Source organism: Sarcophilus harrisii, chromosome 5 (assembly GCF_902635505.1).
Source record: "Sarcophilus harrisii chromosome 5, mSarHar1.11, whole genome shotgun sequence".
Classification (NCBI taxonomy): Eukaryota; Metazoa; Chordata; class Mammalia; order Dasyuromorphia; family Dasyuridae; genus Sarcophilus; species Sarcophilus harrisii.
In genome coordinates, this window is record NC_045430.1 from 266,589,028 (window position 1) to 266,710,923 (window position 121,896).

The window sequence follows — 121,896 nt, forward strand, 5'->3', positions numbered from 1 at the left end:
ATTAACGGCCTCTTTTTTATATTTGTTCTAGGTCAAATATAATTTTCTCTTTTTTTTGTAAGTAGCACTTTATTTTTTTCAATTATATGTAAAGATAGTTTTTAACATTTATTTTTATTAGATTTTGAGTTCTAAATTTTTTCTCGTCACTTAGATGGCAAGCAATCTGATATACTTATACATGTGCAATCTCATAAACATAATTCTACAATAGTTATATAGTGAAAGAAGAGACAGAACAAAAGAGAAAAGCCACACACACACACACACACACACACACACAAATAAATAAATAAATGAAGCTACTATGCTTTAATCTGTATTCTTTCAGAATCTTCCAGATTCTTTCTCTGGATGTGGGAAGCATTTTCTCTCATGAGTCCTTTGAAAATGTCTTAAATCATTGTATTGCTGAGAAGAGCTAAGTCTGTCAGCTGATCATTGCACAATGTTGTTGTTACTGTGTACACTGGTTCTGTTTATTTCACTCAGTATCAGTTCATGTAAATATTTCCAGGTTTTTTTTCTGAAATCCACCTGTTCATTATTTCTTATAGCACAATAGTGTTCAATTATATTCATATACCACAATTTATATTCATAGACACTCAATTCCAACTGTTGCCACCACAAAAGAGCTGCTATAAATATTTTTGTCCAACTATGTCCTTTTCCCTTTTTTATAATCTCTTTAAGATACACAACCAGTATTGCTACTGCTGGATCAAAGGGTAGCTCATTCTCCTTGTAAAAGAAAATAGATTTTAAATAAAGGGTGGGGTTCTATCTTCCATCCATCAACTATTGTCATTATGTCACCTGTCATGGTTCCATCCTTTCTTCTCTCATCTTCCCTTCTCTAATTTAACAAAAAAAAAAAAAAAAAAAACCCACTCCCCCACAAAGCCTCCAGCCCTTTGTGTTGATTCTTTAATAAGAGTCAAATTCAATGAAAAGTAAAGTCAAGGATCTGCACTAAATGTGTGATCCTGAGCAAAGCAACTCAGCCCCTTAATGACCCAGGCAGACTGTAAGATACAGGGGTAGCTAGATTGGTGCAATGAATAGAGTCCCTGGAATTGGGAAGACCTGAATTCAAACTTGGTCTCAGACTCTTAATTCTTCCTAGCTGTGTGACCCTGAGCAAGTCACTTAACCTGAATTGTCTCAAAAAAAAAAAAAAAAAAAAAAAAAAAAAAAAGAGTGTACAGAGAAGGTAACAAGCTTCACTAAGAGGAGTTTCTCCATCTGGGAATTCCCTAACCCAGGAAATCACAGATCCAGTCCTTTTTCCTCTCTTTTTTTGTATATGCATTTAAAAACAGTATGTCCAATACTTCTGAATTCAGTGTAAGTGAAAAGGGATGATGTCATATAGTTCTGATGGGTTTAGCACAGCTCCAGAAACGAAATCCAAAATCATATGGAAAAATAAGAATGAGAATAACAATTACTACCACATCTAGCATTTATTTAGCACTTTGAGGTTTGCAAAGCTTTTTTCCATATGTTATTTTGTTTGATGCCCGCAATGACCCTGGGAGGTAAATACTATCATCATCTCCATTTTACAGTTAAGGAAACTGAGGCATATAGAGATTCAGTGACTAATTACTTAGTGGAGGAAGCACTCAAATCCACATCCCCAGACTGCAAATCCAGTGACCTTTCTCTTTTCCAAGGGTCAAGAGAAAAAACATTTGCAAAGCCCTTAAAGTGCCTAACACATGGTGGTGATTCAATAAATCCTTGTTCCCTCACAGTGCCCTCCCTCCAGCTCAACTTATTGGAGACTCATCATCTCTGAAGTTTAAGACTTTGGAGGGAATTTATTGCACAATTAAATGGATAAACCCACTTCAATAAAATATGCTCATTACACTGAATAGGCCTCATTTTCAGTAAGTGATACCCTGTTAGCAGACCAAGTGGCCGGTACTGTGTTCTTAAATAAAATGAGATAATACTTCTAACGTGCTTACCACAGTGTCTAAATAAATGCCCTTTCTCTTCTCTCCCTTCCTTTCACTCCCCTTCCCTACTCTTTATTTTCCCTTCCTTCTTTCCCATACCCTCTCCTTCTTTTCCCTTCCCTTTTTCTTTCCTTTCCTTATCCATCTAGCATCTATATTGTGTACCAGACAAAGTGCTAGGAAGTGAAGAAACAACAACAAAAAATACTGCCTTCCTTGAGCTTACATTCTACTGGGGTGAGGGAAGAGACAGACAGACAGACACACACACACAGAGACAGAGACAGAGAGAGAGAGAGAGAAAGAGAGAGAAAAAGAGAGAGAGAGAGAGAGAGACAGAGACAGAGACAGAGACACAGAGAGAGAGAGAGAGAGCAAAGAATACAAAATAATTTCGAGAGAGAGAGAGAGAGAGAGAGAGAGAGAGAGAGAGAGAGAGAGAGAGAGAGAGCGCAAAGAATACAAAATAATTTCAAGGGGAATAAAGAGGAAAATTACCCAAGTAGGCCCACCCACATGCACATGCTCAAAGACCTCAAACATTTTCTCATTTGTAACTGACATGGCTGATTCAGCCTGTTCTTCCAACTCCAGGAAGAACTCAGATACAGGCACTGAGTCATAGCTGGAACATCGCCTCCGGCCTCCCTTATAAATTCATTTCCCTGTTATGGTACTAACTTGTTGAATAAAGTGAACCATCAAAAGATATGAGTGTGGTTTATGAAGCTAAATATTTATCCAATAAAATCTTATTTTCAAATGTGTAAATTTTCAAGAAGAGTCTCAAAAGTCCAAGTCTAGACTGCCTAAAGCAATGTCTTTCAGAGGTGACTTTGTAAAGTTTCCTCATTTCCAAAGTCTATCGGAGGTGACTTTATAAGACTTTCTCATTGCTCAGCTTAGAGTTGGAAGTGACATAAAAAGTCATCTCAGCCTCTCTGCACCCAAATGATGATTATATTAACAATATTCTCAACAAATGATAATCCAATCTGTGCTCAGATACCTCCAGGGAAGAGAAATCTACAACTTTCCCAAAATAGTCAATCCCATTTTTAGAAAGCTCTCCTTCTTTAAAACTAAATCTGCCTCACTGCAACTCTACTCCTTGTTCCTGATTCTTGGAGCTAAATAGAAAAAAAAATACTATCTCTTCTATGTGCAAAGCCTTCCAAATGTTGAACTCACATATAACATTGCCCCCTTTCCAAATCTTCTCTTTGGCAGTATAGTCTCATGCTCCCTTTTCATCAGCCCCTTACAGCATCCGTCATAAGTCTTTCATCGTCTGTCTGTTGTCTTCTAGAAACTCTTCAAAGTGGCAATATTCTTCATCAATAGCTTTCCTATTTTAAGAAGGTTGGGGACCATTTCAGCACAAAGTAGCCTGATCCATCCCCACCCCAACCCGGCTCTACTCAGTGTTACTCGGCACCTTCTTGAGATTTATTAGTTTCAAGGCAATTTTCAAGGCTTGTGTGCTAAGCTGCCAGGAACAGGACAAGAGCTGAAAGTTAGTCACTTACCTTACCTATGGAAAAAGTGAGGACTGGGGCTTAACATGATGATGCAAGTCTGTAATCTCTGCTACTAGGAGTGTCTGAAGCTAGGGCATTGTTTAGGTCCAGGAGTTCTGAGCTGCCATAGGGCTAAAATCAGAGGGTCTGTATTAAATCTGGCACCAATGAAGTAAGCGCTAGAAGCAGGGAACCACCGGGCTGTCTATAGAGGGGTCAACTGACCCAGGCCAGACATGGAGATCAAAACTTCTGAGATGATCAGCAATAGGGTGGATTAGTGAATGGTCACTGAACTTCCAGTTGGGATGAAATTGAAAGATTTGGCCTAAATAAACAAACAGATGAATGAAAGAATGGAGGGAGGGAGGAAAGAAGGAAGGAAAGAAGGGAGGAAAGAAGGAAGGAAAGAAGGGAGGAAGGGAGGAAGGGAGGGAGGAAGGAAGGAAGGAAGGAAGGAAGGAAGGAAGGAAGGAAGGAAGGAAGGAAGGAAGGAAGGAAACAAAAAAACAAAGATAAAAAGGAAGGAAAGAGAAAGAAGGAAGGAAGGAAAGCTTGGCAACTACCTGAGGGACTGTTCCATTAAAATAAAACCTTAATAAGGGGGACTATTTCTTGGCTGTCTTTGTTTCTCCAACACTTACACAATGCCTGGCACATAGTAAGTGATTAATAAAGCCTTGTTGATGGATTGACTGACTTTTGAATTTCAGCCAGGTGGTGGTGAGATCTGATTCATAAGAGAGCTCAAAATGTGCTGATTAAACACTGAGGAATGTTGACCCAGGGCAGGTTGACAAAGCTGTAGCAACACGTTACCCTCCAAAGAAAAGCCCTAAGAACAGATGACAGAGCAAGGAGATGAGAATCACCAGTTTTGGTGGAGAAGAACCCCATGAGTGGATGAGGTCTGTGTGGTTAGAGGGAAGCACATCCAGAGCCGAAGGGGTCCCTGTGACTGTGTCAAGGAACTCCAATAAGGGGGAGCCAAGAAAGAGAAAAGCATAGTCAGGGGCCAGGACAAAGAGCTGGGAATGGTTTTCTCATCATGACACTTACCTTCTTCCCCTTGAAATGGGAGTAAGGATTGTTCCCTTTTGTTTCCCTTTCCCAGTGGCATGGGAGTATACTTTCTTCCATGTATTTAGGGGTAGAAGTAGGAACAGAATATGGAAAAAATAGCAAGAAAATTCAAGTAATAGATTGTTTCAGTTCCATGATGGACAGAATCACCTACACCCAGAGAAGGAACACTGGGAAATGAATATGGACTATTTGCATTTTTGTTTTTCTTCCCGGGTTATTTTTACCTTCTGAATCCAATTCTTCTTGTGCAACAAGAGAACTGTTTGGTTCTGCACACATATATTGTATATGGGATATACTATAACATATTTAACATGTATCAGACTGCTTGCCATCTGGGGGAGGGGGTGAAGGAAGGGAAAGGAAAAGTCGGAACAGAAGTGAGTGCAAGGGATAATGTTGTAAAAAATTACCCATATATTTGCTCTGTCAATAAAGAGTTATAATTAAAAAAATAAAAAATAGTAATAGATTATTTCTACTTTTATCTAAATTTTTATTTTTATTTAATTTTATTTCCTTATTTACATTAACTTTATTTACTTTTATTTAATCCCAATTAAATGCTTTGCTATTTGATTTGTGAAACCAAACTAGCAACCTCCTTGATTTATTAGTAAAGGATGCATTGGATTGAATTGTATTTTCATAATTAAGATGGCCCATCCATTCCTTACATAAACACTGAACTGTGGATGAGAGAGTCCTAAAAGAAGGCAGGATCATTATTATACACTTTCAGACTCTTTGTGATCCTATTTGTGATTTTCTTAGTGAAAACACTGGAGTGGTTTGCCATTTTCTTCTCCAGCTCATTGTACAAATAAGGAAACTGAGGTAAACAAGATAAGGTGACTTGTTTAGGGCCACAAATCTAGTAAGTGTCTAAAGTTGGATAAGTCTTCAGAATTTATGAGGAAGATAAGTCTCCCTGACTCCAGGCCTAGATCTCTGACACCCAGAGCTGCCTATAATACTCTCTATATTGTATAACCAAGGACAGGATCACCTCCTGAATATTTACATTTCTCAAGCCACTCTAGGAAAGTTTTCATTTTTTGATCATCACATCATTTTCAGGATCTAGTATAATTTCAAGAATGGTTGAAATACATGTGATGAATTTCAAGAAAAGAACTTATCAGCTTGAGTTCACACTGAGAACCCCAGGCTCTCTATATGCATAAAGTGCTTTGTGTTCTTCACAAGTCCTTTGTTTACAAATGCAAGTATTTGTGCTATGGGGACCTACTGTTGTAACTCAAAAAAGCTTCACTGAAGAGTTGATACAGTCAGTGACGAAATACATAAGCTATTGTATTTGGGAAGGAGGCTTAATAGGACACAAGAATGCTCAGAAGTGGTAGAGAGGATAGGAAAAAGGTTGTAGGCAATAGCCATCCCTTCCACCATTTGCAAAGCAGTTGATACCTCCCAAATTTGGGTCTTTTGACCCGTGTTGGCGGAGATCAAAACCTCCATAGGTGGATGGAGAAAGGCAAGTAAGGAGTATAATCAGTGATGTTGCCAGAGAGCTTAAGGTATGATTCAAGTTCTAGAACTAAGAGGGAGTTCACAATAGTCTTTCAAGAGATTCTCCCAGGATTTGGTGCATCATCATATCAGGTTTTCCCTAGTTTAATAAGTGGGATTCCGGAATACACACCATGCATCTGAAAAAGTCAGAGAATTTCCCACTTACGATGTCCTATGCAAGAAGACACCAGTTAGGTAGGAATCTGTAAGTATCTAGCTTAGAAAGAAATTCCAGGCAAGGAAAATTCTAAATGTGAGGAAAGAGAGAATTTATGGAAAAGAAACAAGTGATTGTTGATGATGATGATGATGGGGTGGTGGTGGTGGTGGTGGTGGTGGTGGTGGTGGTCGTCGTAAGCTACCAGGAGGAGCAAGGAAGTATAAATAAGAGAAAGATAACCTATCAAACAAAGAAAGAAGAACCCAAAGGAAAAGGTTTATCAATAAATTAAAGAATCCGAATGAAAGTCATCTCCTGCCCCAACTCTGCCCTCTCGCATTACACCAGGATATTGTTTGTCGCCTTTTGGGCACCTACTACAACATCAGCTTGGAATGATCTCCAAGAAGCCCTGACTACTGAACACTGAACCCTGAAACAAGGCCTTTGTGAAACAATCAACCTCATTTTTCTGACTCTTGTATCTTTGTAAAGCACCAGGAACTTAAGACTTGCTGTATTGGAAGAGAACAATGGGCCCTTTAGTTCCACATCCTGTCTCTGACAGTGACCAATGGGGAAGGGTTAAACAGCACATAAGCCAGTCATTGTGGAACACTCCATCAAACTTGGAGTGGGGGAGTCAGGATGAGTGGGGGGAGAGCCCTTTTCTCTTCCTGAAGTTCACTGGGAGCATGAACAATAATCACTCATTAGAGCCTTTGAACGTGGCCTTCCGCACTAGTTTAGATCTCGGGGGCTCTTTGCAAAAAAAGACTTTTAAAATGTAGGAAACGTGCCGGGAATGGTGAAGGCAGAATCACAGGATGTTGGGGGGAAGGGTGGAGGGTGGGAAGGGACCCCAGTGGCCATCTAGACAACCTGTGCCCAAATTTCCTGAACATGATTTCCATGGCTTTTGTTTACTGTCTAGCACGGCCTTCCAAAGGGTAAGGATTTGATGAATTATTCGACTTTTCTTTGACAGTTGAATGTAAGCTCCTTGAAGTCAGGTGTTATTTCCATTTTCTGCTGGTATCCCTAGTCCTTGCATATTTATTATCATCTAGTAGGCTCTTAATAAAGGCTTATCAATTGACTGAGTAAATGCTTATTGAATTGAATTGAGTTTTTACACTGTGTGATCTATCAGAATAAAATTAGGTTGTGGGAGAGCAGTTGACAGGGACTATCCCCTTCATGGGACAGTCACTATCCTATGCCTGTAACTGACTGAACTATCTTTTGAAACTACTATAGGATCCTAGACTGGAGAATGCATGAATAAGCTTTTTTTTGCATCAAAAATTGTCATTTTAATTGTTTAATATAAAGGTTTTTTTTAAGCATATGCATAGACAGTTTTCAACATTCACCCTTGCAAAATCTTGTGTTCCAAATTTTTTTCTCACTCACTTCTTCCACCCCCTCTCCTGGACAGCACGTAATCCAATATATGTTAAACATTCAATTCTTCTATATATTTCCACAATTTATCATGTTGCACATGAAAAATCAGATCAAAAAGGAAAAAAAAAATGAGAAAGAAAACAAAAGTAAAAATACTATGTTGTAATCCACACTCAGTCCCCACAGTACTTTCTCTGGGTGCAGATGGCTCTCTTCATCACAAGACCATTGGAACTGGCCTGAATCATCTCACTGTTGAAAAGAGCCATATCCATCAGAATTATCATATAACCTTACTGTTGTTGTGTACAATGTTCTCTTGATTCTACTCACTTCACTTAGCATCAATTCATGTAACTTTCTCCAGGCCTTTCTGAAATCATCCTACTGATTGTTTCTTATAGAACAATAATATTCCATAATATTCATATGCCATAATTTATCCAGCCATTCTCCAACTGAATCCATTCAGTTTTCAGTTTCTTGCCACTACAAAAAGGGCCGCTACAAATATTTTTACACATGTAAGTCCTTTTCCCTTTTTTAAGTGATATCTTTGGGATATAATGTAGCTGGATCAAAGGATATTCAGTTTGATAGTCCTTTGTCCATACTTCCATATTGCTCTCCAGGATGGTTGGATCTGTTCACAGTTCCACCAACAATGTATTAGTGCATGAATAAGCATTGATTAGGCACTTATTATGTGCTAAGAATTGGGTTTATTCATTAACCTTGTTAAATTAAAGAGAATCCCCTCTACAGCATATTCAACATAGAGTCAAAGGGGAAAGAAGAGGGAGCATTTATAGTGAAAAGAACCAATTAGAAGTACTAAAATCGGTATCTGAGTTTGCAACAGCTCTGCCAATTATTATCTATGTGAGATGAGCACAGGCAAATCAGTTAACTTCTTTGAATCTGAGTTTCCTCATCTGTAAAAGAAGAGAGCTGGTCTAGATTAGCTCAAAGGTCTCTTCTGACTCTAATTCTAGGATCCTGTGGCCTCTGGTAAGAGGGAGCTCCTTGCCCTTAATTCAGTCTATTGCACTTTGAGTTAGCTCGGTTGGTGGGAATTGACTCCTATCAAGCTGGAAATCGCTTCTCTGTTTCTTCCACCCACTGCCTCTAGTGCTGCTCACTAGGGACAAGAACGTCTTAGCCCAGTCCTTGACCCTGACTTTTGCTCTCCTCTTCAGTTCCTCCCTCCTCTTTTATGAGCTCTTGTGAGTTACTTTCCCTCTCCTTTTCATCATAAGAAAATCCTAGAGTGTTCGTGATGCTGCTGATAACTATAGGAAACATGGCTCTTCATCACAAGGGTATCAGAGGAAACATGTGGCAAGTTCTTGGCTATGTCTGGGAAAGCAGGGCTTATGGCCCAGGTTCTGTGTTTTAATGAGCTGCTCCATCGACCACCCAGGTGACTACCTCCTGGCTTTTTGATATTGCTCCCAGCATCATTAAGTCCCCACTAAAATCCCACCTCTTACAAAAATAACTTCCCCAATCCCTCTTGATTCCCCCTGCTAATTACTTCCTTTTTATCCTGTATCTAGTTTGTTTAAATATATTTGCTTTCATGTAATTCCTTTTGATAGATTGCAAACTCTTTGAAGGCAAAGACTACATCTTTTAAAAATCCTCAGCATTTAGCACACTGCCTGGCACATGATAGATACTTAATAAATGTTTGTTAATTAATTGATTGTTCACCTCTTTTGAACAAGCCTTCTGAATGGTTTCGTGCATCCTAAATGTTGGAAAAAACAAGGGCTACTCTACCTTGCAAAGGGTTTTCCAAAAAAATAGGCCTATAAACCATTCCACAGAAAAGGTAAAATGCTTTTGCCAAATACACATTTAGGATTATCACTCTCCACATTATTTCCCAAGTGATCAAGTTTAGAAAGCGTCAAATGATCTTAGAGGTTTTGGAGTACAAAAATCAAGGTAATTCAGATGTGTGAATAGTGAGGGATCTGGAAATAGAGCACTCAGAGGCTGCCTAGTCCAACCCTTCCCAACTCCACCTATGTTTTTATAGATTCTGAAACAGGTCCCAAACAAACAAATGACTTGACTCAGTTGACAGTGAGGGAGGAAGTTGAGATTTGAACCCAGGATCTCTTGACCCTAAATTGAATGTTCTTTCCACCATGCCAGGAAAGCACTGGCAAATCCCACTTTCACATGAAATCAAAGTATGTGAACATGGGAACTCATAAGATTATAGATCTAGAGCTGTAAAGACCATAGTCCAATTGATTCATGGAGAAAAATGACATGCCCGAAGTCATCCAGACAGCAAGAAGCAGAGCCCGGTCCTTTGCTGCAGCAGATTGTGCTACCTCAGAATTGTGGTCCAATATTCCTTAGGCCCACTCTCCGGTTCCCTTTAGTCTCTTAGGCCAGTGCTGAATCAATGATCATTTTCATTACCAAAGTAATTTTCTTTATAATTGAAATGGCATGGCATTCTGGGTAGAGCACTGGGCTTGCAGACAATAAGACCTGGATTTGGATCCTACTTCTGACACTGTGTTAATCTTACCTCTCTTTGCCTCAGTTTCCTTATTTGCAAAATTGGTATAATTGCATCTCTAGAACCTGCCTTTCCCAGGGTTGTAATAAGAAATAAACAAGATTTTATGTGTGTGCCAAATGCTTTGAAATTTTTTTTTTCACCAAAAACCATTTATTAAGAACACACAGGGTTCATAATATTGAATTAGGTACAATTAATCTGAAAAATTCTGATAGAAGAATTATAACAGAGTTTTTTTTTTTTTTTTTTTTTTTTTTTTTATTTAATAGCCTTTAATTTACAGGATATATACATGGGTAACTTTACAGCATTAACAATTGCCAAACCTCTTGTTCCAATTTTTCACCTCTTACCCCCCCCACCCCCTCCCCTAAATGGCAGGATGACCAGTAGATGTTAAATATATTAAAATATAACTTAGATACACAATAAGTATACATGACCAAAACATTATTTTGCTGTACAAAAAGAATCAGACTCTGAATTATTGTACAATTAGCTTGTGAAGGAAATCAAAAATGCAGGTGTGCATAAATATAGGGATTGGGAATTCAATGTAATGGTTTTTAGTCATCTCCCAGAGTTCTTTTTCTGGGCATAGCTAGTTCAGTTCATTACTGCTCCATTAGAAATGATTTGGTTGATCTCGTTGCTGAGGATGGCCTGGTCCATCAGAACTGGTCATCATATAGTATTGTTGTTGAAGTATATAATGATCTCCTGGTCCTGCTCATTTCACTCAGCATCAGTTCGTGTAAGTCTCTCCAGGCCTTTCTGAAATCATCCTGTTGGTCATTTCTTACAGAACAGTAATATTCCATAATATTCATATACCACAATTTATTCAGCCATTCTCCAACTGATGGACATCCATTCAGTTTCCAGTTTCTAGCCACTACAAAAAGGGCTGCCACAAACATTCGTGCACATACAGGTCCCTTTCCCTTCTTTATAATCTCTTTGGGATATAATCCCAGTAGTAACACTGCTGGATCAAAGGGTATGCACAGTTTGATAACTTTTTGAGCATAGTTCCAAACTACTCTCCAAAATGGTTGGATTCGTTCACAACTCCACCAACAATGAATCAATGTCCCAGTTTTCCCACATCCCCTCCAACAATCATCATTATTTTTTCCTGTCATCTTAGCCAATCTGACAGGTGTGTAGTGGTATCTTAGAGTTGTCTTAATTTGCATTTCTCTGATTAATAATGACTTGGAGCATCTTTTCATATGACTAGAAATAGTTTCAATTTCTTCATCTGAGAATTGTCTGTTCATATCCTTTGACCATTTTTCAATTGGAGAATGGCTTGATTTTTTATAAATTAGAGTTAATTCTCTATATATTTTGGAAATGAGGCCTTTATCAGAACCTTTGACTGTAAAAATATTTTCCCAGTTTATTGCTTCCCTTCTAATCTTGTCTGCATTAGTTTTGTTTGTACAAAAACTTTTCAGTTTGGTATAATCGAAATTTTCTATTTTGTGATCAGTAATGATCTCTAGTTCTGCTTTGGTCATAAAGACCTTCCCCTTCCACAGGTCTGAGAGGTAAACTATCCTATGTTCCTCTAATTTATTAATAATTTCATTCTTTATGCCTAGGTCATGAACCCATTTTGACCTTATCTTGGTGTACGGCGTTAAGTATGGATCAATGCCTAGTTTCTGCCATATTAGTTTCCAATTTTCCCAGCAATTTTTATCAAACAGTAAGTTCTTATCCCAAAAGCTGGGATCTTTGGGTTTGTCAAAGACTAGGTTGCTATATTTGTTGACTGTTTTATCCCTTGAACCTAATCTATTCCACTGATCAACTAATCTATTCCTTAGCCAATACCAAATAGTTTTGGTAACTGCTGCTCTATAATATAATTTTAGATCTGGTACAGCTAAGCCACCATCATTTGATTTTTTTTTCATTAATTCCCTTGAAATTCTTGACCTTTTGTTTTTCCATATGAACTTTGTTGTTATTTTTTCTAGGTCATTAAAATAGTTTTTTGGGAGTCTGATTGGTATAGCGCTAAATAAATAGATTAGTTTAGGTAATATTGTCATCTTTATTATATTTGCTCGCCCTATCCAAGAGCATTTAATATTTTTCCAATTGGTTAGATCAGACTTAATTTGTGTGAAAAGTGGTCTGTAATTTTGCTCATAAAGTTTCTGATTTTCCCTTGGCAGATAGATTCCTAAATATTTTATATTATCAGTAGTTACTTTAAATGGAATTTCTCTTTGTAACTCTGACTGTTGGATTTTGTTAGTGATATATAAGAATGCTGATGACTTATGTGGGTTTATTTTATAACCAGCAACTTTGCTAAAGTTGTGGATTATTTCTAATAACTTTTTAGCAGAATCTCTGGGGTTCTCTAAGTATACCATCATGTCATCGGCAAAGAGTGATAATTTGGCTTCCTCATTGCCTATTCTTATTCCTTTAATCTCTTTCTCAGCTCTTATTGCTATAGCTAGCGTTTCTAATACAATATTAAATAGTAACGGTGATAGTGGGCAACCTTGTTTCACTCCAGATCTTATTGGGAATGGTTGCAGTTTGTCTCCATTACATATGATGCTTACTGATGGTTTTAAATAGATGCTGCTGATTATTTTAAGGAAAAGTCCATTTATTCCTATACTCTCAAGTGTTTTTAATAGGAATGGATGTTGGATTTTATCAAATGCTTTTTCTGCATCTATTGAGATGATCATATGGTTTTTGTTAATTTGGTTATTAACATGGCCAATTATATTGATAGTTTTCCTAATATTGAACCAGCCCTGCATTCCTGGTATAAATCCTACTTGATCATAGTGTATTATCTTGGAGATGATTTTCTGTAGTCTTTTTGCTAATATCTTATTTAAGATTTTAGCATCAATATTCATTAGGGAGATTGGTCTATAATTTTCTTTCTCTGTTTTCAGCCTACCTGGTTTAGGTATCAGTACCATGTCTGTGTCATAGAAGGAATTTGGTAGGACTCCTTCATTCCCTATTTTATCAAATAATTTATATAGCATTGGGGCCAATTGTTCTTTAAATGTTTGGTAAAATTCACATGTAAATCCATCTGGTCCTGGGGATTTTTTCTTAGGGAGTTGTTTAATTGCCTGTTCTATTTCTTTTTCTGAAATGGGACTATTCAAGCAATTTACTTCCTCCTCTGTTAGTCTGGGAAGTCTATATTTTTGGAGGTAGTCATCCATTTCACTTAGGTTATCAAATTTATTGGCATAAAGTTGAGCAAAATAACTCCTTATTATTTCTCTAATTTCCTCTTCATTGGTGGAAAGTTCTCCCTTTTCATTTTTAAGACTACTAATTTCATTTTCCTCCCTCCTTTTTCTAATCAGATTTACTAAAGGCTTATCTATTTTATTGGCTTTTTCATAGAACCAACTCTTAGTTTTATTAATTAGTTCAATAGTTTTTTTACTTTCAATATTTTTAATTTCTCCTTTTAATTTTAGAATTTCCAATTTAGTATTTGATTGGGGGTTTTTAATTTGGTCTTTTTTTAGTTTTTTTAGTTGCAAGCCCAATTCATTAATCTTTTCTTTCTCTGTTTTATTCAAGTAAACACACTAGCTAAATATACATACATACACATCAATGGTCACTATTATTTTCCAACCTGCTCATTTTGTAAGTGCTGGGCCTGGGATGGTTAAATAGCTTGCAGAAGATCAAACTGCTCATCAGTGACAGGGCTATACCTAAAACTGAGTTTAGCTAACTGCCAGGCCAGTGTTCTTTCTTTGACATCACCATACTTGGGAATAAGGAGTATTGTTCAGTGTTCACCCTTCCCAATATATATTGATACCCTTGGTTTTGTCCAGCTCATATTTAAATCCCTCAGATTTGGAAGGCAAAAAAATCATCCTAATGATTAATTAGTTTATGAATTACCATTTTTGAAATGATAACATGATTATTACTAATAACTACCCTTTGAAGCAAGTCTGCAAAGCACTCTTTAGGTAGGCTTACAATTATTCTCTGTCACTAGAAAGACTGGACAAAAGATGCATTCAGCTGGGACCTGATAAAGGTCCCATAAATAAGACATATTGAGGGGAAAAAAGCAGTTTCAAGGAAATTGGCAGGATACTAACTAGCTGTGTGACCATGGGCAAGTCATTTTATTCTGATTGTACACTAGAAGGTATAAAGGCAATTCCCATAGGGAACTCATTCACTACCTCAACCCCTTTCAGTTCCTATTGACTAAATTCAAAGGCCAAGACTACCCATTCTAGGAAAGTTCTCAAGGAACTTCTTAAAGAGTCAGTAACCAAAAGAAATTCAATTAAAATAGTCACGAAATTAAAGAGTGAGGTGGAAAGCATTCCATTTTTGGAGAGGAACAGGTGAGAAAGCAGGGCAGCTTCCCCACCTCAGAAATGGACCTCCCTTTTCTGACAAGTCCAGTGTAGGAGTTTGCTTGATGTGATTATGTGCATTTGTGACAAGGAAGGGTTTTTATTTTAGCATAGAGGAGACTGGGGAGGAGTAGGGGGATTGATAAGAAGCGTGTCTCACAGCTCTTGGAAGCCAATTAATGAGATGCTCTAATCCCCAACACCTCTATCAGATAGTTGAGTTACAGAATAAATCAAATATGTAAACTGGTATTCACAGACACCTCTCCTCTATCCCACAAGGAAGCAAACATGTAAAATAGTAGAGAGGACAGAAATTATCCCAGCTGTTTAATTTAAGCAAATAAAGAAATGGACTACTGTATGATCACAGTAAGTACCTTTTGCTAAATGCTAGTTGGTTCTGACTGATTAAGTAACAGAAGAAATGGGAGCTTATAAGCAAAAATACAAGAGAAATCTCCAACCCTTCTAAAATTATATATCATCTAGCTTCCAATGTTTTTTTAACATCTTGTTTTTACATCATTCTAATTTATGACTCTAGACCTTTTCCCTCCCCCTCCAATGAACCATCTTTTGGAAAATAAAGCAGAGGGGGAAAAAAACAGCTCAGCAAACCAAGTAACACAAGAACTGAATCTGATGGCAAATCTGAGGGTCCACACTCAGTTGCCTGACTTTGCAATATAGAGATGAAGGAGAATTTTCTCCTTCCTTCTCCACACCTAAATTTGATATTTCTTCATGTGCACCATTCAATTTGGTTTTTATTTATTCTTTTCAGGTACATCATGGAGTTCATTGTGTATATCTCAAAACTGGTTCACTTATTTCACTTTGTATCAATTCACAATGTCTTCCCAGGCTTCTCTGAACTCTTCTTGTTTCCTTTGGTGAAGGCATATGCCCATCACACATCGGGTACCACTTTAGCCATTTTCTAATCAATGAGCAACTACTAAATCTCTAGTTCTTGCTGATCCAAAAGGGGCTGTAATGACTATTTTGTTCTATTCAGGAAGCTGTTTTCGGACTCCTGGGGCATATGTCCTAGCCGTGGGATCCCTGGGTCAAAGTGTGTGGATACACTCTAGTCACGTTTTTAGCAAAATTCCAAATTGCATTCCAGAGTAATTGGACCAGCTCCACCAGTAGTCTATTAGTATAACTGGATCTCTGACCCCTTTTTCCATCTATTGTCATTTTTGCCAATTTTACTGGGTGTGAGGTAAAATCTCATAGTTGTTTTGATTAGCATTTTTCTCATCATTAGTTATTTGAAACAATTTGTCCTTCTAAGACCTATTTTTTTCCATACCAGCTGATAACTTATCCATAGGAAAATGACTTTTGAGCGTGAACTTTAGTTTATTAGTATTTCATTCCCATGGTGCTTTGGTATGACCTGGTATGTACTCCCACCTGCTTTGTATATATTGCTTTATAGCAGGGAGAACTAAAATAGCTTTTTAATGAGGGTCTCTAAGAACTCTGGGATAAAGCCCCTTTGGATAAGGTCTGGATGAACTCATGCTGAATCCTATCTCATGGAACTTAGTGCTTATACTGGAGTCTCAGGATACCTAGTCTGCATTTTCCTATCTCATGGTGGAAAATGGATGGGAGTGGCCCTATAGCCTCCCACCCCCAACAGCATGCAAGTCATCTGCCCCGGAGACAGTCATGGTTCCCAAAGTTAATCACGTCTGTTTCCATCCCATGAATGATGAATGGTACTTGATTTTCCCTTGGTTTATAGTATTCAATCAGGGAATACTCTCCATCTTTCTGTTAACACCCTAGATTTTGCCAGAAGCTAGGTACCAAGAGCATTATGGGTTCCCCCAGCACTTTCTTTCCACCTTTATTCTCTAACTTCTTGATTTAAAATTTGGAAGCATTCTAAAATGTCATTTTGGGGGCTGTATCTCCTAAGTTCCAAGTGAAATGAGAAATTAAGGCAGTCAAACGGGTGATTTAACTCAGAACAAGACTTGTGACTCAATTACATGAAGACTGTCAGTGAATGTTTTAAACAAAAAGGATCTGGATGCTTGCAGCATATTTTTCTCTGTTCTTATTTTTTTTAACTTTTCATATATAAGCCACAGTTTTGAAGTTGTTTCCCCCAGTAGACATCCCTTCTTTTTATTGCATCTTCAATCTCCTTGCATCTACCTACAGGCTTCCCCAAATTATTAAAAGGGGAAGGTTTTACTTTGTCTTCTCACCATTTCAAAATTATCATTTCATCTCTTTCCTCCCCTTCTTCTGTTGTGATTCCTGCATCAATTAACAAGCATTTGTTAAAATTTCAATATAATCTGGCCACAGTGCTAGGTGTTGGATATTCAAAGGCAAAAGCAGTCACCGTCCTCAGTAAACTTATATTCTAATGATGTTTCCCATTCACTCTTTCAACCTGGCTCTGTTTGGTGAAATTTTACCTTACCATCAGTTCTGGACATGGGTAGGCTACCATACAGGAACTTTCTAATCCCTATTTCAACTCTTTCCTTGCCTCTGTTGTCTTTCCCTGTTAGAATACAAGGTACTTGAAGGCAAGGACTATCTTATTTGACTTTGTTCGTAGCCCCTAGTGCTCAAGACAGTGCCTGGAATGATTTTTCATTAATTCATTCTAACCCACTTACTACACTGAAACTAATGGTAAATGTTGGGTCTTAATCACCATTGATTTTTTTTTCAGTGATTCTCTTTATTCTTATAAATGGTCTCATTTTGACATATTTTAGCTTTAATGACTGCTTCAAAAACAACATTTTTCAGCTTCTCTTAATTATCTCTTTGTTCAGTCTTTGATTGTTTCTCTTCTGCTTTTCTCCCTTTTGGGATATTTCCCTATGACAGGGGTTCTAAATCTAGAGAATGTGAACTAGTTGTGCTTTTCTTTAATTTTTTGATAACTATTTCAATATAATTGATTTCCTTTGTAATCTTATCTATTATTTTTAAGAGGCAATGCTGGGTAAGTAATCTTTTTCCCCTCAAACCTCCCAGACTATTTTGTTTGTCCCCTGTGGCAGTAGATACTTCTCATGTATTCTTAGATATATTTAAACTTTGCAAGTGTCCATTTTGTGATATTATATTGAATGCTCTAGATTTGTTTGAAAGGATGCTTCAAACCAATAATTGTATTCCACGCACATATACACAAATGTATGAGTATCTCTTTGTACATATGTAATATATTATACACACAAGAATACTCTTTTTCCTTTTAAATGTACTACAACACTTTATCATGATTGTTTTAGAAATCATATGCTATTCTCTTTCAGGGCTGATAAACACCGAGGGGCAGGGAGATCATCAGAACATTATAGCCAAGATGTCCTTTATCTGATCACAGAAAGTAATATTCCAGGAATGAAAACTTAATCATTTCTCCACTTACAGAGCCAACTAAGATTCTTTTGCACTGATAAATGCCTTTTTGCTTAATGGTGTACACGGTTCTTGGAAATTTAACAGAAAAACTCCAAGAAAACAGGATTTCTTAATTTTTATCTTAATGACTCTAATTCCAAGCAAGAAATTGATGATTCATCAAGTCCTCACCCTTCAGGGCTGATTATATGATTTAGGAGACAAAGGTATGACTGCCCCCTCACACAAATAATGTTTGCTCAAAAGAATTACTTTTTTTTTTTATTTGGAACACAAAGTTTTACAAAAATGAGTACTGAATTTGGAAAAACAAAATGCTACTGAAAAAATTTTTAAAGAATATTTTTTCCTTATTCTCCATTTGAAAATTTTCAATTAAAGAGTTTATTTTTTTTTTCCTTTTTGGATCACTGGCATTAGAAGATGAGAATAAAAATCTCCGTATCATGGAACTATATCATGCTTGAGAAGAATGTGTTTAGGGTCATAGGAAATTGAGAGGAAAGGGGAAAAATTCTCAAACTTACGCTGGTTGTTATAATTAATGCTAGTAATGTACAATAATGGACAAATAATGTACAGAAGGCATTAGAACAGAGGTTATTCGTGTTTTTGTGTCCTTGTGGGAATCTGATGAAGTTGCTAGGACTCTTCCTGGAGTGATCCTTCTAAATGCATAGGAAAAAATGCACAGAATTACAAAGGAAATTAAATATATTGAAACAGAGTTATTAAAATATTTTTTTAAAGCTAGTCCATGGACCTTAGAATTAGAATCCTGGTAAGAGGCAAATTCAGACTCTCAACAATTTTAACTGAGAACAACGGAAGGAGATGGAAGGTTTCAATGGCAGGGACCACTGGGAATGGACAGGATGGTGACAAACAATGGCTGTGATTAATGAGATCAATGAAGAATTGGGTTTTGCCTCTCTTGGGCCTCTTCCCTTCCTTTGCTACCCTTCCCTACTCCCATTTCCCACCCCTCAACAGCTGGTGTTTTTCTTCACTCATTCATCTATTTCCTCCTTGGTATACTTCCCCTTGAAGGGGATTTTGTCTCTTGGAAAAACCCAAAGATCATAGAATTTAGAAGTGGAAGGGGTTTGGAGAGGGTTTAGTCCAAGTCCCTCATTTTACAGATTAGGAGACTGAGGCCTAGAGACAAAAGGTTATTTATGTAGATTATATCAAGAGGAGCTACAAAATGGTATTGTGGATAAAAAGGTATCATCACTACTAGAAAAACCTGTGTTCAGTCCTGGTTCTCAAACGGAATGGCCGTGTTATTACTCTAGGTAACTCTCTAAGATAGTGGTTCTTAATTTGAGGATTCATAAATGTAATTCAGGGAATCTGTGAACTAGGATGAGAAAAACTACAACTTTATTTTGATATAACTGGTTTCCTCTGTAATCTAATATCTTTTATTTATTTCAAAATATTATTTTTAGGAAGGGTCCATTGGTTTTACCACACCACTCAAGGATTCCCTTATACCCACACCCAAATGATTAGTCCTCTTAGACTAAATTGCAAGATGATGATGACCTGCATTGGCAGAAAAAGCTCCCTATAATAGTCTGTCATTTGGCATTTAATAAGGCCTCTCTATGTGCTAGGACTGTAGTAAGCTCTAGAATTACAAAGAAAGACATCCCTGTTATCAGTGAGCTCAAGAATCATCAATCTGCTTGCTTCCTAGCCTTATAACCCATCCTGAGTAAATAGCAGTGCTAAAATTCAAATCCAATTCATCAGAATTAAAGTCCATTCCCACTATTTACACCATATTTTCTAGATAAAAGAGGGGAGTTCTATATAGAAAGCAAAGTATCTTCCTTCACAAGTTGTTGCTAAAAGCAATTAAGTTAATAACTATCTCATAGGGAAAAAAATAAAGCATCTTCATAAGACTAGACTTAATATCAACTGAAAAAGAGGAAAATTTTTAAACTCTAAACACAAAACTAAGATATTACTTTTCAATATTCAAAGATCATAGACTCGCATCTTAGCTGTTCCCTCTCTTCCCCTTCCTTGAGACCTTCCCTCAGAACCTCCATAATTCAATTACAAAATGTCTCACCCAAACTCATAGGCCCCATTGATGGGTGTTGTTTTCCTTCAAGGCAATGGTTAAGGATATCTAGATGACTAAAATTGGCCTGGATCTAACTAATCAGTGTCCCTACCCCCAATTGAGCAAAAGATTGTACTTATAAAGTTATAATATATCCTTGGGAAGTAACAAAAAGAAAATTCTCATATTACCAAAATATTTGTGGTAGCACTTTTTGTGTTATCCAGGATAAAAAAAAGAAAGCTTTAGATAACAGTGGATAGGGCACTGATCCTGGAGTCAGGAGGATCTGAGTTCAAAACCGGCCTCAAACATATAACACTAAACTAGCTGTGTGATCCTGAGGAAATCACTTAACCCCAATTACCTCACAAAAAAAGAAAAGAGAAAAAATGGAAATTTTTAGTAGATACCCCTCAATTGTATAATAGATGAACAAATTGGATTGCAGATTGTAGCTCTGTGACATTGAAACAGTCATTTAATTTCTGAGCCTTAATTTCCTCAGCTGTAAAATGAGAAATTTAAACTAGATAGCCAAGGTTTCTGTTAGGATTAAATGAGAAAATATTTGTAAGGAGCTCAGTACAGTACCTAGTACATAGTAGGTGATGCATAAAACATTCTCCCTTCCCCCTTCCTCCTCTAAGGAACCCTATCCCACCCACCCAATTTACCACACCCCAAAACACATTCTTCTCCAGCAATACATCATATTTTTTTTATCTTCTAATAGGAACAATCAAAGCTAAAAAGGAAAAAAATTAAAAATTTTTCACATGAAAATTCAGTAAAAAAATCCATACTTTTTTTGAAGGAGCACATAAGAAGAATATGTATATATATAAAATCAACAGCCATTACTTCACATTGCCTACTCTGAATCTTGCCTCTTTCCTAGAGGCAAGCTTTCAATTCTTTCCTAGAATTAAGAACATTTAGATAAAAAAGGAAAAACTTATTTCCTTCTAGTTTTTATTCCAGATTCCAAGAACACTCACCATTAAGTAAGAAGTCAGCTACCGATACAAAGACTATCTTATTTGGCTTTGTAATCAAAGTGAGTCTCAAAGAGACTCTAGTTAAAATAAAACTACCCATTTTATAGGTTAGGAAACTGAGACTTGGATTTTTCCCTATCACCTCTAGGATCAAATATAATATTCTCTGATTTGTAAGGCCCTTCACAGTCTGGCCCCCTCCTACTTTCCAATCTTCTTATGAGTTCCTCCATTTCAAGGACTCTATGACCAGCCCAACCATACTTGTCTTCTTTCTGTTCCTATCCCAACCGTCTCCCTAGCCTGACTCCATATCCTTTCCCCAGTTAGAATGCCTTCCTTCAATCATATCTGCCTCTTGATCCTCTCTAAGTCTTTTTCAAATCACATTTCCTGTAAGATGTATTTCTTTAACCCTCTTAAGGTCTGCACCTTCCTCTGAGATCATCTCCAAGCCCTCCTGTATATATCTTCAATGTACATAGTTGCTTGCACATTACATCCTTGAAATAGACTGTATTTTGCTTTTGTTTCCCCAGCATTTAGCACAGTACTCAGAAAATGCTTAATAAATGCTTGTTCACTCTAGTCTGTAAAGACACATTTAATAACTATCAGAATGACAATTGAAATTGGATTCCAGGTTCTCAAGTCCAGTGTTCTTTCCATGAACTCATGTTACCTTTAGAAATAAGATAATACATCTGGCTATTTCTAGGCCTGTCCACAGATATCTATTTAACTCGTAATAAACACTGCATAATATATATTATTATATATCATATATATTGCACATTCTATAACTCATAACACTGCAATAATAATTCTATGAAAATAAATTATCAAGTTTTTTTTCTATTTTTATATTAAAAATGTCAATATTTTATTTTCTTCATTTCTTCCTTGGCTTTAGTCACTGAATGGGTGTTATTTTAATCAAATTGAGACCAGTTGAAGACCTTAACTTAAAAAGGCCAAAGTTTCCGACTGTATCCAGGACCATCTCCGGTAATCCTGATCTATATCTGGCCACTGGATCCAGATGGTTCTAGAGGAGAAAATGAGTCAAATAACTTTGCACAGCCCTCTCTCATTTAAATCCATTTCACTTGCAAGTCACAGCATCACCTCCATGACATCATGATCTTCTTTGAGGACAAAGGACAAACAATAACAGCAATAGCAACATTGCTTATAAACAAATTCTTAGTTAAGAATTTCGGTGCTTTTCAATCTGTTGCCGAACCATCTTACAAATTCTACATCGTTCCATCATTCCTTGCTACATCCATTCCAACTAGTCTGTTGGCTATTCTCCATACAGGACACAGGATGGTTCATTTCTCACCTTTCTGCCTTTGCACAGACTATCCACGATGACTGGAGGGCTCTTCTTCCATCGGTCTATTGATATGCCTCAATTTCTTCAAGACTTTCAGCCTATTTAAAAGACCTTTTTTTTATTCCTCTAGTTATTATTCCTCCTCTTTCTCCCCAAGTCCTTTAGCATTTGTTATATTTCTCTGTGCGCATGCACAGAGTTCCACTTCAGAACACATTTTTCTTTTTTTGTCTTTGTATTCCTGGCACCATACACAGTTTGGCACATGATTGGAACTTAATAGATGCTTACTAAATTGAATTGTTGAAAGTAGGCAGTGAGATGGAAGATTACCACAAATATTCAGCAAGGTGGCCCATTGAGTGAGAGGAGGAGCCCCAGAGCCTTCCACTCTCCAGGTGAAGACCTTGCATCAGTAGATTTCACTAATGAGTTTTCAATTGCTTCCAATTTTGAATGGGTTTCACCTGAATTTAATTTTAAATTTATAGAAGAAACAGAGGATAATAACCTTAACAAGTCCCATTATTATTTATCTGCTCTAGAGAGCTTCTGAATGATGAAAAAAATGGTGCCATCAGCTCCAAATCATACTTAGTGACTTAGTGTGGCTATCAGCCTAGGAAGTGATGCATCTAATGAGACTGAACCCTAGAATGATTGATCAGGGTTTGGAATTGGTATTTTCTTTGCAGATTATGTCAGAGTAACTATTTCGAATGGAATTCTCAAGTCCAACTTTTCTTGGTTCCATTTGTTCCCTTTCTTACCTTCCCCAAATCTTGTTGGAACTATACACCACCAAAATTGAAAGTCAATTTTGTGCAAAAAATTAATAATCATCATAGTAGGGAAGGGAAAGTCATGGAATTCAGTGATGGAGAAGCAGAAGAAATGAGTTTGAGACATAGATTGAGACTTGAAAGAGCTATACAGTAAACTGTGTGACATTGTATGAACCTCAGTTTCTCTATCTGAAAAATAAGTATAATTATACTTCTTATCCCATTTTTGTTGTTCAGTTTTTTCAGTTGTGAATGCATTTGGGGTTTTCTCGACAACAAGGTCGAAATGTTTGCCAGTTCCTTCTCTAGTTCATTTTACTTCCAAGAAAATTGAGGAAAACAGAGTGAAGAGATTTCCCCACAGCTGCATACCTAGTAAGTGCCTGATTGGAACTCAAGAACCCCTGATTTATGCCCAACATTCTACCCACTGTGACACTTAACTGCCTATGCCTATCCTATAAGGTTTTTAATAATGGCAGCTGATAAAAGTATTGTGTTTAATGGTTTTCAAAGCACTTAGCAAGCACCATATCTTTGGAGTCCCCTGGACATCCCAGGGAAGTAGGTATCATAGATAGTATTGTCTCCATTTTACAGATGAGAACACTGTGCCTGAGCAGTGTTAAATGTTTATTTAACTACCTGAGCAGTTAAAATGATATACCCAGAGTAAAACAGGAGCAAGTATCCAAGAGAGGGAGGACTAAATTGTTTATGACTTCAGATTATGTTACATTCATTGCATGGTGTTGTTATTGTTTCTACTAACAATCATAGCTACTATTTATATAATGTTTCCCCTATTTTGAAAGTGTGTAACTTTCCTTTTTAAATGTTATTTTTATTGATACCTTTATTGTTAAATTGCATTCATTTCTGAATAGATCTCCCTCTTTTTCATTACCTGTCAAACACTCCTTTGCAAGGAAGATATAAAAAAGGAGTGGGGGGAGGGGAGGGGAAGCAATTCAAGAAAATCAACCAAAACACCAGCCATATGTGATTAAATGCCACAGCAATAGTCCCTTGCATCTGTAATAAAGGAAAGGTGACCCTTTTTCTTCAAATCCTTTGTGCACTAAAGCAGGAAGCTTTACAAGCTCTGGATGTCAAAGACTGGTTATCCTAATTACACAGTATCCAGTTTTGGTTTATCATTCAACTCATTTATACGGTTGTCGTCATTGTGCATATCGTTCTCCTGGTTCTGCTTACTTCATTCCGTATCAGTTCATGCAAATCTGATGTTTCTCTGAAATTCACCGCTTGATTCACATTTCATTACATTCTTGTGCCACAATCTGTTTGGCCTTTCCCCAGACAATGGGCACCTATTTTGCTTTCAATTCTTTGCTATAAAAAGTGTCACCATGACGTATAAGGGATCTTTGTGTATTTGCCAAAGAATTAGATCTCTGGGTCAAACTTCTGTGCTTGCTGCTAACCTGCTAACTGTATGACGAAAAGGGACTTTTTGAAGCTGATGGGTTCTTTGGAATGCTCCCTAAGCCAATGGAACACTTCTCTTTCCCTTTGACACTCTTTGGGCAGTTTGATGACTCTTTTGCTCAGGGGAACTGGTGTAAAGTTTAAAAAGTATGAAAGGTACCTCAGCATCTGGTATTCCATAATTCAGATTTGCAACCAAGGGAGTGCCGATATCTCCAGGAGCAAGGAGTGACCTTTGGTATTACAACACACTGGGAGCCAGGTAACGATTTATTAGATAGCAATAATATATTTAAATATAAACTCTGTGGGACTGATGCTAAGTAGGAACTGAGTCTATTGGATGGAGGATTGAGTTAATGTAGAGAAAAGTATGACTCCAAGGAATTGTGGGAAATGTTTATATTTTATTCCTTCTCTATCTTCAGTATAAAAATACCTTTGCAAAATCTACCTGATATTAAATGACTCAATGAAAATGGTGGCCAGTCACTAACCCCTAAGAATGAGAAGAACACAGATGGTAAGATCTTGAATTGATGGCAGGCGAGAAGAGATACTCCCGAAACCTTCAGGGTACTTTAGAGCCCTCAGTGTGAATAAGTCAGAACATTTTAACTGGAGATATACACTGTGATAGCTGGCTTCATGATTTCTAGTCATCCCCTTACCTTTAATATACATTATATTTGCGTATAAATATGTATATGTTTTTGGTATATATTCATGTATACATGAATTTTTAACTATATTATATATTATGCATATTTCTATCTGTATTATATATGCATAATAGATGTATACATACATATACATATATGAAAAGGATCCCAAAGAATGTCACTAGCACAAGGCCACACTTCCAAATAGTAGTCAAACTAAAACGAATCCAATTGTCCTGACTACCAGTCCAGTCTTTGCCACCATATCACCAGTGTTCTCTCTGATAAGATCAAGTTATTTTTTTTCCTCATGGATTTCTTTTCTGTTGCTCAGGGGAATTCCTGATTTTCAGGCACATCAGAGTTAAGGGATCTCCCAGGCTAACTTATGTAGCCTGTACCTTGCCATGAGTTCCTGCTCTGAGTCCCAATAAGTGGCTTTTGATTTTCTCTAGGCTGGGAGAGGTGGGGAGGGAGAACCCACTAATCCTAGAATCATTCCCCTATTTTTTACAAGGACATTTGTTCTCACATCCAGCCTACATCTTTTAGGGTAGTTACTACTATGAAAACAAACAAACAAAAAAGATGGAGAATCTCATTTCCAGTGAGGTTAGAGCACTTGCTCCCAACCTTTGGATTGTTCTTTTAATTCAAATATTGACTTGTGTAGGACTGGTACAGCACCAACTTCAAGCCATCTAAAGATTTTTCCAAAAAGCTCTTCCAAAGTGGAATGGGCTGCCTCAGGAGGCAGTAACTTCCCCCTAACTAGAGGTCTCAGAGCAGAGGCTGAATGATCACTTCTCTGGGAAGGGTAAGATTGTAGAAGGCATTTTTTAATCAGAACCATGGGTAGGTGCCTCTGAGGGGCAAGAGGATAGCAAGGTGGAGAGAGAGAGAGAGAGAGAGAGAGAGAGAGAGAGAGAGAGAGAGAGAGAGAGAGAGAGAGAGAGAGAGAGTGATAGAGAGAGAGAGTGTTAGAGAGAGGAGCAGTGTTAGAGAGAGGTGTGTGTGTGTGTGAGAGAGAGAGAGAGAGAGAGAGAGAGAGAGCTGGAGTGTGTTTGTTAGAGAGAGAAGGAGAAGGAAGAGAAAGTGGGTGAGAAATGAGAGGTATCTATAAAGCAAATGGCAAATAGTAGAAAGGAAATCATTAATTTTAAGAATAATATCTGTAGGGGTCAGAGACATGGCTTTGGACTCAGGAAAGTCAATGTTCAAGGCTAACCTTTAACACATTTTTGGTGTGACCCACACTTAATTTCTCAATGTTTTGAAACTAAGAATTACGATTAAAAGTTGCAGAAAAGGGGCCAACCTCCATCGGTATAGGCAATTTCCTCATCCAGTCATTCCTTGTATCAATGAAAACATAGATTCTGTCGTTATTCCTGTCCACCCAATCCCTGGGTAAGAGAATTGCCAGGCTGCAGAAGATCAATTTTCCAAGTGAACCTTGGCCCCTGGCCCTTCCTGCCCTGAAAGCCAGTGAAGAATGACTACAAAGAGCAATAATTCTCTCTTTTTATTATTATTATTTCAGGTAGATAAGAGTAGCTTAAGTCAATTTTAAACAGAGCTAATGAGGCTATTGTCAACTTTGCCAACTCAAGGATAGAGGTAGATCCTTTGAAATGCCTCTGATCCAATGCCTTCTTGACAATTTAGCCTATCAATCATTAATAACCTTTGGAAATTTCCCCCAATAGCAGCAGACTTCTTTCTCAAACTCATTGAGAAGAAAACTTGGGAAATAGTCTGTATATAAAAGGTGTGACTGAAGTAAGCCAGAATTTCCTAGGAGTTTGGCAATGAACTTGTCTAAATAAAGACTCAACACCGAGTTCTGCCTTTTTCTTTTCTTTCCCCTCTATTTCTCTTCCTTTGTAGTAGTAGAACAATCACTGAGGAATAATTTGACCTGTGACCTGGAGCGCCCCTCCCCAGGTTCTGGATTTATAGAGGCAGTGGTCCAATCCTAGGAACTGACCCCTGGAGGGGGTCACTTTGTCTAGTCCATATCTGGAGTTATTCTAGGAAAATTGTCCAAAGTAATTGTGTTTCTATCTTTCTTCGAATGTAACTTTCTCTATTTTTACTGGCTGCTTTCCTAGTATACAAATGAAGGCAAAAGGGAGTCCTCAGCTCCTAGACAAGTACTCAAGGTAGCACCTTATTTTGGCCCATAGAATATGAAAAAGATGAAAAGGACTCCATGGGTCCAATCAATAGCTAGATGCAAGAAAAACTCAAATAGCCCATCAGCTCCCCCTCTCACCAGGAGGAACTGATTTTGAAATGCTTATCAGAGTTACCTTGGACATTCTGGTGAATTCCTTTCACTAGACCTCTACGTGGTTCTCCTCCCCCATTTTGTGGTGATTCTGGAAGGCCAATGATATCACAAAGATCTTTGCAAGTGGATTGGATTTAAGTAATCTTAGAGTAGTTTGCTGTGTTTCTGACTTGCCCCATAAAGGTACTTTGAGAGATGCGCAACAAGTTCAATTATTCCTTCCACATCATGACTTTCCCCATGTGAATAATGAATGTGACTTCGTTCTATTGCAAGCTAGAATAAGAAATTAAGTGGAAATTTGAGGGGAGTTTTACAGAAGTCACAGACAGACACATGAAGGCCAGAAGATGCCAGAGAAGTTTAGAAATTCAGAAATACATAAAATACATGCAAAATATTATAGAAAATCAATATATTTTATCTTTTAATACCATAATAATTCAGACTTTTCTGGTACAACGAGGGGAAAGTTTTCCCCTAACCCCCGTGATCTGGAAGGGACAACTCTATCCCCTTCTCTTAAGAATCCCTGTTGGGCAGGTAACTCATGGTAGGAGTGAAAATGGCAAGGTCCAAACCTTCCACTTCTCTGCCCCGAGATGGCCCTCGAGTCCTCATACTTCAGGAAACCCATTGGTAGTTTTTCCTTCTCCAAGAACTACCCTAGAGGGAAATTCCTCTCCCTTTACAACATGGAGACCCAAACTCTCAACTTGAGGACTCTTGAACTTTGCTTTTGTGATAGCTCCCGAAGCTGGCACCAGTCTGAGAATCTAGTGAGAAGTCCGGCTTCAGATAGCACACTACTTGGGAATTCCAAATGAGCTCTCCTCTATCCAGGAGCTGGGATGCACACAGATGGTCCATGAACTACCTGGGGTCAATGGGCAAGCCCAGGTCTGGCCTTTGTTCTGCAAGAGCAATCCAAGCTTCTTGGGCTGTGGAAGTCTATTGTAGGGCATGTCCTTTGCTTTCTAATACCACATCAACTAGCAGGGAACCAGATGGGAGTCCATTAGTCAAAGATCAACTATCACACACATACACACACACAAGCCTATGACCTCCAAACAACATCAACATTATTAATAATAATATCATAAAGGATAACATTTATGTAGCTCTTTAAAGATTTTATATTTAAGTCATCTTATATTATCTTATCCCTGGGGATATTATATTCCCCATTTCACAGGTCAGAAAACTGAGGCAGATAGAGATTAAGTGGGTAATACAAATAGTAAACAGTGGAGATTACATTTGAACACAAGTTTTTCCATTTCCGAGTTCAATTTACTACTGGCTAGGCTACATAATTACATACTTTAATACTTTGAAGATCCAGGATTTCATGCAAATGAGTATTTCCTCCACCAAAATAGATTCCAGCCCTTCTATGGATTGATTGATAGCTTTCATGAACTGCTGTCTTGTCCCTGAACTATCCAATTTTTCCTCACCCAGAATTCAGCCTCTTTTAACTTAGCTGGACAATTACCTGAATGTGCCCAATTGGAAACTTGTCCACCATAGCCTGATCTCCCAGAGTCTTTGTTACCCTGGTATGCCCTTTAAGAACCTAGGACTTCCTTTATGTCTATGAAAGGAAGAAAAAAGAGGAAGTTTTATTAAAAATACACAACAGGTAGCCAAGAATAAAATCATGATGAAATCTCTGCCAAGTAAATAGTAAATTAAAGTCAATCCTCCTACCTTGTATTTCTTTTTGGTTCCCACCTATCTTTCTAATTTTTCAAACAATTCACTTTTTATATGCTCTACATTTCAGCTAAAATGACCCCAGATTTGACAGGCCATTTCCAGTTTCCATGCATTTGAAAAGACTATGTCTATATCAAAATTATACCTTAGTAAGTCTTATGTCCCTTAAAGTACTAGTCCGCTTCTGTTTCTCCTAGGATGTTCCCAAACCTGTTGCCTTCAACTGACAGGCATCTTTCCCCAAATTTTCCTAAAGTATTCTGTCTTTTGTTCTTACCATTCCTTTCTTTGAATTATACTTTTATGCATATGTCATAGTCCCATGAGTAGAATATATACTCATTGGGCATAGGGGCTCCGCTATTTTTATGAGTAATGAGTAAAGGCTATTTAAGAAGTCCTAAGTGCTCTATGTAAATAAATTAAATTTTTTCATTGCCCCATGGGTCATCCACGAACTTTGTTTCCTTGAAAATTATGGCTATTACAAAATTTTCGAGCAAACAGCATGGGTAAGAGAACATTTGTGTTCAAGAAATGAGTCATGGTACTGAGGAACAGCTGGGGATCATTAAAAATCCTGCACAACTTCCGATATGTAATTTATCCTGCTTTCTTTTTCCTATTTATTCCTATCCCGAGCCCAAGTAATTCAACTGTAATTTTCCAAATACATATTCTAGTTTGTCTTAATAGACTGTGTAATCAACTATAGCTAGGTGATGCAATGCATGGAGCACCAAGCTTGGAGTCAGGAAGATCTGACTTCAGATATGGCATCAGCTACATAAGAACTGTGGACAAGTCAGTTAACCCCTCTTTGCCTCAGTTTCTCATCCATAAAATGGAGACATTGGAGTAGGAAACGACAAACCATTTTTGTCAAGAAAATGCCATGGATCAACAATGATACTGTATGAGGAGGTATTCTGATGGAAGTGGATTTCTTTGACAAAGAGAAGCTCTAACTCAATTTCAATTGAGCAATGATGGACAGAAGCAACTACACCCAAAGAAAGAACACTGGGAAATGAGTGTAAACTGTTTGCATTTTTGTTTTTCTTCCCGGGTTATTTTTACCTTCTGAATCCAATTCTTCCTGTGCAACAAGAGGACTGTTCGGTTCTGCACACATACATTGTATCTAGGATATACTGCACCATATTTAACATGTATAGGACTGCTTGCCATCTGGGGGAGGGGGTGGAAGGAGGGAGGGGAAAAATTGGAACAGAAGTGAGTGCAAAGGATAATGTTGTAAAAAATTACCCTGGCATGGGTTCTGGCAATAAAAAGTTATAATTATTAAAAAAAAATACTTAAAAAAAGAAAATGCCATGGACTTTGGGGTCACATAGAGTTGGACACAACTGAATAACCAAACAACGATGAAATATATACCACAAATGTAAACTTTTTCATTCATTTAACTTTGCTTGTGCAGCTCTGAAGCATTTTCCTTCTCTCTCTCCCTCTCTATCTCTATCTCCCCCATCCAGAGGCTTATAACACCCTTAGATTTCCTCATTCAAATGCAGCCAGGCTGGAAAGAGAAGAAGACTGACTTGTCTTTATTAATCAGTACCTTTAGAACTCATTCTCAGGTTTGTCTTGATAGCCAAAGTCTTAAGTCCCCAGGCCTTTCTATTTGTCTTGAACCTTTCCATTTGTTGTATTCCCCTTGTAGATTGCCAGTTTCTCGAACACTGGGACTATCTTGTTTTTCCATTTGTATCATTGGTGCTTACTTAGCCCAGTGCTTTACACACAGTAAATATTTAATAATTACAATAACTAACACTGACATATAAGCTTTGGCATATATAATTTCCTTTAATCCTCAATAATCCTGTAAGGGCTCTGCAAATTGAGATCTGGGAAAGACCTTAGTTTAGAAAGGTCAAGGTCACACACTACATCCTGGATCTGCCCCAGTCATCTTGACCACTGTCTTGCCACTTGACTTGGATGACTCTGTAGCTTGGCCATGACATCCAGACTCATGATGTCATTAATCCTTTTACAAGGATGGACAACAACAACTCTTCAAGACAGGTGCTGTGATTATGGTCATTTCTCAAAGGAGTAAATTGATGAGAACAGTTAATTGACTAATCACACAATTAATTAGTGTCTAAGGCAGAATTCAAACTCCCCCCTTCCTGACTCAAGTACAACATTCTATCTATCCCATTCATCTTTAGGGAATACTTCTTCCATTTAGATTTGAGATTAAACATCTTCGGTGACAATAGTGAATATCTTAAGTTTTTGTCGATTTTCTTATTTCATGCTTTCCTTGATATTATTAAACAATGTTAGTTAATGCAGTTCCTGTCACATAGTAGATCCTTAATTGGTGCTTATTGAACCTTTGTGATCTCATTTGTCCAGGAAGAGCATAAAGGATATGTAGAAGTCATAGCATTGACTACGATCAAGATAGAGTACAAAAAGTATTACTGAAGAAGTATTTTTTTGGGGGGGCGGGGGAAGAGGGGCTTGACCATAGAGTGAGGAAATAATGTTCTTAGAAGCATAGAAGGATTTAAGAAATAGCCTACTCTCATCCACTCCCTTTATTCTGGAGAAAACTGAGAATGACCCAAGGTCACACACATATGCAAGAGGAGTACAAAGTTACTCAGAAAAATGGAAAAATCCATTTTTGTTCAAGGTTTTCATTAGAGAACAATACTAGAATAAGGTAGTAAAAAATGCTAAAATTTAAAAATTTTTTAAAAGACTTGGGGTTATTTAAGTGGTGTTATAGAAGATCTGAGTTTAAACCTAGCCTCAAACACTAGCTGTGTGACACTGTGTCTGTCTGCCTCAGTTTCCATCATTTGTAAAACAGAGATAATAATATCACTTACCACTCTGGACTGTTGTGGAATCAATGAGATGATGTATGTAAAGTGAATCTCACCTTTAAATGGTTTAGAGTTATTATCATCATCATTGTCTGTTGGGAACACAAGATGTAACTTTGCTTTACCTCTGGTAGACCTTCTCTTCTTGTGAGAGGATGATGGCGATTCAAGGAAACTGAGAGGCAGTTGCTGTTCTCTGACCTCCCCACTGAGAGGCCACTGCGTTGTCTGACCTCTTTCCTTTTCCCTCTGCCTCCAATTTATTTTCCCAGTCCACAAGCAACACCTATGTCAGTAAAGGCTGCTCCAAAATGCCTTCAGAATTTCACAACTGTGGAGGCTCTCGGAGAATTGACCTGCCCCTTACAGTGCACTTAGGCCTGGTCCTTAACAATTGTCATCTCCATGTATGGTTCTGGGCAAGTAGTTTACATTTTGGGGTTCTAACTTCTTCATCTGTCAAATAAAGGAAGAAAAGCTCTAAAGTTTCTTCCAGCGCTTCAGACATTATCCTAGGAAATAAGATAGATGTTGAATCTGAGAATCTGAAATTAACCACAACCACAACCACCACCATAACAACAACCTCAACAATAACATTGATAGTAAGCAGTGGCTAAAAGTTGAGTAGAGAGGGGAAAAGATTTCAAATGATCTACCCCAAAGATTGCATAAACTCCTGTCTCTGCAACAAGTCTACATAGGCAAACCAGGTAGATCCATGATTCAGTTTGATAGGTTTCCTGAAAGATCAAAGGATCAGAAATTTACAATCACAAGGGACATGACAACCTATCTGGAGCAGCCTCAACCTATTGTGATTCAGCTGTTTTCAGTTGGGTCCTACTCTTTGTGTCCTGTTTTGTTTGGAGAGTCGCTTTATATATTTATAATTTTTTTTGCAAAGATATTGGAATAATTTTCAATTTCCTTCTCCAGTTTATTTAATAGATAAGGAAACTGAGGCAACCAGGGTGAAGTGACTTGCCCAGAGTTATACATTTAGGAAGTGTCTGAGACCAGATCTGAAATCACTTAGTTTTGTCTTCCTGCCTTCAGGTCTGGCACTCTATTCCAACTGATAGTATAAAAAAGAACATAGTACACAAAAGTTGTCTGACTGACACAAGGTCACATAGATAGCACATATTAAATGGGGGGATTTTAATCTATATCCTCTGCCTTCAAATCCTGATCTCTTCACTTTACCAGGACTGGAAACCTTGGGAATGCCTATGTTCCCTCCCATATGGGCCCTCCCACAGATCTATGGGAAGGAGAGAGATTATAGCTATTTCCTACAGAAACTAGGGTGAGATTTTAAACTCTTTTTTGTCCTAGAAAAAAAAAAAAGGAAGTTGTGGTGACATTCTCTTGCTAGAGAAATTAGAGTTAGTATCTCAAAGCATTATGGTAGATGGTCTCATAAAATTTAGATGGGGAGGGATTTTGAAGATAATTTAATGTAATCCACTGTCCTCATTTAATGGCTGAGAACATCAGGGTCCAGAGTGATGGAAACCAAATGACTGATGGGATTCCAAATTTAGGATCCTTTCCCCTCACCATGTTTGTTCTCACTATGAAATAATCAAGAAATCTATATTCTGCATATTTCACTTTCAGATCACCTTCTCTCAGCAGAAGAATGAGAATAGTAGTTGTAATCCATTCCTGGGGATAAGTTTGCAAGAGAGACCTAAGGATACAAGTTCTTAGGGTTCTTGCTGAAAATTAAGATGAAAACATATAAATCCCCTATTACATGAGTGACGATTTGTAATGAAGAGGATCTCTGGCCCAAGATATGGCCAAGAAACTCGGTCAGGATCAGATCAATGTTTAAGAATGAAGTGGATGAAATTATAAAATTAGAGAGGAGATTTGTCCTCCACACATATCACACTTTGTACCTTCACAGAGGTTGACCCCCCAAGCCTGCAAGGTTATTTTCTCTTAATTCATCACCAACCACTACAACTCATTTCATACTGAACAAATAAAGGATCTTCCAAGAGTGTTTTAAAGTCTACAAAGTGCTCTCCATACTAATTTGAGTCCTACAATGACTGTTAAGTACATGCTCCAACTGTTATTGATCCCATTTCTCAGAAGTGGAAAAGAAGGCAAAGAATTAAGTAACACAGTTAATAAATGCCAGAAGATAGATTTGAACCCAGGTTTTCTTGACCTCAATCGAACAACATCAGAGATGATGTGGATCTTTCTCAAAGATAATAGGGTCCCTTAAGAAGCATACGGTAAAGTATCAATCAATTTCTTGACAAGCAATTGCTAAACATTTATCACGTCCTAGGCAATGGATATGCAAAGACAAAAAATGAAAGCATCTCTGTGTGTGTATAATTTAATATATTATATATACCCTATACATGTAGATAAAGTGTCTTGTGTATAATATATAGCATATATTATTGATATAGATATGTATATATTTATACTATGTATATTATATAGCATCTTGTATATGGCACATGTAATATATATGCATGTATTATGCATGTGTGTATACATATATATAATGTATGGTATTGTTTATAGCATCTTATGTATAATAGATATACTATATATTCTATAAATGTAGTAAATGTCACATGCATATCTCTGTGTGAAAGTAGTTATATATGTTTATATATGCATATAGTATATATATGTATACCCATGCATATTCATAAACATATACATGCATATACAATAATGGAAAGCTACTAAAAGTACCACTTACAGCTTGGGAGATCAGGAAAAGCTTGCTTAGAAGGTAACATGGGAGATAAATGTTGATGGAAATCAGGTACTCTAAGAGGCACAGTCCAGGAGAAAGGGCCTCCAGGCTTGAGGGACAATCTGCACAAAAAGCACAAAGATGGGAGAAGAAAAATAGTAAGCCATCATTAAGCTGAAAAGACGGTTTGAACCTTTGTGGGGAAAGGCTTTCAATGCCAAGTTGAAGAGTTAATATTTGACTCTAAAGGTAAAAGGAAGCCCATGAAACTCATTGAACAAGGCAGTGACACTGCCAGAAAGGTGCTTTAGGAAACCCACGGTTGGCCCAGTGGAGAAGGGGAGAAACCAGAGGCAGGGAGGTCAGCTTGAAGTCTAGCGGGTTGCTGCCCCCTTCGCCATTAAAACTTTAGCTTCAAATTGCAGGAAGATCTTTGGGACACCTGGATGATCTGAAATTGTCCAGAAAAGGTTCGGGACTGTTGAACTCAGCCTTTGTATCCCTGCCATCCAGCACACGACTAGGCTCTTAATAACTGTTAGTGGGTTGAGCAGGGGAAGGCGTCAGTCAAGGCAGCCCTGCAGTTGTCAAAGACACTTTAGGAAGTCGCTGATTTTTAGGGAAGGGTTGGTTGGATGAGAAAGAAGCTGAGAGTGGAGGCAGAGCTTTGACTTCCCATCGAATGTCTGGGGGGCTTGGCCACCTCAGTTCTTCTGGAGCCTCAGTATTCTTACTTGCAAAATGAAGGGACTTGGGGTGTCGGGGCCAGCTCCGGGGTGTTTTTTGGAACCCTTCTCCGGATCATAAAATACTTCGGATTATAAAGGAAAGCAATTTTACCGAATTAAGCAAAATACTCTGAATCAGAATGTACTAAAGAGAAAACACCCCCCCAAAAAACAAAACAAAAAAAAAAAAAAAAAAAAAAACTTAAGTTCTCTGAGCCCACGCTAAGAAGCCCGGGCCTAGGAGCTCCACACTCCCTCCCTCCCCTCCCCTCCCCCCAGCCCTAAAGCCCCTCGGAGCCTAGACTCCCAGTGGAGCTGCAGCCAGAGCCCGGCTAAAGCTCCGTACTCGGAGTTCAGTCCCTTCCCAAGGTCACCCCGTTTTGCTAAAACTGTCCCGGGCCTGAAGGTTCGGGAGCCTGCGGGCTGCAGAGCGGAGTGGGTGTGGTGGGTGGGGAGGAGGGGGTGAGGGCTGCCTACGAGGGGGTGGGGAAGCTGAAGGGCCGGCCCGGGGAGTGATTGACGCCCAGGCAAGTGGGGAGCCCGGAGGAAGGGCTCGGAGCGCGGCGGGCTGTGCCTCGGAGAGAGGTCCAGCCCAGCTGTTTGCGAAGATTTCCTGTTTCTCCTCCAGCCCGGGCTCGAGAAGTTAGTGAGTCACACGCACGCATACCCCCACACACGGCTCCTCACACACTCACACACACACACACACACACACATACTTAGGCGCCGGGCGAGCCGAGCCCCAGCGGAACAGCCGAGCCCCCGGGCCAGCCTCCGGGGCCCCCAGCCCGGCCCGTGGCCCGGACGTCACATCTGGCCTGCACATCTGCCCGGGGGAAGGAGAGCCGGAGCCAGGGCGCGCCGGGGGCCGAGCGGGGAGAGCTGCGCAGCGGCGGCCGGGCCAGTCCGGTGGGCTCCCCCTCCTCCACCCCTTCCTCCTTCTCCTCTTCCTCGTCGCCCGCCCCGGCTGCTGCCCGGCTCCCGCTCTATGCGGAGGCGGAGCGGGCTCGGCCATGAGTCGGGCTCTCCCGCGGAGCCCGGGGCTGCTGCTCCTCTTCCTGTGGACGCGCATCGCCAGCACCATCCCTCCCCACGTCCAGAAGATGGGTGAGTGCGGCCGGGGGCCCGGGCCCGTGCCCGACGAGGCGGGGGGAAGTGCTTGACACTCCGAGCCGCGGCGGAGCGGACGTTGGGGAAGTCCGTCCCGGGGCCGGGTGGGGCGGGCGGGCCGGCGAGACGAGCCGCCGGGGCTGCGCCGAAGCCAGCCGGGCCGAGGGAAGTTTGCGAGGAACTTTGGAGAGTGGCTGCCGCGGGGCCCGAGCGCAGCGGCCCCTGCTCGGCTCCCGTGCCCGGGCCGCGCGGGACACCTGGCCGTGTCACCCTGGCTTCCACGCGCTCCGGGGTCTGGGACCCCGGTCGTGACTCCCGAACGTGCAAAGTCCCGGGATCCGACGCTCCCCGCCCCCTCCTGCTTTCAATCACCTCCTCAGAATTTACTAACTCTAACGGTGGCACTCAAGTCAACAGTTTTTAAGCACCTACTACGTGCCAGGCGCCGAACTACACGCTGAACACGGTCCCTGCCCTCGAGGAGCTCCCCAACTCCTGAGGGAGACGATTTGTAAAATAGTGAACGCTCCGGGCTTAGACGTCAGAGATGGATTGAGCCCCTGCACCCAGCGCCCACTGGTTCTGTTTCTGTTCCCCCGCTTAAATGTAGTGTTTACAGTTTTCGTTGTCTTTCCTCTCCCCACCCAGGCTCGCATTAGATTGTGAACTTCTGCCGGCTGAAGCTGTGTTCCGTGCTGGTTTGTGCCAGCCGAGTTTAGCCTCTGCCTCTGCCGCCCGGATCTTACTTTCTAATGGGGGACATTTCACTTGGGCCTAGTTGGGGAAAGCCCTGGAGACAACTGGGGGAGGGGGAAGAACGGGACCGGGTTAGGATCTTTCAGATTTTCTCATCCCCAGGCATTTCTGAAATTTCATTTCTGCAAATATGCTAAGCCTCACTTGGCTGGCATATTGTGGGCCCCCAGGGGCTCCAAACTCGGGAGGAAAGAATGATTTCCAGGCTCCACCCTAAAATGGGTGGATGTCTATGGCTTAGGTAGTACCCCCTCCCTTCCTTGCACATTATTTTTCGGTGGGGAGTCCAACTCTTATAGGACTCATCTGGGATTTTCTTAGCGGAAAACATTGAAGTGGTTTGCCATTTTCTTCTCCAGTTCATTTTTACAGATGAAGAAACTGAGGCAAGCAAGGTGAAGTGACTTGCTCAGGTTCACACAACTAGTAACTGTGGCCAGATTCTGAACCCAGGCTTTTTAAGCCTCCAGGCAGGACCCTGTGTCCACTCGCTGCACCCCCTAGCTGCTCCAGGAATAATGAAGCCTGAGTTCAAATCCTTCATCAACTTGTTATGATTTTCAACAAGTTACTGTTCCTTTCTAGATCTTGTTTTCCCAGTGAAACACAGAAGAGATTGGACTAGATGGACTCTAAGGGCTCTTTCTTGTTCAAACTGTGATTCTTTGATCCCCAAGTTTCCAGATTTGTCTGAATCTAATGAATGTTCCTTTACTAAACATAACCTTTGTGCAAAGCACTTTGCTAAGGTACAAAATGTGAGGGACTTTGTACTGCACCTCGCCTTTGCTACCCACTCTGTTAGAGGATCTAAATTCTGCAGACTCGGCCTATGGGACACAAGTACAGACAAAAGGACTGGAGAATCGGACCCAACTACGGACAGTTACTAAAGAGAATATCTGAGATGGGGTTATTACCTATGGTTGAAGGTGTTGTTTCAAGGAAATTTTTTTATTTAAAGAAATACAAGCACATCATCAATTAAATTCCTAGGACCTATCATTGATCTGAAGTTTGGGGGTTAATAAATGCCAATATTCCTCTTGGAATTTTGTTGGTTTGTTAAAATTTGTCCATTTCCTCCCTCTCAGCTGCACTTGACTTATTGCTGTTTAGTCATTTTTCAGTTGTGTCCAACTTTTCTAGGTAGCGTCCTGTCCTTCCTTGCTATATGCATTATTGTTCAGCTAGTGTCTAACTCTTTGTGACTCCATTTAGAGTTTTCTTAGCAAAGATACTGGAGTGGTTTCCCATTTCCTTGTCTAGCTCATTTTTTACAGATGAGGAAATTGAGGCAAAACAACTTGACAGGTACCCATAACTATAAATATTTGAAGCCAGGTTTTCCTGACTCCAGGCCTTAGCCCTATTCCACTTAGCTGATTTAGGTGATAAAAGTGATAAAAGAATTACTTCGTTCATTTCATAGTTTTATTCTGCAAGTGAAGAAAGTTAAAGTCAGTCTGAATTACTGAACTATTTGAGATTTATTTTGTTTACAAGATTAAAATGTAGCACAAGCCTATTGTAGACTCAAATAGCTTATTGCTGCATCCATTTTGACCCTACACAATATATATATATTTACACGTATATGTGTGTGTGTGTGTGTGTGTGTGTGTGAATTTAAAAACTTGGCCTTCAGCATCTCATCTTAAGAAATCTTAGCCACATTTTATTTGTTTTTCCCTTAATCAGTTTTCAGAAAGCTACAGTTTTAATAACTGAGAGGGATTAAGAAACCCAGCTGGTTGGATTGCTGAGGACAGGAGGAGGGAGATATGTTTGTGATCTTTATCTTTTTATCTCAAACTGATTTTTAAAAGAAAGGATTGAGAAACAAAGCAATAGGTTTGTGAACTTAATTTGTTTAATCGCATGTGGTTTGCAACAGGAACACTTAGGCTTGGAACAGTGAATTTTAAAACAACAACCACCAGCCAGCTAACCCTAAAAAAAACTTTTATTCTTAGTGGGGTGACTTAAAACAACAACAACCAGCCAGCTAATCCTAAAAAAAAAAAAAAAAACCTTTTCCCACTGATTGGGAATCAGTTGTCCCCAGTGGGAAAAGTAACGTAACTGATTTTAGGGCCTCTCAAGTTGATTCCTTGCTTTTATCCTCTACAAAGATTGTTTGTACATAATTGTTGGTATGTGGTCTCCTTCATCAGATTGAGGGTCCTGTGAAGGCAGGGATCCTTCCTCGCTTTCCTTTATATCCTCAAGGCTTAGCACAGTGTGAGACGCTCACCATAGGAACTTCTTAAATGTTTATAAGCATATTGAAAAGTTAGAGGTACTCTTACTGCTAAATTTAGGGGGATCTAGCTAAGGATTGTGGGATTGTGTTTCATACAGGTAACTGCATAAGGCAACTTGTTTAGTCATTTCATTCTACTCTTCATGACTCCATTTGAGGTTTTCTTGGCAAAGATAGTAGAGTGGTGGGCCATTTCCTTCTCCAGTTCATTGAACAGATGAGGAAACTGAGGCAAATGAGGTTAAGTGACTTGCTCACTGTAAGTGTCTGAGGCTTGATTTGAACTCAGGTACATAAAGTCTTGGCCTGGCACTTTATTCTAGAATCACTTAGATGCCCAGGACAGAGGAAACAGTATACTGACACTGTGGGATTAGGAGATCTGGAAATTGATAGTGGAATTTAGGTATTAAGAACAAGTTTCTTAAAGAGATACATTTTGAGTTCTCTTTCTTTAGTAAAATCCTTTCCTGAACAGTTAACCACACAACTTTATAACATGACTTGTAGATTTGGAGACTCTCTGAGAAAATGCTTCCCCCACTTTGTTCCTCGTTTTTGGTAAAGAAATGTTGAGTGTTTAGCTCTGTCCAGATGGGGAGAACTTTTGAGATATTTTTTTCCTGTGATTTGCTAATTATTCATTTAAAAGAGGAAGAAAAGTAAAACTCAGAGCAGAGTCACCAGTGTTCCCTGTGGGGACACCATTCTTGACCACCATTCATGCAGTGTTATGTACTGAGAACTTGTCATGGCCTATGAACCTAACATCAGCAAGACAAGTTCAAATCCATCCTCAGGCACTTAGGGCTATGTGATTTTGGGCAAGTCACTTAACTCCTCTATGTCTCATTTTCTTACCTTCCTGGATTGTTGTGAGAATCAAATAAGACAATATTTGTAAAACACTTGGCCCGGTATAGAGCCAAGTATTAAATTTTATTTTTCATACCTATGGGGTATGTCTTTTCTGTCTAACCCTACCCTTGCAAGAGTATAAACAATACCCACTGTGCCACCTAACTGCCTCGGAGGAACAAAAAATAAGAAAATTCAGAGGAGAGGAGGGTTGGAGGCGTGGGAAGAGAGTCATGGGAGTTTCTTTGGTCTTGTGGCAAGAAGCTGTGGATGGAGAAAGGAAAATCTGGTTTCAAGCCCTTCCAAGTATTTAGTAGCTATGTGTCCTCTGCAAGTCATTTAAAAAGGGGAGTATAGAGAGAGCCTTGCCTTCCCCATCTTGCTCATTTCCACTTTCTCTTGTTTGCAGCTTGTTGGTATTTAGTTGTTATATTGCTATACCTTCTACAGATGTTATAACTGAAGCTCCTTGAGAGGAAGAACTGGCTTTTGCCTTTCTTTGTGTTCTCTGAGCTAGCCAGGTGCCTCCTACATGGTAATCACTGTTTGTTGACTGACTAAAGAGATGTCAGGGACACACACACACACACACACACACACACACACGAAATCCAGATAAGAAAACTGAGCAGTTAAATTGAGAATCTGAAGGGATGGGGGATAGTGAGGGGGAAAATAAGAATGGAAGAAGGGTAAGAGATGAGAGAAACAGAGAGACAGAGAGAGAGAGACACACACAGAGACACACAGAAAGAGACTCAGAGAGAGAGAAACAGAGAGACAGAAAGGTGAAGAGATGAGGGGTACTGGGTCTTTCAGCCTTCCTGATCCTGTTAGGAATTACATTTGCCCAGTTTTCTTTAGAGACATGGTTAGGAGCCAGAATGTTGCATAAATTAAGAAGTCAGTAGGAGGGGAAAAGTAGATGACAGAATTACAGGTGGCTTTTGAGCGAGAAAGCAGGTTCTGTAAATGCTGAGGATCCCTTGTAAACACTGCTTCTCCATTGGGAGCTGTTTGGCAATAAAGCTAGGCAGCAGACTCAGGGCCTAGGGAAGAGCACACCTTTCTATCCCCCTTCCACAGCCATAGATCCTTTGCAGGAAGTTGCCCAAATGTCACCAATGCTGATGAAACTCAGAGGCTTCTTGAAACCCCTGGGCGCTGAAGAACCCAGATATGGCTTTTGAACCTAATGGTCGCTCACCCCCTCTGGGTCAGAACACTTACAGAGTGGAAGGCACTGGGGAGAGCCATGTGGCCTGAGCATCTCAGGGCCCTGAGGTGCAGGCTGTGTGATTTGGGGCACTTTACCATTCTGAGGTTCAGTTTCCCAACCTTCCACATTTGGAGATTTATGTTGTTGTTTCAGGCCTGACTCTCCCCTTTTGGGGTTCTCTTGGCAAAGGTCCTGGGCTGCTTTACCATGTTCTTCTTCAGCTCCAAAACCGAGGCAAATGGGACTAAGAGTCTTGTCCAGGGTCACACAGCTAGTGTGGGGCCGATTTGAATTCAGCTCCTCCTAAATCTTCAGCACCCAAGCTGCCCCCTCAGCTGACTGGACCTGATAGGGGATTTGGACTCTATTGAAGTAATACCTCCTAAAGTAAAACCCCAAATCCATTAGCTTTAAATCTGAAAAAGAAGTGTAGGAATTATTGTTGTTCTCTTTAAGATTTAAAATTTTTCTGGTCCCTAACCTGATTCACCAGTATCTCTCTGCCCACCCTCCCCCCCCCCATCTTTTGTGGGTGCTCAATTAACTTTTTGTCCAAGTGAATTGACTGAGATTTCCAACCTGACTCTGGACTCCTGACTCTAGGCAAGGGTCTTAATCTCTTTTAAGTTTCCTTATCTGTAAACTGGGGAAGATAATAAGCTCTGATCTCACCTCGACTTCCAGCAGAGTCTGATGTCCTTTTCCAGCCTTCAAGGGCATTATCAATGCCGGCATTGTCAGCAGTGCAAGGGAGCTGCCGACATTATGCCATGTACCGGGCTAATAAGTACTTTACAAACATCTCATTTGATTACCAGGTGTTCTTGAGAACTAGCAGCTAAATCCACTTCTCCGAACACTGAGTTTCTTGCCATGGGCACGGCAGGGCAGAGCCCCAATCATCCGGGCCTAGTTACATTTCTGCAGTGTTAGATTTTGAGCTGGAATACGTGCCTGGATTTGAATCCTGGCTCTTGCCTCTGCTATTTAGTGCCTGAGTGACCTTGAGATAGACAGCCTCGGTTTCTTGAACTAGATCCATAGATTCTGAAGTTGCTTCCAGCTCCAGTTGGGATCCGACATCATCAACGTTTAATCTACTCAGATTGAATATTCTCTGTCAGAATTCTCTCATCTGGAAGGTGAAGGAGAGGGGTGCACCAAGTGATCTCAGATCCTTCCAACTGAACATTGTATGGTTCTTTTAAAAAGTTTCAAGAACGTGTTCGAGGAATTATCTCATAGATGTCACAGCCCATCAATCCTCCCAGGTGAATTTCATCCATAATACCTTTTTCAAAATAAGAGCCGAAGGCTAAATCACATGAGGTAGCTTCCTAGGAAGTTATAGGTCTGGGTCTACAGGCAGGCAAGCAAGTTAAAATGATTTAAGTCCTACCTATCCCCATAGCAGCCACTTCTTGGAACTGAGGAAACTGCAAGTATATTATTTAGCCCTGACCAAAACCATGTGTAAGTGCCCAAATGGGATAAAACTATGCAGGGCAAGGAGACTGGGAGTTTCTGTCCATGAATCCTGGAGTTCACTTTTCTTATTCTAAGGGAACTTAGAGAACTTGTCCTATCCCCTTTACTTTACAGAGAAGGAAACTGAGGCTTGCAGTAGGACTGCTGAGGTCCCATAAGTAATTTAGACTCAGAAGGGGCCAGCCTTTCAGTTTACAGATGTGAAGACTGAGTTTTAAGGGACTTGCCCATGGGAACCTAGGAAGCATCATAGGAACATAGATTAGAGATGGGAGGAAGGCACCATAGAAGCCATCAGTTTATGGAGGAGGAAGTAAGGTAACTTGGACAAAGTTGTACAAGCAGATTTCTTATGTATGGAGAGGCAGAAGAAGGAATTGGGCCCAAAGCTAGCGAGCCTGTAAATGGGAGAGAAAGGGGGTATGGATGACTGCTAGGGTTCCTGCAGATGTGTACCCACTGCTCCAGGCTGGTAACTCAATACCTGTGCTTTAAGAGCCTTCAGATAAGTACCCTCTCTCCCTAGCTCTAATCCCATGCTGCTCTGGCTGGGCATAAGTGAGTTGGAGGCAGCAGTTAGGTGTTTACTGGTGTTCAGTGCACCTTCTCTAGCACATTTTACAGATGAGAAAACTGAGGCAAACAGGATGAAGTGGTTTGTCCAGGGTGACACAGCTAGGAGGCATCTAAGGCCGTAAGTTTTCTTGATTCCAGGCCCAATGTTCTCTCTATTGTGCTATCTGGAAAACATGAATTCAAATCCTACCATAGACACTTAAAATATGTGATCTTGGACAAGTCACTTAAACTCTTTATGCCTCAATTTACTCATCTGTAAAATGAGATTGGCTCCTAAGGCTCCAAATCTGGGATCCTTTGTGGAGTGTGGGGAGACTGTATCTGTACCTCACTCCCCCCACAAGAATTCATCTCTTCTTTTTCCTTATCAGTAGAGTGAGGGGCTAGAGCGTTTGTTAAAGGCCCTTCCAGTGATCCTATGATTCCAGTGCCCAGCACATGAGGACCGAGTCTCTAATCTGCTAGAACCCTTCTGGACAAATTCTGTATACAAATATTGCTATGAGTAATGCTTAGAAACTGTTCTGTTTACTCAGCAGGAAATAGTGATGCTCAGGGTGGGTGTGTTGGAAGGCAGGCAAGTTGGCATTTGCTGGTGAACAGCAGTGGCCATGGCTTTCTGCAGCTCCTGGACTTGAGAAGTCTGACTTTTTGAGAAGACTCTTCTTCCTGCCTTATTCAACTCCTTTTTTTAAAAAAAGATCTTTTGCTCTTGTGGGCTTTGTCACCCATGCGCTCTCTACAAAGGTCTGAGATAGAAAGGGATTTGGACTCGTACCTTAACGGATGTAAGGCAACTCCAGAGTTAAATGGGAGCTACAGTGTTTCCTTTGTGAACTGAAAAAGCTTTTTGTCCTGTAAGTCATCAGATCATTTTTGTGACTTCATATATACCTCTGCCATGCTTTCTCAAAGTGGTGGTAACCACTTAAAGTTACCCAGTTGTTTTAGTTTAACTCAGCTCAACAGATATTTATTGTTCAGTCTTTCAATTGTATCTAACTCTGCGATCCTGTAGATGCCGGTACTGTCTGTGGGTCTTCATGGCAAAGATACAGGAATGATTTGCTATTTCCTTTTCCTGTTCATTTTACAGAAGAGCAAATCGAGGCAAACAGGGTTAAGTGACTTGTCCAGAGTCACATAGTCAGTCTGAGGCCGCCTTTAAAGCCTGTGCTCTCCAGTGCTTTATCCACTGCACCAGTCAAAATACCAAATGAATGAATGAAAAAACATTTAGAAAGGTCTTACTATGTGCAAAGCACCATGCTAAGAGCTAGGAAAAAAACCAGTATATGTATTTGCATGCAATGAACATAAGATAGTATTTGACATAGTGGATAGACAATTAGTCTTGGAGTAGAGTCTTAAAAGATGTGAGTTCCATTCTTATCTTTAATACTTTTTATCTGTGTGACTCTTGCAAGTCACTTAAACTTCAATAGTAGTCAGTCAGTAGTAGTAGTAGTAGTAATAGTAGTAGTAGTAGTAGTAGTAGTAGTAAGAGGAGGAAGAGGAGGAGTGATGGTGGTAGTAAGTAGTAGTAATAGAAGTAGTGGTGGTGGTAGTAAGTAGTAGTAATAGAAGTAGTGGTGGTGGTAGTAAGTAAAAGTAGTGATAGTAGTAATAGAAGTAGTGATAGTAGTAGTAGAAGTAGTAGATGTAGTGGTAGGAGGAGGAGGTAGAGCAGTACAAGTAGTAGTAGTAAAAATAGAGGTAGTAGTAGAAGTAGTGGTAGCTGTAGAAATCAAAGTAGTAGTGGTGGTAGTGGTAGTAATAATAAGTAGAAGGAATGCTAGTAGCACTAGTAATAGTAGTAGTAGTAGTAATAGTAGAGGTAGTAGTAGTAGAAGTGGAAGTAATACTAGGAGTAGGAGTATTAGAAGAAGCAGTAATAGTAATAATATCTAGCACCAAGCACTTTACAAATATTTTTTGATTTTGATCCTCATCACAACATTGGAAGCTGGATGCTGTTATTATCTTTATTTTATTGTTGAGGACATTGAAACAGAGTAAGTTTTCCAAGATCACACAGGCAACATCTGGGGCAGGATGGGAATGTAGGCTTTCCTTACTCTGGATTCAGGGCTCTGGGCAGTGCTCCACTTAGTCCCATGTTCCTTGGAACCTCTCTAGTAGTATCTAAGCTGTGAGATGCACAGATCTGATCTGCTGTATGGCTCCCTATGGATTCAGCGCTAGATCCTTTGGAAGGAGGAGCTCCTCTCCCTGCCCGAGGTCATGTTTTTGGTTCATCTGGGAGTCCTAGCCGGAGAGCCAGAAGGAAGCCTAGGTCACTCAGCTGGAGATCCTCTGCCCCCGTTTTGTGGTTGACGCCAGAGTCAGGTTTAGTAAATGATTACAAGATCCCATCAGGATGGGGGCCTCAGAGAGGAGGATCTCAGCAGGGGACACGGTACTGGCCGAGCTGTGCATTAACCTAGGAAAGAGTGGGGGAAGGCCAAAGGGCAGACGACTGAAGACCAATTGATGGAGGCCATTTCTCAGTGAAAATCCAGAAGCATCTGGAGAGACCAACTCTCAGACCCAGCCATGATTGTTATTTCAACTCCCCGGGCTCTCCATAAAGCCTTTCTTGATCCCAGCTGCTGCTGCCTCCCCCTCATTCAGTTTCCTTGAGCCATTTTGCACATATCTGTATATTCAGTGGATAGTGGAAGGTCTGGATATGGAGTCAGGAAGGCTTGAGTTCAAAATTCATCTCAGACACTTATAGCTATATCACTGTGGGCAAGTCGATTAAATTCGGTTTGCCTCAGTTTCCTCATCTGAAAAGTAGGGTTAAGAATAGCACCTACCTGTACAGGTCAAATGAGATAATAGTTGTAAAAGTGTTCGGTACAGTGGCTGGCACACAGTAGGTGTTATATAAATGTATAATCTCTTTGATTTTGGCTCTTGAGCCAGATGACTTTGCCCAGCCCTTCCTCGCTTAAATCCAATTCACTTGCCTGCCATGATATCACCTCTTTGACATCAAAGTCCTCTTCAAGAGTGAAGGACAGACAGTAACAACTTTTCCTCACCTCAGTTTCTTCACCCATAAAATGGGGATAATATTAACCTAGTAGTAGTAGTGATAATAATAAGTAGTCGTCAAAGTCCCTGCATTGTTCTGAAGATCAAATGAGTCACTGTAAGTAAACAAAGCACCATGTAAATACCAACTGACTCTCACCAGCAGCAGTAGTGGTAGTACCTGCGGTCACCTCAACTAAATTGTGAACTCCTGAATCTGAATAAATTTTTAAAGTCTTCTACCTGAAAGTAAGTTCTTTTCGAGGGCGGTGAGCTTCCCTCTTGACTTTGTGTCCTTAGCTAAGACTTCCTGGATACTTGTTGGCTCATTTGCATGAGTTACAAACGAAGTCATATGATGTCTCTGGGTCTCAGTTTGCCCATCTATTAAATGGGAATAATTTTATAGCTGTAAGTCCAATGAGGATCAAGTGGGAAAATGTAAGTCAAGCATTTCAGAACCATTAAAGCACTATAGGAGTGTCAGCTGCTATTATCAGACTTTAAGAAATGGAGGTGAGAAGGAAAATATTCCAGACATGGGGACGGCCTGAGTAAAGGCACAGAGCTAAGAGATGGGAGGATGGAATTCAAGGAATAGGAAGCTTGCTCTGTGTGGCTGGATTGTGTTATGTCTGTGTAGGACAAGTGAGATCACACATCAGGCTCGAGCTGTGATAGCACTGGAAAGGTGAAATCTATCTTGCTTATTTTCTATAACTTGGTTTTTAGTGGCTGCTGTGTAGTTTCCTAGCTCCCTTAGTTCAGTGAGACGGAGGTCCCGGGGAAGCCTTGCCCATGAGTCACAAATGGTGGAGCTGTTATTTCCTCTGCCAGCATCCTTCTCTAATGTCTCCTCCTGTTGGGGAAGGGATTTGGGGTTGATTGAGGTTACGCCAATCAGTCAGTAAACAAGTCTTTATTTAGCACCAACTGTTTGCCAAGCACCATATTAGGTGCTAAGAGTCCAAGGACTAGTGAAGAGCAGCCCCTAACCACTAGGAGCATCCATTAGGAGCACAAATTCCTGTGGAGATTGAAGACCGTTGTGTGTGGGTCCAGTGATCTGTTTGTTCTCCAAGGATCTGCCTAGTTAACGAACAGATGAACCCCAGAGATCCGTCCAATACCAGGTTATCCAGCTAGAGTTGAACTTTTGGATTGTAGCAGCTCTATAGTCACTCAAAACCAGATATAGTAGGGAGGAGGAGGGAGCTCCATGGAACATCCCTTCACACTGAATCCTATATCCTTGAAGCATCAACAAATTTATGGCTATGTTTGCATTTATTATACCCAGGGGAAAGGAAGGAATGTGGCTCTGTCCTTCAGAGCTTTCTTGGAATTTCCAAAAGCATCTTAAAGGAAAACAGGAAGTCGCCCCCTTAGAATACCTTGGTAGAGACAAAGAGAGAAACCCACATGGTCATAACTAGTGTTTATTCCCTTTCAGGGATTTCTTAACCAGCCTTCTTAAAATACTCAACCAAAAAAACAAGCTACTGTCTCAAAGAAGAAAGGTGGAACTATACCCTACCGCCCTCATTGTTCCGTCTCCCACACCGATGCTGGTTGGCATAAATGCCCACTGGAGAGCATGTCCCAAACCGGATGGCTGGCAATCGTTGTGGTGGAATTTGTAGGGATTTTTATATTTCCAAAGCAAATTTTGGAGCTTTTATTTTTACACCCCTCTCCCCAATTTCATGTAACTTACAGACTTCTCTCTCTCCCCTTTCATGGGGTATTCCATAACCCTTGTTCTCCACTTCTACAAAGAAGAGGTGTGACATCTTGGCTTAGAGAGTCTCACTTCTGAACATTCATTATCAGTGAGGTGGCTGATCCTGCCCTTAATGTTGTGGATGGTTTTGTTTTCTACTTGTTTCCTCGATTCTCTGTAGGCATCAATGTTCATCCCTTCCCAAAGTATAGTGACATTCTTTTACATCATGGAATACAGCATGTTTTGCCATTCCCCAGTCAATGGCCATCTTTTCTTTTTCTTTATTGCCCTTAAAAGTTCTTTGGTCAAGATTTTTTGCTAAATATCAGACTTTTCCTTTTCATTTCAGATTATTTTTAATGACCTTGTATTGTGTACCTAATGGTGGTATTACTACCACTACTAAACTACTACTGCTGCTCTATTACTTTTGTTCCTATTACTTTTGTTTCTATTACTGCTATTAACTACTATTGCTGTGGCTACTAGTACTACTACTGCTGGCAGTACTACTACTGCTACTATTGTTGTTACAACTGCTACCACACCACCACCACCACCATTACTATTACTATTATTACCCACACTACACCACCTTTACCATTACTATTACTATTACTACTCATCACTATCACCACCACCACTACTACTACCACCACTATCATTATTACTACACTATTACCACCCAACACCATCCCCTGATAACCATATTTTTTCCTCATTTAATTTCCTGACACTTCTTTAAGCTATCAAAGTTCTCCTACGGCTTAAATAGAAATTTCTCCCTCAGTATAAATTCAGAATGATTCACATGGATCGGTGAAGAGGTTTGTTTCTGTAAATGGAATGCAGGGATTTTTACTCACAGATTTATTTATACAAGTTCTTCCAGATTCCTTACGAGTTGTGAATCAACAGCTTTGTTGAGTCTCAGCTGTGCAAAGCTGCCATAAGGTCATTGGGAGAAAGATGCTGCATGAAGCAAGTAGGTGGCTTCCACACTCCCATATGTGAGTCCATTTTATAAGTTAATTCTTTGTTCTAAATAGTCCCCAGTTCTTTAGATTCAGATCAGGTCTCATTATTGCTACACATGAATTATCTTGGATAGAAGTAAGACTTATATTTCAGTTTTGACCTCCCCCATGCATCATTTTGGGCTTTTATAACCTGAAGCAAGAAGTCCCTTTACTTTGGGATACCAGGTTACCTCTAAAAACTGAGGTTAGCTGCAAATCTTGATCAGTGGAAAGAATTTTTACATTGGAAAATCATCACTCTGAGTTCATGGGCCTGGATATTCCCCCTTTCACGTGTTTTTATATCTCCCCAGGCCATCAGCCACAGGGATATGTATATGTGTAGACATATGTGCCACGTGTGCAAATATATCTATATTATATATAATGTTGTCTATATTATACATTTTATTATATATAACATATTTATTATATATAATGTATATATCTGTATATACCTATAGATGTATTATGGAATCAAACAAAAAACATTTATTAATAATAAAAACCAGCAATTATATAGCACTTTACTTTTTAAAATTTATTTTTAATTTATTGCATTAAATATTTCCCAATTAAAATTAAATCAATTTTTAACATCCACTTTTTTAAAATTTTCAGTTCCAATTTCTCCTCCTGATCCTACCCCACCTCTTAAGCAGGCAAGATATATAATATTTATTATACATATGATGTCATATAAAACACTCCATGATATAGCATTTTAAAGATAGTAAAGCATTTACTTCATTTGGTCTTAGAACCAGTCCTGGGAAGTGGGTGCTATTATTATTTCACTTTTCCAAGTGAGAAAATCTTTTTATTTATTTATTTATTTTTTGCTGGGGTAATTGGGGTTAAGTGACTTGCCTAGTAGGGTCATATAGCTAGGAAGTATTAAGTGTCTGAAGTTAGACTTGAACTCAGGTCCTCTTGACTTCAAGCTGGCCCTCAGGTGAGAAAATCAAGATAGATTATGTGACTTTCCCAGGATCACACATTTAATTAATGCCTGGGGCTGGATGAGATTAGAACTGAATGATATTTGTTGAGCGAATCAGTTCAATGACTACATTCTGAGCCCCTTTTGTGGATGGCAATTTTTAACCCTCTATCCCCCCATTTCTTTTGTCACTCAGATCTTATTCGATTATCTTTTAATAAGAATTTGTTTACACTATTCAATATTTATTAATTATTATTATTATTTTCCATTCCACAGATATATATTAGGGTATTATTATTTTTTCATTCTATATCTCACCTTGCCAGTTTTGATTGTCAGCCTGTGGCGATGCCATTTTTGGACTGACATAATCCTTGCTTGTACCCTACTCCTCATCCATGGGTGATGATAGTAGCAACTTGCCTGTCCAGAATGATTTGGGATTATAAAACACTGTCACATTCACTCTCTTATTTTGATTCTTACAATAGTCCTGAGACGTAGCAATAAGAAAGAAGAAGCCACAAAATGCCACTTAGTATGTTACTTTTTGATGCTGATACTTGTAATTATCCCCATTTTGCAGATATAAAAATTAGGCATTAGAGAGTTTAAGTATCGAGGCAAGATTTGAATCCTGACCATTTCTTTTTCTGGCCCCAATCTCAGACTTTCTCCTTCTTCCGCTTTCAGAGCTTTCTGTCCTTTGTAGTTCATCCATGAAAAGTGGGTTTTGCCACTTTTCATTATTTGCCTCCTGTCTGCTCTGAAATAAATTTTTTTCTGAAATGTTTTCCTCCAAGTCCCACTGCCCTAAGTATGTTTGTAAAAGGAACTTAATCACCGGGAATGGAAAGGAGCACAAAGAGATGATTTCAGCTTTTCAAATATGCTGCTTCCAGCACTGCCCAGTCACGCCTTTATTATCTCATACCTAAGTTATGGCAGTATGGCAGAACCCCCCTCACTGGTTCTTTGCAACAACCCTGGCTAGGGAGATATTATTATTATTATTTTATTATCTCCATTTGACAGATGAAAAGACTGAGGCAAAAGTGTCCTGTCAAGAGTCTCTAAGGAGACTTGCAAGTGCTCAGTGAAAGGCTAGTTTACTTCCGGTTCTGCTCTCCCCACTCTCCCCCCAAAGTATTACATGATCAAACCTTGGGGGTGTTTTGCCTTTGCATGAACCTATAGGGGTAGGGCAACTTGTGGTCTTTGTGGGATATCTGTGAAAATTAAATGTACAGGTGCTCTTCCGGCTTGTCACACTTCCCTCCCCCCTCCCCACCTCCCAATTTGTTTTTTTTTTATCTTGAGCCACATTGACCCACACTCTTGTTTTGTGTTGTTTTTAACACCTCTCCTTGGAAACTTTTCCTGTTTTCCTTCCTTCCTTCTTTCCTTTCTTTTTTCCTTCCTTTTTTCTTTCTTTCTTTGTTGCTTTCTTTATTTTCCTCTTTCTTTGTTCCTCTTTCCGTCCTTTCTTTTTTCCTTCCCTCCCTCCCTCCCTTCCTTCATTCCTTCTTTTCCTCCCTTCCTCCCTCCCTCTCTCCCTCTTGACTTTTGTACTCTTGTTCCAAAGGTGCCGCTGAGATAGCAGATGTCCTATAAAGAGAAATAAGGACTGGCTCAAAACAATTTTTGTCACTATTTTTCAGGTTTTGTCATTCACAGGTTTTCTTTAGGTACTAGGTTTTTTGATGGTGCCGAGTTTGGAGAAATCTAGAGGAGAAACTGAAGTCACACCTCTTAGGAAAGACCACACCCTAGGTGGCCATACCCCTTCCGAGTCACTCAAACACATTTTCCAATCTGCAAGGCTCAGGGCATGACTTCTCTGTTGTACTTGGAAGAAGTGCAGTTTCCTCATCCCTTTTTCCCCCAGAGTTCCACTTAAATGGCCAACATGGCCTTAGAGCCAAGTAGCTCTGGCCTTGAATTCCACTTCACTTGAATGAACTGTGTATTCTGAGGCAAGAAGCACTCCACCTTGCTGGGCCAGGTTCCTTCTCTGTACTAACAACAGTAGCAGTTAGCACCTACCTCTTCGATGTTTGTGAGACTCAAGTGCGATAATGTTTGTCTAGTGCTTTTTGAAAATACTTTATGTGTCAACGCCCTGCCCCCCCAAGTCAGTTATTATTTTTTAATAACTTTTTTTTAAAAAAAGATTTTTGGTAAATGGTCACATTTACCAAGATTTTGAATCTTGATATTGTGCTTTTGCTGATTTTTTTTTTTTTTTTTTTTTTTGCTGGACGGTGCTATGGAAGAGATGATTATTGGGAAATGATGATCTATTCAGGACAAAAATATATTAATTTAGCCTCCCACCCCCAGCATTTCTCTTTTTCCAAGCAGATTTCAGGATGCAAAGAACAACAATAAAGAGAAGACTGTATGTGAAATTGACTTTTGATGTGCAGTTAAAAAGAAATGTATATTAAATTTAACATGACAGTAGCAATATAGGCCTGAGAAATATTTTTCTAAAAAAATCTCATTTGACCCCTAAGTGTGAAACTAGAGCCCATCATGCTCCAAACTTTTGTGCTGTTAACACCGGACATAGTAGTTAGAATTAGGAAGACCAGGATTCAAATCCTGCTTGTGATAATTTTACAATCTGTGACCACTTAGCCTCATTCATTCTTAGTTTTCTCAAAGGCAGAAATGGGAGGATTTGATGAGGAATTAATAAGAGCACATCTTAAAATTTTTATAAATGGAAGCTCTTTTTAGCTTTAATAGTTCCTTGATTTTATGGTTAGCCTTCTTATTCTATAACTATTCCACTGAAGATCTTCATCAATACCTCATCATGATATAGACATGGTCCTGACTCCTTGGGTTGTGTTGGCAGCTGCTCGGACTTCAAGTACCATCAGAGAAATGGCCTGGCTAAAACTGAAGATCATCAACAGAAAGATGGCCAGATAGTGAATGAGTGCTTTGGGCCCCAGCAACTCATGAAACATTTTTACTAAAGAAAGAAGGGCCTGTGATTAGCATAGTAGAAATACTCACGTTGATGAAATAAAAATCTTTTGAAATAATATGGGCAGCTAGATAGTATAATGAGTCAGAAAGGAGTCAGAAAGACTCATCTTTCCGAGTTCAGATCTGCCCCCCCAAACATTAGGTATGTGACCCTGGACATGCCCCTTAAATCTGTTTGCCTCAATTTCCTCATCTTTAAATGAGTTAGGGAAGGAAATGGCAAACTACTCCAGTATCTTTGCCAAGAAAACCCTAAATAGGGTCACAAAGAGTCAGACATGACTGAACAACAGGATTATATAACATCTATCTATTGAAGGAAAAGAATATGGAAATACAAGGATGTATCTCATTTTTTCCTGATCATTTTTTCAGCATAATTGGTTTGCTTTTTAGTCCTTTCTATGCATTTAAAAACAAGAGTAACAGATCTGGGGTTCACAGGCTTCCCCTTTGGGAATCATTAGAGTGCCTCAAGGGCTCCATGTCATAGCTTTGTTCTGGTCTAATCCTTGTATGAATGAAGAGACAGACCATGAATAATTTCAGAGCAGGCTTCTGACACCTGATCATTTGCACTCTGCTTGCTCATTTTTATCATTTCTTCCCACTTAATTTTGATTGACATTTCCTATAACCCTTCTGGAATCTGAGACAGCTGACTCTGAAATGCCTGCTGCCATTTGTTGTCCCTTATGACAGTCGGTTTCATTTTCTATTATGCTGCATTAGAAGCTCTGATGAGCATCCCATTTTCATGAAGAAGACTTTCTTCGTGGGCAATTAAGAGACTACTTCTTCTCACCTTTTCAATGATGTTGTGCTGAATTCTACAAATGTCAGTTTAGAACATAAGACGAGTGTAATCCAATCCCCTCACTTTATAAAAGAGTAGAGAATCCCTTTCCCCTGGAGGTGAAATCATTTGCTTAAGTAAATAGCAGGGCCAAGATTCAAATCTCAAACTACACATCCAGGATGTAGCTCTGATCACAATCACTCTCTTGCTTAAAACTTGAATCCAAAGACTAAGAAGGTTCCAGGTGAATAAATTTGAAAAAGTAATTCTACCATGAACAAAAATATAGCAAGTCAAAAAAGGAAAGGAAATGATGAAGAGTCCTATTCTCAATGGAATATTCAGGTGGAGATGAGGATACCTGGATCTGAGTCTTAACTGCTGTCAGTTACTAGCAGTAAACACTTTATCTCCATTCCTTTTAGGGACTATTTCAGATTTTTTTTCACCATGTAACCTTCTCACCCTAGAAGTTCATTTAGCTCCTGTGGCCTTCTGGTTTTAGAAATTCCTCCTTCACACCACTCCCACCAGGGACTTCTCACTCTGAAATAACACTCAGGATTTTTGGTCCCTTTCTCCTAGAACCACCATTTTGGGGGGTTTGTTTGAATTGTATTTATTTTATTTTGGATAGCATTTTATTTTTTTCAAATACATACAAAGATAGTTTTCAACATTCACCTTTACAAAACCTTGTGTTCCAAATTTTTGTCCCTCCTATCCCTCTCTCCTCCCTCTCCAAGACAGCAAGCAATTCAATCAGATTTTGTCCACCATACCCCCAAGCAAGGACCTTCTTTCCTCTCTCACCCCCATTTTAGTTTCATTTTAAGCTTTCTGAGGTTAGGGATTAACTTTCAGTTTATATTTGTATTCCTAACTCTTAGCATAGTACAGTGACACTTAATAAACTTTACTATGCCAGAGACACCTAAGATTTAATTTACAGAAGAATTGTGAGTATACATTGATGGAAGCTCTCCTTCATGGATTAAATTACAGTTTAATTACTGCCTCCTCTTCTCCCAAAAAAATCCAGTTGGAGATTTTCTGGGGTTGTTGTCTTCATGGTGTCCCAGACTTGTGATTTTTACCAAGGTAGAGAACTTCCAGTATGGAGAGTTCCTTCTCCATCCCCTTCCCTTGAAGATCATTGATTCGTTTATTACTTATATTCTTAAAGAGTTTTCTGGAGCCCCAAAAAGTGACCTGCTCGTGTTAATATGCCAGAACAACACTTGAACCTATGTCTTCTGACTGCCTTTATTCACTAATGCCTCTGTTAGAGATATCTAAAAAAGCAGATCTTAACTAAAGATGGGCATCCCAGAGTCCTTTGTGGCATTGATAGTTTAAGGTGCGTAAGATTCCCTAGGAAGAGAGGAACATGATCATCCTAGTATAAGGTCTTCATACAGACATCAGGAGAAGGAAGAGGTATTGTTAAGGAGAACAGCCAGTGCTTCAGAAATTGGGAAGTTAGTGGCTGGTCCCGAAAAGCTTCCCTTGCTGAATGTTACTGGTTTCATTAAAAGAAATCTTACCTTCTGGTGAATGGAAAAATGACATCGGAATTCTTGACACAGCTTTTGGGGAGTATGCCCTTCCTATATCCTTTCCTCCTTCAAGCTTTTGTCAAACCTGTTGTCTTCTTCTCTCGATTATAATTTGGAAGGAAACATGCAATTAAGCAACTAAAAAAAATTCCCAATTGAAATAATACTTTCCCACTATCATTATTTAGAACCTTAAAAATAATAACAATAACAGTAAATTCAAAAAACTAGAGCCAAAGGCAGATTCAGGGATAAGATCTATTATTTTTTTGATTAGAATCAGGGCAGTAATTAATTTCAGGTTCAGTAGCTTCTGGAGCCAATGGCTTTCTTTGTTTGGCTTTTTGGAATGAGATTCCACAGAGTTCCCGGAAGATTGAGGAATCTGACATTCCTTCTCTTAGGAAAGTTGGTGTCATATTTCATTACTCTTTTCTATGAACTCTAAGGTTCAGGCAAATTCGCTTTCTTGGATTCATACAAAGGGCTGGCTCTGGCAGCTCAGCAAAACTGCGTTCAAATACCATCTGCGCCACATATTACCTGGACGTGTAGGTTGCTCGGTAGGCAAAGTACTGGACTTAGAACTCGAGAAGATCTAAAGCATTTTGGAAGTGTCAGCTATTATCATAATTTTTCCATTCTTAAGTGGGTTACAAAAAAGGGTGTGCTGGGAAATATTTACTTAAAAACTACAGAGCACTCACTCATGTTTAATTTGCATCATTAACATTTTCCCCATCATATTCTTAAGTCTCAACAATCAACAGAACACAAATCAAGTTCTTTTTTGGAGCAATATCCACAGAAGCTGGCTCCAGTATACTCTGAGGACCTATAATCTTTTCTGCTCGACAGTACACCCGGTAAAAAATGGCAGCAATCATTTTCATTGTCCAAAAGAAAACTGATAGTGAGGGTGGGGGAGAGGGGAGAAAAGCCCCTAGCCTGATCCCAACCTGTCAATATTGATGGCTCACCACTAGTAGACCAAGGTATTATTTATGTAGGAAATGACATAAGGATCTCATGTCCGGATGTGGAATGGCCCCAGCATGGTATATAAAAGGAATTCCTGTTATATTGCTCCATCCCCAACCAGGAGTCATCAAGCCTGCTTGAAGACTCCAGTGAGGAGGTCTTTGGAACCTCCTAATCCAGTTTGGTATCATTCAGATAATTGTGCTATTGACCCATTTCCCCTGGAAAGGTAAAACTGAGGATCAAGCTATAGACCTCAGGGATGGAATTGAGCTGGGTGACCTGGATCTCAGTGCCTATCCAGTCTAACACATATATAGTATCTCTGCTATAATCTCTCAGGCACAGTAGACAGAGAATGCTAGAGGATCTGAGTTCAAATCCAGCCTCAGACACTTACCGTGTGATACTGAATAAGTCATTTAACCATCTGCCTCAGTTTCCTCACTTGTAAATAAAAGCATCTACCCTGCAAGGTTGTTGTGAAAATCAAATGTGATAATAATTGTAAAGCACTCAGCACAGTGCCTGTATACAGTAGGCACTACATAAATGTTATTCTTATCATATGGTTGGACAAGTCCAAGGAAAGGACATCTACCGGCCAAGTTTTGGGAGGAGAAAAACCTTCCCACTCCCCCTCTTTCCCTCCTCCCTACCCCCACTCCCCACCAGAGACCGGCCTGACCTGATTTGGCTTTTGCTTCAATACCAGAAGCTCAGCAGGAGTTTCTACCTGAGGATTTTCCCTTCTTGCGTCTGGCCTGTCCCATGGTTACGCTGTCTAAGAAATAGCACCCTTTCTTTGTTGTGGCTAGATGGTGTCTGCTCACTTTCCCACTGATCAAACTGGGACTCCACCTGTGCCCTGTGATTTCCTTGATATGGGGAGCTTTCTCCACCCACAGAGATCAGCCCTTTCTCACCTGAGAGCTGTAAGAGGCAATGACTTGCCCAGGCTTCCCTCACTGGCCAGCGCAGGTCAGAGGTGGGTCTTGAACGTTGGTCTCACTATCTCTGAAGTCAGCTCTCTGTCCACTAACCACACTTCTGCCAGGACAGTTCTGACCTTTTCTGTGTGAAAAGTTGGGACCGCCGATACTCCGAATTCTCAAAGGGGGACCATATGGGTGTTAAATCCTGGATTTTCCTCTCTTGTAGCTAAGGAAACAAAGGGCTCTGTGATTTCTCCATCCCTTCTCTTTACTTTAGGCCACACTCTAGGCAGGACCCTTCCCCAACTTATAAGTGCTTTTGATTTTTTTCTGCTTTGCCTTTTGATTTTTCATTGTCCGAACTGACTTCCTATTATACTTGGCCTTTATTAACTTAAACACTTAACATCCTAGGACAGTGTGACATTCATATTATGGACTTGATGGCAAGTGACTTAATAATATTTTATAATAATATTAGTTTACAAGACATTTTTCCTATATTTTCTGAAACTAAATACCCATTTTAAAGTTGACAGAACTGAGACTGAGTGGACCTCAGCCCAAGTCTTTCTGAATCCAGATCTAGTACTAAACTGCCTCACACCAAGGGCAGTATATAATCGAGCTGGATTGCAAACTTAAGGCTTTTTTTTTTAATTTTAAGCCTTTTGTTCTTTTTAGTTTGTTTGTAGACATCACTGTAAATGCCAGGTTAACAGACAGCTCTTTCAGCATTCTAGAATGATTGGTGGGCGCCATTTTAAAAATATTTGACTATGGATAGAAACCATTGTTTGTCTTTTTGATGCAAATATATGTTTCCAAATCTGACTGTAATCCAGTCTACAGAGTATCGGTAAGCCAGCCATTTCACTCTGAAATCCAGAAGGAATAGTAGGAGGATTCTGACCAACCTTAAGAGGAGGCAATGTTGAGGTAGACAGTCTTAGTGCAGGTAGAATAGAGATTATTCTGCCGTTTTCTTTAAATTTTTGGTCCAAAAATTCTTTGACAGAGAGAATTCATATCAGTACCAGAGGGCAGCAACAGTCTAAAAGGACTGTCTCCCTGTAGTGAAATGACTTGGTTACTGGGGGTTTACTTGGAGGGAAATGACCAATACTTGTCCAAATCAGGACCTGACCCCAAATCTTGCTGAACTTGCCCTTTTATTCTTATATAGTAAAAAATAAAAATGTTTTCAACTCATCCTTAGAATTTTTCACTCAGGTTTGCATTTTTTCTGATCAGAAAAAATTGGGGGTATGTTATGTTTGCCACCATTGTCCCTTGAAATTCATAGTTCTGTATTATTTCTGTAACTAAATGTGATGCTTTTCAGGAAGTAGCACTCTTTTCAAGGAGGAAGGGATAGAGACAGAGAAAGGAAGAGAGAAGAGAAGGGAAATAAACTGGGAGAAAGAGAGAGAGGGAGAGGGAGGGCAGGAAGGAGGGAAAAGGAGGGAAGGAGACAAAGAAAAGAAAGAGGGGAAGAAGAGAGAAAAAGAAGGGAAGGAGACAGAAGAAAGAGGGGAAGAAGAGAGAAGAGAAGGAGACAGAGAGAAGAAAGAGGGGAAGGAGAGTGAAGAAAGAGGGGAAGGAGAGAAAAGAAAGAAGGGAAGAAGACAGAAGAAAAAGGGGAAGGAGACAGAAGAAAAGGAAGAGAGAGAGGGAGAGGGAGAGGGAGAGGGAGGGAGGGAGGGAGGGAGGTGGAGGAAGAGGAAGAAAGGGAAAGGAGGAAGAGAAAAGAGAGAGATTGTGTGTGTGTGTAATTTTTATATGACTGAGTCTCCTGCATTATAACATATCTCCAGATCGGGAATGGCAGGAAAAATACCCCTTCTTGCAGGTACTCCTGGGAGTAGCCGGAGAGAAGAGGGGGTTGTAATCTGCTCATAGAGCATCAAGTCCCTAATGCCTCACCTCGAGTTTACCACAGACTGACTTACCTTTCGATCACCCAGATGCCAGAAAGGTGAGCTCAGGGCTCTGCTTTCTCGTTCACTCACTGGGTTGTGAGAATGAGCAGAATTGCCACGCTGAGGGCAGATTCTCAGATTTAGTTTCAAATTTCCTGTCCTTTGTTATACTTTCTAGAAGCCTTAACAATGAGTGAAACTTGTTACTTTGAGATTTGACTTCCTCTGTTTGAAAAACACGGCCAGAGGCTGTCAGAGTATACATGTCCTTGGATTTTCTTTGAAAATCTGAAAATCCAAAGTAAATGGAGAGTCTTCATCTCTTCCCCAAACAGGGAGGGACGTTCTACAGCTGGGGAAGGCAGTGAAGAACAAGGAAAAAAGATTGGGAGTCATAGGATCTGGGTTCAAATCCTAAGCTATCTGTCTGATCATGGTCAAGTCATAGTTTGTGGATTTTGTTTTACTCATTTGTAAAATATGAGACTTCTGTGGGTTGAGGGTCAGGTTTGGAACCCCCAAGACAAATTCAAATTGTCAGACATTTCCGAGCTGTGTGACTCTGGGCAAGTCACTTAATCTTACCTCAGTTTCTTCATCTGTAGTATGAGCCGGAGAAGAAAATGACTAACCGCTCCAATATTTCTTTCAAGAAATCCCCAAATGGGGGCACAACTAAACAAAAGCCCCCAAATGGTGTGTTCTAGGTCTTTAAGTTATGGTTCTGTGATTAGCAGTTAAATTTCTCCAGGATCTGTGTAAGTTCCTTGAGGAGGAGATTTCAAGGTGTTTGTGTTTATTTTTGTTATTTTGTTATCCCCAATCCCAGTGCCTTTTAAATTGGATTTGGCTTAACACTAAACTTTGCTACTTGTTTTCTTAAAGTGTAACAAACACTTCCTTTTCTTTATTTACAGCAGAAATTAAAAAAGCTTTGGGTTGATTGGCCCTTCCCATTTCACCTAGAGCTCAGAGATCATGTGACCAGCCAAAACAGAAGTGTGTGTGTGTGTGTGTGTGTGTGTGTGTGTGTTTAGGTCAGGATGGGGGAGGGGGGATGAGTTATTATTTCCAACAATTACAGTAAATGGGGCTTGAGAACAGAATTTGTCATTTTCAGTTCAGTTTAGAGGAAATGCTTACAAAAGGTTGTGTGGAAAGTGGTTCTTTTCTCACCCACCATCATTTCCCTTCCCTTTGACCTTGGGATCTAACAATATTCAACGAGTATTTATTAAACACCTCCATGTGCCAAGTGCTGGATGAGGCACTGGGAACCCAGGACAGGACCCTCCCTTTGGAAATTTACCAGGGAAGGAGGAAGGAGATCCAACAAAATGTACCTGCTAAGTGGAGGTGGTCATTTCAGGTCAGGGTTAAGGGTGAGTGGATGGCTTTCTCTGAGACAGTGCATTGAGCCAACAACAGGAGGAATGGGCAGTGCTGAGTTTCTATTACCCACTGGAAATTCATTTATTGAGTGATTGCTGTGTGCCACGATGCTGATGATATGAAGATAAAAGTGATTCAACTCCTCAGGAAGAGCTTATTAGAGAAAATTTCTAATCAATATAAGGCAGTGGGAGGAGAGGGAGCTGCTGAATGTCTGGGAGCTTTGTGTAGGCCTGAGGCTCTTAATCTTTTGTGTAATGGACTCTGTTAGTGTTCCAGCAGAACTTATGGAATCCCTCTCAGAATAATGTCCTTAGAGATATATTTCAAGGGAAACCAATCATATTAAAAATAAAAACTTCTAAAAAAATTCTCAGTGATATTTTATTTTTCCAAATACATGTAAAATACTTTTCAACATTCATTTCTATAAGATTTTGAGTTCCAATTTTTTTCTTCCTCTCTCTTACCTCCTCCCTTCCCAAGACAGCTAGCAATCTGATATAAATTATCCGTGGTACAATCATTTTAAGCATAGTTTCATATTTGTCATTTTGTGAAAGAAGAATCTGAACAAAAGAGAAAAACCACGAGAAAGAAAAAGCAAGCAAACAAACAAAAAATGACAAAAATACTATGCTTCAATCTGCATTCAACCTCTAAAATTCTTTTTTTGGATTTGGATAATTTTCTATCCCAAGATCATTTTATTGCAGAGAAGAGCCAAGTCCATCACAACTGATCATCACATAATCTTGTTGTCACAGTGTACAATGTTCTCTGAGGTCTTGCTTACTTCACTCAACATCAGTTCATGTAAGTCTTTCCCGGGGAAAGACTTTTTTCTCATTCAGATTCATAGACCCTCTGCAATTTATCCACGTGTTTCTTGAAGGTCTCTGGGCCTGAGGTTAAAAACCTATACTGTAGTAGAAAGTTTCATTTCTTTCTGGGCTGCCCCAACTTGCTTCACTCATTATTTCCAAGCCATGTGGGTGTATGTATGTAATCTTGGAACTTTTTCAGGCGAGAGAACATGACATTTAGGAGGGACACTGATTCCATCCCTCAGAGGCAAACCATTTGGTTTCCAAGATTCTACCCCCCACAGAGCTCCAGATCAAAAAACAAAACAAAATGAAAAACAAAAACCCTGATCTCATTGCTAACTTTTTAATGAATAGGGAAAAAAACAAAAGAAAATATGTGTAAGGATTCATCTGTACCCTTGTTCTATCTGGGATCCAGCTGGGATCTCTTTGAACTCTCTAGAACCTTAATTGTTTCAGACCTCAGATGAGCGTTTAGTGCCATGATCCATTTTATAGATGAGAAAACTCAAGCTGGGGGAGAGGGAAACAGCATGGTGGAACCTAGACTTTTCCTTATTGCAGGATATTCAAACTTGCCTCCTTTTCTTTTTGGGGAGACTTGCTCAGGGTCTCTATTCACCGGCCACCTGACTTTCCCAAGTTTAAGTTTTTGAGGGATGTGTGATAATTGGTATAATTCTAAATTACTTTACCAAATGGTTGTACACCATTTCACAGCTGCCCCAACAATGTATTAGTGTACCTATCTCTGGGTTACCTTTGTGATCTTTGCCAATTTGCAGGATATATGATAAAAACTCAGGATTGTTTGGATTTGCATTTCAAATCTAATCACATTGACTAATGTTTTGGAGTATATTTTCATGTTGTTATAAAACCATTGTATTTCTTTTGAGAATAATTTGTTCACAACCTTTCCTTCTTATCCTAGATGCTTTAACACTGTCTGTATAGAGTTTTAAGTACTCAAAGTTATCTTTTTATTTTTTAGAATTGCTGCTATCTTGTCTCATTAAGAATATATCTCTTAAAAATAAAAAGAATATATCTTTTACCTATAGCTACTATCTATTTGTCTTTTAACTTTTTAATAGCTATGACCTTTCATATTAAATTCATGTAGTCACAAAGAATATATTGTGAAATATGGCAAGGTATTGTCCTGTGCCTGATTTCTGTCCAATCGTTTTCCAGCCCTCAATCAAAATTTGTTCCACTTTATCAAAAACGTTATTAATGAGTTTTATGGTTTTTGAATCTCCCATATCTAGTCCATGCCATTCATCTATCTTTATTCTTTAACCCAAAGTGGATGGTTTTGCTGACTGCTGCTTTATAATTTTATTTGAAGTCTCTAAAGTGCTCTCTTCCTTCTCTACTTCATTTCCTCATTTTCTTTGATATTTTAAACTTTTTGTTTACCCAGATTAAGTTTGTCATTTTGTCAGTACTATAAAGTATCTCCTTGGTAATTTGATTGGTAAAGCATTAAAAGCATGAATTAACTTTGCTAGCTTATAACTATTTAAGTGGTTTGGTTTTGTTTGTCTTTAAGAAATACTTTGTAACTGAATATGGTCTTCTGTGTGCTTTGGTAGGTTGATTCCCCAGATATTTTATACTATAGTTCTTTGGTGGTTGTTGTTCTTTGTTCTTAATTCTTGAACAGGACCATGTCATCAGGAACATGCAAGTGAATTGGATTTAAGTGAGGGAGAATTGTACAAGGTCACCTGCCTCTCTTTCTCCTCCAGAACCATCTGGATCTAGTGACCAGGTATAGATCAGGATGATTGGAGACGGCCCTGGATAAAGTTCTTGGAAATGGGGGGTCAGACTTGAAGCAGTATTTATGTTCTGTATGCTCGCATAGTTCTGGGCTATCAGAATTGTGCCCCATTCCCTTTTTTCTTTTCAAATATCATCCATGGTCCACAGTTGAAGGCAATGTTAAGCATAAGAGTCTCATGTTTGAACAACACATCTGTATCTTGTTAAAGTCCAGCAGAAGACTTGGTCTACCATTTCTCTCTCATACCAGGATCCCTGAGGCAATTTCCTGCTTGACTCGAGTGCCAGTAAAAAATTGGTTTCTTCAGAAAAAAATTATGTGCTTTTTTTGGTCAGAATACGAAGTCTCTGTAGCCCATTTCCCTTTCTTCCTTCAGCTGCCAAGAAATTTGAGGGCTAGAGTCCATGGTCAAGGGTAGAAGCAGTTTATCTCTAGATACATGCTGATATCTCTCTGAACATCTGGTTGTTTGATGCTCCCCTGTTTTTGTGGGGCGGGGTGTTGTACTATGACTAATTTATAAGTAAATGCTTTTGGCAGAAGGCCAAGCATAGACCCCCCTTAAAAAGTTGAAAAGAGGAAGACAGCATATTGCAATAGAAAATTCTCAATTTGCATTCGGATGATGTGGAGTTGAATCCCATCTCTTCCACTTCCCACCTGTGTTACCTTAGGACTCACTTCTTATGTTTGTAAAGTGAAGAATCTGGAGGAGCTCTCAGATCTACCCAGCTCTAACTAGTATCTGGTTCATCTTTTGATCTCCCAAAGCCTCAGTTTCCTCATCTGGGAAATGAAGAGGACTAGAGGAGATGACCTTCATGAATTGTTCTAATTCAGAACCTGTGTCCCCAACGTTGCCATGAAATTGGATTAGAATAGATTCCTTCCCAACGCAAAATCTATGATTCACCAGTGTCATCGTTGAATTTGACATTGTTCTCACAGCATACGGTGTTGCTCATTTCAGCTAATTTCTCTAATCGAGAATCAAGTGGGATTATGAAGACGCTTTCAAGCTTCCATCCATTTCTTGCTCGCATCATGCAATGCAAACCAAATTTGGTTCGTTAGTGAAGGAAAGGGCTTAGTTAATCATCTTTCATTTCCAATCATCTCTGTGTTATTTTCTTTGTTGCTACAACAAGGACCATCCCAGCAACATTCACGGAGAGAGGGTTGTTTTCTTGGTTGACTGCTCTTAACAGAAAAAGGGGGAGTATTTTTTTTTGAGTAGCTACAAGTTATTACTATATGTTAATAAGCAGTTAATGGGCACAAATCTGCATTTCTACCTCTTTTCTTTGTTGGCCATATTTTTTTCCCCCAGCTCTCTCTCCCAGCCCTGTTAGTTTCACCCCATGCTTGCTTTGCTTCTTGGCACTTCTTGAAATCCCTAGACTAAAATCCTGCCAGACCGATAAGCTGCCGAAGCCCAGAATTCTCCTCTCTGGCAACGAATTCCGCCTCTGAGAGCACCAAGCGTTGACAGCTGTGTTTTCGGCAAACTGCCTCCCTACCCCAACTTTGTAAAGAGGTGGATTCTATCCACATGGTCCTCATTAAAGGCAAATGAGAGTTGCAGAACTCTAAACGTCACATCGCTTTTTAAAAAAATATACATCTATCAGGGGAACTAATGCAGCCCTTGGCAGAAATAAAAATAAATTGCCATCTGCAAGATTAATTTAAAAATATTTCATAGGATCACAGACTTAGTACTGGCAGGGACCTTAGAGGTCATCCATAATCTGATCCATTTATTTTACAGATGAGAAAACAGAAGCATTAAGTGGTAGTGATTGTGTCATAGATAGAAACTGAGGCAGGATTTGGACCTGTGTTCATCAGATAATTCAAGAAGTAAATAGGGGGAAGGAGATGGAAAGCACAGTGGAGAGGAATAGGAAGTGAGCAAACCCATACAAGGTAACAACAATCCCTTGCCTTTGTATAGATATGCACTTTGTCTTTTTGTTTTTTCCAAAAAAAAAATGTGTTCTTCACAAGAGCTGTGTGATTTAGACTCACAGAGAAGAGATTTCACAGAACAGTCAGTCCTACTCTCTTGTTTCTTACAGGTGAGGAAACTGAGACCTAGAAGACTGAATTGATTTGCTCAGAGATTCACAGGCAGAGAGCTGGTGTTTGAATTGATGAGTCACTGAGGTTAAATTGTAGAAACCAGAGACACTTTAATCTGTGACCAAGATCCAAAATTCCCCAGCACTGGCCTGCCCATGTCACTCCCACTCAAGCATCTATAGTGTCTCCTTTTGGGATCAAAACACAAAAGTTCCTCTTTGGTGTTTTACAAGCAGCTTCCAGACCATTATCCCAGGATGCCCCCATGGCACTCCACATTGGCCATTATGGGAATCTTTGAACCTTTGTTCTGCCTGGCTAGGTCTCATGTCTGCAAAGTTCTTCCACTTGCTTTCTAGCTCCCAAGTGGAGGGACCACCTTCTAGCCAGAGAGGGTATTTCCTAATCCTACCACGTATTAGCACTACCTCTTCTACCTCTCCCTTCAAACTACTTTTCAAATTGTATAAACAGAATATTGTTGCAGTCATTTTGGTTGTGAATGACCCTTTACATCCTCATTTTTGGAGTTTTCTTGGCAAAAAATGCTGAAGGGATTTGCCATTTTCTTCTTCATCATCTCATTATACAGATGAGGAAACTGAGGCAAGCCAGTGTCTAGGAAGTATCTAAAGTCACATTTAAACTCAGAACCTCTTGACATCATGTCCAGCACTCTATCCACTGTACCTCTTAGCTGCCATATGTAAGCAAATACTTTTATAATGAGAAACATACGATCTGCTATAAAGATGTAATATATAACTTTTTAAAGATTATAAACAAAAATGCCTTGTATCTATTTGTGTACTTACCACTCTTTGATTCATTACATTTACTATTATGAGTCAGACACTTTTTAAATAAGTGATTTATAAAAACTCTTCTCTTGGGAAATAGGTTTTTTACTATTGGGGAAATTAAGATAGGAAAGTCACATAGCTAAAAAAAAGTCAGCATTTGAACTCACTTGTTCCTGACTCTAGGCCCAGGGCTCTACCCACTGTACCACCAGCTGCCTCTGCCATTGGAAATGTAAACTCCTTGAAAGCATAGACTGTTGGCTTTGTGTCCTTGGGACCTAACACATGCTTTGCACATAGTAAGCACTCAATAGTTGGTGAATGAACCTTCACTTGGCCCTAATTCCTTGCATAATTGGGGTGAAAGAGGGAGTTTGACTAGCAGAATTTCGCCGTGCTGTCTATACTGCTCTAATCCACTGGCTAATTGCCCACCCTTCACTTTTAATGGTGAAGGCCTGGCACTGAGATTATTTTTATTTCTTTCTGAGAAGCCTATCATAGGACTTCGGTGCCTCTACTTATAGATTAGGTTCTGGGCTGTTCGCTTTCATCTGGGAGTTTAGCCAAACTTTCACACTTTCCCTCTGTCCATGTTGTAAAACCGGGTCCTTCCAAGTCAGCCTCATTAACAACAGTCATTTCAAAGCAATGGCATCTCGGAGGCTTAACCTTCTCTTCTGCAAAAGAGAGCGAATCAGACTTGGACATTCGTCCATTGCTTTCTTGCCTTCCGGAGACTGACCGGTTATGGATGGACCATGTTTGCTCCTCTGCTCCCCGGGCTCTCTTCAGCCTCTTCCCTCAGCTGGACTGTTTGCTCTCCTCCCTCTTCTCTGTCTATTTAAATCTTCTCCATCCTTCTAGGAAAACACACATCCTAAACTCTTCATTAAGTCTTTTCTGCCTACACAAATTTTTCTATTTTCTCCTCTGCTCTCCGGTGCCCCGAGGGCAAGTATAACAGCTTACATAGACATGGCCTATTTTTTTTCATGTTTTCTTCTCAATTCAGCCGGAAGCATCTTGATGAAAGGAAATTGTGGGTCAATCTCACCCGCCTCAGAAAAGGGGAATAGGCTTTTCAGCAGCTCAGTTAACCTGTAATCTTAGCAAGATATCCAGAGCTGTTAGCTTTTGTTGTTTTGGCAGGGGGTGGGGAAGCATCCCTTGGGGTTAAGTGACTTGCCAAAGCTCACATAGCTAGTAAGTGTCTGACACTGGATTTGAACTCAGATCTTCCTGACTCCAGCACTGGTGCCCTGTTCACTGTACTACCTCGCACCTTTGACCAAGACCTCCCAAATCAGCTGTGTCAAGAGTCACAAGTTGAACACAGGTCTTCCTGCCTCTATCCAGTATGCCATACTATCTAGAACCTTATAAGACAATGCCTCAGTCACCGTTTGTTATACCAGTCTGTGGTTCCTAATAATTGTTCATAAGAGGGAATTGAGTATCATGGACCAGAAGGATGTAGTTTTGAATCTGAGTTAGCCATTTGCTGGTTGTGGGGAAGTGATTTAACCTCTCCACTCCATTGTTCATCTGCAAAATGGGTATCTATTTTATAGACTTGTTCGTGACGATCCACTGTAATCTGTGTAGCATCCTGTGCAAATCTACAAAGGGTTCTCTAAATGGTGCATGTGGTTGAAGTCATTTCATTTTTTCCAGCAATGTACTGAGCACTCGTTTTGTTCAGGATGTGGTCCTAGGCACGGTGGGAGATGTGTAGATAAATCTGATATGGCCTCTGGTTTTTAGGAGCCCAGGGCCCAACAGAGGAGCAAAGTTACTTGGATCCAAGCTCAAGTGTCAGGAGGGCCACAGGAGAGAAGCCAGCAAAATGCTCTGTGTTTTCAAAAGTGGAAGGCAATATTTTCAGCTAGAGAGATCTGGAAAGCTTCTAGGAGGAGGCGCCATTTGAAAATGCATGGGTAAAATGGCCTATAATCTCAGAGCAGGAAGGATAAGATGAAAGGGATAAGGAGAGGGAGGAGGGCATTTGTTAAGTGTCTGCTATATGCCAGACATGGTGCCAAATGTCATCTTTATTGTCCTGATTTCATCTTGCCACTGGATCCAGATGGCTCTGGAGGGGAAAATGAGGCTGGTGACTTTGGACCCCAAAGTTATGATTTTTATTTTCCAATTGAAAAAATAAGAGGTACACAATTAGTAAATGTCTTGAGCAGGGTCATACCACTAGTATCGGAGGCTGGATTTGACCTCAGGTTTTTCTGACCACAGGCTTGGAGTTCTATCTTCACACCATGGAACTGCCGTTAATTGTCAGGGACTTCAGGGATCAGTCCAACCAATATCTTCAGAAGGTCCCCCTCCACAACACATCTGTCCATGGCCATTCTATTTTCCCTTGAAGACCTCATGAGGGGGCTGGAGTCCGCTACCCCCTTTTATGGCAGTTTGTGACTCCATCTTCTTGATAACTTTGATTGCTCAGAAGTTCTTGCTGATAGTTTGACTATCTGGCTTCTTTGTACCTGGCATTGCCCCCCACCACCAGGAGCTGGGAACAAGTCACTTCCTCTTCCACACAACCACTCCTTGAATACCTGATGCCAACCCCCAGTCAGACATCTGCAGTGACTTTGGCCCACCCTCAAATGGCACGACCCCAAGAGCCATCCCTTTTCCATCAGTCCCACGGTGATTCTTAGGTGGAACAAGATAGGTTTTCTCTTCTCAGGTTTCTGTCAGAAATGATTGCCCTGCCCTTTGAAGAGAGTCACCAGGATGACTTTTTCCTTCTTTGTTTTGTTTTCATCACAAAAACTGTCTGCATGGAAATGAAAATTTAATACTTTGGGATCACTTTATGGCTCTGCCTCAGATCTTTCCTTTTCTGTGGCACCTCCTTGCACTCGCTGGTGGGAGCTGAAGTACTTTGGCACCAAGTGCCAGTCACCATAGACATCTTGGAAAGTGGGCATTTTAAGGAGAAACAGCTAATTACTGAGGCCTCGTGTGGACAGGAGTCTCAGCTTTGGTGACAGTTTCTTCAAGAAGGAGAAAATGGAGTCAGTCCTGTATTTAAGTCCTTGGGTTATAGACTGGGTGCAGGAAGGAGCATTGAGACCATTGTCTGGTCCAACTCTTTCATTAGACAGATGAAGAAACTGAGACTCAGAGAAGTGCCCAAGTGCCTTGCTTTAGCTGCCTCCCCTGCTTGGAAGGCTTTCCCTTACCACCTCTGCTCTTAGACTGGATAGCCTGCTGCAGGGAGAGGGAGAGAGAGAGGGGAAAGGGGAAGGAGAGGGGGAGGGGAAGGAGAGGGGAAGGGGAGGAGAAGGGGAGGGGGAGGAGAAAAGGAAGGAGAGGAGAAAGGGGAGGGGGAGGAGAAAGGGGGAGGAGGAGGGAGAGGGAGAACACATACACATTATAACCATTTACCTCTGTATTTCCTCTCCAAAGTTACTTCATAGATATATTATAACTATTATCTGTGTATCTTTTTTTTTTTCTTTGTCCAATAGAATGAGAACTCCTTGAGGGCAGGGTCATTTAATTGTTTTTGAGTCTCTATGCTCAGCACATTGTAGGCCCTCTATAAATGTGTGTTGAACTGTTCAGTGGTGTTGACTTGTCCAAGTTCACAGAGTTAGCAAGTGACAAAGTAAGTCAGCACCTCTTACTCTAAATCTTGAGTTATTTCCACTCTGTCCCCTTCCTCCAAACTGCCTACACAAGGGCAAGAGAATCAGATGAGATGTAAAACTGAATAATACCATCAACCAGGAGAAGCCCAGTGACTGCAGGCAACTCCTTTGTTCTCTATGCCTCGGTTTCTTCATCTGGTAATTGGATATAATTGAAGGAACATCTACCTCAGAGGTTTTGTTGTGAGAATCCCATAAGATAAGAAAATGTAAAGGGCTTTGTTAATGCTTAAATGTTAGCTGTTTTTATAACATCTAGTTGGGAAGATGTGATGTTCACATGAAAAGATAACAGTGTATTTACTAGCCAGAGGAAGAGAGGTGACAGAAAGTGATAAAAGAGTTCATGAAATATTAGACTATTCCTAAAATAGCAAACTGTTTTGTGGTTACCACATGTGATGAGAGGCAGTCTGCTGAATGGAAAGACCCTGAGTCTTGAGTCAGAAAACCTTTAGGTTCCTTTTCTGTTGTTCAAACAATAAGCATTTAATAAAGTTAGTGTGTAGTCAGTACTATATGCTAAGGGCTAATTCATTGTTCTTTAGTCTTTTTTACATTCTAGTCTGACTTTTCATAGAGTTTTCTTGGTGGACACACTAGCAAAGTTTGGTATTTCCTTCTCCAGTTCATTTTATAGATGAATCAACTGAGGCAAACAGTTAAGTGACTTGCCTAGAGTCACACGACTAGTAAGGCTCTGAGGCCAGATTTGAATTCAGAAATATGAATCTTTCTGATTTCAGACCCAGTCCTCTGTCCACTGTGCCATCAATGTGGCTTCATATCACCTCATCTTATCTTTAAAATTTAGGATTGGGACCGGATAACCAATTGCTTAGCTCCCTGTCAAGCTTAGATCTATGATTACGGATAGAATCACAGAATTTTGGAAGCAGGGTCAGAATTAAAGCTCTGATCTCTGAAAGCAGATACCTTTAGAGTGGAGAAATATAAATGACTGGCCCAACATCATGCAGTTAGCTAGTTTCTGCAATGGGATTGAATCCATGTCTTTCAACTCCCAGCCTAGCGTCATTATTCACTATTCTGTGCCAACACTCAGATCTCAAAGAGACCTTGCCCACATTCTTACTTGATGATCACTGAGCCACCTGGATGACAAAATTAGGGAAGAGCCCAGAACCTCTCTATTCCATTGTGGGACAGCTCTGGTTTTTAAGAAGTTTTTCCTGACTCCAAGCCAGTGATTCCCACTCATGGTTCTTTTGGGGGGCCAAATAGAACATCTTAATCCTCGTCTCCTATGATAGCCTTTCACGTGCTTGGCGAAGACAGCTACAATCTATTTGCCCAGAGTCTTCTCTTTCCTAGTCTAAACATTCCCAGATTATTTTCAGTCTTTTGAGAGTAGTTGGCTAAGACTTAAAAAAGCACACTTAAAAAAAACTTATTTCTACTAGGGATTTATAAAGTCCTTGTGAAAAATCTGTTTTACTCTTTGAATCACTGCTTGAGTTCATTTAAAATACCATTTTGGTGTCTCTTAGTAAACTCTACTCCTAGCATCCTCCCCACCCCACCCCCATAATTTCCAAGATTTCCACTTGGGGCCTTTCTCAGCATACATATCACTTTTTCATCTCCCTTGGACATGCTATGGTGTCGGGAACCCCTTTCCTATGAATTATGGGCTGGTGGCTAGCTTTTTATGAAGTTCTGGGATGTATAAAGTCAGTATTGTTTCTCATTGGATTTCTTGACCATTATTTGGTCTGATGCAAACTTCAGCTTTGCTGGAATGAGCACAATGACCTGTTTTCCATTCAGCCAGTCATCCTAGTAGGAAGTTCAATTCATGGATAAACTGGGATCTTCTTGGATATCCTTCTCTTCTACTGAAGAAAAACAAAATACAACGAAACATCCTGGTATCTATCCACTGTATATCACTCTAAGGAGGCCCTTCTCCTACTCTGGGGAGGAGATTCGGGCATTCCAGATACACTTAGTGCCCTTCCCCCAGTTGGCTTGACTTCTTTCTTTGCCAGCATTGAGAACCCCATTGTCTTGGAGTCATGTGGCTGCTTCCAGTATCTTGCTCTGAAGTGCCAATTCCAATTAAAAACCTACTTAGAGAAACTTGTGGATCCAGATGGTGACCAGTGCTTTTGGGCCCGTGGGCCTCTCAAAGCCTGGGCTCAGCAAAGGAGCTCCAGGAAACAGCAGTCAGGGTTGGAAAGCCTGGCAAGGCAAGAAATCTGTTTTTCTGTAATAGCTTGAGACAGAAGGAATGTCAGAAAGAAGGACTGTGTCAGGTCGGAGATGGCGCTCTCAAAGGAACCATTGGGTGTTTCACGTTAGCTCTCTTACCTGGAAGAGATTTCTTTCCGTTCTAACAATTTGAACTTTATTGGGCTTGAGAATCCCTGAGTGTGTGACTCAGTCAGTGATCAGCTAAAGATCCAGACGTCCTTGCAGAAGTCAAGTGTTTTCCATGCACTCTGGATAACATTGTTATATCTTACAAAGCAAAACAAGGGAAAGTCCACTGTCTTTATTATCTATAGACCTGGATAGATGCAAGAGTCTCAGTCTAAGAACTCAAATATTATTAAATCTGCTCTGCAAATGACCATAAATCAAGGAAAACAATTCATACAGAGAGCACAACCAAACTCTTTCCATTGGACAATGCCTCTTAAGTTGATACTCGATATTTGTCTGAAAATTTGGAGTATTAGAGAGGGTCTCTTGACTATTCACTGAAGATGCACATCACAATTTTTTTTGAAAGTATCAATACTCAGAATTTCTAGGTTTGATTGATTTTTTTAATTTTTGCTTTAGCTATATAAAGTTAAAATTGCATGTGAACAAAACATATTTGACTCCTAGCATAGTAGAAAAATGCATTGTTGTACTGATCCCAAATTTAACATGAGATCCAGAAACATGGCTGCTAGTATTTATAGTTAAGCTATTTTTGAAATGCTCAGTGTCTCCCAGACCAACATCCCTGTGCTTGTTACCTAAAAATATACTTCCTGAAATATACTTGAAGCCCAAGAGGAATGAATGGATCTTTTGAAAAAAAATCTTTCTATATTTATTGCCACCACAAAAAAGCCAAGCTAAAGTTATATATATATATATTTTGTGGTGACCCAGGAAACAGGTGAAATGCTCATGGGACAGTGGAGTTGGTGGTGGGGAATGGAGAGAAAGATGGAAAGGGACATTCGGAGGCCAGCTTAGCCATCCCCCGGCCTTCAGGAGAATATTCTTGGAAAGTCAGAATTGGGTTTTTTTTTTACAATTTGCTCCTTATGCCATATTGTCATTCAGTGCCTACTGCAGAACTCTGGATGTTCACACACTAGGCAATTTAGTAAATGCTTGTTTATTCCCATGATAGGAGCTTTCACTTAAATCAGGATGTACTTGGAAAGAGCCTTGACTGTAAACTGAGCACCCAGGTCCAAATTTTGGCCTGACACTTCCCGATTAACAACATCCATGTCATTTCACCTCTTCATGTCCCAGTTTCTTCTGTAAAATGTGGAATGAGAAGAGAGATGGCTTTGAGGTTCCATCCAACATTAGATCCTTTAGGGATCTGTAGAGTAGTTGGATTGGACAAGGTGGTTTCTGGGGTCCCTTCCTTTCTGATCCTGTGGTCTTTTCATTTTCTCCATCCTTTTGCAGTTGTATCAATTTTATTCATCCCTTTTGTTACTTTTCAGAAAGAAATCTTGTTTTTTCTTCTTGCCCTCTCTCTTGAGAAAGTGTCAGTATCAACTGACCCTTTTCTCTAAGTGGGATTCCTACATGCCCGTTGTGTGGGTCAGAAAAAAAGAAAACAATTTTCAGCAAAACTTTTGGTCTTTGTTGTAGTCAAAGTGATCTTGTCTTTGTGATATTAAGTGATAAAGAAACAGGGAATAAACCACTTCACAAACCATAAAGAGCTACATCAGAGCGATTATTATTTGATTGTCTCTTGTCTCTCTCCTGCCCCCCACCCCCAACACTGGTCTTATGTCTAGATTTTATCAGAAGATGATGGTGCATCTAATCGAAAATCTGATGTGATATTAAAGGGACTTGGGCAGCTGGGTGGGGCTATGGGTAGAATGTCTTATGGAGTCATAAGATCTTGAGTTTAAATCCAACCTCAGACTCTTATTATCTCTAGGCAAGTCACTTAACCCTGTGTGCCTCAGTTTCCTCATCTGTAAAATCTGCAAGACAATCAAATGGCACGCCACTAGTTATGCAACCTTGAGCAAGTCATTTTACTTAGCTCTGTGTGCCTCAGTTTCCTCATCTCTCAAATGGGATGGAAGAGGAAATGGCAAACCACTCCAGTATCTCTACCAAAAAAAAAAAACAAAAAACAAAAACACCAGTAGGGTCATGAAGAGTCAGATAGGACTGAAATGGTTTGGCTTAACAACATTAGAAGGATTTGGGGTAGCTTCTTATCACCAAGTGATGGAGCTCATTTAAGATGGTAGAGGGTTCGCTCCCCTGTTTTCTGGGGACCCTCTTAGAGACACTATCATTTGCCAAATGGTCTCATGTCTTTGTGATACTGTTTTTCTCCCTCAGTTGATGGAAATCCGGTCACTGAGGAAAATGGTGCATTAAAGACCGCGCTCCTCTGCAAGTTCTGTGATGTACAAGCAACCAACTGCACCAGCAATGACAGGAACTGCTTAAGTTTCTGCGACATCACTTCGATCTGTGAACAAGCCCATGAAATCTGCGTGGCTGTGTGGTAAGTCATCCTTTAGACCTTCCCCATTCCCCTTCCCATTTCCATCTTCCCCACCGAGGGCCCTTTCTTTCCTACCTCCTACTCCTTGAGTACAGACACCTTTGGGTTTTTGTGTGTGACCCTAATGCTTGAGCAATGCCTTGTATGCCTAAGGTGATTAATAAATGCAGTTAGCATTGAATTATTGAATGATGTTGCTTAATGTTTTTCAAACTCATGGTAATATTCAATCAAGTGATTTCTCCCTTCTTTACAGGTATATTCAAGTACCTTTTCCTACACAAGACCATTTCTTCATGCCCGTAGTTATTCTTTCCCTTTCTCTCACTTTTTCCTCATCTCTTTGTCTCCTCTACTTTGCATATATTTGTCTGTGCATTTCTTGTATTTCCCTACAGTGGAATATGAGCTCGTTGGGGGCTAAGGCAATTTTATTTTTTCTTGATATATCCAGTAACATACGTTGACTGAATTGAAGGGTCCAGAGAGAAGAAAAGAAGGCTTTCACTTGGGAAGACGGCAGGGTGACAGTCTTCTTAGAGTAAGGAAGACCTGAGTTCAAACAGAAGTATGATCTTGGATAAGCCACTTAATTTCTGCCTTAGTTTACTCAACTGTAAAATGGGAATAATAATAGCACTTACCCCTCAGAGTTATTGTAAGAGTCAAATGAGATAGTATTTGTAAAGAGCTTAACATCATTCCAGACACATCAGAGGTCACAGGAAGATTCTATATGAAATCATGTATCCCTATTTCATACTACTTGAGGTATAGATATATGGATCTAGCTATATAGGTAGACAGGGATTTTATATAGATAGAGATTATACACATAAATATTTCTTTAAATTACTTTCAAATCTGCTCTCTTTGTTGATGTCATTTTTAAGATCTCCATAATGTCCTTCACTGCAACTTATATCTGTTATCTCTCTGACAGTTGCATTTAAAATGGCGGTTGTGTTTAAAAATATACTTTATTATTCTCTGCACTCCCAGCAAAGGGTACCTAGAAAGGGGCTTTTCCTTCCTCACTCACAATAACAGGATACTACATGGGAGAGGCTGGGAGGTACTCGGAGCTTCTTTTAGGACTGATAGAGGCCCTAAATGGAGGATGGGCATTAAGTGATATAGGAATAGGAAATGGGAAACGCCAAGAAATTTGAATTATCTGGCTCACAGTTCAGTGGTTTAAAGTGGCAGAAAGGCTTTAAATAAAGGGAGCCAAACTACTTTCCAGCTCCTCTCTCCCCCCTGCCACAGCCCCTCTGTTTTTGGTGATCTCCAAGGACATGGACATTGGTTTTTTATCTTTTCTAGCAGAAGAGACTCCCTACAGAAAGCTTGCGCTCACACAACTACCAGGGGTCCAGAAAGTAGAATTAGGAGGCTGAAAAATTCATTTTCAATACTTCCTCTTTGAAAACAGTTTCTTTTTTTCCTCAATAGTATTTTAATTTTCCAAATACATGTAAAGATACTTTTCAACATTCATTTTTGTAAGACTCTGTGCTCCAAATTTTTCTCCCTCCTTCCCTTACCTTCCCCCCACCAAGACAGCAGGTAATCTAATATAGGTAAATATGTGCAGGCCTTTTAAATATATTTCCATATTTGTCATGTTGTACCCAAAAAAAAGTCAGACCAAAAGAAGAAAAACCACGAGAAAGAAAAAGCAAACAAAGTAATTAAAAGAGGTGAAATTGCTATGCTTCGATCCATATTCAGTCTCCACAGGTCTCTGTCTGGATGCTGATGGCATTTTCCATCCTGAGTCTATTGGAATTGTCTTGGATCACTGAATTACTGAGAAGAGTCAAGTCCATCACAGTTGATTATCACATAATCTTGCTGTTACTGTGTACAAAGTTCTCTTGGTTCTGCTCACTTTTGAAAATAATTTCCAACTAAATAAGAATCCAGCTCCTCAAAATAGACTAGAAAAAGGCTAATGTGGGCTCTCTTCATGTTGAGCTTTAGAATCATCCTGGGATCAGAAAAATTCTGCATTTTCCCACGCTCTCCCCGGTCTCTTCTCTTCAAGATATAAGTATTTGAAATCGCCCTGTAGGACAGTCCCTCCTGACTGAAATTGTAAACTAGTAGTGAGAATGGGGCCTTGATCAGAGGGGTGATCTTTTTAAAATACTCAGAATGCCCAAACTAGGAGGATTGGCAACTCGCCACAGTCAATGAGACTGTTACCCTTTGAGTTAGGGAGATAATTGCAAATCCTACCACTCCTCTTAGTTGTGTACCCAAGAGCAAATCACTCCACAGCTCCTGAAGCTCTTTTCTCTTATCTGTAAACCTGTCTAATGAGTGAATGGAGGTATATGTTTCTGGGGCTCCTCCCTGATGTGAGAAAGAGAACATGTGTAAAATAATAAAATCTTTAGTGTTAGAGCATTAATCCTCTAGCTTTTCTCTGCTATTTACTTTTTATTATAAATTTAAATTGCTTTTATTATTTGTTTTTACATCACTTTTATGTCTAAATCTATTCTTCTTCCCTCCCTTGTAACAAAGAATCTTAGAAAGAAGGAAAAGAAAAAACAATTTAGCAAGACCAATATTCCACCACCAATCCTCCCCATCTCTACAAAAAAAAGGAGGAAATACTTTTTCCCACTTTCCCCCCCACCCAAGGTCAATTTGTTAAGTTAGCATTGTCATCATTGTTATTGTCATGACTAACATTTATAAAAATGTTTCAAGGTTTCCAGAGTGTTTTACAAGTGTTATATCATTTGATGCACACAATATTGCTTGGAAAGACAGTGTTCAATTTTGTCTTGTTTTAATCATTGTTTCTTTTATACAATGTTGTTGTCATTGTGTATATTTTTTTCCAATTCTACTGCCTTTGATTGGCTCCCCATGCTCCCCTATATTCATCCATTAGTCAGCATTTCTTAGAGGCCAGGAGTAGTCTCTTAACTTCACATATGGCCCTAACCCAAATGATAGATATCTGGTTAATAGCTCTATGTACATGGAGCCATCATTTCTGTTTTGAACTTCCCTTGATTTTACAGAAGAGGAAAGTAATGTCCCAAGAAGGCTTATGACTCACTCAAGAATCTCACTTGAAGTTAAGTAGAAAAGCTAAGTCTAGAATCCAGGTATCCAGTCGGATAACCTCATTTAGACCCCAGAACTGGGTTTTCTTTCTCACTGAAGGATGACTATCACTGCATCATCCCTTACTCTTCTTGGAGGTAATACAGGGGCAAAGATTTGATGGGTATAAAGAATAGAGCAGAGTGAAGTACTTCCCTCCACCCCTGTCTTCCTCCCTTCTCTTCCCTTCCTCTCTCCACTCCCTATTTTGCTTTTGCTGTGAATGGAAGGGAAAACTTGTCAGAACAGGCTGGCAATGTGGATGGTAGACCAACTGATATACATAGAAAAACCATCAAGGCAAATAGTTCCAATCTTCCAACCTCCCTTGCCTTTTATTCTTGAAATTGTTTTGACTTTGAGTCCTCGTAATGAGTGGCAAGGGGCAGGCTAGATGGTGTAGTGGATAGAACATTTGGAATAGATCTAAATTCAAATCCAGCCTGATATTTACTAGCTATCTAACCTGGGAAAGTCACTTAACCCCCAATTGCCTCAACTCCTCAACTGTGAAATGGGGACAGAGCAGAGAAGGAAATGGAAAATCACTCCAGTATCTTTGCCAAAAAAAACCTAATGGACAAATCTGTGTGTAGACTGAAAGACTGAGCAATAACAGTGACAAATAGCAAAGAAAATTTAGATTATTGACAAGTCTCTGTGAGTTAGGGGAAATCAAGAGATCCAAACCCCAGCTCTTCCAGTTACTAGCTGTGAATCTCAAAAACTCATTCAGTTTCTCTGTGCCTCCGTTTTTTCATCTCTAAAATAAAAAAGTTAGTCTAGATGAACCGCTCCCAAAGGTCACTTTTAGTTCTAATATTTTATGGTATATTCTGAAAAATATAAGCCTCTGGCATATATATATATATATATATATATATATATATACACATACATACATATATATATACACATATATACATATAAACATATACATATACATATATATATATATATATATGCAATTTCATGAATAGACTTGTTGAAAAGAAAAATGTGGTGAGTAGGGAGAAGTATACCTGGCTCCCACTGGTGCGACATTGATAAAACAACACAACAGTTTTAGGGATTTCTCTCTTGCAGGAATTACCTATCCCACTTTCTATCATATCCTGGAAACCATTTCATCTTTCCTTCTCTTTTCATTTCCAGGAGGAAGAATGATAAAAATGTAACCATAGAAACTCTCTGCCATGATCCTAGCCTCAAAGTCCATGGCTTTGCTCTGGAGGATACTAATTCTGACAAATGCTTGATGAAGGAAAAGAAGGTCCCTGGTGAGACCTTCTTCATGTGTTCCTGCAGGAAGGAGGAATGCAATGATATCTTATTCTTCTCAGAAGGTGAGTTTTTTTCCTTTTCTTCATTGGCTCCTTTTATAACAAATAGCTTTTTTGCCCTCCAATATTAATTTATTTTCTCTTGCCTTATTCATTTTTCCCCAGAGAAGTTTCTGTGGTAATTGGCGCTGAAAAGTTGCCCATTTATATGTACTCTTATTAATTATCAACCCATATTCCAGTGGGCTCCTTTCAGGTTGCTTTATATTAGTTTATGCTTTGATCCCCACTTCTTCAACTCCAATAGCTTTCTCCTGGGGGACTTCTTGATCCATTTGTACATTCCCTCAAATACCCTCACCTTCTGGTCTCCAATCCATTCGATTCCCATGAGCTCCTACACTCAGCCTTAGTACCATTCAGGGATGATGGCACTTGGATCTCGTTCTCTCTCACAGATAACTTTATTTTTGTGATAAAGAACTATGATAAAAAGGTACGAAATTCCTTGCTCTGATCATAATCTTCTGTCTTTCCATCTTTCTCTATGACCCTTGACTTGCCAAGAGTGAGTCACTCCTCACTTTCAGTATTTCAAATTATCGCATGACCTCCTCACTGCTTTCTCCTAAGGCATGCAGATATGTGGAGATTCCACTGCTTTCTACTTATACTCACCTTCAAGTTTTCTCTTTAAATAATATTTTTCCCTTTAAATAAATTAAATAAGTAATTTAAAGTTTTCCCTTTAAAGAAATAAACAAACTAGTTATTTATCAAAAAGAAGAAATGCGCCATTTATTTACAATAAGCCGGTATTTCCTAGAGTTAGCTACTCCTTTCCTGGCAAAGCAAAATGAGCAGAATCTTCAGTTTTATGTAACTCTGGAAATCCAGCCATGTCTTGCAGCTTAGGTCTTTTGGACCAGCTTTGAGAAATGCTAAGCTGATATTGACTTGGTTTTTCTAAAACTTCCTTCCTTCCATGAGGGTGGATTTCTACCACTTTATCTGAAAGCAGGGCTACATCATTTCTTGCTTTTCTTCCCTCATCCCCACCTCCTCTTTCATTGAGCCTGACTCTTGCCAGGTCATGGACACTTGGCTAACATTGTCTTGATCCATTGCTCTTAATTAGCAGTGTACTGAAAGCCAATCCACTACCCTTGAGGATTCTGTATTTCCAGAGACGGACTTGTGACATGGGAAACCCAACTTAAAAACAATTACAAGCCATATGGGTTCATTGACAGAGTTAGAAGGGAACTCAGGAGTCATTTAGTTGCCTCATTTTACAGATGAGGAAACCAAAGCTTAGAAGGCCTAAGTGTTCAGGGCCACACAGATGAATGATTCTGAGTAAATTGGTTGGGCTCATAGACTTGGAAGAGACTTCAAAAAACCATTTATATTTTTACAAACACTAAACTAGGCTCAGTCTTGAATGTTTTGCTGGCTGATGAACATAAACCTGGATTAAATCAATAAGTTCTCTCCTCCACAGTCCTAGGGGGGTGGAGGTGGGTATTTTTGCCTATTAGGATGACACCATATTGATGTATCAGGCCATCCCAGGACCCGCTTAATCTGTGTCACTAATGGGCTTTTCTGGTCCTGCTGTGGGTAGTCTGCCACAGCAGAAAGTTAAACCTGCTTTGGTCTAGGACTTCATATCAAGTTAACCATGCCCTTCACACCTTGGGCTAATTGGGACCTGTTCCTTGTTCCTGGCTTGTTGGGATGGGAAGCCTGCTAGAGACTCTCTATTCTTCAATATACAGAATAATAATCGAACTCGGACGACAAGGGGATTAATCTTCCCACTTTGTCTCTGGATCAACTCCACTTTTTAAGAACTATGTAAATGTGGTGTCTGTCTTGTTGCCGTCCATGCTGCCCTGGCCAGTGGTTGACTTTGCCCTCCTCGGTGGTGGTAGTCACTCCCACTGAGTCATTTCACTGTCGCCCCCAGCTCTCCTTGTGTCTACTCAAATTAGGATGCACATGGAGGCCATGGGACTTAGTTTGATGCAAAGCACCCACACTGGGATCAGCCCTGTGCTGGAGACCTCATTTAGGGGCTCTTGCCTGATTTGTTGAGAATGATGAAATTTTCACAATTACTAAATCTTAGAATTGGAGGGACCTCAGAAACCTTGTGCCTGACTCAGAACCCTCTTGACAACTTGGCCAAAAATATGGTCATCCAACCTCCACTGAGGCAGGCAATTAGCATTTATTAAATAGTTAAATATCATTTTCTCCCCATCTCCTGAAATAGATCATTCCTTCCCCTTTGGTCCAGCTCATAGGCTGTGATATCTGGTTCTTTGCAACTTTTGCCTCTTATTCTGGGTTCTGCAAAGCAGAACAAGGCTAATCCTGCTTGAAATCAATCAGCATTTATTAAGTGCTTATTATATTCCTGACACTGTGCTACACACTGGGGATGCAAAGACAGACAAAACCCCAAGGAGTTCTCAATCTAATAGAGGAGATAACATGCAAACAGTTGAGATACAGGATTCTTTGAAGATACCAGAAGAAAGGCACTAAGATTGAGTCTTGAGAAGGAGAATGTAGCTGAGAGTTAAAGGAGGCAGGAAAGCCTGAAGGTAGAAGATGAGGAAGAACAGAGTTCTAGGCAGAGGAAGCAGCCAGTGAAAATGTCCTATGATGGGGAGTTGTGGGCAAGAAAGAGAAAGGAAGCGACTGTCCCTGTATCATCTTCCAGATATAGGAAGTCTGCTGTTGTCTTTCTCATGAGCCTTCCGTTTTCCAGGCTCAATAGTCACAGTTCCTTCAGCAAGGACCCATGGCAGGAATTACAGGTCCATTCCCCACCAGTCTGTCCTTCTGGGTTAAAACATTTCCCAGCATTTTCCTGTTCTTCTTTCTGATGTCATTAATTAAAACTATTGATTGGGGGTCCTAGGAGGAAGGAAGCATCTGGTGAGAAGGGGATGGTAGAGAGCCATTCAGGGATGAGAAATGAGATATCTCAGGCACAGAGGCAAACTCCCATGCTGTATGTAGATGTTGACTGCCATTACGGGGATCCTAATTGTTGAAGATGGCCCACACCATCTCCAAGGCTAGGATATGGTGAAGTGGACATTGGTTCTGCCTGATTCTGGTGTGTATGCTCTGCTGTTTTTAAGAAAGCACAGAAATAGTCTGAAAAGTTCAGCTGTGTCTGAGTGCCTCCCAAGGGGAAGGAATCAGGTAACATAGGGAGGAGGTTGAGGCGGAAGGAGTTTTCATGAAGGTATGTCTTATTTTTGTTCCTCGTTAGAAAAAAAAAATGTTGTGGATTAGAGTTTCTTTTAAATAAAAACCACCTTATTGCATTGCCTGCCTGGTTAGCCATGGCAGGAAGAGGAATGATTTTTACAGTATCAGACATGTGGTTTCCTGTCTGTGTTTAGCTTTTAGGCAGAGCATCTTAGCCAGCTGGTCCCCTGCTCCTCGAGACAACTAGATAATGGCTGGAAAAAACTGGTTTCAAACTACAATACAAACCCAATTCCATGTATTTCTCTCATTCCTTGCATACTTTCTTGTTTCCTCCCCTGGGAGTAAAGAGTGTGTGTGTGTGTGTGTGTGTGTGTGTGTGTGTGCGCATTCCATATTCCCCTATGTATGTATGTATTTTGCCGTTTTTTCCCTGTGCCTTTATTTTTTCTATTTCTAGTCCTTGTGTCAGAGGTGTCAACATTCTAGCAGAACTCATAGTCTAGTTGTCAGTTGCTTCAGAAAGGAGAAGAAAGAAAGCAGAAGTGGTGTTGGGGAGGCCCCAAAGCATTCTGGGTATATGCTATCTCTTGTCTGATGTAATTGTCCGACAAGGCTGTTGAACTAGCTGACCTTGTCATCTCTAGTGGGAAGCAAAGCAGACTTCTAAATACAGAAAGAAAATGGGAATGCTTTTGGAAGAGGAAAAAACTGTAAATTAAAATGAAAGTCTCAGCTTTGTGAGTTATTCTTATCACACAAGGTGATGGATCAGAACTAAAGCATTCTTTGCTTCTAGACAAAGCAGACTATAATAGAACCCCTAGAATGTTCTGTACTAGAACCCCAAAAATAATGAAATACGTGTATTGTGACTCAGTTAAGAAATGCTTTGAAAGCTTTGGAATTGGCTTGTAACAAAGCTTCTATCTGGAGAATTTTTTTTTCTAAGCAGCTAGTAAACAAAATCCACCAGAGCTGCATAAATTGACTGGATGCTTGCACCCCATGTATCTCAATTCATATTCTCTTCATAGACTGTGGGGATTTGAAAGCAATCTAGACAATATTTGGTCCAACACTGAATTTGATTTTTGTTTTTTGTAAAATTTTAGAAAAGTACGCTTCCCCCTTTAAATAATAGTGAAGAACCATCTTCCTTACTGCCATCCCACCAAACCCTCCCTTCTGACAAAGAAAAACACTTGACCCAGCAACTGCATCTACAGAGAAGTGAATGATGTGATTCATCATCTGTGCTGAAACAAACTTGGTTATTAAAAGTATTGTTCAGCTGTCATTCATTCAATTTATTTTTTTCATTTAGATGATTTTAGTCATTGTCTATATCCTTCTAAAATTGCTTACTTTGTCTGCCATCATTTTATATCAGCCTTCCCATGCTTCTGAATTCTTTCCATTTGTTTCTTATGGGACAGGAGTATTCAATTACACCACCATTCTGCAGTCTGTTCAGCCATTTGCTGGTTAGTCGCTGGGCATCCGCCGTTTCCAAGTTTATGCTGTCACAAAAATTGGATATTTTGGAACATAGGACAACTCTTCCTCCTATCATCCCCACCTGCCATCTTTGACTTTCGTGAGCTCTGTGCTCAGTAGCAGGATTGCTGAGCCAATGACTATGAGTAGAAAGAATTTAGGGAAGTTTCTTTCATTATTCCAAATTGTTTTCTAAAACAGCTGGAGAAAATCACAGCGTTACTAATGGTACATATTAACACGTCGGTCTTCCCTAGTTCTGCCAGCACTATTTTTGTCTTTATGATTTTGGCAAATTTACTGCAACCTTTTTGTTTTACAAAAGAGTGAACTGAATTTCAGGGAAGTGCCTTTTGGGCTTTTGGACACAGTACCTGACATATAGTAAGCACGTAATAAATCCTTGTTCTTTCCTCTTCCACGTTCCCTAAATGTGCAGAGTAGGGCTGTGGCTCTGAGCACAGCCCGGGGTTCCCATGAGAATATATGCTTATTGGAGGCAGGGACTGTATGTACCTTTCTTTGTAGGGCCAGTGTTTAGCACAGGGCCTGACGCAGAACTTTTATAGCCCATTATCTCCATGCTAAAGAATGTATCAGGATGGGTTGGGCCCATCTTGGACCCCATTCAAAGAACCATAGTTATGGCAGGACAAAAGACCCTTCATTATAAGGTGATCTTTCCTATAGGTAAATCACATATCTCTAGTCCCTAATGACCGTAGCCTTGTGCACCATGAGGATATTATTCTAGGGATTCTCTGCTTCTCCCAGATAACTCCTTCCTATTCCCTTGTTATTGCTATCTTAATACAAGATAGGCAAGCTAGTCTGAGGAGAGTGCTCAGTTTACAATAGTCATTCTAAACATTTGAACAATAGAAAACTACATAGTAAAACAGTTAATAACAGAATAAATGAGCAAAGCTACCCACTTTTCGTCTCAGGCTAAGCTAAATGTGTGACACCAAGTAGACTTTTGAGGGGCTTTTTGTTTTGGAAAAAAAAAACAACTCTTTTCCCCCTGGATTTAAATTAAATCTGTCTACTTGCATTTTGGTTTTTACCAGAAATAATCTTGGCTTTTAAAAGATGTAACAAGTCACACACCCACACAGAGGCAGAATACATTTCCCTCCTTCTTTTTTCATTATTTAGTCAAACTGATCTTATAATGATGTATAAGATTGTCATCAAATAATCTTTCTAAATGCACTCATAAGAAATACTCTTCCCCTGTTCCCCTTGAGCAGTTCAGCCTGGCCTGACCGAGAGGCTAGAGGCAATCTGTGCTGCCCATTTCTTTCTTTCCTATTTAGAATCCTGGAGTCCTAAGACCAGATTTCAAGCTAAAAGAGACCTTAGAAGCCATTTAAGTTATAGCTCCATTTTTACTAAATGGCTTCTAAGGTCTCTTTATAGATGAAAAGACTGGGATTCCGAAAATATAAGAGACTTGCATAAAGGTCAAATACATCATAAGTATCATATAGAATTTGAATCTAGGACCACTGACTTCCAAGCCAATGCTCTTACTATACTAATACTGTATTGTTCTCAGCAAACATTTATTAAGCACTCATTTTGTTAGTATTCTAGGTGCTGAAAGGCTCTGTGGGAAACATCTTTTGCTCATTCATTCTACAAACATTTGTTAAACATCTCCTATGTACCAAGTAGTATATTTGCATTGAGAATAGAAAGACATGATAGTCCTTGTCCTTGAGAAATTTAGATTATTTTGCAGGAAAACAGACAAGTAAACAACAAATGTGTTATTTGGACTGGACCTTTATCAGGAAAAAAAAAATCTTGGATTTGAATTTTACAGGTTATGTCTCCCTCCAGTAGAGTATGAACTTCTTGAGAATAGACTGTCTTTTACAACCATTTTTTTATCCCAATGCTTGGCAATGTGTAGCACATAGTAGGTGCTTATTAACTGTTCATTGGCCCTTAGAATCATGTGCCAAAACTACTTAAACCAAAAACAAGGGAATTCTCACTCCACCATCATTTGGCTGCTTCTCCAACCAGTCCTTATCACCATATCTAGGTAATGGCCCTGGAGTAATTCATTAGGGATGTGAGCTCTTTAGGACCATTATTTTTGTAAGGACAATTTTTTTTGTTAGCACCCCAGTGAAACATCATATCAATATCTCTCTGTATTTTATTAATACTCAGATTTTGAGGCTCTCTTTAAATTCCATGGATCCTTTGGGTGATCATCTTACTGCTCTGCAATTTTAATGATGTTCCTGATCTGTGAATTTAATCTTCAGTAATTTACTGGGATGATGGACAGAGATTCAATCACTGACTTTCGAAAATTCATACTGGCTTAAGACAGGGCACTTTGAAAGCCATCTGCCAAGAAGGCTCTGCTGTCTCTCTCGTGTGTTTTTGCAAATAGTTCACTTCACTTTGACAGGATACCAAAGCCCTTAATTCTGAGTTGACTCTTCATTTGCAAAATATCACCTTCCCTACCACCTAGCTGCCAAATGTGGTGAAATATTTGACAGGAGATTTTGAACTCAGAGGAAGAGGTTATTGTATTCAGTGAGGAAAATTTATTTGGGGGTGTGTGTGTGTGTGTGTGTGTGTGTGTGTGTGTGACAGAGAGGGAGAGGGAGAGGGAGAGAGAAAGAAAGAAAGAAAGAAAGAAAGAAAGAAAGAAAGAAAGAAAGAAAGAAAGGGATTTAAAGAGAGATTCAGAGACACACAAAGAGAGAAAGAGACAGGCAGAAAGAGTCAGACAGACAGACAGAAAGAGAGAGAGACATTGCACTTACTTTAGGCTTCAGGATTAAGCTACCACTTGGAATCACCATTTGAGGCACCAGGGCCATCTTCTCTGAACAGCCATTTCATTAGTGGAATTAAAGATGAGAAACAGATTTGCTTCAAAGATAAAAAGCTAGAGGGTTTCATCTAATCAAACAAGGAATCTGGAAATTGTCCCCTATTTCTAGTGAACATTATTGATCATGTCCGTCCTGTTTTCTAAGGCAAGACATTGGAAGCCACCTTTAAACTACTGGGAAGGCATTGAAACTATTTGTCTATTGCGTGCACATTCTCTGTTAGATTTCTATAGACTTGGAGTAGTTTACCATCCATAATGCAACAATAGATTTCTGATCAATATTCAGTCATTAAGTGGCCTCCTGAGTCCAGGGCTCTCTCTGTAGGATTTCTATTTGTCCTAAGAACCTCTAGAACTTAATGGAGACCTTGCTTTCTGGGGTTCTATGTGTGGTACTCTGTAGGCCATGTTGTGCCTATTCCAAGAACAAAACATATCCTTCAGTTGCTTTAAGACACAATCTTAAGGGAATGAGTACAGTCTTGGTAGATCCAAGCTCATATCTTGACTTTGCTACTTATGGACAGTGTGACTTGAGGTAGATCATCTAATTTCTCTGAGATTCTGTTTTCTCATTTATAAAAAAAACAAACCTAAGAAATAGATTTAACTCTCACCAAACAGTCACTAAAGTTGCAGTTATTTCCCTTTTAAGGGAAGGAAATTTTCACAGGAATCCACATAGATCTATGTGTTACACAATATACTTAAGCCATTTTTCCTTATAAGATGCCCATGGAAAAAGTTCATGGGGCCCTGCCTTTATCTCTGCAAACAAGCAGCTCTGTTTACTGAATCATTGTCCCACTCACCCTGTCCAGGCCATTGAAAAAAGGAAGTGGTAGACAAGAGTGTTGATATAAAAGCATGGAGCCTAGGGTTAAATCCCAGATCTTTATGACCATGACATCTTGGAAAACAAATTCACCTCTAATCCTCAGTTTCTTTGTTTGTAAAATTCAAGAGTTGGATCATGTGGCCATGAAGGTGGTAGGCCTTTTAGCTCCCAGGCCATATTGATCATGATTGAATCATTTTGATTTAGGACATCAGACATCATCTGGTCCAGCCCTCTTATTTTACAAAGAAACCAAGAAATTGAATTAATAAATTCACTTCTTCTGTAAAGGATACCAATTACTGGACTGCTTCACTGCCCATTGGAAAAAAAGATTCAGTTATATTGGCTCCATTGGCACCTGGAATATCAAGCTGGTATTGATTTCTGGGTACATTATGATGGGTGTATACCATTACTTATGACCACACATACTTCACTAACCAGAGTTCAGCCTTAAAATGCTGAAAGACACTCAGACAATAGTTGTTTTTCCCCGCTCTAGAATGTCTCTGTTCTTCTCTCATCCAAGAGTCTTCTCTTATTCCTACATCTTAGAATCTCCCGTTTTTCCCAGGGCCAACTACTATATAAAGTCTATTCTGATCCTGTCATCCCCAAAACTCCCCCAGATTCTTGTTTCTTTCTCTTCTGAAACTATTTTGTATTAACTTTTATTTCATATTTATTCCAATTCAATATTTCAGTTTTATATTTATTTCTTTCTGAGCATGTTGTTTTCCCACAATACAATGTAATCATTGCCCAGGCTACCAGCCACCTAAGTGTCTTACTTAAGTGTCAAAGGTAGGAAAATATGTCTTCTCGGCTTTGGGGCTAGCTTCTTCTTCTCTAGACCAGAGGAGTGTGGCCCAAACCAGACTAAAATGTAATTGGGAAGCATTTAACATAAATGAATGAATACAACAAAACATAGTTAAGATTATATCTTAAAACTAAGTCACTCTGTGGCCCATAAATATCTTTATGTGTAGGATTAATGGTTCTATTTTCATTTGACTTTGAGACAAGTGTCTTAAACTACACTCCCACTCTAAGTCAAACCACTAAACATTAAGTGCCTACTATATGCCAAGGACTGTGCTAAGTGCCCGGTTATAAAGAGAGGTAAAAACAGCCCAAGCTTCAAGGAGCTCAAAATCTGTTGGAGAGAGACAACATACAAATAACTGTGTGCAAACAAAATAGATACAGGATAAATTGGAGGTTTTATCTGTAAATATTGCACTTGTTTAATTAAATAGCATTAGAAACGGCTTCTTAGAGGAGTCAGATTTTAGTTGGGATTTAGAGGAAGCCAGAGAATCCAGAAAGTAGAGATAAAAAGGGGGGATATAGCCAGGCAAAAGACCCAGTATCAGGAGATGGAGTGTCTTATTTTGAAGAACAGCAGAAAGACCAGTGTCATTGGATTGTAGACATATGTGGAGGAAAGGAAGATGTAAAGATAAGAAAGAAAGGGAGGAGAAAAGGGGCAAACTGAGGATTTTGTATTTGATCCTAGAGGTAATGGGCAACCAACCATTGGAGCTGATTGGCATGGCAGCCACTGGAATTGATTGCCATGGTCTGATCAGTGCTTTAGGAAGACCAATCAATAAGATGTGGTCATGGACACCAGAATGGTGTCAGAAGAGAGAAGGGGTATGGTACCAAGCTGGCAGTAAGCCGGATAAGGGGGGCTTAGAGATACATCACTTATGATCCAGGGTAATTTGAGAGGAAGCCGGGGTACCCTGGACAGGAAGATTAGGAAGAGTTTGAGGGGGTGGTCATGAGTTCTGAAAACAGTAGTCATAATAAATGGATGTGAGTTTGCTGCAGATTTCCCCCCCTCCATTATAGTCTCTTCATACTCAGCCTCCATCTGTGGGTCTCAGCCTGAGCAGTTTTGCTTTTTTTGCAAAATCAGAGGAAGTTCCTTTATCAGTTTTCACAGGAATCCACATAGATCTATGTGTTACACAATACACTGAAGCCATTTTTCCTTGTAAGATGCCCGTGGAAAAAGGTCATGGGGCCCTGCCTTTATCTCTGCAAACAAGCAGCTATCTGTTTACTGAATCATTGCCCCACTCACTCTGTCCAGGCCACTGCAAAACTGGCTAAGAGAACCCAGGCTTGTGGCTGAGCCCTTCACCCACGGATGGGCCCCAAGCCGTGAGCTCACTTTCTTTTCTTTCCTCTACAACCTTATTCATAATTGGCATTTGCTGACATTTTGGATCACGCATTGAAGAGGCCAGGTTTCAAGTTACCTTTAGAAAAACTTATTTTGTAATCTTCCATGATAAGCAAGGAGTGGGGTGAAGAGAAAGCAAATGGTCTCTGACGCTGGGATCACAAACCTTCCACCAAAGACTAAGCGTAGACTCCCACCCCCTAAACAAGAGTCAACCACCAGGGGGTTTCCCTTTGGTGATTTCAGTTACTTTGGGGTTTGCTTTAGTCTGTACTCTTTAATCTTTGGGCAATCTTTACCATAAAGTTTGTCTTTATTATTTCTCTTGTTCACAGATCCCTTTTAAAGGTAAATCTGTTGTCTCCCTTGGTAAAAGGAGGTTTCTGCAGTAGGGTCTTTGGATTCCCAATGCAGGCCTTGGGATCCATCTAGGATTCCTGTTCCTCAGGAGAGCTCTCTTGTAATTAAAGATTGTTCCTAAGGAAGCAGGATTGAGACTATAGGACTTGTCGACACACAACTAGTAAATAGTAATAAGAATAATAGCCAATATTTATGTACTGCTTTAAAGTTCCTACCTTCCTATATATACACCCAAATGTATGTATGTATAGTATATATGTGTAGGGTTTTGGAAGCCTTAAAAGTATGTATATATGTATACACTTGCATGTTTACATATATACGTATTTATATAATACAGTTGTGAAATATATAAACACACATCCACGTACGTAGGTATGTATATGCATTTGATTAAGAGCAGAGCTGATTCTTCCCCAGATCCTGTGACTTCAAATCCAATGCCCTCTTACTGTATCCAAGGCTACCGTTGGATGAATAAATGAATGACAAAGTATTTATTACAAAGTCATTAAGAACCAGGCACTGTGCTTGGAATACCGATGTGAGTAAGGAAGACGGCCCTTACCTTCAAGAAGGTTAATGGAAGAGCTGGTTTTCATAGTCCACATATCTGATTCCAACTCCAAAGACTCTTTAATCATCACCAGCATTCTCACCTAATACCACTGTGCCTTGAGCATATATAATTGCTAATTCCCTTTGCCAACAGTAACAATAATAGCTAGCATGTATATATGTGTGTGTGTATATTACGGTTTTATTATATATGATGTATATATAATAACACTTTCAAGGTTTACAGAGTACTTTAAAATATCTAATCCATACCGCAACCAAGGGAAGTAAATACTATTTTATAGAAACTGGGCAACCATGGGAGGTGGATACTATTATTCCCATTTTATAGATGAAGAAACTGGGTAACCATGGGAAGTAGATACTATTATTCCCATTTTATAAATGAAGAAACTGGGCAACTATAGGAGGGGGATACTATTATTCCCATTTTATAGATGAGGAAACTGGGCAATTATGGGAGGTAAATGCTATTATCCCCATTTTATAGATGAAGAAAAAACTATGCAAACCACATAGCCTCAGTTGCGCTGTTTGTGAATATATGAAGCAGGTTTTGAACTCTAGTTTTCTTGATTCCAAAGTCTAGCCCTTTCTCACCTGTGCCAGCTGTCTCTGAGGGCTTCTGAGGGTTAGGAAGTTAATTTCTTCAGTACAATAATTGCATCGTTGACCCATATAATTCTACTAGGACTAGTCTTTGTCACTAAGGCAAATTGGACTCAATGGCTTCTAAGTTCTAAAGCCATGATATTTTTAATAATATTTCAGAAATAAGTATGGTGTAGCCTCACTTCCTCAGTGAGGGTCCTTAGATTTGAGTAAGGGCTATAATATGATAAGAACCTTAAAAAATGGAACAGAAATTGGAATCTTATGTCCCAAGTGGAACCTTTTTCTGTAGAGAGGTTCTACCTGGTCACTCTCTGATGGATCTCTGATTAGTGTTAGTTGCCCTAGGTTGGCCTTTTAGCAGACACAAAGGCTGGTTCTGAAGGGGGGACAATGTGGTTGAAAACCTCCCTGTGGGGACAGGAGGATGGAAGTGATAACTTCTGCCTCCCATGAACATTTGCTGCTTCCCTGCTGGGATGCACATGCTTGCTTGTTTTTATCATGGCGCCTGCAGCAGCCCAGGGGTTAATGTTGTCTGACAGGGCGTAGGGACCTCTTGTTTAGATAAAGCTGTCCATCCCCAGGAAGCTTCCTTTTGCCTGCTTTGCTTTTGTTAACATGATTTTTTGGACAGGGCCTTTTGAAGTTTCAAGAATGACAGATGTTGTTACTCAGTAATTTCCCCCAAAATTTTGCATGCCGATGTTAAAAAAAGAAAAAAAAAAAAGAAAGAAAGCTCAGGAAGTTGGAGGGGAAAGTGGAACTCTGGTTTGCTGACCTCAAGGGGGGGATTTCTGAGCCTCCTTCTGTAAGTGCTTTTGAAGGTTTCAGGTCAACTGGTGTTTGGGTTTTCTCTTCCTGTAGACTGGAGAGGAGAGCAATGAGGATGGGCAGGTCTGTCTGCAGGGTAGATGTCTGGCTCTGATTGTTTTAGATTAGGGATAGAACTAGATTGGACCTGAAAGTCCTTCTTATGAAGCTCTCTTACATAGCTGGAAACTACAGTACTAGAGTATTATGGGTGGTAGTAGTAGTAGTAATAGTAGTAGTAGTAAGGGCAGAGATGGTTAGGATTTGAACTTAGCACCTCCAATTAATTTGCATTATGCCACATATTTTACATAGGGTATGGAGCTCATAAGACCATAGATTTTGAATTGAAAGAGAAATTACTCTCATCTGAAAACAAGAGAATTTAGGTGATTTACCTCAGGTCACACAATTTCTGGACATGAGTAGAATTCATTATTCTAATGAATAATGAACATATGAAAATAAAATATTTTCATTTTTAAAAAAATTAAAATTTATTTATTTTAATTATCAATTTTTAAAATTATTACAAAACAGATATATGTATTGCTTGTTTCATTTTTAATAGCCTCATGGAGGACCAGAATAGCAGGGAGATATAGGGAAAAGACCACTGGATCTAAAAAGAGGAGCTCTGATTTCTAGTTCTGGCTTGCTACTTATTGCATGTGTGACTGTGAGCACAAGCCAGTTACTCTTTTTAAGACTTATCTGTCCAAAAAAAAAAAAAAAGTTTGCCCTAAATGACCTTTCACCTTAAAAATCTATGACCCTGTGAAGTCACAATCTCAATTGCCTCACCAAAAACCCCAAAGCCAAAAAAGTTCCTAATGCCAATCTGCAATATATTGGAACTGCAATGGGGAAAGTTGTGATGTGGATGGGATAATGACATAGTCGTACGATGACCAAAGGTCCCCTCCTTATCCAGTAGTCTGCGACTGACTGGCAACTGTGTAATAAAAAGAGAATGAATGAATGGGATCTGAGACAGTGATGGATTTGTGAAGAACCAGGCCAAATGGAGCCAGGGGAATACAAATGCTTCCCCAACTATATGAAAACCGATCCATTCCTTCATTTGTCTCTTTGTCTAGAGTTTTCTCATTCAAGTCCATTCCAAGATGAAAAGTTGATTAAAAAAAGGAGCCAATCAGTTACACAAATTGAGTATACCAGGCAATGCATTAAATCCTTGAAGCACAGAGGCCACCATCTTCTTGCTGTAACTTAGTCATTTCCTTCTGCTTTGGAAGCAATTAACAACTCATCCCGATTTAAATCAAAACCTTTGGAATAAGGCCCTTTGGTTGTTAGGATTTAGTCAGCGTTTATGTGACACTAACACATTTACATGTGTGTATATATCTACTCATGACATATGTGTGTATATGTATAAATTTTAATATATATATTATATATACATATACATATACATACATGTATTTGCTGGAAGAAGCAGCTCCCAGCACTCTCCAAATCCAGTCTTCTTTGTGGTAAAACTAGCTTTGTTTGCAACACACTGTAAGATAGCACCCAATCAATAGATATTTAGTAAGTGCCTACTGTCTACCAGTTATTGGCTAATTGCAGTCAGGACAAAGATTCCCTACTTGCAAGGAGGTTACATGCTAATGGGAGAGACAAGAAGGGTTTATAATTATAAACAGTTGATGCATATGTGTGTGTGTGTGTGTGTGTGTGTGTGTGTGTGTGTGTTAAAGCAAAGTAAGAGGTTGCTGATATCTGGGGGGATCAGCAGACTTCTTGGGTGGGCACAAGAATTTCTGATCATAAGTTGGATGATCTAAGAGACTGACGTCTCTCCCTTGTCTCTCGTTTTTCTTGAGCAGAAGTTTTTGACCACTCCGAGCTTTTGGCCATCATCTCCAAAGTGACCATCATCAGCCTCCTTCCGCCCGTGGGCATCGCTATCGCCGTGATTGTCATCTTCTACTGCTACCGGGTACACCGCAGGAGAAAGCTGAGTACCACCTGGGAGAGCAGCAAGTCGCGGAAGCTGGTAGAGTGCAGCGACCGCTGTGCCATGATGATGGATGACGACCGCTCGGACATAAGCTCCACCTGCGCCAACAACCTCAATCACAACACAGAGCTGCTGCCCATCGAGCTGGACACCCTGGTGGGCAAGGGGCGCTTTGCTGAGGTCTACAAGGCCAAGCTGAAACAGAACACTTCCGAGCAGTTCGAGACGGTGGCGGTCAAGATCTTTCCCTATGAGGAATATGCCTCCTGGAAGACTGAAAAGGAGATCTTCTCGGACATCAACCTCAAGCATGAGAACATCCTTCAGTTCCTGACGGCGGAGGAGCGGAAGATGGACTTGGGAAAGCAGTATTGGCTCATCACCGCCTTCCATGCCAGGGGCAACCTGCAGGAGTACCTCACCAGGCACGTCATCAGCTGGGAGGACCTGTGGAAGCTGGGCAGCTCCCTGTCCAGGGGCATCGCCCATCTCCATAGCGACCACACTCCCTGCGGGAGACCAAAAACAGCCATCGTTCACAGAGACCTGAAGAGCTCCAACATCCTAGTGAAAAACGACCTGACCTGCTGCCTCTGTGACTTTGGGCTGTCCCTGAGATTGGACCCGACCCTCTCTGTGGATGACTTGGCCAACAGCGGGCAGGTGAGTTTGAGCCCAAGTCCATGTCTGAGGTATGGGAGGTATGAGAAAGGGTGTTTACAGATAATAACGTTTCCACGTTCAGTTCTGAGGGAGGGTCTTCCATCACCTGATAGCCCTGTATTGATAGGCACAACGATCATGTAAAGTCCTAGCCCTCTAGGCTGCCCAAGTCAGGGTGATTCGGTGGGACAAGCTGTTACAGAGCCACAGAACATTTTGTGGACAGTGGGAGGGCAAAGAGGCATGAGTGTGGTATGATGCGAGTTGTGCAGAATTTAGTCTGGAGACTTGGGTTCAGATCTCCACTCTGGTGCCTAAGTACTTAGAACATGGGATCTCTTATCACCACAGACACAGTCTCAAATGTTAGGGAATGAAAACAGTAACTGAAGTAATGATTTTTACTAGACAATCCAAGTTTTAAAACTGTAATAATTAGAATCGCCCGAGTAGAGATCAGCTACCTTGAAAAGTGGTGAGTTCCCCCTCCTTGGAGGTCTTCCGACAGAGGCTGGATCTTGTCTTATTGGTTAAGTCAGGGGGTGATTCCTTATGGGGAAAGGATGGTTGGCGTGGACAGTGATTCTGTGCAACCCTGCCATACTCCTTCTTGCTATGTAACGAACAATAGACAAATTGCTTAATTTCTCTTAGCCTCAGTATTAACCTCATCTGTAAAATGGAAAATTGCCTTTTACCTTACAGGACAAGTGATCGAAATCAAAGAGGTAATACATAGGAAATGATGGGCAAACTTGGAACCATTACATGCACAAACCAGCATTATATTTGTGTGTTTTTTTCCTATAGTCTTAGAAAGAAGCTTGTTAGCACTACAAGAAATTCATATATCCCACAGTACCAAACATGGGTCTTTGTACCTTAGAAACCTTTTGCTGGGATGTTATGTATTAACCCAGCTGAGGCATAAAATTAAAGGATTTCCAAAGGGCAACAGTCCAGAGGCTGAAAGGAAACTCTGGTCCTGGGTGAGGGAGCTGTTTCTTCCAAGGCTATCACTCCACTATATGTATAGTCTTCTCCCTGTTAGGATATAAATTCCTTGAAGGCACAGTCTTAAGATTTAATATTTGTATTCTTGACTGCCAAGCAGGAAAAAGGCGGAAAATTAGCATTTACAAAATGCCTACTATGTGCTAGGCACTGTACTAAGCACTTTACAAATATTACTTCACTTGATCCTCACAACAAACGTGGGAGCTAGATGCATTTTCCAGTCAAGAAAGCTAAGGTGAATAGGCTAGTAAGGGTCTGAAGCTAGACTGATCTAAGGTCTTCCTGATTCTACCTGTATCCTACCTAGATGCCTCAACTGTGGCAACTATTAGCATGTGGCACAATTGATAAACACCTGGTATATACCAAGTATGGTTCTGGGCCCTGGGAATACCAATACAAGAGTCAGACAATTGCCTGCCCTCAGGGAGCCTGTATTCTATTGGGATACAAGATATAAAAAATTGTTTCAGGAAGGAGAAAGAAAACTAACATTTGGGAAGATTAGTAAAGGCTCATAGGATGTCTTACCTGTGCTTTGAAAGAAATGAGGGGATCTAGAAGGAAAAGATGATATTATTAAAGAACAGAGAGGTGTCGTATTTTTTAAAACATTTACAAAGTAGGAAAAATTAGGAGATGAGAAATCAGATACTCAACAGACATTAAGCACTTACTGTGTGTGAAGAGGCAACATGGAAAAAATGGTGATAGAACTGGCCTTCTTCAAGTCTTATTGCTATCTGGACTTGTTTCTTCATCTAAAAATTGGGGATATGATTCCTTCCAATTCTAAATCTATAATGTTGGGAAAGCCTGCTGGATTTAAGCTGGAGAGCCTGGGTTCAAATCCTGTCTTTCTCACATGCTCCTTGTTTGACTTTGGACAAGATGTGCTATGGGTATGCCTTTTATGGGCCTCAGTTTCCAAACCTATAATACCTGGGTTTGAATTAGAATAACCTAAAGCACTTAATACCTAAGTGGGACTTAATTAAATGATTCATTTGTATACCCAAGCCCTGCCAGGATGGATCTGCTAGAGCCCTTGATTTTTCTGGACGGTTTAAAAATACTCAGAAGCTGAAACCAGCATCGTTGTAGAACTCCTTGTTAGTTAAATGCACGGGACTGGACCCAGGCCATATACTGGATATCACCTGACCAGTGAACTGCAATGCTATTCTTCACTTCTCTTGATATCAGAATATTTAGGCTAGAAAAGCAATGATTCTCACTAAGGATGGCGCTATTTATGTTTCAATGAACACATCTCCTAGTTAGATCTGCTTGTCTCAAGGACCAACAACATTTTACTTTAGAAAGTCAGGTTTTTGCTAATTGGGAAATTGCATTTCCTCCTTCGGGGGTCTAGGATATCATCTTGTACTGCATGAGATAATTAAAGTCCCTTCCAGCTGTGACATTCAGTGATGGTGATCAGTTTCCTCAAACTACTTTCTAATGAGTAATTGTCTTATATATCTGTACCAATTTAAAGTTAATGAAACCCTTTCCTTGCAACAACCCCGTACAAGATTTATTCCCATTTCACAAATGGGGAACTTAAGGATTAACTTTATTGCCACCTTTCTGATGTTCCCATTATCATTCAATTAGAGAGCATTTATAAGTGCCAATGTTGTGCCAGGCGTTGTTAGGTACTATTTATAAGTGCCAGTGTTGTGCCAGGCTCTGTGTCAGGTACTGAAACTATAAAGACAAAAGTGAAAAGTCCCTTCCTTCAAGGACCTTACTGCCCGAGAGAGAGAATGGGAATGCAAACACACATATACAACATAGAACAGTTTGGGCATTTTGGAAAGGAAAACATTAGTTGGCTGGGCCATGGCCGCCATCTTGACTTTTGTCTCTGGACTGTTGTGACTTGGAGGAGAGAATGAGGCTGATGATTACATCCAATTCATGAGCAAATCAAGCCATCACCCTCCTGTTGTCATTAGTCATCCCTGAAAACAAAGGATGAAAAAAAAAAAGAAAAAGAAAATGAAAGATGAACCCAGCAGACAACATTAGCACTTAGGATGCCCCAAGAGGGACGTTATTTAGAAGGCAGTGCTTGAGTTGAACTTTGTTGGAACCTTGAAGGACTCTAAAAGACAAAGATGGGAGGAAGTATCTTCTCAGCATGGAGCAAGAATTCGCCTCAAAGAAATAAAGTGCTTTGCCTTGATTCAAAATTAGGAAGAATCAAAGGAGAGATTCATACTTAGATCTCTAGGAAGTCCACATCTAGCTGTATTTCCGGGTCAAAGCTCTGCTCTGCTCAATGACTGCTTATAATATTGCCTTCATGCATATTTCATGGCAGCAGACAGCTCAGCCTGAAATCATTCATGTTTAGTTGCTGTTGTCCTTGGTGCTTTTAAAATAAACCAATAAACCCAAGAACCTTTGAAGTAAGTTTTGCAAGAAAACTGAGTCTTCATGGTCACTTGCACATATTCCTGGGTATCAGGGACCCAAGGTGTTTTTTGCTCCCAATGGCCCCAGCAAGAACCCTTTCCACTTAGATTGCCCCAGTATTTCCACTTCTCACTGACTCAGTGGACCACTGGTTCTTCAGCCTTGCTGCTGCAACATAAGGAAATTTAAACTTCATGGCTGGTCAAACTCTCCCATTTGAATTCTTAGTGCTTGACTCTTGGCATAAAGTAAGTGCTTTTCTGCTTTTTCCATCCCATATTTGAGAGCTGAAAAGTATCCATCCATCCATCCCAATTCCATCGTTTAACCTATTAGGAAATAGGCCGAGGGCCCAAAGGCCCAAAGGGTTCATAGTCCATAGTCATACAACAAACTAAGAAATAGTCACACTAACAAACTAAGAAATGTCCTTGAACTTAGATCTTTTGACTTTCCAGTCTAAAGTCCTTCCCACCACAGCACTTGACAGTAGCAAATTATTTTTTTTCTTTTTTAGGGGATGGCTATAGAAAGGAGGGAGGAGTGTTGTCTTTTTCTGTACCTTTAGAAAACCAGTTCCAAACCAAGAAACTCTTTGTCATATGGTATCTTCTCGCTTTTACAGTTTCCAGCACGATGTGGTCAGGGATGAAAGCGTCTTCATACTACAGAAACAAAGTTATAAGCTTCCCACATGACAGAATGACAGTCGTATTTTTTCTGTTGCCTGTTAGGAGGTGGATGAATAATGCTCTGACATATATTGAAGGGAGAGATAAGCAGACCCTGAGGTTTGGCACTTCCTTGTTTGCTGTGTTAGCTTGGCAATCTTAAAAAAAAATGGTCTTCACGTAAGAGCACATTATTTTTGTCAGTTGTCCAATACCGTATTGCTATGTGTTGCTTAAACTCAGACTATTTTTGTAGCCTTCTGGGGAGGCGGGACCCTGTACCCAGTTTGATTCAGTAAACAAGGGCTTATTCAGTGGAAGGCATGGGGCCAAGAACTGGATCATAAATAATAGCTGATATTTCTGGAACCCCCTTTTGAAAGGTTTGCAAACTGCTTTGTATCATTCGTCTACAACCTGCAGAATAATTACTATGGCCATTGTGTTTGTTTGTTTGTTTTCAAAATGAGGAAACAGAAACTCAAAATTATTTATTGAAAGATAGTAGATATTTAAAATTAGAGTCAGCATGAGATGCAGTGCGCCATAATGGATACAAAGCTGACCTTGGAAGCAGGGTTCATGTCTTGCCTCTGACACAGGCTGGCGAGGCACTTCTCTGGGTAACTCTCTGGAAGTAGACATTGTAGAGAAGGTGGCAGACTGATTGGGAAAAGGGAGTTTCCATACCTTCTAGTTCCCTATACAGATGAAATCACCTATCTCTGACCTGAAAGCTCTTTACATGTATGCAAATGTGTACTGTGATCATGTTAAATACTTTATTAATGCATAACAGCTTTATTAATTAAGCACATAAATGTCCAGCCACCCGTCATTGTCTTGGTCTCAGGGGTTGGCCAGAAACCCAAGCACTCTCTCATGGAACCTAGTGCTTCCCTTATAATCTTATATTCCTATCTTCCCAGGCCTACTTCTGTTTCTTTCTGACCAATCCTCTCACTCCTATGGAACCCATCATTGTTCTCAGCACATTTTCTTTTCTTTTTTCCCTTTTTTTTTCCATCCTTCTTTTTCTAATGTGCCAGAGGCTATATTTATTAGGATGAAATTTGTGGCGTTGGCTGATCCATGTTCCCACACTGAGATACAAGGAAATAACTCTTCAAAGTGCCACTATCACCTCACCATGTACCATTCCATCAGGGTAGCATCTCCACTCTTGGGCCCATTGTGATCTCTCTGGTTGAATCCATTTTATCTGTACAGATTGAACTAAGAAGATGTTGGTAGAAAAGAAATTTTAAGACCTTTTAAAAAAAATCCCTAAGGTCTTAACTATAGACATGAACACTATCTTATTTTGAAAACCAAACTACAACTGGTTTTTCTGTTTGGTTGCAGGTTGGGACAGCAAGATATATGGCTCCTGAGGTTTTGGAATCCAGAATGAACTTGGAAAATATGGAGTCCTTCAAGCAAACAGATGTATATTCCATGGCCCTGGTTCTCTGGGAAATGACGTCTCGCTGCAATGAGATAGGAGGTATGTGTGATTGGCTAGCGTGCATTTAAAATGGCACCTCTTAGAGAACAACTGGTTGGGTTGGAGAAGGGAGAGCTATCTATATTGAAAGTTCTTTGTTTCCTAGAAGATGGTGGATATTGCATATGAATATTCCTGTTTCCGAAGGATGAGTTTCTTTTGTGTGTGTGTGTTTTTAAATACACACAATTAATTAACAAATTAATTCTTGATTTTGGATTACAAAACCAAATCTTTAATCTCCTTTTCTAGTTAAGGCTTTGGACAAACACCTTTTCCTCTCTTACCTTCAGTGTCCTCATCTACAAAATAAGGGGGTGAGATTAAGCAGTCCCAAGATCTCTTCTGTTCCAAATCTGTGATCCTCTGACTTTTAGAGAATTACCTATAAAATTGAAGTCATTTATTTCTTTGTTCATCTATTCATTAAAAAAAAAAAAGTTTGTTTTTTTTCAAAGTCCTATCATGTTAAGCGTATCACTGTAGGCATGGAAAATCAAGAGATCATTGATTTAGATTCGAAGAGAATTTACAAGCCCCAAATGAGTCATCCATCCTACCCATTTTATAGATGAGGAAGACAAAGCTCATAAAGGTGAAGAGCCTTGCCTAAGAGCACTCAGGCATTAGAAATAGTGTGCTATAACAAACTCAAATGGATTGGGCATTCGATGAGAGGTGGGTCTTAGTTCTGGTCCATCATCCATGAGCAAGGTGTGGGACTTTCCAAATCAATCCACCTCTCTAGCACTCATTTTCCTCATTTAAAAATGGGAGGAGTGTGGGAAGTGAATTAGGTGATGCCTTACATCTTTACCATCTCTCATGTTTTCTGATTTATACACCCTGCCTGGCTCTCAAGACACCATCTAAACTCAGAGGTTTCCCTCTGAGACCCGATAGTGCTAATCATAAAACTGTGAGAATTTCAATAAATTCTTTTCTTTTTTTTATTCTGAGGCAATTGGGGTTAAGTGACTTGCCCAGAGTCACACAGCCAGGAAGTATTAAGTGTCTGAGACACTTAATTTGAACTCAGTTCCTCCTGACTTGAGGGCTGGTGCTCTATCCATTGCACCACCTAGATGCCCCTAATAAATTCTTAATAAGAAAAGAAATAGATGTCCTTGGAATTTAGAAAGCATGATAAAATGATTTGGGATTTCTTTGATAAGTTTATAAACCCATTTACATCTTCTACATTCAAATGGAGGAAGCTGTACCAAGGCAAAATTAGACGTGATGTGAAAGAAAGTGAGTTCCATTGGAAAGAAGTGAGTTCTCTTTCTTTTGAAGTCTTCAGGCAGAGACTTATTATTTGTGGGATATGCTCCCCCCACACGTCCCACAAGTAGGGACTTGTGGCATAGAGGGGAACTTGGTTTTCTGTGTCAGCTGTACTAGATGGCCTCTAAGGTTGCTTCTAATTTTCAGATACCATTAAAGTGGGTATTATTTTGAGAGGTGTATATATATATAAGTTGTATTAAATGACTACTTAGACAGTTTTCTAGGATTATTGAAGCTTACAAGGGATTCCTATCTTTTCCAAAGTTCTCAAAGTAACTTGATGTTACTTTGCAGATGAAACTTATTTGACCAGTTTTTGATTGTTGCTTTTGTTTTTATTCGGAGCTGGTGGGGGGTAGAGGGGAATGGACCAGAGGAGTGATTTCTTTGGTGTTAGAAATTTTAATAAGGGAATTCTTTCCACCAATGCCCTTGCTTTGTAGCTTAGAGACAGAGAGAATCACTTGGGATTCCTGAGAAGTTAAGTCCACTGTGTGTCAGAGGCAAGAAAGGGCCCCGGATTTTAGACTCAATTATCTTGTTTCAGCAAAACAGTTTGAATCTCAAAAGATTTTGACTCAAACGTCTAATCATTTCAAAATGGAACCTTCTCCAAAATGGAGACTCTTTTCAGAGATTACTGAGGTCATTGACAGAAGAGAACTTAATCTCTCCAAATCAGTATTTGATAAGTAGCAGGCAACTGTTAGCCATATCTCTCGTGCCTTACTAGAACAAACCTCTTAGTAAGGGCTGGATGTGGGCTTCCGGCCCTGGAATCTCTCATTGTTATCCATCACCCCAAACTTTTCCTGTTGCTCTTTGCTGAGCCTGGCAGAATTGGGCTGGTGGGGGAGAGCCAAGCTCCCTGCCCCTCCCTTCACAAAGACCTGAACTCAGAGGAGATATAAACACAGTTTCCCAAGGAAGGAAGAGTGCGTGAACCCTTTATAACCTTCAGAATCAGACCAGAAAACTCTTTAGGAACAGGAAAAAGGCGACTCCAGCCTTTCTTTGGTTTGATCCCAATCCCACCTTCCTGTTTCTTCCCTCCCAACCCCTTTTGATATTCTCTGGAAACTAATGCTGGTTTGGTCCAATGCCCTTCTTTTCTGTTTTGGTATCCTAATGCCTTTCCCTTCTTTGGACTTTGAGATAATGATAATACTAATAAATAATAATAATAATAACAACCAGCATTTTATAGTGCTTAAAGGTTTGCAAACTGTTTCACATATGTAAATTCATTTGATCATTCTCTAAAGGAAGTTTACATAATACCAGGCTTCCTCTTCCTCAACATAAAGAGAGAATCTGTAGATTGAGAGCTGGCCTTAGATTCAGGGAAACCTGAGTTCAAGACTTCCCTCTGATTTGCTTTTGACACCATAATTTTGAGTGAATGAGCCCTTAAATCTTATTCCCCTTGAAAACTCAAGACAGTGTACCTAGTTCAATATTTAGAGATAAATACCTTTTTACTCTCGGGGATCACCATTTCCCTTTGCATAAAACAACAAACTTTTTATATTTTTTATAATAATAGCTATTTATTTTTCAAAATACATGCAAGGATAGTTTTCAACATTCAAGCTTGCAAAACTTTGTTTTGCACATTTTTCTCCCTCCCACTCTCTTTTCTCCCTCCCCTAGAGAGTAAGTAATTCAATAGACTTTAAGCATGTGCAATTCTCCTAACATATTTCTGCATTTACCATGCTGCACAAGAAAAATCAGATCAAAAGGGAAAAAATGAGGAAGAAAAAGAAACAAGCAAGCAAATGACAACAGCAACAAAAAAAAGTGAAAATGATTATGTGGTAATCCACATTCAGTCCTCATAGTTCTCTCTCTCTCTGGGGATGGAGATGGCTCTCTCCATTGGAGTTAAATCATCTCATTGTTGAAAAGAGCCAAGTCCATCACAGTTAATCATCACATAATCTACAACAACTTCTTATTGCATCAGGCACTGTTCTTTTTTTTTTTTTTTTTTTTTTTTTTTTTTTATTTAATAGCCTTTAATTTACAGGATATATACATGGGTAACTTTACAGCATTAACAATTGCCAAACCTCTTGTTCCAATTTGGTTAGGGGAAAATCGTCAGTACAAAAAGAATCAGACTCTGAATTATTGTACAATTAGCTTGTGAAGGAAATCAAAGATGCAGGTGTGCATAAATATAGGGACTGGGAATTCAATGTAATGGTTTTTAGTCATCTCCCAGAGTTCTTTTTCTGGGTATAGTTAGTTCAGTTCATTACTGCTCCATTAGAAATGATTTGGTTGATCTTGTTGCTGAGGATGGCCTGATCCATCAGGAATAGTCATCATCTAGTATTGTTGTTGAAGTATATAATGATCTCCTGGTCCTGCTCATTTCACTCAGCATCAGTTCGTGTAAGTCTCTCCAGGCCTATTCTTAAGCACTACAATTCAAAGAAAGGCAAAAACAATTTACCCTCCAGAACTTTATAATCCAGTGATACAGCATGATGATAACCATATGCAAAAAGGACACAAAGAGGATAAATACCAAGGCCTATTAAAGAGAGATAGATTTGAATCCCAGTTATTACCCCTTGTTACCCTTTCTTTGGTATGACTCACTTTCTTGGTATATATATACTGTTTCAATTTTCAGTAAATTACCCCAAACAATTATATTAAATATCCAGGGTAGGGTTCTTAAACTTTTTGTTTAGAGTCCTTTGAGATTCTGGTAAAAAAAAAAAAAAAAAAAAAAAACCAAAACATATAGCCCCCTTCTCAGAATAATGTTCTTAAATTCACATAATAAAGGAAGTAAAAATAACAATTTGAAATCAACATTTTCCCCATTCAAATTGATGGGCCACTACCATCTCCAATACTTAACTTCTCTTAGGAGGTATGAGAGAAATTAAACTCTCCTTGCTTCACTCATCTACATCACTCAAAAGACAAAGTTAAAAACCATCTATTCTAGGGTGTCTGGAGTACACCTAAAAATCCCTAACGATTGTCTGAGAGTTCCTGGAACAACTATAATTCCTGATCCCCACCAAAGTCATTCATCTGAATTTGTGGTAGTAGAGTATTCTCACTTCATCAGAGCATTAAAGTTTTAAATCACATCCTAATTGCTCCAAAGTCGCATTGCATTTTCAGGCCTTAGTTGGAAGTGAAGAGAAAGGGGAAATGATGAGAGGTGGGATTTAGAGTTAACTCTTTGTTTTGTTTTTAAAAGGGAAGGTGGAAATTAGGCTGTTATCCATTAAAGGATGAGTTCCCTTTGGAAAAGATCATTGATTATTCCACTAGGTGGGGTTTCTAGTTTCTAAGTTGGGGTTAGGAGAGGCAACAGGAGTAAATGGTAACAACACAGACCCTTTTGGAGCAGCCCTTGGCAGAACAAGCCACGTTTTTTCACGTCTTCAGTCAGTGCTGGTCATAAAACAAATGCTTCCCAAACCCGAATGCTTTGTCTCCTGTGGGGCTGGCAGGGGAGCAAAGCAAGCAAGAACTGAAGCTTGAGAACAGCAGAAATGGCCCCATGGAGGGCCATTGAGGTCATCCTCTGGTTGCTACAAGAACAAGCAGACCCCCCAATAAAATCAGCAATAGAGAGGAGGAAAACAGAGGCGAGGCTAGCCTGAGTTGCCCTTGGTTTTCCTGGGGAGCCTCATTTGGAATGCAAATTGAGAAACTCAGGGGCACTGCTTGGGGAAAACTTCCCCATTCACTTCGTCAACAGCACAGCTGTGTGCCAGATGCTGGAATTCCTGAGGAATATTATTTCTCCCCCAAAGACCTGCCTTCGGAGTGAAGTAGATGGAGCGAGTGAGGAAAGCTAAATTTCTCTCATGGCCAGAAATTAAGAGCACTGGCATCGGTGCTGGAGTTTGCCTGTGACTCTCTCAGTGAGTTGGGGCCCCGAACCCAAAGGGAGGAAAACTTGTGCTCCAACAGTCAAGAAATTAAGTTTCTTCACAAGGGGCTGCTGTGACTTCTCAAATAGAGGAGGAGGGAGAGTTAGGGCGGCTGGTGAGCGGTCTCTGGAGCCAAGGCAAAAACAGGAACTGGTTTTGATTAAAAATCCCTGCTGACTTGGCAGGGCATGATTTAAGGAAGGAGGAAGGTTGGCTATTACATCATCTTGGTGAGGCTGTATAGCCTCTAGGGTGTAGACGGTCCAATAATAGATTTGTAAAAAAAGGGAAAAGGACTGATTTGTACCCCCAAAAAAATATTTATAGCAGCTCCATAAAAATATGGTGGGTGATATCTGGAAATCAGGTGGGCGCCCATCGATTGGGAACGGGCTCAGTAAGCTGTGATATATGATTGTGATGGAATATTATTGTGCTATAGGAAATGACAGGCAGGATGATTTCAGAAAAACCTGGAAAGACTGAGATGAACTGATGCAAAGTGAAATAAGCAGAACCAGGAGAACATTGTATAGAGTAACAGCAACATTGTAATGAAGATCAACTGTGAATGTTTAATCCCAGACCATTTTTTGAGGTTGTCTAACCTCTTCATGTCACCAAGAAACCATGACCCAGAGCAGGGACGTAATTGGTATTTTAGCTCAGAAAGGCAAGAGTTGAATCCAGATCCAAATCTAGCCAAGATGCACTCTAAAGCCATTGGTCCCGAACAGTAGGCAGCTGACACCCGATCATACTTCTTAGTGAAAGGAAGGAGAGAGTGCTTGATTTGAGAGTCAGAACAAGGGGACAGGAAATGAGTCATCCAAATAAATAGTGAGTTTCTTCCTCTATAAAATGAAGGTCCGTGACTACATGTATCCAGCTCCTGTTCTGTGACCCCGTGATCCTTCTGGTAGTGAGGGATCCTTCTGGCTCCAGCTTTGGTGCTTGATATATGGGCTTCTCATCACAAAAAGTCAGGCTCAAGACCGGGCACTGTTCTGAGCAGGAATTCGGAGAGTTAATGGTTATGCATTATCACCACAAATCTGGCTGTCCATGCACTGATAAATAAGGTTGTCACTTTAAAAACTTGATTCACCTATACTCGGGGTGACAAACATCCTCCCTCCTCCCTCAAAGAACAAAAGGGGCAACATTTAGGAACCAGTTGGATGCTGACTGTGGCTTTTAGTAACAAAAAGGTCTTGGGAGAAGGGACATTGTTTAGGAGTAAACAATGATTATTTCTCAGAGTTGACATAAGTTAATTAGGAGGAAGCCTAGTCAGCACAGAAGAGCTGAAGGTACTTTAGAGAACATCTGCCCTAACCCTCTCATCCTACAGAGGAGTTACCGGAGGCCTGGGGGGCCACTAGGGAGCCCCATAGTGCACAGAGATCTAGGCCTAGAGTCACTACCCAGCCCCAGAAGTATTCTGAAAGAGAACAGGGTTTTTTAATCATTATTATATTACAAAAAATTAATTCCTGCCAATTGGCATCCCATTACCAGTTTTGGCCAGCGGCCAAACTGTTGGGGTTGTGCTCGCTGGCCCAGTGACTGGTGCTCTCACTCTCTGTCTCTGTATGTCTCTGATCCTCCTCCCTCACACACATACATATGGTATATATGTATGTATATTTATACACATACATATACACATATGTATATGCACACATATTCCTACGCATGTGCACATATACATACACACACACACATTCAATTAATAAGATGTGCACATATACATACACACACACACATTCAATTAATAAGCTTTTATCTATCTACCTACAGCTCCCTGTCTCTAATTGGGGGAGGGAAGAAGCCCCAGCCCTTCATAAAAGATTCATGGTCAAGCAGAATTCCCAAAAATACATGTCTCAGTCTGCACCCAGATTCCACCATCTCTGTCAGAAAATGAATGGCTATTTTTAGTGGTGGGGCCATACCCCAAACAGGTGGTGGGCTGGAGTTTGCTGATCCCTGCTCCAGGCAGCCAATAACAGTCTAAATGATAAAGAAAATGGGGACTGTCCTTGATAAGACAGAGCTATCTGAGATTGGTAGATAAATGTATGAATTTCTTAGGCATTTACTGGGAGGGGAGGGAGGCTTATGCTTACTGTGTACTTCCGAGAGGACCCTACACCAGTGAAATTGCTTGTTCCTGCCCCAGCTCTCTTATGCATGATACAGGACTAGGAAGGATTGTAAAAAGCATATAGAACAATAACCTCATTTTATAGCCGGAAGATTACTGTCTTTCCTCTATAACCTTGGATGATCACTTCTCTTCATCCATAAAATGAGGGGGTTGCTAACAATTGAGCCCTCTCATTGTATAGATGAAACTTTTATAGTTGAAGGGAACAGTGACAATCCAGGCAAGTGACATGATTTAGCCAGAACTGCAAAGGAGGGAAGCTCAGAGGCGAAATTTGAATCCCTGCCCCTGACTCAAGAACCAGGGCTCTTTCCACTGTGGATTGTGACACAGGAACTGTCTCCAATTTATTTCACTATCTTATCTGTGCTTTCCCATGGTCCATGGGGCGTTGCACATGCACAGCCAGCCCCTTCCTACTACTCGATGCTGGGCATTTATTCATTCAGTCCATCCCAACACTGCTGCCCTTCTCAGTGATTCTGTCCTTGTGTATTCTCTCGGCAGAGGTCAAGGAATATGAGCCGCCATTTGGTTCCAAAGTGAGAGAGCATCCCTGCGTCGAGAGCATGAAGGACAACGTGCTGAGAGACCGGGGTCGGCCTGAGATCCCCAACACGTGGCTCAGCCACCGAGTGAGTATTGGCCAAGCCCGGCAGGAATTGGCTCTGGGGTTGGTGGAAGAGGAAGTGGATTTAGAGCTGTTTTCCCAGGACTCTGTGCTTGATGGCCTGGTTGTTTTTAAGAGAAGATCCTATTCCTATAAATGTCAGTCCCAGACCAGCAGGTGCTTTCTAAATGGGGCATTCAGTATAGAAGGATTTAGGAGGATATGTCATTTTTTCCAAGCTGTTGTGTCCCACTTCAGCTGCCCCACTGTCAGAGTGTATTACATATAGTTTTTATATTTAATTTCCCCCTCATTTTCAGTCCTTGAACAGAAAAACTCTTTACAGCTGGGAAAAGTTTTGGTTTTTATATGTTACTTAGGCTGAGATATGACTTTAGATGCAAATGTCTGTGTGTGTGTGTGTGTGTGTGTGAGAGAGAGAGAGAGAGAGAGAGAGAGAAAGAGAGAGAGAGAGAGGGAGGGAGGGAGGAGAAGGACAGAGAGAGAGGGAGAAGGTGATGGGTGTAGGATGAGAGGAAGGATTGTGGATACAAAATAAAGAGAGAAATATTTGATTATACAAGAGAAGGCATGAGAAGAGAGTAGTTAGGAGCAAAGGGAAACAATGAAGAAAAGGGAATTGGACGTGGGTGGATCAGAGAAATTCCTGTTCAGGAAATCCTGTGGCGTCTTCACTGGAGAGTGTTCTTCCCTGAAGTTTCCAAAGCACTTATCAAAGGAGCAGAGATTTAATTAAACAGTATTTGTGCCTACTGTGTGCCAGGCACCAAGTTAAGTTGGGGAGGAGAAAAAGCCAGGTAAAAAGCAACCCCAGTTCTCAAGGGACTCGTTGATCCCTCATAGATCACGTTGTCATCGGGAAGACATGTCAACAGCCACATCTATACAAAATAAGCCTTTGGTACATTGGAGGGAAGTCTCAGAGGGAAGCACCCAAACATCTAGGGGAATGGAAGAGGCCCCTCATAGCAGTGAGGATGAGCTGTGAACACACACACACACACACACACACACACACACACACACATGCACATTTTACAGAAAAAGAAACTGAGGCTGAGAGAGATGAGATCACACAGGGATATGGCAAAGCTGATTCAAACTCCCCTTCTTTGACCTTGAATTTAGCCTTTTCTCCATGTCATCACACTATTCCATGAGCTAATGAAATGATAAGGGGATAAAGAACCCAGAAGGAGATGAGTAGTCATGCAAGATATCACTGATAAGCTAACATGGGAGATATTATCAAGGGGTGTATGTGTGTGTGTGTGTGTGTGTGTGTGTGTGAGAGAGAGAGAGAGAGAGAGAGAGACGGACGACAGACACAGAGAGACAGACACAGAGACAGAGAGAGAGACAGAGTTGACTTTTGTGATGTCCACAGAGAAGGACCCTCAATGTAAGGCTACTGCACATGCAGTGAATATCTTTGGCTAACCTATAAGATGAAGCTAAACTTTTCTGGCAGCCATCAGAAGTTTTTACCAAGATACTAAGGTTTCTCTCAGGGCAGGGCATGTTTGGATAAGAAATGAAAACAATCAATATAACTCAGGAAGATAGATGGCACAGGAAGAACTCAGTCTGTGCCAGGGCTGAAATCCAGTCCCTCTGATAAAGCCCAGGCCAGCCCAAAGGCGCTGCAGGCTCAGTCTTGGTCTGAATCCTTTCCCTGGTGGTTGAGGCCACGATAACCTTTCCCCCCCAAGGAACGCAGCCCCCTTTCAAGTATGGCCTGAGCTAGCCAGGGTTCTCTCTCTGCTATATCTTCCTTCCCCTCCCCTGCAGTGGGTTTGGCTTAATGAAGCCATTATTCATGGTGATAAAATTCTGGAATGAATTTGCATAATACATTTTTCCTCTTAATGAGATTTGTCGCACTATTGATTTCAAGTTAATGCTTAATATTTAATTTAATTTACTGCCTGTAATTACAGCGGCAGAACAAAATAAATGTTGCTTGTGTACAAACAATAGCATTCCACTATTAACAGCACTATCCGTCAATACCACCAATTAGGTAAATGATGCAATTAATTCAGCTTCATGAAATCATGAGGTGGGGGAAGGAGACTTTGAGGTTTTCTAGAAATGGAGTTGTGGGAGCAGTCACTGAAAATCCAGGCTCTTATAGCTCTGGTTATGATTTAACTGTAGAACTGGGAGCAGCCACAAAGTGGGGTCATTTGCGAGGCTTATTGCCCCCATGTTCATGGGAAACAGACTGTTTCTACTGGCTGGCTAGGGGAATACTCAGTGATGTCAAAATTTAGGGGAGTCAGGTTGGATTTCTGGAAGTGAGACTTCTGGGGTGTCAGGAGCACTCTCTAGAAGGTGAGCTAAGATAGTGTCGTGAATGGATAGAGGATCCAAAGGAACCTTGGTCACCCAATTAATTGCCTTCAAGGCGTAGGCAACTCAGATTCTGAGACAGTAAATTGAGATTGTGCTTTGGAGTGAGGGTATCTGGGTTTGAACCTGGATTCTCCCTGGGGGATTGTAAGCCAGGGTCCTCACACTGGGAGACTTCTCAGGCTACCCCCAGACTCTTCCCTCATGGTTGAGTTTTTCTGGGTTTTCTCTATGCTTCTGCCTGACTCCCCGATCTCTCTTGACCTTTCCCCCTCCAGGGTATACAGATGGTTTGTGAGACTTTGGCCGAGTGCTGGGACCACGATCCAGAAGCACGGCTGACCGCCCAGTGCGTGGCCGAACGTTTTGAAGAACTGAGCGATCTGGATCGGCTGTCGGGGAGAAGCTGTTCAGAGGAGAAGATCCCTGAGGACTGCTCCCTGAGCACCCCCAAGTAACCTCAGGCTCAGCTCGTGGTGAGGGCCAGGACGCTGCCCATCCATGCCGAGGGCAGGAAAACTCCATCTGATAAGTGCCTTGGTCTGGCTTCCTGTGAAACCGAGGGGGTCCCTGCACTCCCTTGAAGCCAGGGCTCCGGAGAGGAACTGGCTTTGGTGGGAACCAGCAGCAGGCGGGGAGTGGGTGACATAAAGCATTCTACGCCTTTGACATTGTCATAGGATAAGCTGTGTTAGCACTTCCTCAGGAAATGAGATTTTTTTCCCCTTTCCTTACAATAGCCAATAACAATTGCACTTTATTAATGCCTGTATATAACTACGGAATAGCTATGTTTTATATATATATATATATAAATATATATATATCTATATCTATAGTTCTATCTACAGCCGTACTCTGTAGAGACGTGGAAGCCAAGGAGATTATCTTTGTGTCAGAGGAATGGGGAATGGGAGGCCGCCCTCCAACAGCATTAGCTCCTCTCCCCTCCCCTCAGATAGATAGAGGCAAATAGCCACTAAGGAGTGAATTGCGGCATCCCACATCCCTGCTTTTTCCCATGTTCCCCAAGAATGCCAAAGCTCACTCCTGGCCCAGACCAGCACTTCTTAACCTTTGTTCTTCTGTGCTCTTTGGGGGGTTCAGATGATTCTAGCTCGGATTTCTGACCGAGTTCTCCTGGCCTCCGACTCTGGGATTGGAGTCTCTTGCACCTATCTCATCATTGGTCAAGAGCCTTTCAGAATCTGTCACCTGCTGTGTTCGTAGGCTAAAGAGAAATGTGGGGGGCAGCTCCCTATGAAGCCCCACAAAATCAACCAAAGCCAGACAGATGTTTCCCATTTGCCTTACTTTATATTATGTGGTTGTGATTTTCTTTATGAAGAAATTGTCATGTATTTAACTCCTGAGCCCTCTGCCACTACTTACTCTAATTTCCCACCCCCCAAAAAAGAAACCATTTGGCCAAATCTCTGCTCCCTACCCCCACTGGATGTGCACCCCGTGTCTTAAACTCTGTTGTTTTACCCTCTATTCTTCTATGCAAAAACCAATGAATTCCATCTCTCCCCACCCCCTGAATGCACTGGGACACTTTGGCATTATGGAAAGGAGATGATAGATGATATTGTTGTAGGCCTGCTTCCCTACACTTTATGGGAAATGGAAGTCCTGTTCTTACCCTAAGCTTGCACCATTGTTGCTCTGGTTACTCCTGACGAGTCCCTGGTTTCTTCCTCCGATTTGGAGTGACAGGAGGTATGATCCAGTGGGATTGATTTCCTGGCTCCGCCATCTCATTTTGCCATCTGAATTGAAAGAGTTATGCTAAATGACTTTTAAGGTCCGTTTTCAATCTAAAATCTGTGCTTTCTCCCCCATCCCAAATCCCATCCAAAATCTAAAGATGGACAAAAACTTAAGTCTCCATTGGAAGGTAAAGATGGGACCGGGACATCTCCCAATATGTTTCTTTAAGGCTTTGTCTCCCAGAGGCCTTTGCTATAAGCGTCAGTCAGCCTCCAAAGCAAGGGTTCCCAGGTCTTTCCAGAGTCAGCGGTAAAGCATTAGGGAATCTTTGTCAGCGACTTTAGAGGGCCTTGCTAGGTGGCCCAAAAGGAATACTATTTCTGTACTTTAAGAGCTTTAAAAAAAAACTCAGGCAAAGAAGCTTGACTAAAAAAATTCTTTTCAGAGCTCCCTCTCTTATCCTCTCTTCGAGTCATGAATGTCTTGAGAGAAGGGAACTGCAGACAAAGGGGCCGCTCAGATTTTTTTTTTTTTTTTTTTTTTTTTTTTGGTAACAGAGTGGGCCACGTAAAGAGAAACTGAGATAGAACACAGAAGGGGAAGGGCACTAGCCACCCCAGGAGACTGCATTAGTTGGGGGGGGGAGGGGTGTGCAGGAACCTGAGTCTCTGCTGTCTGTCCTAAAAAAGCCATTTTCATGTCTAGTGCCTTTGGACAGCTGGGGCCCATTGACCCCTAGTGGTTGGTGGGTAGAATCCTCAGGTATCAGCTCATTGGACGTCTTCCCCCTGGCAAGTAATCCACATAAACTGGAATGTAGTATAAAGTTATAGTGTGGCCTGTTTGTATTTCCTCATTCAAGGCAAAAGACTAAGGAATAACATCCTGTAATTCCTGGAGATGCCAACTTTTTGTTTTTGTTTTTTTCTGAAACTACTACACCTAAAGGGAAATCTTTATTCTTTTAAGGAACATTTCAGCTGTACATGACATATGAAATAGGAATGTGAATTATATATATGCTTTTTTATCAGATGTTTCAAGCACTTATTTCCACTCTACGCCGTTTTTTAAAAAAAATAAATCTAATGTTTAAATCAAATAAAGCAATAATGCTCAGGAAAACATCGAGTCTGTGGCTCCTTTGGATGTCGGCAAACTCGGTAGCCCTTTTTACTTGTGCTCCCTACGATATCTACACACACATGCTCACACAGACACTCTCTGTAGGTCACAAGTGCTCACCGTGGCTCTGGAGGTGCACATTTTCCCACTTATGGCCTTTCCCTTATTTCTTTGAGCAACTCTCATCACCAATCTTATTTTTTCCACTGGAGAGTGGTGGCCCAAGCAGGCATAACCGAGCACCAGTCACGCCAGCAACGGCAGCTCTCCGTATCCAGCAGGGTAGAAGCCTCCATAGATCACAGTCATCCCTCTGCCCAGTTCAATCCAGGGATCATTTTGAAGGCCTCAGGTCATAGATGGTGGGAGACCATCTAGTCCAACCCCTGATGAGGAAACTAAGGCAGAGAGTGACTAAGTGGCTCGCTTAGGACTATCCGGGCAGCAAGGGTCTGAGATAGGACTTGGAGTCTAGCCTCCTCGAGGCCATAGAGGGGAGTGATAAGGTCCCTTGAAGCTCTGGATTCATGGTTTTATAATCCTGTAATCTTCCTGCTATTGGCAAGGAATATTGCTAAGTCCTTGGATTAAGGACCAGGCCTGGGATCGATTTCTTTGGCATAAAGGCCTCCCAGATGAGGTACCTCCTCTCACCAGTGCAGGCAAGTAGGTGCTTCCTCTGAAGCTCAGCGCCCAGAGCACAGAGGCTATAATGCCCTGCCTGGTGGGGCTCGGGCAGCGTGTGTCAGAGGAAGAACCCAGCCTCAAGGAAAGACCTACTGTTCTAGGACGATCAGTGGATAAAATCAAACTTACAATAAACCGTTATTAAGCCACTACGGGATACAAAAGGAAGCAAAGATGGCCTCTGTCCTCAAGAAATTACAATCTAATGGGGGAGATGCATGTGGACAGATATGGACAAAGCAAGCCCTAAGCAGAATAAATAGGGAATAATAATAATAATAATAATAGGAATAATAATGGACAGCAAAGGCACTGGAAGTAAGAGGGGTTGGGAAGAAGCTCCCATAGAATTTTAATTGAGACCTGAAGGAAGCCTGGGAGGTCGGTAATCGGGAAATGAGAAGGGAGGATAGTCCGGGCATGGGAGAAGAGCCAGAGAACAAGCAACAGAAATACAAAAGCTGCCCTCAAGGAGCTCACAATGGTGTGGGTGGGAGTGGGAAGAAATAAGATGTGCTACAAATTCCCAGTTGCATGATTTATTAGAATAAGCATTTATATAGCAGCATCTGTGTGCTATGAACTATTATCGCATCCTGGCAACAACCCAAGCTGATAGATGCTGTCATTATTCCCATTTTACAGATGAAGATACTGAGGCAGGCAGGTCCATTGCCTCCACCTGTTGTCTGAGGACACATTTGAAGTCTGGTCTGCCTGGAAGCCCAGTGCTCTGTTCACTGTGGCGACCCCTAGTGTATCAAGATGACATCAAATCTTTGACAACTTAAGCTGGTGCTTGAAGAAGGGATAACGGCAGATGATGGTCTGGTCTCAGTGGCTCTTTTCAGCCATGTGGGAGGAAATCAAGGAGGGTCTCTTCCTGTGGCTGAGCTGGGAGAGGGGAGGGACAGGGGTGTCCTTCTTGAACAGAATGGATAGATTGTTCCTATCTTTGGAGGGACTCTCACACCAGTGATACAGAACCACCTTTGCCCATATTGCACGTCTAATTGGGTCTGGATTTATCTCCTGCATGTGAATTAAGCCTTCCTGGGATCGTGCCTTATTTTGCCACTTCCTACCTGTGTGATCTCAGTGAGCAAACGACATCATTTGTCTGGCCCCAAGTCTTCTATAAAAGGGGATTTGGGGGGGGGGGAGAAAGTTAGATGGTGCAGTGGTTAGAGCACTAGCTCTGAAGTCAGGAGGACCTGAGTTCAAATTTGACTTCAGACACTTAACACATCTTAGCTGTGTGACCCTGGACAAGTCACAACCCCAAATACCTCAGCAAAAAACAAAAAACAAACAAACAAAAAAGTGGATTCTGTGGCTATTGATTAAATCTATGATCTGACTTCCCAGCTTTCCCTCTGATTCTGATTCCAGGAATGGTGTAAGTTTTGCAACCTGGACCTGCCAAAGTTCCTGCCAAAGCAATTGATCCAGGACAAAAGTGCCTTGGCCCGTGTGCTGTGCCAGGGGAGCTCAGCTCAGGCCTCCTTGACGTGGCTGGCAGGAGCCCCTGGGACCCCGGATGGAGAGGCCCGATGGCCTCTTGCAGCCTCCAGCAGAAGCTCAGCGCCCAGGAGCCATTGTCTCTGTGCAGTTGGCGTTATCGTCTTGCACCAGAGCGGGGTGGTGGGTGCAAATGAGCGACTAATGAGATCAGTCTCCTGGGGAAATTGCTTCCACAAAGCGGCAGATAAGGCTTTCAAGGGGGAAAGTAATCAGTTCGCGCCTCATTCACTCACCACAAAAGCCACCCATGTTGAGGAGTGTTTGCATCTTCTCCTCCACTTGTTCATTTTCTCTCTGAAAGGGGGCGGCTTCCTCAGCGCTTATCACATTTCCAATTAGGCCCGGCTCGTACAGAATTCTCATAATTCTCCGTTCCTCAGCGGTCCCTACTCCAGAGCGCTCGCTTCCTATTTAAAGTGGGAAGATAAGAAGGGGACTGTGACAGGGGGCACCTGCTGTGGCTTCCATCATCCCATTCACTTGGCTGATTTCATTCTAATGTGCTTCCTAATCTAAAGTGCATTTTTAAATAACTCTGCTAATTGGCTTCCTGTCCTAATCAAGCCAAAATTGCACGCAGTGCGAATGGCTCCCGAACTTTGGGCTGATAGGAACCATAAAGCAGGCTGTTACTAGGGCTGAGAGGGAGCTTTACAGAGCTCATCATCCATATAAAGATGGACACTTTGGTTGTTGTTGGGGTGGAGAATGGGACACATCCACTCCTATAATTTCATCAGTACCCCCAAGGGAGCACTCTCCACATGGGTCGCTGCTCTTTAGCTGTGCTGTCCATGGACCTGGCACTGGTACTTGAAGGGAGGGGAATGATGAGCTGAGCAGTATGGCTCCAATCCAAGCTCTGCCAGGAGCTACCTGTATGATCTTGGCTAAGCCCTTTCTCTTCTCTGACCTCAATTTCCTCATCTGTAAAATAAGATGACCTTTGACAAGAACTGTATGTCTGATCTTGGCTAAACCCTTTCTCTTTTCTTACCTGTTTCCTTACTCATCTGTAAATCTACTCTGTAAATCTGTAAGATCTACTATGTGATCTTGGCTAAGCCTTTTCTCTTCTCTTACCTCAGTTTCTTCATCTTTAAATAAAATGACCTCTGATATATTGTCAGATGTGGGCTGTGACACTATGAAAACATAGAGAAGAGACTCCCTTGAGTCAGGAATGTTTTTTTGGGAACCTATGGAAGAAACTAGGAGGAAAGCATTTGATCCCAGAAGCCAAGGATAGAGAGAGTTGTGGACAATAGACCAAAGGCTCCAAATGACTCTTTGACAATCACTCTATGCTACTTAGGTGATAATTAATTCATAATATTATATTTGCTGCTCTTGTGGTTCCAGAATCCAGACATCAGTACCTGGAATTCTTACTTCTTCTTGTGAGAGGAGGAGGAGGAGGAGGAGGAGGATGATGATGATGATGATGATGATGATGATGATGATGATGATGATAATGATGATGATGATGATGAAAGGAGACTGAGAGACAGTTGTGTTCTCTGACCTCTCTTGTATTCCCTCTGCCTCCAATTTATTTCATTCCCACTCCACAAGCAACTCCTGTGTCAGTAAAGGCTGCCCCGCAACTCCTTTAAGTGTTGTGATTCACAGCTGTGGAGGCTCTCGGAGAACTGACCTGCCCTTTCACCCAGGCATGGTCCTTAATAGTATCACAGTTCACAGACCTAAAAGGTAATTTATTCTGACCATCTCATTTTACAGGTGAGGAAACTAAAGTCCTAAGAAATAAACACAAAGTCACATAGTTGATCAAAGGCAGATTTGAACCCAAATCTCTTTGGCTCCATTCTTTAAACACCAAGTCCATTGCCAAGCCTTTCCAGACCCTCTCAGGTCTGGAACAATTTTCTCTCTCTTGCTTCCCATTTTATTTATAATGAAATATAGCTCTTTAGAATTTGCAAAGCTCTTTACAGCTGTCTCATTTAATCTTCACAACAACCCTGAGAGATATGTGCTGTTATTATTATTCCCATTTCACAGATGAAGAAATGGAGGTAGAGAGGTAAAGTGCCTTGCTTCAAGGTCACATTGCTTGTAAGTTCTGGAAGTCAGATTTATAGTCAGGTCTCCCCGGCTTTGGTCCTCTATGCATCGAGCCACCCACCTGTCGTCAACCTCCAAAGCACAAGAATGTACCAGGAACAGCTCACTTCCTTTAGAAACCTTTCACAGATTTGTCATCCATTGTGAAATGGGCTTGGCCAGACATTGGAGGTTTTCGTTTAAACAAATGGGTTAATCCCACTTGTCAGTTCTCAGACATATTGAGGATCTAGTGGGAGCAGTTTTGGGGCCCATCGCAAATGGGGACAAAGGGCATAATTCACAGCAAGAAATCTCTGCTGGGATCATGCTGCCAGGAAGACAAGTTGGGGGAGAGGAGTTTCCAATCTACTTTCTGGGGAACGACAGAGAAAAGGAGAGTTGGGGGTTTCAATTCATATAGAAGGGTTCATACCACTCAATCAAGCAAGCAATGGACATCTCTAATGTGCCTACTGTGTGCGAGGGTCTAAAATACAAACCCAACATTTTAATAATCACTGCTTCTAAGAGCTTACATTCTAACATAAAAGACAACATACATGCTTTTTAATTTGACCTAAAATTATCTCCTTTAGAAAGTAGCCTCTTTGTTAGCAAGATTTGAGAAAAGAAATGGACACTTCTCTAGCTTTACCTCTAGCAAAGAACATTTTCTGTAAGGCAGGAACTTCAAAGTAGCAAAATCCCCATTTAACAGATGAGGAAATTGAGGCTCCTCTCAGTGATAGAACTGGAAGTTACCCTGGTTTATGGCTAAAACACTTTATAAACATCTCATTTGATTCTTATTCCAAACCTGTGAGTTAGGCACAATATTTCCATTTTATAGATAAGGAGCCAGAGATGCAGAGGGATCATAGACTTATTTTTTCACAACAAATGATATTTGCATAGAATTTCACATTTTTCAAAGCATTTGACATGTAATGCCTCATTCAGTACTTCAGCAACCTTCTGAGAGATCCATATAATAAGGATCATCAGAGCCATAACTAGGATGAGGTGCCCAGAGTACCTAACATCTGGATAATGTGCTTACTCTTCTGCTCATTCTGAACATAAAAAACAGACCAACATCAAAATAATTGCAGTTTAAGTATCAATATGTACTAAGGGGCTGAGGATTTCTATGAGCAACTTGACAAAGTTTTCTAAACTCAATATGTACATTAGAGTGGGTGACTTCAATGCAAAGAGAGACAGAAATAGAATGAAAAATGTCATTTGGGGATGAGAAATGAAACAGATCCAAGAAATGTAGACACAGAAACTTGAAGCTTATGTAACATATCCTCTGGTTCATTCCCTCCAACTTATACTGGGTTTTGGAGATTGGGACCCAAGGTAATTTGGCAAGTATCTTTCCTTTTATCACCGTAGCTCATGAGCCCCCACCAGTGTTCGTTCCCTTGACAATGCGCCAATAGACTCAATTTTTAGCAAAGACATTTATTCAAATGGTAAAAGAAGAATAGAAACAAAGCATTTTCTTCAAAATTCAGATTTCAAAAAGGAGAGTTGGGGGTTTCAATTCATAGAAGGGTTCATACCACTCAATCAAGCAAGCAATGGACATCTATAATGTGCTTACTGTGTACAAGGATCTAAAACACAAATTCAACTTTTAATAACCACTGCTTCTAAGAGTTTCCATTCTGCTGTGTATCAACAGATGCACAGAAAGAAGAGTAAAACAGCAACCTAAAATACAATGGTAGTGAGGTACATGAAAGGAAGACTTATGGCAAAGGCAGCTGGTAACTCTGGAACTACAGTACCTCTGCATCCTTTAGTTCTCCAGATGGTCCCTTTGAAGTTGATTTTGGTGTATGATATTAATCTACAGATCAACTGGACAAGATTTTCAAAGGCATGGCATCTCAGCTGGGTGGATTAAACTGTTGCTAGGCTGGGTTAAGCTGACCATTTAGCTGTGAGGTAGGTTCTGGGCTCAGCCACTATCACTCTGGGCTAGGAGATCAATCTTCTGCTGTGTAACTGCTGACAATCTAGTACAACAATCTCAGGTGTTTACCTCTCCCCAGGATTCAGTGTCCCTGGATAAATCAATCCACTGGACTTACTTTTTGATAGGTAGTTGCAGTATTTGTCACCTCTACCCTTGGCTTGGTGGGCTATTGACACAGTGCTCTTCTCAGCAAGAGAGCTGGAGTTCATGCATTTAGAGAGTTAAAAAACCTCTTAAAGATCATCCAGAACAATTCCAATATAAGAAAGCCCCATACCAATCTAAGTTAGGAAGAGATGTTAAGTTTCTTGTAGTAAAGACAACTCAGAAAGGTCCAACAAAGATGCTTAGAATGGCGATCCATTTAGTTCCATCATTTTAACAGTGAATTTTCTTCTTTTCTTGGCTTTGTCTTTGGACAACCTTTTCATTCTCCTGATTTGGTTCTTGCTGTGCAAATTTCCCTGTTTTGCTTTTGAAGTAAATTTTGGTTGATTGTTGTATATTTACATCATTAGTGTAATTGCTTATAATTATCGACTTGATGTGAAAACACGTGATTGTAGAGAGCTGATTCAGGATTTTTGTGTATGTTTCTCTTAGTCTCCACCTGGCTTTCTTCCCGCTAGAGATTTTTTCATGACAGGTGTGTAATTAGAATTATTTTAACATATAATCACTCAAAACTTGCTTCATGTATCCAAGACAAAGCATGGGAGCCTTTGTGTTGGAAAGTGACTAGACAACAGTTCATCTGAAAAACATCTGGGAGATGGTGAAAAATCAGAATTAATCAACAACAATGCACAGACAACCCAAAAAAAAAAAAAACTAACACAGGAAAAGAGGCCAGAAATGAGGGAGGTGGTTATTTCAAGGTACTGTGTCTTGGTTGGCCCGTATCTGGAGAATTATGCTCAGTCCTGGATGCCAGGTTGAGGTGAGGCACTATAAAACTGGAATGGGTCCAAGTTGACAAAAGAACTTGAAATTGGGCCAATAAAAATCCATTGGAAGAGCCAACAATGTTCAGCCCACAGAAGAAACGCCTCAGTTGAAACAGGATAGTTATCTCTCTGTGTGTACGTATATGTGTGTCTCTCTGTGTATGTGTGTGTGTCACTGTGTCTATTTCTCTGTCTCTATCTTTGTATGTCTCTCTCTTTGTCTCTGTGTCTCTGTATCTGTCTCTGTCTCTCTCTTTATCTTCTGTCTGTCATTCTCTGTCTCTGTCTCTCTGTCTCTCTAAGACAAATCAAGAAACTTTTATTAAGTATTATGACAGATTTGGTGCTAAGAGCTGGGGAAACAAAAGAAAGATAAAATGAAACAAACCCTAGTCCCTGATCTCAATAAGGTCATGATCTAAGGGGAGACACAAAATGTAGTCAGTTGTGTAAAAATAAGATAAAGTACTTGATAAATAAGAAATAATCAACT

At 40.3% G+C, this 121,896-nt stretch overlaps 1 protein-coding gene across 1 annotated transcript; it reads left to right on the forward strand.

The window, feature by feature from the left end:
- The first annotated feature begins 36,335 nt into the window (after nt 1-36,335).
- TGFBR2 (transforming growth factor beta receptor 2) lies at nt 36,336-114,185 on the forward strand. The gene is made up of 7 exons (XM_031940416.1): nt 36,336-36,850; nt 75,115-75,283; nt 79,568-79,758; nt 94,566-95,362; nt 100,843-100,984; nt 108,869-108,996; nt 111,626-114,185. The coding sequence occupies exons 1-7, from the start codon at nt 36,757-36,759 to the stop codon at nt 111,803-111,805; spliced, it is 1,701 nt and encodes a 566-aa protein (XP_031796276.1). The 5' UTR covers nt 36,336-36,756; the 3' UTR covers nt 111,806-114,185.
- The last annotated feature ends 7,711 nt before the right edge of the window (nt 114,186-121,896 follow it).

What these genes read in the sequence shown, in the direction of transcription:
- TGFBR2 (XM_031940416.1), top strand. Translation starts at nt 36,757, where the DNA reads ATGAGTCGGGCTCTCCCGCGGAGCCCGGGGCTGCTGCTCCTCTTCCTG. An exon ending in TATCTTATTCTTCTCAGAAG is followed by an intron (nt 79,759 to 94,565) that starts GTGAGTTTTTTT and finishes TTTCTTGAGCAG; the next exon opens with AAGTTTTTGACCACTCCGAG. An exon ending in ACACGTGGCTCAGCCACCGA is followed by an intron (nt 108,997 to 111,625) that starts GTGAGTATTGGC and finishes TTCCCCCTCCAG; the next exon opens with GGTATACAGATGGTTTGTGA.